Source organism: Homo sapiens, chromosome 11 (assembly GCF_000001405.40).
Source record: "Homo sapiens chromosome 11, GRCh38.p14 Primary Assembly".
NCBI lineage: Eukaryota > Metazoa > Chordata > Mammalia > Primates > Hominidae > Homo > Homo sapiens.
In genome coordinates this window covers 113387546-113530124 of record NC_000011.10, presented here as the reverse complement: position 1 = coordinate 113530124, position 142579 = coordinate 113387546, and the positions used below count along the sequence as shown (strand labels likewise).

At 47.4% G+C, this 142579-nt stretch overlaps 2 protein-coding genes, 1 long non-coding RNA gene and 1 other non-coding gene across 12 annotated transcripts, besides 1 other annotated feature; 3 read left to right on the top strand and 1 right to left on the bottom strand.

Moving 5' to 3' along the window:
- Positions 1-29381: 29381 nt before the first annotated feature.
- Positions 29382-54596, top strand: LOC105369501 (uncharacterized). The gene is made up of 6 exons (XR_948024.2): positions 29382-29487; positions 38935-39102; positions 39620-39723; positions 50552-50667; positions 52926-53019; positions 54272-54596. It is a non-coding gene; the product is annotated as an uncharacterized LOC105369501 (long non-coding RNA).
- DRD2 (dopamine receptor D2) lies at positions 54727-120520 on the top strand. Of its 5 annotated transcripts, none has more exons than NM_000795.4 (8): positions 54727-55049; positions 105443-105758; positions 111989-112098; positions 113126-113262; positions 114514-114704; positions 115664-115750; positions 117242-117569; positions 119205-120520. In NM_000795.4, the coding sequence occupies exons 2-8, from the start codon at positions 105474-105476 to the stop codon at positions 119396-119398; spliced, it is 1332 nt and encodes a 443-aa protein (NP_000786.1). In that variant the 5' UTR covers positions 54727-55049; positions 105443-105473; the 3' UTR covers positions 119399-120520. The 5 variants fall into 5 exon arrangements, with proteins under 5 accessions (NP_000786.1, NP_001427297.1, NP_057658.2 ...); NM_001440368.1 differs by having other exon boundaries at positions 105443-105762; positions 111996-112098; XM_017017296.3 differs by lacking the exon at positions 54727-55049 and adding an exon at positions 55389-55895.
- MIR4301 (microRNA 4301) lies at positions 80037-80102 on the top strand. Its single transcript, NR_036183.1, has one exon. It is a non-coding gene; the product is annotated as a microRNA 4301 (primary transcript).
- Positions 112475-112524: an enhancer, noted in NCBI's record as "active region_5539". NCBI's record gives its function as "activates an Ori minimal core promoter by ATAC-STARR-seq in GM12878 lymphoblastoid cells {active_cell/tissue: GM12878}" and the evidence as "EXISTENCE:reporter gene assay evidence [ECO:0000049][PMID:35858748]".
- On the bottom strand, positions 129709-142346 carry ANKK1 (ankyrin repeat and kinase domain containing 1). Of its 5 annotated transcripts, none has more exons than XM_017017475.2 (9): positions 142056-142346; positions 136350-136644; positions 135045-135196; positions 134717-134766; positions 134511-134540; positions 133903-134058; positions 132783-132901; positions 132109-132145; positions 129709-131161 (listed from the first exon to the last, which is right to left on the bottom strand). In XM_017017475.2, the coding sequence occupies exons 1-9, from the start codon at positions 142238-142240 to the stop codon at positions 129858-129860; spliced, it is 2328 nt and encodes a 775-aa protein (XP_016872964.1). In that variant the 5' UTR covers positions 142241-142346; the 3' UTR covers positions 129709-129857. The 5 variants fall into 5 exon arrangements, with proteins under 5 accessions (XP_016872964.1, NP_848605.1, XP_011541038.1 ...); XM_011542736.3 differs by having other exon boundaries at positions 129777-131164; XM_011542738.2 differs by lacking the exon at positions 142056-142346 and adding an exon at positions 139736-142049 and having other exon boundaries at positions 129777-131164.

The window sequence follows — 142579 nt, the reverse complement described above, 5'->3', positions numbered from 1 at the left end:
CAAATCATCCTCAAAATGATCATAACAAATAGTGCCTAAATTGAACAATGGCAATTCAGTGGGTTGGTTGGGCTCAGCTAGGTGGTTTTTCTGCATTCTACAAGATACAGGTGAGGTCAATCATGAGAATGCATTCACCTGGGAGGTCTATAGAGGCTGGAATGTCCAGGATGATCTCTCTTCCTTCAGGCTTCTCTCCATGTGGCCTCTCACAGAGTGCTAGTTTCCCCAAGGCTTCTTTACACCTTGACAGCTGGCTTCCAGGAGGGAGAGTTTCAAGAGGATAAGCCCCAGTGTTCAAGCACTTACCCACCCAGCCTTTGTTTGTGGCATGCTTGCCAGTGTCTCACTGGCCAGAGAAAGTCATGTGGCTGAGCTCAGAGTCACTGTGGGAGGGGACTACTCAGGGTATAATTACCAGTAAATGTGCACACTGGGCACCACCAATGTAGCAGTGTTCCATGTGGCCCTTGGAAGTGAAGCTGCCGTTAGCTGCTTAGGAAAGTAGTACAGGGCTTGATGGAGCAGGTCTGGAAGGTGAAAGAGCAGTACTGGGAGGGGCACATGTCTTTAACATATTTTATTCAATCAGTTGTTCAACAAGTACTAAGTAGTTCAAACTAGTAGTAGGCACTATACCAGACCCTGGGTGTACCAAGATGACGAAGACATCACCCTTGCTCTCCAGGAGCTCACAGATTATTAGCCACAGAGAGACGAATCAGCAATACCATAGCATATGTGGTCTGTTTTAGAACTGAGTTTCACTTTGGCTACTATAGAGTAAAAAAGGAGAGGAATTTAAATCAGACTGAGGGTCAGGGAAGGCTTCCCTAGGGAAGGATACTTGAGCTGAGTCCTGAAGCAACATAGGAAACTGTCCAGGTGGACTTGCACCAGGCATTCCAAGCCCAGGAGAGAGTGTGGGTGAAGTTCCAGGGAACAGAAATGCCTTGAAGCAACCACAGAATTGCATGTCACTCTTCATTCCACACATTCAGAAGGCAGGAACTGTGTGGGAGATAAGCCAGGAAAGCCTAGGGCATGAGGGTTCTTGTCCTCTATCATGCCCTATTCTCTTTGATACCAAGGGAGAGCATTAGAAAGACATCTTCTTTCTGCATAATGGCATTTAAATGGTTTCCTACGTGTATAAAATATAATACAAATGGGAAAACATTATTCTGGCCACCACCCACTGAGTGAATAGGCTGTGCCAAATTTGAGTTATGATTTGATGGCAGCCTGAACTGAGTTAGAGGCAATTGGAAGGGAGAGAGAGACATGTGAGAGGCACTTAGGAGGTTATGAATGTGAGATTTGCCACCAGGTGACTCTGAGGGCTGAGGAGGAGTATCTAAGGACAGCGCCATCCTCTTCTGCCCTCCCATCCATGCACCTGCGTCCAGGGGGCACAGGAAGTCCAGAGCCAACCAAGGGAAGCATTTGGCACGCTTGGGGCCTTATGGGACGCACCTTTGAAAGGAGTGACCTCTAAAAGGGGACAAGACTGATCTGTATTAATATGCTGTCCACCCTGTTGACACCCTGCAAATAGATGTGGTCCACAGCAGTACATGTGAGTGGGAACTGCTGGGGCTCTTGCATAGCACCACAGGGATTCAATCCTGGCTCAGGTGCCTTCTAGCTCTGTGATCTTAGATGAGTTACCTCAACTCTATGTGCCTCAATTTCCTCATCTGTGGAATGAAGGATACTTCATTGGCTTTTTTGGCCAGGTTTACATGGGATGATGGAGAAGGGTGCTGGAACATAGAAAGCACCCAATAAATGGAAACTATAATACTTATTAAAATAGGTTTTTTTCTACTTATGGAATAAGTAAGGCTTTCAAATTGTTCCAAGTTTAGAAAGTACAAAATTATGTGTACAGGGAAACGTCTCCTTCTATCACTGTCCTCTAGAAAGCTAGGTTTTCTCCCTGGCAGTGATAAATAGTACTAGCTTCTTAGGCCTTCTTCTCAAGATAGTTTGCATATGCTTAAGAAAAGGCATATATAATCCCACTTTTTATTACAGAAGTGGTGATGCCCTTCATAACACTGCATGGCACTTTTTGGCTATAATTTTAATGAGATAGTTTCTTTAAGTGGTTTCTTATTGTCCAGCTTTTTGTTATTATAAACAATGGTGCAATTAAAAACAAAGGACATCATTTCACTCATGCTGGAGTATACATAAGGACGAATTCCTGGAAGTAGAATTTCTGGATCAAAAGAGTACATGCATTTTAAATGTTGTTCTTTACTGTTAAGTTCCATAGAGGCTATACCAATTTACATTCGCACCAACGATGGTGATCATGTAGGGAAACACATTATCGTACATTGTTGGAGAACTTGGTATAACCTTTATGGAGAGTAATTTAGCAATATCTAAAAACGTGTCATCAAACATTTTCATATTTGCAAATCTAATCGGTGACAAATTGTATTTCAGTATAGTTTTATTTTGCAATTCTCCTATTGTAAGTAGAATTCAGCAATTTTCCCTAAGCTTAAAACACGTTCACCTTCTTTCTCAGTAAATGGTTCCATATCACTTTGTTCATTTTTTTCTATTGTGCTGTTACGTTTTACTTTTCTTATTGATTTATGAAATCTTTATATATTAAAGAAATTGTGTTATGATTTGCAAATATTTTCTCAGTTTTTAATTTGTCTTTTTATCTTACTCATGAAAGTTTTTGCCATGCAGAGCTTTAAAAACATTCATGTTAGTGAGATTTTCAGTTTTTCTTTTATGGCTTTTGAGGTTTACATGGTACTTAGGCCATTGATACTTGGAGATGAGAAGAAAAATGTTTTCTTCTGGCATGATGGAGCCTTTGAGAGAGAATTAGGGTTAGATTAGGTCATGAGAGTGGGTCCTCAAGTTGAGATTAATGCCCTTATTAAAAGAATACCTGAGATCTGATCTCTGGACCATGCGTGGATACGAGAAAGGGGCTGTCTATAAGCCAGGAATCAGCCATTCACCAGTCTTCTAATCTGCCAGCACTTTGATCTTGGACTTCCCAGCTTTCAGAATTGTGAGGAATAAATGTTTGTTGTTCAAGCCCCTCAATCCATGGCATTTTTGTTATAGCAGCGTGAACTGACCAAGTCAGATATTGGTAAGGTTGCTGGTCTACAGCTGGGTTTTGGAATCAGTGTTAGGCTTGTTTCATTCAATAGGATGTAGTAGAATTCCTTCTTTCTGTGCTCTAGAAAATAAAGATTAAGAAATTGCTTAAAATTTTCTTTTTCTTCTCTTAAAAATAAGCTTAGAAAGTAACCTTTGTAATAATTTCTGGCCTGGTAGTTTTATGAAAGGAAATTAGCCAACTTTTTCTGTTTATTCTTTTGTAATTGATCTGTTTAGATTTTCTCTATTGTAGAGCCGGTTTAGTAAATTGTATGACTTATACAATGATTCATCCCTTTCAGATTTTCAAATGTATTTATATGGAGTTGAATAAAGTAATGTTTTAATTTCCACTATACCTGTGGTTTCTCCCTGCTCCATACATCTTATTTTGTGGATTTTGTTTTCTCTCTCTTTTATTAATTAGATTATTTATTTTTCTCAAAGTCAGCTCTTGGATTTATTCTAATATTTTCCTTTTAAAATCTGTTGTTAATTTCTGCTCTAAGTTATTAAATACTTCTGCTTTTCTAAGGGTTCTTCTATTTTTATAACATCTAGAATTGGATGCTTATCTCATTTATTTTATATACTCTTTATTATTAGTAGTACTTAGTAAAACAAATTTCCCTCTTGAAATTACTTTAGCTGATTTATATATATTGTCTTAATTAGCATGCTCTAGCTATTCTGCCATATTTATTTGCATTTTAGACCTAAGAGAGTTGTTTTAAAAAGACACTAAATATTTTTCTGCAAACAGTAGTGAAGATTTTTAATTTTTGCCTTAATTATTCATTTCTAGTTTTAGTGCAATAGAATCAGAGAATGAATTTTATACTTTTTTATTTTGGCTGCATCTCAAATAAAGATGTTTTTCTCTGTTTTGAGGGTTCAGAGTTAGAAATATATAAATTACATGTACTTAAGTTATGTTGTTTTGGTCTTCTGTAAACTTAACTTTTATCCATTTGATCTTTGATTATAGAGAGTTGAATGAAAGCCTTTTACTCCTGATATGTTTTTGCCTATTTCTCCTTGTATCTTCTGTTAATTTTGCTTTATAAATATTGATATTAGGCTATTTTGTGCATAAGTAGTCATGACTTTTAAAGTTTCATTCTGCAGTGTATCTTTTTTAAAACTGTAATGGACGCATAACAATTGTTCATATTTGTGGCATACAACATGATGTTTTCATATATATATATAAATTGTATAATGATGAAATCAGGGAATTTAACATATCCATCACCTTAAACAGTTATCATTCCTTTGTGAAGAGAACATTCAAAAGCCTCTCTTCCAGCTATTTTGATAAAATATATTATTATACTCTAATATTATATATTATATACAATATATTATTATACTCTAATATATTATATTACTATACAATATATTATTATACTCTAGTATTATACTCTAATCATCCTACTATGCAGTAGACTAATGGAACTTATTCGTCCTATTCCATCTAGCCTTGTACCTATCGACCAATCTCTCACCATCTCCTCCTTCCTCTCCAATCTCTCACCATCTCCTCCTCCTTCTCCAATCTCTCACCTTCTCCTCCTTCCTCTCCAATCTCTCACCTTCTCCTCCTCCTTCCCCTCCTTGCCATCCTCTGGTAACCACTATTGTACTCTCAACCTTTTAGTTTCCACTGAGAAGTGAGATCATGCAATATAGTATCTTTTAGCATTACAAAGTGTTCATTCTTTGTCTCAGTTAATGCTTTACATCCAAATCCAGCCTTTCTGATACTTAGATCATGACCTGTTTCATTTTTCTGTGCATGTATTTGCTATACCATTGTCTATTCCTTTATTCGTAACCTTTCTAAATCACTTTCTTTTAGGTGTGCTTTTATACGCAGCAGAGTTGGTTTTACTTTGTGATGCAATCTGAGGTCTTTTTCTTTTAATAAGCGATTTTAGTTTATTAATTTGTGTTCAGATGACATATATTTGGTTTTAGTTCTGTCATTGTTTTATGCTACGCTGTTTAACACTTTAGAAAACTTTATGTGGACTATTTTCCCCTTTCCCTTGTGTGTGTAATTTGGCAGATTTATATTTTTCTGGCACTTTCCTTTATAACTTTATATAATACTCTTAAACCCCTATCTCTCTTTTTTTTTTTTTTTTTTTTTTTTTTTTTTTTTTTTTTTTAGTATTTATTGATCATTCTTGGGTGTTTCTCAGAGGGAGATGTGGCAGGGTCATAGGATAATAGTGGAGAGAAGGTCAGCAGATAAACACGAGAACAAAGGTCTCTGGTTTTCCTAGGCAGAGGTCCCTGCGGCCTTCGGCCTTCGGCCCTGTTTGTGTCCCTGGGCACTTGAGATTAGGCAGTGGTGATGACTCTTAACGAGCATGCTGTCTTCAAGCATCTGTTTAACAAAGCACATCTTGCACCGCCCTTAATCCATTTAACCCTGAGTTGACACAGCACATGTTTCAGAGAGCACGGGGTTGGGGGTAAGGTTATAGATTAACAGCATCCCAAGGCAGAAGAATTTTTCTTAGTACAGAACAAAATGGAGTCTCCTATGTCTACTTCTTTCTACACAGACACAGTAACAATCTGATCTCTCATTCTTTCCCCCACATTTCCCCCTTTTCTTTTCGACAAAACCGCCATCATCATCATGGCCCGTTCTCGATGGTCGCTGTCTCTTCGGAGCTGTTGGGTACACTTCCCAGATGGGGCGGCCTGGCAGAGGCGCTCCTCACTTCCCAGACGGAGCGGCCGGGCAGAGGCGCTCCTCACTTCCCAGACGGAGCGGCTGGGCAGAGGCGCTCCTCACTTCCCAGATGGGGCGGCCAGGCAGAGGTGCACCTCACTTCCCAGACGGTGGGCGGCCAGGCAGACGCTGCTCACTTCCTAGATGGGATGGCGGGCGGGCAGAGGCTGTAATCTGAGCACTTTGGGAGGCCAAGGCAGGCGGCTGGGAGGTGGAGGTTGTAGCGAGCGGAGATCATGCCACTGCACTCCAGCCTGGGCAACATTGAGCATTGAGTGAGCGAGACTCCGTCTGCAATCCCAGCACCTCGGGAGGCCAAGGCGGGCAGGAGCTGGAGACCAGCCCGGTCAACACGGGCGAAACCCCGTCTCCACCAAAAATACAAAAACCAGTCAGGAGTGGCGGCGCGTGCCTGGAATCCCAGGCACTCGGCAGGCCGAGGCAGGAGAATCACCGGAGCCCGAGGCAGGGAGGTTGCAGCGAGCTGAGATCATGGTGGTACAGTCCAGGCTCTGCAAGAGAGGGAGACCGTAGAAAGAGGGAGACGGAAAGTGAGAGGGAGAGCGAGAGGGAGAGGGAGAGGGAGAGGGAGAGGGAGAGGAACCATTTTCAATTCAATTCAGAAAATACTTATTGAGAGTTTACTTTTTTTTTTTTTTTAATTTGAGAGGGAGTCTTGCTCTATCGCCCAGACTGGAATGCAGTGGTGTGATCTCGGCTCACTGCAACCTCTGCCTCCCGGGTTCAAGTGACCCCTATCTCTTTAGACAATATCGGCTAATTCTCTATATAATCCCCTACTTCTTTAGATAATAGGTAGTAATTTCTCTCATCTTTGTTCAGCGCTTTTGCTTCACTGAAGTAATTGCCTCATTACTTTCTTTTTTTAATATCATGGTGAAATATTTAGTCACAGCTTATTCTGTCTCAGTGAAAATATTTTTCTATTAACTCTTCATCTTCTATTTTTTTTCCCTCCTTTCCTTTCTTCTTTTTCCCTTGTCTTTGTTTAGATTCTGTGCTGGCTGTTTTTCAAATACTCACTTTTGAAGGAGGGGAGTTTCATTCTGAAGCAGCTATTTGTAGTTGGTTTGTGTTGGGGGCAGCCTGGGCTTCCTTCTAGGGTACCAGAATTTCTTGTCAAGACTCCTGATTTTATTGATGAGCAGCTTAGGGTTTTGTCTCAAGCTGGTAAACATGAGCAATTGTGTGGCTATTCACAAGACAAAGACTCTCTCTGCCCCACTGTCACTAGGGTACTGTTTCTTGCAAATATGGCTTGACTGTGTGACACTTTATCTTGACCTGTGTTCTCTGTTAATGGAATTAGATTTAGCATATTTCCTGTCACCACCCTCATGGACTTACTCCGTTCTTGGTTTTGAAATTAGGGAGTATAGGTTTTATATCTCAAGGAGGGCTTCTCACCTTCTATAAACATATTTTGAAAGTTCTCTCCGAGCTCCACTGCTAGGGCATCCTCTCTGCTCTTCTTCCAATGTCACCTTCACTATTTTGGTGGCCCTCCATTTATCTTGTGGTTCCAGGTTTCAGGTCTCTCCTACTTTGTGAGGATGAGTCTTGTGTTCCTGGCTCTCATTTGCCTCTTGGCTCTCAGGTGATTTCCAAGAGGAGGAGGAAGAAATGCCAGCTTTACATTGCTCTAGTCAGACTGGAAGTTGACAGTTCTAGCTGATATAGTTATCATTACAACTGTGTTGTCAGGCCCTGGGTCCCAGTAAAGAGTGTCCCTGCTTAGAGACAAAGGAATGGTTCCTAGGAAGCCCTGCCAGGAGTTAGCAGGGTCTGAGCCTTAAGGGAGATCAGAGACCAGGTGAGGATGAGAATGGCCCGACTTGCAAGTGGGCCCTCAGGTCCTGATGACCACCTACAGTGGGGAGCTGAGAAGGCAGGTGTGGCTCTGCCTGCTCAGAACCAGAGTTCCTACTGTACATGGCAAGGACTCTATGACCTTCAGCCTGTTCAGTGCTCAGAGAGGGCAAGAGTGCTCATCTTGCATTTCTGGATGGGGAAAACAAGAGTAAGAAGGGAAAGGAATGTCTCAGAAAGTCAGCCTCCTGATTCCCAGTCATGCTCTCTCTCTCCCCTCATGAATCTTGTGCTTCACAGACCACCCTAGGAGTCCTGGGGGGATCAAGCACAAGCTCCTAGGAAGAGAGTGCTTGCAGTGCCTTGAAGGAGCCCTGCATGGTCAGCCTCTGGGCCTGGGCACTGCTGCTTCCTGCATTTGGGCTCCTCCTTCCATCAGCTCCCTTTCCAACCCTAGCCAGGCACAGTCATCTTGGGCATGCCTCAGAGGGCAGCTCTTCTTAACCCTTTGCTGCTTCCCTCTGCACTTTTTAAATTAAACAGCCTGACCTCGAGCTTCCCTTGTGTCTCTTACTCATCCCATTATTTTGAAAACTGCTGTGCCAGTTCGTTTGCCTGTACTCTTCCCTAGGCTTAGAACCCTCCCTGCATTTTCCTGTAGTTTCTTCCCTCACTTTACTTAGGTCTCTGCTCAAAAATCATCTGCTCAGAGAAGCTATCTCTGACCACAATATATAAAATAGTACCCCCTTACCCTCTAACTGATTTACTTTCTTTCACAGTAAGTTATTTTATTGATGTTAGTTTGTTAATTTCCTCGCTTCCTCACTAGAATCCAAGATTCAGATGAGCAAAGAATCTGTTTTATCTATCACTGCATTCCCAGCAAGTAGAAATGTGATGGTACCTAATAGACTACAGAAATATTAGTAAAGAAGGAAGAAAGGAGAAAGCAGGGAATGAAAGAAGAAGAGAGGAAAGACAGGAAGGAAAGGAGGAAAGAGTGAGGGAAGGAAAAAAGGAAGGAAGGAAGAAGGGAGGAAAAGGATCACTGTACTCACATAATGCACTGAACTAGCATTTATGTTTTACTTGTCTATTTCTCCATTTAAACTGTCACTTCTTTCAGGGTGGTTCATCCCAGTGCCTTGGATAATGGCTAGCTCTGTGCATGGAGCAGAGGCTCAATATTTATTGAATTGAGTTAAATATGGCACCTCTGCCCCAAAATGAATCTCAGAGTGAAGAAGTTTAGCTGAAGAAACCTTGAGGGATAGGGGAACATCTGTTCTAACACAACTTACCTACCTGCTCTGACCCCCAGGCATATTGTATTTGCAAAGGCGTCAGTTGTGATATGGGAATCTTTTTTATCAACAATAGATTCAAGTTGACCAAGGAACGGAAGAGTATCTAGGAGAACTAGCTAAGGTCTGCCTCTACCTCTCTGCCCATAAGTGTGTGGGGGTGGCTCTACCCATTAGGCCCTTCTCTGACTGATTACTCCATGGACCCCAAAGCACTCACATTTACTGAAGGGATCAAGAAAGAGACACGTTGAGTACTGGTGGCAGCTCCAGGAGTTTATTGACAGAATGAAGACAGCTGATGGAATGTCCATTGGGATCAAGAGTGCCTTGTTTTTTCTGCCCCTTACAAGAAATTGTTTGATTTCTCTCCTGGCCCATTCACTCAGTCTCAGCTTCCCAAAGAGAAATCACCCCTCTGAAAGCTTATTCTAAAAGTTTTGCTATGCAGAGGATCCATCTGGTGCTATCCAGCTGTGAGCCCCTCTAGGAGCCTGCTGTGCCCAAAACCTGGATTGTTCAGGCTCAAATAATTAATTGTGATGTTTACTCCAGATGGATGGATATGAAGTTGCTCAGCATGCCCAGCAATTTTCTAAGAGAGGAAGAGGAGCTCAGAGGACCAGGGAGCCAGGTCCCATACAAAGCACCCTGGCCTGTCCGCCTACTCAAGTCAGTGACATGGGTCAGATCCTCAGAAAGTATCTGGCCCTGAAGTTCCCGATCAGGGTGGGGGGTGGTTGAAGTAGCATGCACCTCACTCTGGCCACTTCTTCCAGATGGATGGCAGTCCTCTGCTTCCCAGCATGAGCCCATGACTTCTCCCTCCCCTTTCAGAGTCCATAATTAATGTGGCACCTTCAGTAATAGTGACATGAGTCAGACCCTCAGAAAGCGTCTGGCCCTGACGTTCCCAATCAGTGGGTGGTTGGGACAGCTGGTGTGTTGTTAGGAGTCAGAGTGAGTGCTGCACACAGCTGGGGGCAAACAACCAAGTAATAAAAGTTGCAAATGATTCATTGCATCAAAAAACCCTCATAAATTACAGTGGATCTAAAGTTATAGTTTGTAACTTGCATTCTGATACCCTTCTTGGGTGAAAGAGCTGGAAATTATGCTTGTATGGGTCTAAGGTTAGTAGCATTGTCAAGGAGACCTCTGTAGAAAAAGGCTGTGAATCGCTGCTCTTGTCCAAACTTGTTAAGGATGGAATCCCTTCTACACATCCTTGACCTATCCACCAGCTTCTGCTCAAAAACTGCTAGCAGGGCTGCCTTTACAACCTCCTACAGCAGCTTGACTATATAGGAAGCTATTACCTCTGTAGAGCTGCCTGTTGTCTTCACCCATTGCCTTAGTTTTCCTCCTAGAAAAAGATAATCTCTCCTGTAAGCTGCCTAAGGCAGATGCTGTGGATCCTGTGCTGATACCACTTTGGTTGTCTTCACCTTTTCTTTGTGACACCAGCTCCTTCATCTTCAGGGCAGGGAGGTGGGAACTTATTTGCCTGCATGCCCCAGACAGAAGCACCTGGGAGTTAACATCTTCCCAAGGGCAACCCTTAACCAAGGAGTGATGGAGGTTGGGGTATAAATATCCCAGCTCCCTTGCCCCTGGCTGAAATAATTCTGCAGCATGTATACTGTATTGTTTCCCAGAATGTTCCTGCAGGATTAAGCTCCAGTCACCCATTGGGAAGCTGATTTATTAATGCAACCTTTATTGCCTGCCTTCCTCCCCTGTATCACCTCTCCCCACATTTCTTGTACCTCTCAATAAACTGTGCTTGAACTATTGACTCAGAGGCTGCTTCTTGGGGAACCCAAACCAATAAACCTAACCACAAAAGTACAAGACCTTGCTGGAGAAAATTATATGAAAACAAACAAGTGGAGAGATGTAATATATTTATGAATGTGGAGACTGCAGTGCGAAGCTACCATTTCTTTCCAATTAATCTTTACATTTGATGCAGTTCTAATCAGAAACCCAGAAGCATATTTCAGAAAGTCAACAAAATAATTCCAAAAGTCACATGGCAGAATAAAGGGCACGAATAGCTAAAACAATTTTCAGAAAGAAGAACTAAGAAGGGAACTTCATTTGGCCATATGTGAAAATGAGTTCAAAGCTGTAGAAATGAAACCAGCATGGCGCTGCACAGGAATGGGAAATAGATCACGGGGAAGATAAGACAGTGCAGAGATAGGAACGTGAGTGTGGTAGAGGTGGCAGCACTAGTTAGGGAGAAAAGAGAGGCCTTGGAGAATGGAGGGCAGCTGGCTATTCCTTATTTCTATAATAGACACTAAAAAAAAGGAAATGGGATTGAATTCCAACAGGAGAAGTGCAGTTTAGGTAAAAGAGTGTCAGGTGCAAGACCAGATGAGTGAGGCAAACAGTGGCATTTCTCATTAGATAATTGGGAGCTAGCTCCTGTTTTGAGAATACCAGGATTTGCTCTGTGTCCTGGGTGACATTTTCTTTTGCTTGATAAACATATATCACTTGCATCTTGGGCTAGGTGGTGCAGCTGCCTCCCTAATTAATGTATCAGCCTGACACCGAGTATTTTGACATGGCACTTTCCACTTAGTGCTTGTGTGATCTCACAAAGAGAGCCCTGAACGGGACATTGAGAGCTTTTCTGGACAGTGACATGTCATTAGCTCTGGGGAAGTGGCAGTCAGTGCAGATGTGAGGAACAGGGAGTCAATTCCTTGGCCAGGATGCACAGAGCCCCGGGCTCCTTGTGACCCTTATCTGGCGACATCCACCCCCTGACACTGAGACCTGGACAGAGAATGGCACAAAACTCCAACATACAGGACCCCCACTAGATGACACAGTCAGTCTACACTGGTATGGGTACATGCTCACACTCAGGTCTAAGCATAACCTCCTCAGACTTGCTGAGAGGACATTTCAATGAGATTTGGTTTCTCATGACTAAATTCCATGGCAGGAACCTTTCCTGGCTTGGGTATGAGAGACACTAGGCCTTCAACTCCTCCACCAAACACCATACCCCAACGCCCCACCCCCACACACAGTGATGGTTAATGTGTCAACTTGACTAGGCCATGGGGTGCCAGATATTTTGTTAAACATTATTCTAGGTGTTTCTGTGACAGTGTTTTTGATAAGACTTGCATATCAATTGGTAGACTTCAAGTCAAGAGATTGCCCTTCATAATGCAGGTGGGCCTTGTCCAACCAGTTGAAGTCCTAGACAGAACAGAAAGACCAGCTTTCTCTAAGCAAAACAGAATTCTCCAGCAGGCTATCCTCAGATTTCATCTACAACATCAGGTCTTTCTGGTCTATGGCAGATAGCTTTTGGACTTGAACTGGAACATCAGCTCTCTTGGGTCTCCAGCCTGCTGGCCCACCCTGAAGATTTTGAATTTACCAAACTCCATGATCATGTGAGTCAATTCCTTATAATAAATCTTTACACATTCATATCCTACTGGTTCTGTTTCTCTGAAGAACCATGACTCATACACACACACGTGCACGCATATGCGCTCACACGTGCATGCGCACACACATACACACACACTAGTTTGCCCTGAGGTAGTAGTTTGAATGGGATTTGGACGGGAGGCATAGTTGTCTCTCCTTCCCTCCCTCCCTCCCCTATATCCATTTCTCTGCCTTATACCTATCCACACAGTCCCTGAGGAGCCAAGGATGGACAGGAGTGCAAGTAGGAACTCTACATCCAAATACCAAGAGCAGACAGAGGACCCTGGAGCTGACCTTGGGAGACCCCTCTGGAGGAGCTTTGCCACCATTCCATACCTGGAGTTTCTTAAGCCTTACCTGGACCACCTGGAATATTCCTGGAGGGCGCTGCTGAACACTTCTCCTGTCTTGGGGATAATATGTCCTTAACAAGCTCTCTTTCTTCTGTCTGGGCCTCTTGTCTACTCTGCCCTCCCTCCCTCTCTTCTTGTTGCCACTACCCATCCATGTAGGCATTGCTGTTCTCAAATCCTTGGGAAACAGAGCCCTAATCTTAGCAAGAGGAGGGAGAGATATTAGGGAAGGAAGGATCCCAGGCCAGGAATCAGGAGGCAGGTCCCTGAGAATTGCTTCTACACTTCCAAGCCCAGTGATTGGTAGATGTGTCCTGCCAGTGCTCTATTCCTCACCTATGGGACGAGGAGGGTGAATAAGATGGTCTCTCATGACGGGCATTTGGGGAGCCTCCACCCTGTACCCAGGTAGGGTATAATGGAGAGAATCCTGGGTGTGCCTGGCATCTGGTGAGGATGTAATGAATGTTTGCTGAATGTCTTTGAATAATGGAATGAGAGAAGACCAAGGTTGAGAACCAGTGGTGTGACCTTGGCCAAATCGCTAAGCCTTTTTAAATCTCAATTTCAGTGGAAGCAAGTGTCTCAAAAATGACCATCCTGAAAGTCCACAGCTGTGAAAAGGATCTTTCCCCCTCAAAGAGATTTAATTTCCCACTTTGGATATGATCCTTCCACAAGAACTTACACATCTCAGAGTTGTATTTTCTTAAGAGTCTCCTGGTATTTCCTGAGTGTCGGGTGTTATGCTAGACTCATAGCTACCACAACAGATCATCTCAGCAATTCTATGCAGGACACTTTTTACTCAGTATTTCACAGATGTGGAAGAATCAGAAGAGCCTAGATGGTAAAGTGACCCTTCCAAAGTCAGAGCTAGAAAGTGACTGTGCTGAGATCCAGAGCTCATCTATGCATTCACAGTTCCACCAGGCTGTGCACTCAATACTGAACTGAACCTTGGACACATGCTTTCTGAATTCTGGTCTGGGATCCTTCTTTCCCTAATCCTGCTCCCACCTCTCACTAGGATCAGGGCTCTGGTTTCCAAGGATTTGGGGAAGAGGAATGATTACCTTGCCCAGGTGAATGGGCAGTGGAAATGAGAAGAGAGAGCAGGAGGGAGGGCAGAGTGGAGAAGAGGACCAGGTAGAGAGAAGAGAGCTTGCTAAGGCCTGAGAGGTGAATCAGGATGACAGAGCTCCTGTGCTGGGGACCTGGGGTCTTTCAGAGTCCTGCTCAGTGCTGTTGCACTATTTCTCACCAGGTGGTCTCTAGGAGGCTCCAGCCCCCTCATTCTGATCCTAAGGTCCCATGATGGCTCTTGGTCTGTTATAGCTGCCTTATACCTTAGGCCAAGGGGAGCCTCCGTAGCCCTTTGGGGCTGGATGGAGGCAACAAAATGAGCACTTAGTCCATGTGGTATGAATCCCACCTGTGGTCGTCCTGCCCTCAAACATATGCCCAGGTGTGGACAAACCAATTCCAGAAGCCCCATAGCATAGCACTCTGGCACCCCTTGTCCCTGAAGAGATGGAGTCCAGGACAGGCAAGGTGGAAGGAGAGAAGAGAGAAGGCCCCATCAGGAGGCAGGGGTGGCCAGGGGTGATGTGCAGTGCAATAGAGCATATCTGACCATGTGACATCCCTCTCCATTCTTTCAGTGGCTCTCATTGCTGACAGGCTGAAGAATCAGCCCCTTAAGTGCCTTACAAGGGTGCTGTAGCTAACTCCTACCCATCCTGGTCACCTCCAGGCCAGGTGATGTGCCCACACTTCGACTCCATCCCAGCAGACTTTATCCCAAATATCTGATTGTGCATCTGTCTCCAACAGTCACTGGATTCTGAGGTCCTCCAGGGCACCGAGCCCAGGCCTTTACACAGGTGCCTTGTGACCAGTTGGTGTTTAAGGAATATTTGCTGAGCAAATGAATGAATGCGAGCTGTGTGGATATTTCTCAGGGCACTGAGCAATATCTGGGCCAGGCTCAGAGTAGCATGCACATCACTCTGGCCACTTCTTCCAGATGGATGGCAGTCCTCTGCTTCCCAGTGTGAGCCCATGACTTCTCCCTCCCCTTTCAGAGTCCATAATTAATGTGGCACCTTCAGTAATAAACATGTGCTTGTGGGCTCCAATCTTTCTCATTAGAGCCTGGGCAGATTGCTCACCTTTTCCTGGTGATGATGAATGACTCACCTTGCCCAGCACACGGCCCTGTCCTGTCCTGGGTGAAAGTGCTCCCATGCTTCCCGGATCTGACACTCACTAGCACTGACACAGAGCCCCCACATTGGATGGATGTAGGCCCAAAGTTGGTGTCCTCAGGTGGACAGTGGTCCAGGTAGTGCCCCAGTCCTAGCCTCAACCTTCAGCTTGATGTTCAAGGCCCTCCCAGACCTGGTCCCTGTCTACCTGGTTGGACCCTTTGTCACTGAACCTTCTCTGTGCGGTGCATTCCTGCCTCTTCAGGAGTTTGTTCATGCAGTTCCCCCTCATTGATACCTCTTTCTTTTATGCCTTTCTGAAACTCACTCATGAAAGAGCCTATAAAAGTGACACCTCCTCCATGAAGTCTTCCCTGACCTTCCCAGTGCAGAATTCCCATGTCTTCCTTTTACACTTGGCATAGGATGTCTTCTTGCCCCAGGAGCTCTGTCACTAACTGCGTATCACTTTCCCTACTTGTGTCTCAGATTCCTTGTCTTTACAGGAAAAAAAATCACTCCACAGACTTCTTGTGAAGTTTAAATGACCTTCATTCATTCAACATTTGCAAACATTAATTCTGTATTTCCTTCAAAACACGCAAAATGATGTGCAGAGGCCACAATGATGAAGAAAACATAGCTTCACCCTCAAGTAGTGTGCAGTCCAGTGAAAAATAATCTAAGTAATAATAATAATAAAAGCTTCACATTTTTGCTTTCCAGGGCATATCAAGCCAAATACTTTACATACAGACAGATACAGAGGAGATTATAATCCCAAGTAATAACGTGCTTTGACATTGGACAAACTCTCAGATAAACTGAATGTGATACTATCGCTACTCATCATAAATGTCTGTCGGTCTTGGCTCCCCATTTAGGCCATGAGCTCCGTAAGTCAGAGCAGGAATCATCCTTCTTTGTAACTTCCATGATACCTTCAGCAAATTATGTTTCAATCCATGATTATTTGCTGATCGGTTAATCTCCTAGGACCAGGAGGACTGGAGGAGATGCTGCCCTGTCCAGAGGTAAAGGCCATTGGACACCTGGTCAACAGGACCTGCCAAAGGTCACTCCTTCCAGCTCCAGCCAACAGATGAGGACCAGTTGTCCTTCCTTGAAAGGCTTCAGAATAAGAGCATCAGAAGACCTGGTCTCAGGTCTCAACCCTGGAACTTCCCCATCTTCAAGCTTCAATTTCTACCTCTGCAAAATCTGAACAATATCTCCTGTCTTGCCTCACTTAAGGATCAGTATGACAATCAAAGAAGGTGATGGATTTTACCACCTGCATCATGAGAAATAGAGCTTGAGGGGTCATTATCCCTTGCATTTTCAAGATAAACCTTTAGGTTTTGAGTTTTAAAGAGGTTTTACTAAACTTAGGATGGAAATTCAGCCCAAGTGGCCCCTGGGCAGACAAGAGATATGGGGACACCAGGATTGCCTGGCATCATCACCTGGCCCCAAATGGGCACAAGTCTTTTTGTGAGTCTGTCTTCACTCTGTCACTCATGGCAGGTGCTGCAGGAGGTGAAGATGGGAAGGGTAAACTCCTGTCACACTGGGCAGGAGAAAGGGCAGGCTATCACAGTGTCCGACCTGGGCAGGATGCTCCCTAGGGCTTAGCCAGCCTCCAGGTCACTTCACAAAATGTCACTGCACCTGCATGGAGAATTTTCCAGCTTTTAATGAGGCCACCAAAGCAGTGCGTGGATAAAGTTCTGCCTCTAATCCCCAATTAAGGCTCCTAGGCTTCACTGCATCCGGCATCTGGTTGCTGGTGGGTACAGTAATCGTGTTGCTCACTTTTTCTCTCTCACTTTCCAGTACAGTTTCTAGTGGGAGGAGACCCTTCCCTCAGGGTCTCGAAAGTCAGAAACCTCTCCCCAAGGTGGTGTCCTTGTGTGTGTGTAAGGAAGCTTCTCTTGGCTTTCAGCTTCCTCCACCTCCCTGTCCTCCCTGAGCCCCTCCTCTGCTTCTATCAGAGTCTCTACCCCACATCCCTTGTGACCTTAGGCCATTGATAAACAACCTACTCTGTTCTGTACCAGGCACTTTATATATGTAATCCTTTAATTCTCAAAATCAGCTCTGGGGTAAGAGTTGACCATCACCTTTGCAGCAGGGGGAGAGCCGAGGGTCTTACAGGGCGTGGCTTGCTCCAGCTCCACACATGGGGAAGAGTAAAGCTCAGAAGGACCCTGTGTCTGGGCCACCCAGGTCCTTTGCCACATCAGAGCCTTCTCCGCTGTGGATGTGACATGGGTTTTGGAGCAGCCTGAGCTTAGGACAAGGAGGGATGACCAGGATTCTGTCAAAAAATGCTGTCAAAGAACCTATTATAATAATGCTGGCTGCCATTTTTGAACCATTGGCCTGGCATTTAGTAGATCTGGACTATTCGATTTTTATATGAAAGGGGGTATGTTCAGGTACTGTCTGGGCACATTACTACTCATCTCTTTTGAGCTTCTTAATCCAGGTAGATACATAACTTTACCTATATTTTACAGATAAACAAACTGAGACAAAGAGAGTGTAAATTAATCTAGTTATTTTGAGTTGACACATATGGAATTACTGCTTTTGTGAGTGGAAAATGGAAAAATATCATCAACTTCATATTGGCTCAGCCTAATTATAAGTAAAGAAGCTAGGATTTGAACCCAGTCCTTGCTCCATTCTAACATTCTTGCGCCCCCCCATACCCCCGCCCTAACTATAGCATAGCCTTCCTTTTGCGGTTTTTGGAAATTGTATGATAAAAGAGAAGGGAATTGGTGCCATGCAGAACAGAATGTGAACTCCGCTAACTTTTCCTTCAAATTTGGAAGGCTCTTACCCTGCATTGAGAAACCCTTAATGGCCTGTGAGGACTTCCTGAGGAGGGGTCATCTCTAAGAGCTGCTGGGCAGAAGCAAACTGATCAGACTTTGGGCTTGCAACATGACAACATAGACAAACGAACTACTCTGTAAGTAGAAATGCACAGGGCAATGCCTCAACAGGTAGAAGTTCTCACATGGTGCTGTTCCTGGGTTGGGACAGACAGGAGACGGGGATCCCTGAAGAGTGAAAGGGAATGGGCTGGGTCTTGCCACACATCTACTCCAGGCTCAGCAGAATGCATGTCTCTCATCAGAGCCACATTTTTGGTTATAGACATGTGATTTACATTTACTTCGATTTCTAGAAGTGGAGAGCTGGACCAGCCTCAAAACACCAAAAAAGTAAATTCTTGATTCACTAGCCGCCTAGAAAAGTCAGCTTAAGAGGCAAAAGACATCTCCCCATTTTAACCCCCATCAGAGTGTCACAGAAGTGTGTGACATTAGGGCCTTTTAGAACCTCAGAGATTTTCCTTCATTATGCCCTCAATGTGTGGTAAAAGAAACTGAGACCAGATGCCCAGGTCTTATATCCTACCCAAGATCATGAGCTCACTGAGGGTTGGAACCAAGTATCGTGTGTGTGTGTGTGTGTGTGTGTGTGTGTGTGTGTGTGTGTATGTGTGTGTTTATTATTTTTTTATTTTTTTTTTCCGAGACGGAGTCTTGCTCTGTCGCCCAGTCTGGAGTGCGATGACACGGCAACCTCTGCCTCCCGGGTTCAAGTGATTCTCCTGCCTCAGCCTCCCAAGCAGCTGGGATTACAGGTGCCTGCCACCACAACCAGATAATTTTTGTATTTTTAGTAGAGACAGGGTTTCACCATGTTGGCCAGGCTGGTCTTGAACTCCTGACCTCAAGTGATCTACGCACCTCAGCCTCCCAAAGTGCTGGGATTATAGGCAAGAGCCACCGTGCCCAGCCTGGAATCAAATCTTTTTCATTTCTAGGTCTCCAACGTCTGGCAAGGTGCCTGACTGAGGGTAGGTGCTCAAAAAATGTTGATAAAAGCATGGACAAAGATATTGACAAAAAAGTAAAAATAGTGGAGTGAGGTGAGAGATGGACACCCCTGCCCCCATCCAATGGCCACTCCCCTGGAAATGGTGGCATCTCTGTGACCCTAGAAGCATCTTGTTTTGAAACAGGTTTCATGTTGTTAATAAGGCGAGGCTACTTCAAGTTTATGCTCTGAACAACTTGAGGGGTTGAAGTAGACTTCTTCCTTCTCTGGATGGCACTCACACCTATGCCCTTTTCAACTGTGCTTTGGGTCAGTCCTCTCCATCTTGTTGACCCTAATTCCTGCTCAGTGAAGGATACTAAAGATGTGTAGCTGGCTAGGATGCTCACTGTGACTGTGTCCATCCATAGGGAAGCTTTGTTGATCTCCTCAAAAAGGCTAAGTGACAACCTCCCCATGATGATTTCATAGACTTCTTCCATCCCGACGCTGCAATATTGGAGTCACATGAAATACTTTAAAGAATGCTGATGCCTGAGTCCCTCCCTCAAGAGATTCTGATGAATCGTTCTGGAGCATGACCTGGGCATCAGGATACTCAAAGTTCTCAAGGTATTTCTGTTGTGTAGCCAAGCCTGAGAACCTGTGCATTTGAGCATCAGCTCCATTGTCTACCCATCAGCTAATGTATCCTTTGCATTCAAGGGAAGTTTGCTGAATGAGTGATGAAGAAAGGAATGAATGAATGAAGGGCTTCCTACCCAAGAGCCAGCAACAGAATAACTCAGGAATGTTTGGCAAAACAAACAAGCCCAGGCCCTATTCCCCTTCCACTCTCTGTGCCCCTCCCTCCCTACCCCCATCCCATCATTCATGAACTCAGATTCAGTTTGTCTGGGCTATTGTTTGGGCTTGTGTGCTTTGAAAAAGACTCCCCAGGTGTTTCTGATAGGCAGAAATCAGAATCTTTGGTTGGGAAAATGAGTAGGTGAATGAATGAGTGAACAAATAAGACATCTGAGCGAATAGAAGGAGTTTTAGCTGGGAACAAGAACTAAAGAAGCCAAGACAGATGAGCATTCTGTATGGTTGAGGAAATTGGTGGTTATGATCTTCCACTAGTCTTGTTTCCATTCGCTCAGTTGGCAAAATAAACGGCACTTGAGGAAGCTCTTTCCTCTTCCCTATCTCTCCTTTCCTTTCTTTCTAGGAGAAACCAGTAATTGCCTGGAAACATGAGCCTGGGCTTTTCTCTTGGGATTCATATTTGCAGGTAGCTGTGGCTGATCTCTCATTGTTAGCACATATATTGGACTGGAAATTGAAGTCTTGGTGAGGAGAGGGAAACTAGGAAAGTGGGGAGGAGGGATGAGTCAATTAGGAATTTGGTGATCAATCCCATCCCCCCAACCCCATGATGAGCTCAACCCAGCAGGTCCTTGGAGCTTGAAGAATTGGTTAAGCCATTTAACCTGCAGTCACTGGGGACATGGGGAAGTAACAGAGAAAGTCAGGGATGAAGATGAAGAAAGAAAGAGACCAGCAGGTCAGTACACTACAGGCAGCAAGGAGCTACCCCTTCCTACTCATCTGCTACTCCAGAAGGAGGCACAGGACCCGCTCGCAGGGGCATGCACCTGCAGTGCCCTCAACAAACAGTCAGCGAGCAGTCAGGAAGGAATGTGAAGCAATGCTGTCCTCAAGTTCAGGGATCTGCAAACCAGCCAATGCCTGGGCTTGCAGCAATTTTTAGTGGAAACTGTTAAGACAAACATAACAACCAAACCACAGAAGTGGGCCTATACCATTAATATTCATTATTATTTTCTGCAGTAATAGAAATGTTCTGTACTGTGTTGTCCAATATGGTAGTCACTGGTTACACGTCACTCTTCAACTACAGGGAACTGAATTTTAAATTTTATTTAATTTTAATGAATTTAAATTTAAATAGCCACGTTAGTGAGTGTCTACCATATTGGACAGTGCAGCCCTACACTGTGAGGTGGACGGATGGGGAGGGATGAAAATAGACCTGGGATGAGGAAAGGAAAAGGAAAACCTTGGTAAAGCATCATGTAACTTGGGCAAAAGTGTCCAGTCCCAGCTGTGGGGTGGAATACTTTATAATATGTTCTTCTCATTGAAAGATCCAGAATGCCCTCTGACCTGTGGCTTTTTGGGATCTTGGGCTAATCTAGAGAGTTGTCCTTGTGATGCCTTCAACACCATGAGGAGAGATTATGGTGCCTGCTATACTCAAGGGATTGCACTTTTTGACCAAGGCTCATGATGAAAAAAGAGAAACATTCATTCTTCTATTGCAATATTTCTCAAAACCCTTCCCTTACAGGAAACTCTAAAGGAGCAAGTCTCTCCTGCTGGGCCAGAGGGGCCGAACTGGATTAGAACTCAGAGCTAACTCCAAAGACCTCAGACTCTCAGCTCTATAAAGCTGCTTCTCCAATTGGAAGTCAGGATTTCCCCGGGTCAGAGTCTGCTGTTAACTTGCTGAGTGGTGTTGAGAACATAATTTAGTTTCTCTGAGACTTCTCTGTAAAATGAGGGGGTTGAACAACCCCTAAGATGCCCGAGGTTTCTCCTAGCTTAAAAATACTACATTTCTAAGGCATTTAAAATGCCCTCACTAGACACCAAGTGAAGTCAAATGGGCAGTGAAATGGCTTCTCTCTCACTGCAGCAAGCTTTTCTTGCAACCCAATTACCCTCGACATTAGTTTCTTTTATTTATTAATGTTATCATTACTATTAGAACAGTTTCTATTTTCTGCTGCTCAGCCTGGGTCACCCCCAGGAAAACCATTGTCAGCTTCAGCCAATCCTGCATGAGCATGGAGCCAGAAACATGCACAACCCGGCTCTGAAACAAATGGCACTGCCACAGAGAGCACTTGTTATTATCTGTCCTTTTCTCCCATCTTACTCCTTCCTTGCTTTATCAGTCAGCATCCCCCTTCTTTCTTTTCCGTTTTCCTTCTTCCCTCCCCCACTCTCTCCTCAACCCTCCTTTCTCCCCTTCTTTCTCTCTCCTGTCCACCCCCCACCCCACCCAGGTCTCCACCTCCCTCCCCACTCCACCTTCTCTTATGAAAGCTTGCAAGCCCCAGTCAGCCTGGTTTTATGCTCTTGCCAAGCAGGAGAATAGGCAGTGCTTTGGTGGGTGGGAGGGTTAGGGGTGGCTGAAGGGCTGGTGACCCTGTTTCCATGCATTTCTCCAAGTGCTGAGAGAGAGAGAGAGAGAGAGAGAGAGAGAGAGAGAGAGAGAGAGAGCCTGGCTATGGGAGCAGCTCTTGTTGCTAATGGAAAACAAAAAAGGAAAGAAAAAAACCTGCCAGCCTAACTAGCCCCCAAACCTGCATGTTCCATCAAGACATTAACAGTCATGTTAGGGAGCTGGAGGTCAAAATGGGGGAGGTAACCCCCTGTATTAGGCTGTTCTTGTGTTGCTATAAGGAAATATCAGACTGGGTAATTTATAAGAAAAGAGGTTTAATTGGCTCCTGGTGCTGTAAGCTGTGCAAGAAACATGGTGCTGGCATCTGCTTCTGGGGAGGTCTCAGGAAACTTACTCATGGCAGAAGGTGAAGCAAAAGCAGTCACCTCATCTGGCAAAAATGGGAGTGAGAGAGAGTGAGTGTGTATAATGGGGAGGTGCCACACATGTTAAAAAGACCAGTTCTCATGTGAACTCAGAGTGAGAGCTCACTTATCACCAAGGGGATGGCCCAAGCCATTCATGAGGGGTCTGTTCCCATGATCCAAACACTTCAGACCAGGCCCCACCTCCAACACTGGGGATTATATTTCAACATGAGATTGTGGGGGTGCAGGGTAGGGAGAGACAAACATCCAAAGTATATCAGCACCCCCACCAATTCTTTAGCTTAGGGAGGGGGACCTGCTCCCAACCAAACTCAGGGAGTCTCATCTCACAGAGCGAGGCAGCTAAGCTGTAGGATCCAAATATGCAGGAAGCCAGCAACTTTAGCAAGAGAGACTTGGAATCATCACCTACATTTCCAGGCTCCTCTGCTGGACTGATTCCCTGTCTAGAAGACCTCAATGGGGAGCTGTGGCTTGGGCTGGAGACTTGTGAGTTTGTATTTCACCAGTGCTTCTATTCTCTTTCCCCCATACTAGGGGACATTGAGAGGAAAGCCCTGGCTTCCAGGGACTGTGCTATCTGCAACATCTTGGGGTTTTGTTGTCAACACAATAGTTATGCTTACCTTCTGCCCTCATTCCCCAAGGAACCCTGCTTCACAGAATTAAATCATGGGACTCAGTTACTTCTTGGACCATAGGCCCTCTTTCAAGCCCTATTACTCCTCGTCAGGGGTAGCCGAGAAGCAGAGGAGAAAATGGTCTTGAACTGTTTTTCCTAATTCTGTAGGGCCATTCTAAGGTAGGGAAATGAGCCCCTCATCTGGGTTTCTGGCCAGTGCCACCTCTTCCTAGCCTCGTGTCCTCACCCAGCCTCATTCTTTTCATCTGTGAAATGGGAATAGAATACCTCCTTCATCCGGGATCTTTACGAAGGTTGAAGGGAACAGTAGCCTTAGACCATGGACAGGCAGTTGGTTAGGCTGGAAGCTGGAGATGGATCCGATGACCTCTTCAGGTCACTGTCTTGCTTGGGAATCTATAATGCTAGGGAAACTTAAGTGAGTCCAGAAATGACCATGAAATTGGCTGAGGTAGGTGAGACCTAACAGCTCATTACTTGTGTGACTGACAAAGTGACAAGGCCCTAAAGCAATTCTGAGACAACAAAGAAGGGGCCAATAATGGGCATTTCCTTAGCATCTGGGGTGAGTTTCTGAGGCATCACTCATCAGTTTCCAGGGGGCCTCTGCTGATTTGGTTTTCATGGTGGAGTGGTGTGGAACCGCTGACGTGGATGCACTGGGAGGAGAAGAACAAAGGGAGCATTGTCACATTTAAGCAACGTCGACACTCAGGCAGGAACAAAGGAGCTTGTTATGCAATAGACAGAATGAGAAGGCCAACCCAGGGCAGCTGCCTTGAATTATGGAGTCACGGAGCTACGATTTTGCCAAGGGAGATAAAATCAAACTAACTTCAGCTTCCTAGTGTGAAGTGATGAGAGGGAAGTGGTGAAGCTGAAAGAGGCTGGCCAGCCTACTAGGAGAGGGATATTTTCAGTGACTACACACCAGGGCCACTGTGGCTGCTAACAGAGACTTGAAGGTGATAGACAGGTGAGGGAATAAAGGTGATAGATAGGTGAGGAAATAGGTGAGGGCTATAAAGAAAAGAGACATGACAGGCAGACAATAGGGTGTTCAGGACGCCAGGTGAGATAAAAGAATCGGGTTAGTCTCAAAGACCAAGGCCCACGTGGATACCAGGAGAGTCAGCACTCAGCATCAGTTAACAGAAGACATCACCCCCAACTCTAATCCTGCATGCAAGCTGTCTATTTTCGCCTCTTCTGTCATCTCTGCCGTGTTAGTGGGCCTGAAGTGTGGTGAAAGAGACAGGGACAGGACAGAGAGGTGTGTTTATGATTAGGGCAGAGTTGTGAAGTCTGGGATTGGGACCTTTTTCATGGAAGACAGAAAGATGTCCTGCAGTTCTGTGAGGGACAGTTTATTCAGAGAAGAGGGACGTCGCTGTTTTCTGCTTCTATCAAGGAGGGAGTGTTTAACACACAGTAAAATCACCGTGGAAATTCAGGGGAAGAGTTTCTTGATCCTGAGAGCAGTGAGCACATAAGCAAGAAAGTTGGGAGACTTCTTTTCTTTGGAAAGAGTCCGAGTGACAAGCAGTATCAGAGGGGCTTCAAGGATCTTTTAAAAAGAGGCTTTCCTTCTGTCTGGGAGGTAGCTGTGGCTCACCCTGTCTGGGAGGGAATGAACAAAGAACCCTCTGATCTTCAGGTCCTGTACATTTACCAGTCCACTGGTACCACCCCTGCTGCCTAGCTATCCAACCAGATTCAGATGACACAATAGAGTTGGATGACTGAGCCAAACAGCTTATCAAGAGCAGAGCATTTTCTATCTAAATACCTACAGGATCGATCTGCATGAACATGAGGGTAATAACTTTCTGGTTTTCGTGAATGACATTTGAACTTCATGATACTATCTCCCTCTTTGCTCTACTCTTGGGTAAAGCAAGCCAGTATTCTCTCCCTCCTTCTGTCTCTGGCTCTGCCTTTGTCTCTGTTTCTGTGTGTGTGTTTCTGTCTGTCTCTGTTTCCCCGTCTCTCTTTCTCTCACATACACCAATCAAAACTTAGCCCTGGAAGAGATAACTAAACTTGGTTCTCAAATCCTGGTGTCTTCATCGGCACAGTGCACACTCAAACCATTTGCATTAATGAATCAAGGCCAGTTATTACCAGGACACTCTTGTGATGGTGCCTTCCTTGGCTTCCTGCCATTTAGGCTGTTTAAAGGCTGCGTTCCTCAGCTGCGTGCAGATAATAAAAGAGGAAACACAAGGAGGTTCTGGGGTTATGGAGCAGGGAGCAAGGAGGGCAGAGAAAACCTTCTCCCTCTCTTTTTGTCTCCAGGGAAGCCTAGGAAAGCACTGTGATGATGCTGATGCTGGTGGCCATTGCTGAGCATCTGCTATGAATGGATACATACCCAGATGCAAATAATGATGGCAGTTATTGTTGAGCATCTGCAGTGTCTATTTTACATTCATCACTGCATTTACTCTTCTCATCACACCTAGGAGGTAAATGTCATTATTCCCATTTGACAAAAGACAAAATAGGGTGAGGCAGCTGCCTAGCCTCACTGGTTGTGGAACAACCAGAATTTCCAAACCCAGGTTATTCTGGCTCCGAAGTCTTCCTACTCACTTAACCCACTGCTGTTCCTTGTTCTGCTGGCCCCATATGACCTGAGTTTTCAATGAGCAAATCCTAGTTTCTTCATCAGACCCAAATCCCAGCTCCATTTTTTTTTTTCCCACCACTGCTCACCTGTCAGGAGGAACTGATGACATTTTATCCCCTCTGCTTGCCTTCCCGGCCTGACTCCAGGGTCCTCCCTTGCTTCTGCTGTCTGAATTTGGGGAAGGCAGTTCTGGCTAGTCGTGGGTGCCCAGCCTCCCTCTTCCAAATGGCTGGGGTGCAGGAATGTGCCTGGAGAGTAAGGCCACTAGATTACAGCAAGAGTCTCAGCAGAGAGATGACCTGTTTGTTTCATCTTTTAAAACTATATCTGTATTCGTCCTTCATTATAAAAGTGAAATACTCTTTCTAATATAGATTTTGTTGGGACACAGTATTGGGTGGTGGCTAAGAGTGTGGATCAAACAATATACAGTAGGTTTAACTCCTTCAAACCACAGCAAGATAGTATTTCACAAATGAACCACCATTTAGTCAACCAATCTTCTACTAATGGATAGTCACTTGGTTTCCAGTTTTTTTCTGTGTCCTTTGGTCATTACAGGCAATAGTGAAATAAGCAAATATACACTTAGGTACTGAGATATATATATATATATATTGAGGCAGAGTTTCACTCTTGTTGCCCAGGGTGGAGTGCAATGGCACAGTATTGGCTCACTGCAACCTCCATCTCCTGGGTTCAAGTGATTCTCCTGCTTCAGCCTCCCAAGTACCTGGGATTACAAGCACTTGCCACCACACTTGGCTAATTTTTGTATTTTTAGTAGAGATGGAGTTTCACCATGTTGGGCAGGCTGGTCTTGAACTCCTAACCTCAGGTGATCCACCCGCCTCAGCCTCTCAAAGTGCTGGGATTACAGGTGTGAGCCACCGTGCCTGGCCGGTATTTTTATTTTTATAAAAGAGTCTCCAAAGTGTAATTTCTGAGTCAACATGTAGGGGTGCATCCATGTGTGTTAAATGCCATTGTTACTGTGCTGGTTGCTCATGTGAAGGTATTTGATTTCTTCTGTGGAATGGTAGAATCATGGAACTTCTGGAAATGGAGGAACAGTTTTTAAGAGTTGACTTTTCTTTGTTCTAAGAGAACATTTGGTAATGCTTTCTTTTCCTGCCAACATTTTTTTTGTTTTTTTTTTTTGAGACGGAGTCTCGCTCTGTCGCCCAGGCTGGAGTCCAGTGGTGCGATCTCGGCTCGCTGCAAGCTCCACCTCCCAGTTTCACGCCATTCTCCTGCCTCAGCCTCCCAAGTAGCTGGGACCACAGGAGCCCACCACCATGCCCAGCTAATTTTTTGTATTTTTAATAGAGACGGGGTTTCACTGTGTTAGCCAGGATGGTCTCGATCTCTTGCCCTAGTGATCCACCCGCCTTGGCCTCCCAACGTGCTGGTATTACAGGCGTGAGCCACCACGCCCAGCCAAGAAAGTATCTTTTTAACAATAATTCTAGCAGAACATTCAATAAAGTGCTCACAGTTTGTTCATCTTGGGTCAAGTGCCTATTTCTACCTTCTTTTTGTCCCTCTTCAGTAAAATGAACTACTAGGAGGATTAAAAAAGTTAAAATTTGTGAAAAACTTAGAAAAGCACATGGCACCAATAGCAAGTGCTGCATTAGTGTTTATTGAGTGAAAAGAACATCTGGGTAATGTTAGCAGAAGAAGGGAGAAATGAATATTGGGAAGGCAAACACAGGAAATATTCATATATTTGGCTTAGTTGAATTTCTGCTTATTCTCTTATTCCTGTTAATTGTGATGTTTTATTATGCTTTCTGATTTTGTTGTTGATTATGTTCCCATTCCTAACAGTCATAATTACACTGATAACTTCTACTATGACATTAAAATCATTTTTCCATTATTTGCATACTTCCACATATCTATCTCTCTCAAGATGAACCTTGGTTTCTAGAACAGTTGTCACTCTGCTGCCTTCCTCTTTTTTTTTTTTTCGTTTTTTCTTTTTTTTTGTTTTTTGAGACAAGGTCTCACTCTGTCTCCCAGGCTAGAATGCAGTGGTGCAATCATGGCTCACTGCAACCTCAACTTCCCAGGCTCAAGCAGCCTCCTGAGTAACTAGGACTACAGGTGTGTGCCACCATGGCCAGCTAATTTCTGCTGCCTTCTAATTGCAGTGTTGCAAATGAGAAATCTTATGCTAGTCTGATTCTCTTTCATGCATGTTTCCTACTCCCTACCTACCCAATTTGGAAACTGTTAATGTTTTTTCACCCTATAAGAAGTTTCAATATTATATTTTAGGAATTTCACTAGGTTATTTATAGGTGTGAATCTATTTTCATAAGTCCTGAGTTGAATTTTCTGCATCCTTTCAATCTGCGAATTCAAGTCTATCTGAAGCTCAGGAGAAATTGTCTTCTTCATTCGTTCCTCTCTTCTTCTGAATCTTCTATTCTTTGCTTATTAGGTCCCCAGATTTTTTTCCAAGCTGATGATCTTTTTCTTTTATTAATTTGTTTTTGTGTCTTGGCTCTGTTCCTTAAAGCATTTCCCTTGATTTCCTAGATCTTTAATGTGATGCTCAGTAGTGACTACCCTGCTCCTCAGTTTACTTTATCTATTAAATATTTAGGGTTTTCTTGTCTTGTTGTTAGCTTCTGAACATCTCTTTGTGCTCACATTGTATCTCCTTGACTGCCCTCACCACTTTTTAAAATTAATATTCTCATATGTCTCATCCATCAGCCCTTCCAGAGTGCCCTTAAAAGATTTGTAATATTATTTTACCTTCTCATGGTTTGCGATTCCTTCATCCTCACAGAGGGCAGGTTGGTGAGGTTTCTACTGATGGTGTTAAATTGACAAATAGTGGAACACGCAATGATTTCTGCCTATTTGAACCAGAGATGATTGAACGGATAATTCATTATCTTCTGTTAAAGGTCGAGGGGATATTTTCTTGCACCTCAGTCTACTAATAGAAAGTCCTTGGAGAAATTCCACCAGTGCACTTTTCCTCCTGGACCATCAGAAACAGTAGGATTGGACAAATTCTCCTTTTTAGAACCAAATAACACAGGCAACTACAGTCCCTCTCCAAGCAGATTCACCATCTTCTGCTGGCTAAGCTCACCTTACCTCTCTGAAAAGTATAAAAAGTCTTTGTCTTTTCTCCAGGCTCAAGGAAATAAAAATCTGGTCCTCTGTTGCTGGAAACTTTACTCTTGCCTGGATCTAAGGAGAATAAAGCCTGTTCTCTGTCTTCATAATCCCTAGGAGCACCTGAGGCCTCAGATGTGCCCTCCAGGTGCCACCAGCAGGGACGTCTTGCTTGTGGTATTACTGCATATTGTTTCATATAACGGTTAGCAATTACCATTTTTTCTTTTAAGTTGGGGTCTCAGTCTGTTACCCAGGCTGGAGTGCATTGATGCAATCATAGCTTAATGAGACCTCGAATTCCTGGGCTCAAGCCAGCCTCCCATCTCAGCCTCCTGAATAGCTGTGACTACAGGTACACTCCACTATGCCCAACTAATTAAAAAAAATTTTTTTTTTTGTAGAGACAAGATCTTGCTATGTTGCCCAGCATGGTCTTGAACTCCTGTGCTCAGGCGACTCTTCCACCTTGGCCCTCCAAAGCACTGGGATTACTGGCATGAGTCACCATATCTGGTCAGCAATTTAATTTTTATTGCTATATATTATTCCATTGGTGAGTACGGCTTATTTGTTAATTCTTATTGGTAAGAATAGTTCATTTATCAGTTCTATAGCCGAAGAACTTTCAGGTTATTTCCAATTCACGACTACTTTAAGCAATGCTCTGCAAACATTCTTATGGATGTTTCCTGGTACCCATTGGCATTCATTTTTCCTCAGCAGTGGTTTTCAAAGTATGTGTGCTACCTCTAGGGATCCCTAAGACATTCATGAGATGAAAATTTTTATAAGACATTGTTTACTCTTTTCACCAAGTTGACAGTTGCACCGATGGTGCAAAAACAGTGGTGGCAAAACTGCTGATGCCTTAGCATGAATCAAGTTAGTGGTACCAGACTGTACTAGTAGTCATCATATTATTCACCACAATGTGCCACAGTTTAAAAAATTCCAGTTTCACTTAAGAATGTTCTTTAATGCTGGATGCGATGGCTTATGCCTGTAATCCCCGCACTTTGGGAGGCCAAGGCAGGCGGATCACGAGGTCAGGAGTTTGAGACCAGCCTGGCCAATATGGTGAAACCCTGTCTCTACTAAAAACACAAAAATGAGCCGGGCGTGGTGGCACATGCCTGTAGTCCCAGCTACTTGGGAGGTTGAGGCAGAAGAATCACTTGAATCTGGGAGGCAGAGGTTGCAGTGAGCCAAGATTGTGCCACTGCACTCCAGCCTGGGCAACAGAGCAAGACTCCGTCTAGGAAAAAAAAAAAAAGAATGTTCTTTAATAAGCAGGAAAAGTTATCAATTATATTGAATCTTGACTAGAGTACTTTTTAAAAATATTCCATGTAGCATCAAAAAATATCAAGAAAATATCTAAGAAGGATAAGTCTTCTACAAGGAAAGCTCTGTAACTTCATTGAAGGACATTAAAAAGATTTAATAACTGGAGCTATATATCCTGCTTATAGATTAGAAGACTCAATATTGTAAAGATGTTAATTCTCCCAATGATGATTTAAAGATTCATCACACAGAGAGTGCTGACATTGTTTTACATTTTTGCAAAACCCTTTAATATCTAGCTTAATGAAGTCTCTTATTAATGCTAATAGTTGAATTAAAAATTCTTTTTGATTTCCTAGGTGCACAATAATGTTGTCAGTCAATAGCGATAGTTTTACTTTTTCATTTACAATCTTTGTACTTTTTATTTATTTTTATTGCCTTAGTGCACTGGAGATGATCTCTAGCACAATGTTGGACTGCTGTTGTTAGATCAGATGTCTCTGTCTTGTATTTATTTATTTATTTATTTATTTATTTATTTATTTATTTATTTATTTTTTGAGGCGGAGTCTCGCTTTGTCACCCAGGCTGGAGTGCAGTGGCACAATCTCGGCTCACTGCAAGCTCCGCCTCCTGGGTTCACGCCATTCTCCTGCCTCAGCCTCCTGAGTAGCTGGGACTACAGGCGCCTGCCACTACGCCCGGCTAATTTTTTGTATTTTTAGTAGCGACAGGGTTTCACTGTGTTAGCCAGGATGGTCTGGATCTCCTGACCTCGTGATCCTCCCGCCTCGGCCTCCCAAAGTGCTGGTATTACAGGCGTGAGCCACCGTGCCCGGCCTTGTATTTATTTTTATAGATATTCTTCAGTACATTAAGAAAGCACCCTCTCTATTTCTATTCAGCTAGGAGATTACTCCTTAAAATTATAAATGAATGTTGCATTTTATGAAATGATTTTTCTACATGTATTGTGATAATCATATAATTTTTTCCTTATCCTAGTAGTAAGGCAAATCACTTTGATTTTTTTCTAAGGCTGAATCAGCCTTGCATTTCTGCATTAAACTCAATTTATTTATGGTTACATTAGTTTCTAAAATTTTTTTGGAAAATTTTTGCACCTATGTTTGTAGATCAAATTTGCTTATACTTTCTCTTTTTTTCCAATATTTCTATCAGGTTTTGGAGTCAAAGTTATTGCTTGGAAGTGTTCTTTCACTTTTAAAATTCCTCCTGACTGTTGGTATAAATATTTGAGTATTTCTTTCATAAATCGCTGGTAAACCCACTGGTTAAACCATCTGGACTTGGAGAGCAGGAATTTTATTTTTTCATTATTATTTCAATTTTTTTAATGCTTACATAGAATTTTATTTTTTATTATTAATTCAATTTTTAGCGCTTACATAGAATTATTCCATTTTCTCCATAGTTTATATAATTGAGCTCTATTAATGAAAACGTTAATTGCTTTCTGTTTTTACTATTACAGAGGATGCTGTAATGAACACATTTATACAAGCATTTTGCACATTTGTGTGTGTGTTTACATTTTAAATATATTTGTATAAGATAGATTCTTATAACAGAAGTTGCTTGGTCAAGAATATGACAGTTTTAGTTGTCTTGGTCTTGATATCGGACCATTTCTTCCTTGAGGAAGCAGCATTGGGATGAGAAATACCCTCTGGATTAGTTATTGATTGTGTGTAACAAATTACCTTAAAACTTGGTGGCTTAAAACAACAATAAACATGTATTATCCTCACAGTTTCTGTGGGTTGGGAATTTGAGAGTGGCTTAGCTGGGTATTTCTGATGTGGGGTCTCTCTTGAGGTGGTAATCAAGAAGTCAGCCAGGTCTGCAGTCATCTGAATGCTTGGCTGGAGCTGGAGGATCTGCTTTGAAGGGGGTTCACTCTTGTGGCTGGCAAGTTGGTGCTGGCCCTCAATAGGAGGCCTCTGTTTTCCCAATGTGGGCTCTCCACAGGCTGAGTATCATTGCAACATGGTAGTCAGCTTCCCTAGAACAAGTGATGAGAGAGAGAGAGAGAGATATAGTAGCAGTGATGCCTTTTGAACTCTGAAATCATACGCCATCACTTCTGCCATATTCTGCTCATTAGAAGCATAGTATTACATCTGGCCCACATTGAAAGGAAGGGGAATTAGATTACACCTGATGAAGGAAGATGTGTCAAAGGAATTATGAGCGTGTTTTAAAACCATCACAGCCTTTCTCTAAACCTAGTTTAAATGGATTGATTTCCTTAGCGTGAGCTTTCAAAAATATGTATCTAAGAAGTTCTGAGCCCATTGAAGTCACGGAGGTCAATGAGATCAGCTGGTGAGAAAGTGGTACTGGGAATACAAGCTGTCAACCACCTGCTGCCCTTGGTGTCCAGTCCCCAGTGCCCTGGCTACTATCCAGGCTCAAGATTTATGTCTTAATTATGTAAATGAAAAGATTATGCCATCAGGGGCTCTGGTGAGCTAATTACTAAACAAGAAATCAGTGCTGCTGAAGTCAAAACTAATGAATCCCAAGGCTCCCCACACTCTGACTATAATTGCAATAGTGAGGATCTTATTTCAACAGACCATGCCAGAGAGCTGGGAGGGCCTCACACTGTGATTGATTTATTGAGATCCTATCCAAGGTGCTTTTTCTCATGGATGCTGGGTGCTGGAAACAATCCCTGGCCATCCCTCTCCCAATCCATGGGCACTTCTGCACCTATTCAATCACCTGTAATAGCTCAGGCTCTGGGAAATGAATATATGGATTGTTCTGGCCAGTGACAGTGAGGAGGGAGGAGCTTTGGTCAGAGCATCAGCTCAAATAGATGTGACATTTGGAGGACTGAGGCAGGGTGAGAGGGTTTCACTGGGGTCCCTTTCTCCCTCCCTGCTTCGCAAGAGATATCCAATTGCCCCAGACAGTGGACAAAAGCGGACAGAGAGGTCTCTTGACCCTCTGGGCCCCAGAGGCACATGAACCCCTACTCAACTCGTTGTCCCCTCTTCACCCTCCCTCACTCCCACACTGCAGGGCTCTAGGCTCTGTCTCTCTTGCTTTATGTGACTATTTTCCTTTTAATCCAAATTGCCTAGTCTTACCCTTAGCTTTTATCCAGTGCTGCTACAAGAAATAGCCATGTGCAGTCTATTTCTGCAATTATCATAACCATACTGTTGAGGATCATGACTGTTATATCTGCAGCAAAATAATGAGGGGGATTTTTCTGGTGCCCCAGAATTGTGGCTAAGGCCCAAACCAAAGCAGAGGAGAAGAGGCACTGAGGAAGCCTGCATTCTAAACAGAGCTGCCTGGGAGCAGGGCTAACATGTCCTGGCAATGTGGTTTGTAAACCACAGGTTTGCAAACTGGTTGCAGAACTGACCTTCCCCCTTCAAGCCACTCTCCGTCCTGCCTTCTGCTCCTCACTCTTGCAGATACCAAGAGAGGACTGGGGAATGGTATGGGGAGATGGCACCAGAGCTGCAACCTTACAGTGTTGGTGGTGGGGGCAATTCCCTTATCTCCCCATGGGAAGACACATGATCACAGAGACCACTGCACTGGCACTCTGCTCTAGAGACTCTCTAAGACCTGTGGAGATGGCCCATGCCAGTGGAGGGAGAAGGGGCTGCAGAGGGCCTGGGAAAGAAGCACTGGGGTTACCCCATCCTGGGTCTCAGCAGCCCTTGGAGGACACAGTGGAAGTCCACAGTATTGCCTATGGTTCCACACAAGGGGCATGGAATGGAAGGGCAGGAACTGCGGGCTGCCCAGCTGGTTGCCAGAATAAGTCGGGAAGGCACCACTCAGAGAGAGGGGGGCACAGTGCAGGTTGAAGGGGGGCATTACCACCTCCTTTTCAAGTGGTTCCTTCTAGGAGAGGAGACCCGGGTTGAGCTGAATATTGCTCCAAAAAAAGACCCCACCCTCCATGTGGAGACTGCCACTCAGCGGGGTCCACTAACCTCCCACAGAGCCAGGGTGAGCCAGGCTGAGATCAGAGATGCCTCCTCACCACCATCACTCTCGGCCACACTGAGATGCCTCCTGCCTCCCCATCCTTCCTTCCTGCCCCCAAGTCTAGAACCGCTAGATCCAGAGAAGGGAGGAAGAGGAGGAGGAGAAGTGAAGGAGGAGACCATGCTGCTCCCCCACCTCCAAGTCCCTAAAGCCACAGTCTTCCTGGGGTTTGGGACATTGACAAAAGGAAGAGCTTTGAACCAGATATGAATTTGGAGTTTTAAATGGACTGGACTGAGTTTTTAGTAACTGAAAGTGACAGGAATATTTATTCACTTTCTGCCCAAAATATCAAGGGATGGGAGAAAGGGATTTGACAGAACACAGCAGAAAGCAGTGACTAGAAAAAATTAATTTTCATGTTTATACCCCACTGCGTTGAGACTCCTGAATAACCCACTGCACATCATTCCAATCGATGCCCTTTAAATAAAGCCCCATGGAAAGAAAGTCTTCTCAGATTTTTTTGCAAGACTATCCAAGATGTGGGGAAATGTGCACCCTCGCACACTGTGGGAGTAGAGGTAAACTGTAAAGGCAAGGCTTTTCCAGGGAGCGGTGTGTGTCACAAGACTTAACAAGGGCATGCCTTTGATGCAGCAGTTTTACAGTGAGGAAGGTACTTATTGATCATTAAACAGATGTTCATGGAGTACCTATTATGTGTTGGGCACTGTTCTAGGTACATTGACCACTGCAGACATGGTTTCTAGCCTTGTGGACATTACAGCTCAGTGAAGGAAAAAGACAGGGCAACAGGATGCTACAACACAGGCTGATTCCTGCCGTAAGAGAATGAAGAGTGGGTGACGGTGGTGACATGAGAGGTGCAGAGGTCTGTGGTGGAGGTGGGTGTCAGAGGAGACTCATCTGAGGAAGTGATGTCTCTGTTGAGAGCTAAAAGATGAATGGATAAGGGTGCTCAGGCAGTGGAGAGTGTGCTAGGCAGTGGAATGAGGATGTACAAAAGCACAGAGGCAAACAGCGTGACAAGTTCAAAAAACCTGAAGACGTTCAGTTTGGCCAGAAAGAGGAGCAACAGTGAAGGTGCTTTAAGCAGGAAGAAGCTGGAAAGGGACAAGGAGCCCTGAGGGAATAATTCAGGATGCATGCAAAGACTCACCAAAGCATCATTTATGGTTATAATATCTGATGATTGGAGACAACTTAGATGTCAAACAATGGATCACCAGTGGCACCAACACAATAGAACACTGTATGACTATAAAAACAATGCTGTGGATGACTATTTATTGATGTGAAGAGATGCTGAATGTTATATTGTCAAATTAAAAACCAGCATATTGGAGAGCCTTGCAAAAAAAATCAGCATATATAATATAAAATGTACACGCTGGACACAGTGGCTCATGGCTGTAATCCCGGCACTTTGGAAGCCTTGAGACCAGGAGTTTGAGGCTGGCCTGGGCAACATAGTGAGACCCCGTCTCCACGAAAGCCAAGAACACTAGCTAAGCATGGCAGCTAGCTAATGTGCTTATAGTCCCAGCTACTCAGGAGACTGAAGCAGGAAGATTGCTTGAGCCCAGGAGTTCGAGGCTGCAGTGAGCTATGATCAGGGCAGTATACTCCAGCCTGGGCGACAGAGGGAGACATTGTCTCTAAAATATATACATACATTAGTAAAATAAAATAAAATTGTATGCACAGTTTGATCTTATTTTTATTTTAAAAATTATGCAAAGATTCTGGAAAAATACATACCCAGTTAACTGTACTTGTCTCTCGGTGCTGGGGTTGCAGACGAATTTCATTCTTTCCTTTTTGCTCTACTGTAGTTTATACCATATTTCATCTGTGTGCAAGTATGGCCTGGATAATAAGGAAGTGAAAGTTATAAAATATAAAATCTCTGAAATGTAAGCTTAAACAATTTAGTGCCAGGAAAGTCTTGGTTTCCCTATCAAGCATGAAGAAATTATTCAAAATTGAGAAGAAGCTAGTGTAAATGCAACTGACATGGAATATCAATTTAGACATTTATGAGCTCCAACGAACTCTGCATGCTTATTCAGAAGGTGTCCACTCCCCTCCCCAACGGGCTACCATTTCCAGCCACATGCACCAGTTGCTGAGCCCCAGGCAGCGCCAGCTTCTCATGGAAATCTTTAATTCTTGTTCTACCACCTTCTTGGTTCTCTAGTTTTATTTCAGAAGCTTCTTAACCTATTAGGATCTGCAAGCAGATAAGCTTATAACACTACGCTAAGGTCTGTTCAAGGCCTTCTGGGTATCAATAAATTCCAGTGGGTTTACACAACTTTGGGGAAATAGACATCTTCTTCTGGTCCTACTAGTATGTGGCTCACTTTAGGACCTCAGCACACACACCCAGCATGATAAATGTGCATCACCATCTTGCAGAGCCTTGGAGTAGAAAAAGAGAAGCTGGTGAACTTCCTCCTTTCTGAAACTTAACATGTTTCCTTTTTGCCATGGTTACCTGTAATCAGAGTCAATCTGATGCTATTGAATTATTACGGAGAAAGAGTTGCTATTTGAATTCAGTGCTTTGAATTCAATTGATCTTTGAATAAGGAGCTTCTGCAGTGATGTGGACCCTCTGCCTAAAGTGGACCAACATTCTTTCTGTCCCTTGAAAGACACGTGTTTTCCCTGTTCCCATCCCTGTGTTCATGCAGGTCCTCTCACTAGGAAATCCTGCTTTGCTGCACTTTCTGTCTATCCCAATGCTACTGATCCGTCATGACGCAGATCAAGTTTCACCTGTGTGAAGGCTTCCCTGATGCTACAATTTTCATGCATCTAGATTCTATGTGCTCCTTGAAAAGAGCATAGATGTTGCCACTGGAAGTCATAAGATCTAGTTGTAACTTTACTACTTACTACTTGAGTGATCTTGTGAAATTTACTTACCCTTTAAGAACGTCAGTTTTTTTGTTTGTTTGTTTGTTTGTTTCATGGAGACATTGAATAACAGGGCACAGGATTACAGAATATTACAATTTAAGTGCCTTAATTACCAAACGCTACATGTATTCAACAAACATTTGTTAAGTACCAACTAGGCAAGTGACACTGCACTAGGCATTACCCAAATGCTGGTTTTGTTATAAGAAGAAATAATAGTTTTCTAGGGAATTTAGCAAATTACATTGTTTTGTGCTTTTAATGTTTCACCTATGAATGTCTTGTTAAGTCTTTTTTGTATTTTGTATGTTAATTTTTTGTATTGCCAAATATTTATCAAATTCTTATTATGAGCCTAGTGGGGATAAAATGGTGGATAATAATGTTCCCTCCTGCAGCTGTGTGGATTTAAAAAATGGGGAACAATTGAAGATTTTAAGCAAGGGAGTAATTTGTTGGGATTTGTGCTTTTAAAATATGATGCTTTTTCCAAGTAATTGAAACTTTCTCCCCTTCTTTGCTTGTCTAAGTTCTGTCCATTTTTGTTATCAAGTTTGATGTCACTTTCTATTGGGATACTTCTCTGATGTCCAAATTTGGATTTTGGGCCCTCTGTCTGTACCTGTCTGTACCTTTTCTTTTCTACCCTCTGTGCAGCTCTAATGACATGGGTTGTAAAAGTTTGGGTACTTGTCTGTGTGCCCCTAGACCATGAACTCCTGATGAGACATTTCTGGGTTGTGGAAGAAAGAGTGTTTACTAACTGAGAAACCTGGAGGAGAGTCAATATCTGTAGGGAAGTGCCAAGTTTTAGTTAAACTGGGAAGAGAGGAGGCCACTTGGTTGAGGAATCTGGGGGAACATGAACATTTGTTTACCACAGAGTTGATTCTAAAGGAGACTGTGGGCTCTTGCGTTGTGAGGGAGGAAGTCCAAGGGAGTGGGTGAGGAGAGCTAAGCCCAGGGGCAAGGCAGACTGAGTTCGTTCAAGAGAGAGGTCCTGGGTCATTCTCGAAAGAGGAAATCCAAGGCCAGGAGAGCACACTGGCGATGGGTTTAGTTAGTGCCCAGTACTCTTACCATGTGGAGAGAACAACAGCCCTAACTCACCAGAAAAGTATAAGGCCTTTAAGAAATGCTTAAAGTATACCTCAACAAAGTTGGAGGGAAAACTGCAACAAAAAAGGGACAAATGCTTTATAAAATAAATAAATGTCTAAAGAAAATACTAGGTTTATGAATTACCTTCTCCTGCATCAGAAAGAGCAGTGGCTCTAATCTTCTGGCCCACGCAAAGGAAGGCCCAGTAGGTGCCTGGCCGTGGCCACCTGACCTCTGTTGCTGTCAAGGCTTGGGAATTACCTGTCCAGAAATCCAAGAACCTTTGCTTATGAGTTTTGATTTCTCATTAACCTTTATAGGGTTTTCCCTGATAATTAACACATATTATTTACCAGTTCGTCTTCTCCAATTAAGATGATAATTAGCTTCCATGTTCTACCAGCCATTCTATGAAAAAGAGCTTAATGAAACAATCCAGACATATAATCACATTAACAAGAGAGGAACCCATAGGGAGGAGGAGGATTTGAAATGTTTAACAGTTGAGCGGAGAGTCATGGGATTTCAGGGCAAACACAGACCCCATATGGGCTGTCATATATCCCATGGCATGGGAAGGAGAGTGTGGGTCAGTTGGGAAGATTGGGTGTTTTTTTTTTTTTGCCTTGGCAGGTCATAGAAACAGGAAGCTGGCGCATGCAACAGGGTGGGCTACAGGCTTTGATAGAATGGTGGCTAACAACAACAACTGGTATTTGTCAGATGTCTACACTGTGCATGGCATTATGTCAGGTGATCTACAAGCTTTACGTCAATGGATTCTTACTGAAACCCTTTGAGGTAAGTATTATACTTAGCTGTGTATTACTGACAAAACAACTGAGGCTCAAAGAGGTTAAGTAACTTACCTAAGGTCATGCAGCTATTAAGTAGCGAAGCTGAGACTAGAACCCTGGGTGAGCCAAGGTATGCTCCTCCATGTGGTGGGAGATTGATAGAAAGCAAAGAGGTTTGGGGGACAATGGTGCCTGCCTCTAAAGCCATGTGGCTGCCACAAAAATGGCTTGGCCCAACAGTGGCAAGTATATGGCACATATACAGCCTGTCAGTCCCTCCAGCTATTACCCCTGCTAGACATTTCTAGTTTATCATGATCTCTCCCACTGAGCACAGATGTGGCCTCATACTCCTTCTCACCACAGCATTGCAGGCAGCCACTAAGTCAATCAGAACTGACATGTCAGATGAAACCACTTTGCCATTCCTAACTTAGATGCTCTGTAAAAACATGAGTGGCAAAGCATCGGGCTCAGAGTTTGCAGGAACCAGCCCTAGATCCTGGTTCTTCCTCTTCCAGCAGTTCCCAGAGCTTATCGCACCATCTGTGAAATCTGAAGTATTGTTGTGAGGATTCAATGGAGTAATATCTGCTGATGTGCGAACCACAGAGCCTGCAGGAGAGTAAGTCGTTGGGAAGGGCTGGCTTCCTTCTTTTACAATGGCAGTCAGTATGTTCAGGCTTATGTCAGGGCCAAGGATGGGTTTCTCAGTCTTAGAAACCTCCCTGGTGGGGAAAGGCTGTGACACAGTAGCCTAGATCCCAGGGAATACATGGAGAGGTGGAGTGTCCAGGGGTGAGGACTGAGAGTAGCTAGAGTGACTGATGTGCTGGAGAACAGTCCAGCTGGGTGTGGAGGGAGGCCCATGGAAGAGAGGGGCAAAGAAGCCATTTCCAGCAAAAACCAAGAATCCTTGGGCTGGGCCCCACCTGGATACAAATCCAAATCTATACCAGCCAATGTGAGCCAGGCAAGGTGGCCTGAGCTGAGGCTTCAGGAACCCTGGGATAAAGAATGTGTGCTAGACAAACAGAATGTGTCTTGCTTGGCCTTTTCACTATTTTCCATTTAGGCTGTGTTTGGTTTTCCTTTAGTTTTCTAAAGTTTCAAAATACTAACTTCTTTATTGATTTAAGAGGAAAAGGGAAACTCTCTATACCAAAGAAGGAAGGTGGGAAGGTTCAGAGTGGCCTATGCCAAGTCCTGAGGGCACTGACCACCTTGGGGGCAATGAGAAGAGCCATGGAGCTGGAGAAGCCAAAGAGAGGACAAGCAGAGTGAAGAGGAGGTATTCAGGAAAGCAGTTGTCAGTAGACTTCCATGTCTTTTGCTACCTTTGATTTAAGTCTCCTTCTGCCAGGTAAAGTAGAGCACTGCATGTCCCTCTTGAGTTCCAGTGTCCTGCCATCTCATGTAGCCCTTCCGGGTCTTGACTTTGAGTTGATGGAGGTGAGAGAGATCTAGAAAGAGCTCTTAGTGGGTAATGTGAGCAAGTCAGGAAACTCAGCTCAGAGCACCAGATCTGGGCAAAAGGGGTGGATCTGAGTCTTAAGGAGAAGGAAGGAAACCACTGTTCAGAACTGGGTTTCAGTTTAGGGTGGTGTTAGGCCTTTCTGATGCAAAGGACTAGAGGCTTTCTTGATCATCTTCAGTAAGTGTGTATGTGTGTGTGTGCTTGGAGTAAGGGAAGAAGTATTGAAAGGAAGAACATGGAAATAAGGTAATTAGAAACCTCAACCACATGGCCAGATGTCAAGAGTGCCAGGGAGAGTTTAGTAATCAGGCCTTGCAAGAAGAAAAGAAACTAATATCCTGGTGGATTTTTTGGAGACCAGAACTGGAAGACTGGGCAAAGTTCCAGTCACTCTAGGGATTAGGATCAATTTTCATCTTCACAGAAGTGTTTTCTGCTCTACATGTCTGCTTCTTTGTGTTATCTACTTTACAGGATATGGACCAATGCCCTCACCCTACTCATATCTTTGGCTTATTTATAATTTTGGTTTACTCATAAACATCACTTACTCATGATTGCTCATGGTTCTTGCCTTCTTTTGACCTCTCTCTGCATCAGTTTCTGCTCCCAATGCCAACCGAATAATTCTCTTTAAAGAATCTCATAGTTTACATTTCTAACAGATAAAATCTAAATGGTCCAGCTAATCATAATTGTCTCCATTGAGAAAGAACTTTTCAGTCAGACCACCTCATGGATTGTCTGCTCTGGGCTGTCAACGATGAGAGAAGAAGTTTCTTATTGGAGGCAGCAGGGGACTGTGCAACTGTGCAGCAGGTCTGTGTCCTATCTCCGTCCACATTGGAAGCTCTCATAGGGCAAGGCCTGGGAACTGAGCAGTTCTCTGCATGCTCCTTTTGAGAGCATCCCAACTTCTGTAGGGTCTTGATCTTCATCCATAATGATGACTGGGTTCATTTACCTCACCTTACTCTCAGCAGCCTCTACCCTAATAGCTGGATTTTTTATTTGGCGCTCTACCAGTCAGAGTCCTAGCAGGACACATGAAAATCATATGCAAGACATACGAAAATCATATGCAAGGCATATGCAAATCATAGGATCAATTGAGAAGAGTTTAGAGGGAAAAAAAAAAAAGACCACGGCTGGGCATGGTGGCTCATGCCTTAATCCTAGCACTTTGGGAGGCCGAGGTGGGTGGATCACCTGAGGTCAGGAGTTCGAGACCAGCCTGGCCAACCTGGTGAAACCTCATCTCTACTAAAACTACAAAAATTAGCTGGGCATGGTGGTGGGCACCTGTAATCCCAACTACTTGGGAGGCTGAGGCAGGAGAATCACTTGAACCCGGGAGGTGGAGGTTGCAGTCAGCCATTGCACCATTGCACTCCAGCCTGGGCGATTTAGGACTGGTGACAGTGGGGCTCCATTACAACTTGAAGGACCTGAAGGGGCCAAGAAAGGAGCAGTTACCAGGAGGGAGGAAGAAGGAGAGTGAGAGCGAGAGGCGTACAGAAGCTGTGACCTGTGGCCTAGAGTTGCAGGCTCCCCCATGCCCCCGGAGTGATCTAGAGACTGATCCTGACCTCGTTCTCTCTCCCTCTGATTTCCTTCCCGTATTCCAACCCAATGCTCAGGAAGGCAGAGTGTGAGGGGGCCTTGATTCAGTCTACATGGGTCAGCTCCCAGAGTGTGAGCAGGGTGAAGGGCAGAAAGGAGACCTGGAAGGACAAAACTGAGATGTCCAGCACAGGGCTTTCCTCCCTGGCAGTGGTCTTGAATTTAGAATTTGAGCACTGTTCAGCTGGTACCTACATTTCCTGGTTTGAGTTTTGCAAATCTATACTCTATGGCTGGCAGACAGCCAGGGAGAGAAGGCAGCCAGCAGTATGGGTCACACGATGTTGAGGGTGCATACCCCAGGGGATGGAAGGTGTAAGGCATGGAAGGCGAGACAGCCTGGAAGGCAGAAGTTGATGTGTGGAAGCCTGGGCAACAGGTAACAGGTCAGTGGTGCCATCATGGGAACAAGAAGGTCCAACTTGGAGGGACAGAGGACATCCACCTGGTTAGTTGGGCACAGCCATGAGGTCTCTCAGGGAGGATTCAGAGTCCTCAGCAGATAGATTTAGCTCAACATTTATTCTTTTCTTTTTTTTTTTTAATTTCAGTAGGTTTTTTGGGAATAGGTGGTGTTTGGTTACATGAATAAGTTCTTTAGTGGTGATTTCTGAAATTTTGGTGTGCCCATCACTCAAACAGTGTACACTGTACACAATGTGTAGTCTTTTATCCCATGTTACCCCCTTTAAGAAATGCTTAACGTATACCTCCCCCAAGTCCCCTAAGTCCAATGTACAATTCTTACACCTTTGAGTCCTCATAGCTTAGCTCCCATATATGAATGAGAACATGTGATGTTTGGTTTTCCATTTCTGAGTTACTTCGCTTAGAATAATAGTGTCCAATTCCATCCAGGTTGCTGCGAATGCCATTATTTTGTTTCTTTTCATGGCTGAGTAGTATTCCATCATGAGTGTATATATATATATATATATTATGTATATATATATTATATATACACATCATATATATATTATATATATATAATATATATATAATATATATATATATTATATATATATTATATATATATATATATATTATATATATATATATATATAATATATATATATAATATTTGCTTCATCCAGTCATTGATAGATGAGCATTTGGGTTGGTTCCATATTTTTACAATTGCAAATTGTGCTGCTATAAACATGCATGTGCAAGTATCCTTTTTGTATAATGCCTTCTTGTCATCTGGGTAGATTCCTAGTAGTGGGATTTTCTTTAAGGAATCTCCACTCTGGATTTTCCATAGTGGTTGTACTAGTTTACATTCCCACCAACAGTGTAAAAGTGTTTCCTTTTCACCACATCCATGCCAACATCTGTTATTTTTTGATTTTTTGATTATGGCCATTCTTGCAGGAGTGTGGTGGTATCACATTGTGGTTTTGATTTGCATCATTTTGCATTAATGATTTTGATCATTAGTGATGTTGAGCATTTTTCCATATGCGTGTTGGTCATTTGTATATCTTCATTTGAGAATTGTCTATTCATGTCCTTGGCCCACTTTTTGATGGGATTTTTTTTTTTCTTGCTAGTTTGTTTGTTTGAGTTCTTTATAGATTCTGGATATTAGTTCTTTGTCAGATGTACAGATTGTGAAGATTTTCTCCTACTATGTGCATTTTCTGTTAACTCTGCTGCTGATTTCTTTTGTTGTGCAGAAGATTTTAGTTGAATTAAGTCCCATCTATTTATCTTTGTTTTTGTTGCATTTGCTTCTAGGTTCTTGGTCATGAACTCTTTGCCTAAGCCAATGTCTAGAAAGGTTTTTCCAACGTTATCTTCTAGCATCTTTATGGTTTCAGGCCTTAGATTTAAGTCTTTAATCCATCTTGAGCTGATTTTTGCATAAGGTGAGAGATGAGGATCTAGTTTCATTCTTCTGTATGTGGCTTGCCAATTATCCCAGCACCATTTGTTGTATAGAGTGTCCTTTCCCACTTTATGTTTTTGTTTGCTTTGTCAAAGATCAGTTGGCTGTAAATATTTGGCTTTATTTCTGGATTCTCTCTTCTGTTCCATTGGTCTATGTGCCTATTTTTATATCAGTACCATGCTGTTTTGGTGACTATGGCCTAGTAGTATAGTGTGAAGTCAGGTAATGTGATTCCTCCAGATTTGTTTTGTTTTTGTTTCTGTTTTTGCTTAGTCTTGCTTTGGCTATGCGGGCTATTTTTTGGTCCCATATGAATTTTAGAATTTTTTTCTAATTCTGTGAAAAATGATGGTGGTATTTTGATGGGAATTGCATTGAATCTGTAGATTGCTTTTGGCAGTAAGTTCTTTTTTCTTTTTTTTTTTTTTTTTTGAGATGGAATCTTGCTCTGTCACCCAGGCTGGAGTGCAATGGCATGATCTTGGCTCACTGCAAGCTCCTCCTCCCGGGTTCACCCCATTCTACCTCCTCAGCCTCCCAAGTAGCTGGGACTACAGGCACCCGCCACCACGCTTGGCTAATTTTTTGTATTTTTTGTAGAGACGGGGTTTCACTGTGTCACCCAGGATGGTCTCGATCTCCTGACCTCATGATCTGCCCTCCTCGGCCTCCCAAAGTGCTGGGATTACAAGCATGAGCCACTGCGCCCGGCCACGGTATGATCATTTTCACAATATTGATTCTACAAATCCGTGAGCACGGGATGTATTTCCATTTGTTTGTGTTGTCTATGATTTCTTTCAGCTGTGTTTTGTAGCCATGTTTTCCTTGTAGAAGTCTTTCATGTCCTTGGTTAGGTATATTCCTAAGTATTGTATTTATTTATTTATTTATTTTGCAGCTATTGTGAAAGGGATTGAGTTCTTGATTTGATTCTCAGCTTGGTTGCTGTTGATGTACAACAGCAGCTCAACATTTATTAAGTGATCTTCTCTGCTTCTAGCACCATGTAAGGCACCGAGAAACTAAAGATGGATAACAAAGTATTTTCCAGTAATTTCAATATAATGTGAAGTGTGATTAGATAGTGTGCCCAAGGGCTCTGGGGGCCCCATCTGAGACTTTCTGGGGAGAAGGAGGCCTGGGCCCCTCCAGAAAGTTAAGTGAGAGTCAGGCTAAGTAAGGAGGGAATAACATCCCAGCCAGAGGGAATGGTAGAAGAAAACATGAATGCAAGTGCCCATGGTAAGGTCAGGCATTGCTGTGAAGTGGGAGGTAAAACATCGTGAGAGATGCGACTGGAGATGTGGATGGAGAAGGCAGGCCATGGCAGGCTGGGAGCAGACAGAGGCGCACACTTCACTGTGTGGCCAATGGGCAAGCCTTGAAGGGTTTTAAGAGACGTCCAATGTGATCATGTCTGTATGTGGATGGCCCTCTGGAGGCTAGGCCCAAGCTGGATCAATGGGTAAGTCTAGAGACAGAGAGAGCAGTGAGGAGGTAATTAAATAGTCCAAGTGGGAGAGGATGAGGCCTGAGCTAGGCAGGAATGAAAGCTGGAGCTGCCCCTGCAGAGCCCAACAGGGAGCAGCCATGCTCAGAAATCCCCCGCCCTCCTCGGCTGGCATGGTGGGAATGTATTACTGCTGATGTCCCTGAGGCAGGGTGGCTTTCCCCACCTGTCTGGCTGAGCACCAATTTGCCCTAAACTATACTTAAGACTGTCATGACATAAGCAAATGAAATTGCCTATAGGTGATTATAGGATTATCTGAAGGGCTCAGGGAAATCCAGGTGCTTCTCAGTTTTCCAACCTGAGTGGCAGAGATCAGACGGCCCCTCTGGGAAGGTTTGCTGGATACTGCTGGGAGCTGGGAAGTGTGGGGAAGGGTGAGGAGGGATGCCGTCTCCCTAGGTGGAGAGCTTCACATGCACTCTGTGACAGTCACAAGGGCGAAGGGCATACTCATGGAAGCAGATGGGCTTACCTCACAGCTCCTACTAACTCGCCTGCCTGAGAGGTCAGGCACATCACTAAAAATAGCAAACCCCAATTACAGAGTACTTCCTAGGGCCCAGGCAATCTTTCTCAAGGTGTTCCCATAGACAGGATCACATATAATTACCACAAAAACTTTTACAAGTAGATCTGAGGGAAGGTGAATCAAATGGAAGAGTCAGTCCCTGGCTCTGAGGGAAGGCTGGGAACATGGACAAAGAAATTTCTGCTCTGGGACTTCTGGGCCCCTTCTCTCTAATCCAAACAGACCAGGAGTGCAGACAGGGCTGGGGTGACCAGTGGGCTGGCCCCTTTCTAACCTATCTCTGAAAATGAGAAGGGGCGGTGCCCAAAGCACAAGCATGTTGAAGTACAAAGACGGCCAGTTAAGGCTTTGGTCTCTTCCCTCTCTCCATCTTCTGCCATTCTTCTGCCACCTCCCACCTCCTCTCTCCTTTTCTTCTTTCTTATATCCACAAGATATCTGGCATCATCTATCTACTTTCAAAAACCCCTGCAGTCAGGCCCACCTGTACAGCCCCCATCTATCCAGATGCTGAGCAAAAGGATGTCTTCTCCCCATCCCTCCCTCCATCAAAACTTTCACACCCCCAGTGCCTGGAAAGCAATCTCTGTTAACCAGCTCACACTCAGGTATGTGTAACAGAAAAATCACCCTTAAATTTCCACCCTTACATTTGCTCACTGAGCCAAATTATTAATTGGGACTAAGTAATTGGGGAGGTTTCTTTTAACAGACACTTGTTGCGAGTCTGCCCTGTGTCAGGTTCTGTGCTGGGGGCATGGAGGGACACAGGTGAGCTGTAGGATTTCACACTTTAGTTGAGAAGCAAGACAGGAACACAAATGACAGTGTAATCAATGTCACAAAGAGGTACAGCTCTTTATTAATACTGGGGTGCGGGAAATGAGGAAAGGCCTCATGGAACTCAACTATGTGAGTTGGGCCTTGAAAAACCAGCAGGAAATGGATGTATGGATGCAGGGAAGAGGGCTCTCAGGCATTTCAGACAATGGTAGTATGTGTCTGGAGGTGGACCTGGAACAAGTACCCAGGAGACAACAGGTGATCCCAAAGTGTGAGGAAGATGCTTCTGCTCGAAGAAGGCAGAGAAAGGGGTTCCTTTAAATTTCATCCCTCACTTTTTTCCTGCAGGAGAAGGACTCAAGGTCTGCAATGATTTTTCTTCCATCCTCACAGGATTTCCCACACATCCCAGTCCCTCCCTCACTGGATGAAGGGGCTGGACAAAGGGGCTGTCTTGTCTTTCCCCCATCTTGACTGAGAGCTTGCCTTGAACCATCTCCTAGCAACCCAGCTCCCACCTGACTCTCCAGCTTTGTGGGCAGACCCACCCGTCATCAGCTCTGACCAGGTGCAGGTGACAGACCTGGAGGGCTCTATGGGGTCTCAGAGCAACACCCCAACCTTTCTCAATGGCTCCTTTCCTTCCCCCCTGGTATGACCCCCACAAATACTTGGTTTCTATAACTGTAATAATAGTCCTCCCTCTGAATAGCTTACCCACTATTTATGCCTAATTACCATATAGCACAATAATGATTATGTATAGCACTAAATGTGTCAGATTAACTTTGCTCAAAGTTTTGCTTCATTACAACACCAAACTCGATTCATGTGCATTGAGTATTTAACCTCTCTGGGCTTCAACTCCCACATATGCGAAATGAGGGGTAGGGATTATTTCAGTGCTTCCCCTGCTGCTTGGTGTTCAGTATCACTGGTTGGCTTTTTAGAAATACAGAAGGCTAACCCCGACCCCTTAAATTATAATGTAACGGTTCTGGCATTGGGCCCCCATATCTATATTTTTCTTTTAGTTTCCCAGGGATTTCTATTAAATCCAATCCAAAGATTGACATATGGGAAACTCTGGAGTAGGTCATCTCTGCCACCCTTTCCAAACCTCATTGATTCATTTATTGATTCACTCACTGGGAGGGGCAAGTACCAGCAATGAGGCTGGAAAGAGGCAAGGATGGATGTGGTGTTAGCATGATTAGAATTTATCTCAAAGGCAACAGGAAAGGCTTTGAAGGGGAGTAAGTAGGATGACATCATCAGATTTATGTTTAAGAGGCAGCATTGTTTTGCAGTGTGGAACATGGGCTGGAGTAAGGACAGCAGCAGAAGGCTTCATAATCATCTGCATGGGACAAGATGATGGCTGGACTGGAGTGGTGGCAGTGGGGGTGGAGTGAGTGGGTGGATCTGTGTAGCATTCAGAAAGTAGAATAAGCAGAGCTCGGCTTTATTTTTTCCTTTGGATCCGGGATATGGTGATTTGTTGTTTCGCTGCACCACCTCTGTCCTCTTCCTATACTGTAGAATCCCTGTGTGGGTCTTGGTGGCAGGCAGAGCCCTCACCCCACTGAAAGGTGCAGCTCATAGCCCTGCTCAACCAATGAGTGGCAGCTGCCTCAGATTTTGACTGAGGAGCTAGTGACTCAGAGAAGCAAGGACTCTGGAGAATCAATCCTAGAGGTAGTACCAGTAGCCACAACTTTCAGTTTTCCAGGAACAGCATAACAGGGTGCCAGAGGGTTGCCAGTGTCTGGTACCAGCCAAGGTGGAGATGCCATCTGGTGCCCTGTATTTAGCTATGATAGCTAAGTTCTCACTGGACTGCTGCTCCAGCTTGATTTTGGTTGAAAGCCTAACAGTAGCTAGCTTTATTCTCCCTGCCTGTTTTACAAGTCTGGTTCTCTAATCTCTATGATTCTGTGAGCTACTACAATATTTTCCATGAATTCCTTTTCTGCTTAAACTGTCAGAATTGTTTGTTTCTCACATTCGTGTTCCCAACTGCTACCCTGATTGTGTTGGAGGAAGAGGGGGTATGAACAGTTGGATGGTGTGGTCCTCAGAGATGAGAAACACAGCCAGAGGGTCAGGTGTGAGCAGAAGAACCCCAAGTGCTGCTGGTTATAGACTAAAAATGCCTTTGCTCCTTATTCACTCACCCTCAATAAAGAAGGAGCCGAGACTGAGTTTTTCTTCTCCATTGAGAGCTTTCTTTGAACTGCACAGCTCCATTCAGAAACTGAATGGTTGAATGGTCCTTGCATTTGCAGACTTTCTGAAATCTAACATCCTAGTTTCATTGCCTGCTCTCATCCTCATAATCTTCCAAGTGCTCTCCCCAAATTAACAACATTCTTGCCATCACAAGACTATTGGAAGGTAAATAAGATCACAGATGAGAAAGTGCTTTGTCATCTATGGAAAGGACTGAAGAACTTCAAGGCAGTAGATTGTACTTACCTAAATACAACTTCAGAAGTTATATGTAGATTGTTTTCTAACTTTGATCACTTTCCCACCTATTTACTTGGTAGTTTACGAGATGTTTTACTTTGTTTTCACATAGATTGGCAACTGCAGTAACCACTGAAACACAAGATTTTTTTTTTTTTTTTTTTTTTTTTTTTGTGACAGAATTTCACTCTTGTTGCCCAGGCTGAAGTGCAATGGCACAGTCTCGGCTCACTGCAACCTCCACTTCCCGGTTCAAGTGATCCTCCTGCCTCAGCCTCCCAACTAGCTGGGATTACAGGAGCCCACCACCATGCCCGGCTAATTTATTTTTAGTGGAGATGGGGTTTCACCATGTTGGCCAGGCTGGTCTCGAACTCCTGACCTCAGGTGATCCACCCACCTCGGCCTTCCAAAGTGCTGGGATTACAAGTATGAGCCACTGCGCATTTTAAGTGCATAGTTCAGTAGGATTAAGTACATTCATGTTGTGTAAGCATCACTACCGCTCCACTTTAGAGCCAGCCTCGATCTTCCAAAGTACCGGGATTACAGGCGTGAACCACCACGCATTTTAAGTGCATAGTTCAGTAGCATTAAGTACATTCATATTGTTGTGTAAGCATCACCACCACTCCACTTTAGAACATTCTTCATGTTCTCATACCGAAACCCCATACCCATCAAATATGTCCCCATTTGTCCCTGCCTCCAGCCTCTGGCCACCACCAATTCACTCTCTGTCTCTGTAGATTGACTCTAGATACCTCATATAAGTGGCATTGTACAGTATATGTCCTTTTGTAACTGGCTTATTTCACTTGGCACAATGTCTTCGAGATTCCATGAGGTAGCAGGTGTGAGAATTTCTCTCCTTTGTTAAGACCTAATAATATTCCTTTGCATGTAAATACCACATCTTGTTTATCCATGTTGATGGACACATGGCTTGTTTCCACCTTTTGGCTATTGTGCATAGTGCTGCTATGAACATAGGTGTGGAAATGAGGTGTATATTTTTATGACCTCTTCCCATCAAGCAATTAAATTTCTAATATGAATAATTGCACTCTGAGTTATCTGTTCTGTAACTCTGAAGAACTGTGTAACAGAATTTCTTAAAGTGAGTCATCCCTGTATTCTCTTTACTCTTTCAAAATAGGAGGCAGCAAAGAACAAATGTCCATTTCACACCCAGGTGGAAAGGCCCATTAGAGTCTACCAGTGAGGAAATCATTTTCTAAGGGTGATTACACACGCAGATGTCAAAACCCTCAGGTAACTCTCTGCTCTCCTGCCTTGGTTGGACAGTGCCCTGAACTTCTGTCCTTCTCAGAAGATTCTCCCCTTGCCCACCCTTCTCTGGGGTCTACCATCTCGACTACCTTCAGTCCCTTCCCTAGATTATCCTACATGGGGCTGTAGATCCCTCAATAACAACAATATCCAAGAATTCCACACCTCTCTAAGGTTTTCTGCATTTGAGGGATGTAATAAAGTACAAAAGAGATGATTTTTTTTTGCCCCATACTTCCTTTGACCCAGATAGATTGATGTTCTACTGCTCCCCAAGTCATTTGCAAATGGCACAAGAACTAAGACAAAAGAAGAGGATGAGAAAAGAGAAATTCCAAGAGCTTGGAAATGGGGGCTCAGTTTTTATCTACAAAGTGGGTTAAGAAATGGAGAACTGTAACACCATATAGAAGATGTCTATATTTCCTGCGTCACTTCTCCAGTTGAAGTTTTCTGTAAGGGGGGAAGACCCATGGAATATCAATATGTGTGGGCTGTCGTTCCCACTTATTCTTCATGATAGCACTGCAATGTGGCTCTCCATCCCCATTTCACAATCCAGAAAACTGAGCCCCGGAGCCATTCAGAATTTCCCAAGGTTGTGGAGTTTAGATGGGAACAAACTTCTGTGTGACTCCAGTGTTGCTACTGACATGACCCCGCTCTGCCTTCCCCACCTTTCAGATGAGAGCATTTCCCTTGTTTTCTGTGAGATGATTTTTAGAAGGGGACTGTGACAGTCTGTTCTCTCTGGGGGTACATCAGAGTTTGAAGGAGATCAGCAAGGGTCCCCCCTCTTTCTAAGCTGCAGCGAGCAGTTCTTGGAGCTCGGGAGGAAGTTCTAGCTCTCCCTTATTCTCTGTTGGCTTTCTCCTTTGTTTCTCTTACAATGGGCCAACAAAACCCCCATCTGTCCCTAACTCATTTCCTAGCCCTGCCTGAATGTCTTTGCTCCCCCCAATTCATATGTTGAAATCCTAAGCCCCAGGATTATAAAATTAGAAAGTGAGCCTGTAATCCCAGCACTTTGAGAGGCCAAGGCAGGCGGATCACCTGAGGTCAGGAGTTCGAGACCAGCCTGAGCAAAATGGAGAAACCCCATCTCTACTGAAAATACAAAATTAGCTGGGTATGGTGGCGCATACTTGTAATCCCAGCTACTCGGGAGGCTGAGGCAGAAGAATCACTTGAACCCGGGAGGCGGAGGTTGCGGTGAGCCAAGATAGCACCACTGCACTCTAGCCTAGGCAACAAGAGCAAAACTCTGTAAAAACAAAACAAAACAAAACAAAACACAAAACAAAACAAAGGGAAAGTGAGGCCTTTGGGCAGTGAGGAGGTCATGAGGACAGAAGAAGACACAGCCCTCATAAATAGGATGGATGAGTCCCCTTGTAAAAGAGGCCCAAGAGCACTCATCCACCCCTTCCACCATGTGTGAACACAGTGAGAAAGTACCATCTATGAAACAGAAAGCTGGCTCTCACCAGACGCCAACTCTGCCAGCACCTTAATATTGGACTTCCCAGCCTCCAGAACTGTGAGAAATAAATTCTGTTTGTAAACCACACAGTTTACAGTATTTTGTTATATTAATAGCATCCCAGATGGACTAAGACAACCCCTAATACCCACTACTACTTATTTCCTTACAACTTTCAACAATGAAAAGGGTAGAAATAAATGAAAGATTTAGGAGGTACATCAGGTGGAACTTCCTGACTCCAAGGAGGTAAAGAATTCAAAGAGGCTGTTGTAGATCCTTTTTCAGGAAAGCTATAAGGCAAAGGGACACCCTGCCCCCACCCCGCCCACTTGGACTGGGCACACTCCTGCCTAGAGGCAGGGGGAGGCACCAAACGACCTCCAGAGGGCCCTGCTAGCCCAGGAAGCTGGGAGCCTCTGGTGCAGCCGCTGCTTGGCCGCAGATGTTCCCTGTCATCAATCACACAGTGCATCTGTTTGCTGTGCCGCTTGTTTAAAGAGTGAGGCGTTTGCTAATTGAAAACTAAAAGATCCATCCGTCTCACTCACAGCCAGCATGAAATCCACTCAGCCATGTAAGATTGGGGTAAAAAAGGCAGCGCAGAGCTACAGTGTCCTTGGGTGGGTGCACCTTATGGAGCTCATCTTCTTCCTGCTTCTGCCTCCTGATGAACAGGGCTCCCCTCCCCACCCCAGAGCAGCCAGAGATGGCCCATATTACCATTGTCTAACATGTCCTCATCTATTTTTCTCAGTAAAGCTCAGAGATCGTTATTTTTAGTCCCCACTTAAAAATGGAGAAACTGAGACTTCGCGAGATCAAGCAATTTAGGCAAGCCCACACAACAGGTAGGTGACCAAGGCGGGACACCAATCCAGGTGCTCTGGCTAGTCTGACCCATCCCTGAACCTATGTAGAGGTGCTGAGTTGGGAGGTACCAAATATCTCCTTATGTGGATTAAACCTAGGAAAGAATGGTCCAAGGGTATACAAGGGAAACACTGGGATGTCAACCATATCTGTAATGGCTGATCCCTTAAAGGCAATTATGGCAACATTCTAGGACTCCTATTGGTGTAATATCTCCCTATAGAGCCTGCAGGCAAATGGAGGCCAGTCCAGATCAGCAAGATCCAGGGGCAGGAGCTGGGAAGAGTCATGGTGGGGTGAGGTGGGGAGCCCACAGCTTCCTCTGCTCCCGTGCCTCCAGAGATGGCTGCATTTGAGAGAGGTGCTGTTTTGTGCCTCTGGAGAGGGGGACGGTTCAGTGCTGGACTCTGTGGGATTTGCAAGGACACTCCATCTCTCTGGGACTCAGTTCTCCCTTCTGAGGTGAGGCGGAATTGGATGAATGTTAAGGTCCTTTCCAGCCCTCACTTTCTATAATTGTGTGTGTCATTGGAGGAAATGCTGAGATGAAGTTAATCCTTGTGGCCCAGAGAGGCTGGATTCCAGCCATGCAGGGCCGACTCCCTGCTCTGCAGAGTCAGTCCTCTGCCCCTGCTCTTCCCTCTCCCTGGAGTGTTGTGCCACCTTCTCCCCTTGGGAACTGGTGTTGCTCCTTCAATGCCCGGTTCCTGTAAAGTCTCGCTTTTTTGTGCTTCACAGCACCTGTTTAAGCCTCAGTTATTTCCCTGGGGGTCCCCTCTCTGGATTGCCAGGGTGCGGGATCAGGGGCCTGGTTTTCTTTCTGTGTGTGACTTCTGAATCTGACACAGAATCTGGCAAACTGAGGACAGTTGGTAACTAATTGCTGCAGAAGAAAGAAAAGAAAGAGAAAGAAAGAAAAAGAAAGGAAGGAAGAAAGAAAGAAAGAAAGGAAAGAAAGAAAGAGAAAGAAAGAAAGAAAGAAAGAAAGAAAGAAAGAAAGAAAGAAAGAAAGAAAGAAAAGAAAAGAAAAGAAAGAAAAGGAGAGAGGAAGAAAAGGGGAGAAGAACGAGGTTCCTCTGCAGCCCAAATGACAGTGGGCAGGGTAGCAGCGGAACACCCTTCACCACTCTATCTCTTTCTCCCTCTCCCCACTCCCTGCCTCACACACCTCAGTTTGGAGTCAAGGGTGAGCTGGAACCCCTGAGGCCTCCTTTTGCATTTCCATGTCAGGTCAACTCCAAACAGGCTTTTTCCTTTGGATGAGTCCAGCAATAGAACTGACTACATAGATTCCAAGACCTGAAGTCAGAAAACGGATGCGGACCTCTTCCAACACCTCCTCTCCTTGCCTGACTTGCTGGATGGGTGGTGCCTCCCGCAACCCTTGGCTTCTGAGTCCTCAAAGGAGAAGACTGGCGAGCAGACGGTGAGGACCCAGCCTGCAATCACAGCTTATTACTCTGGGTGTGGGTGGGAGCGCAGTGGGCGGTCGAGGGTTGCGTTCCCGCCTCAAAACAAGGGATGGCGGAATCCCCCAACCCCTCCTACCCGTTCAGGCCGGGGATCGCCGAGGAGGTACAGCTCCTTTGGTGGGGGGCGGGGGCGGGGCCTGTCTCAGGGGCGGGGACCGGGGCACCTCCCTCCCGCGCTCCCCGCGCTCGGGCGCCGCAGAGCTGTCCAGCTTCAGTGCCGAACCGGCAGCCTCACGCGCGCACCGCGCCGCCTCCGCCCCGTCCCCGCGCTCCCTCCTGCCCGCCCGCCCCGCGCCCGGCCCCGCCCCGCCCCGCCCCGCCGCGGCCCGTCCACTGCTCCCCGCGGGCCAGAGCCGGCCGAGCTGCTGCCCGCCGGGGCTCTGAACGGCGCGGCGGGGCCGGGAGCCAGGGACCGGCCGAGGAGAGTGGCGGCCCCGGACGGCTGCCGGAGGGGCGGCCGCGCGTGGATGCGGCGGGAGCTGGAAGCCTCAAGCAGCCGGCGCCGTCTCTGCCCCCGGGCGCCCTATGGCTTGAAGGTAAGCACCGGCCGGATGGAGCGGCGGGCGACTCAGTGTCACGGGGAGAGGAGGAGGGACCTCCAAGGGGAGCGAGGCCAGGACCAGAAGTTTGTGCGGCCACTCCTGGCCGCCTGCTCGGGAGCGCCCGCCTGGGATCCGGCTCTGCATGGGCTCCCCGTCGGGCGGGGGCAGAGGGCGTCTGGAGCCCGCGGCTGCTATCCCCTCTCCCTCCTTCTCAGTAGCCTCCTCGCCACTTAGAAGGGAATCCTCTCCCCGAGCACGAGCGGGCGCAGCTGGGGCAGCCTCCCCGCGGGGCGCCCAGGGCAGCACGGCGGAGCCGCGGCATCGGAGGGCGGGAGGGAGGCCGCTCCCCACAATCTCGGGAGGGCACTTCCCCCAGCACCCAAGCGCGAGACCCGGGGCTCGCGGCCAGAGTTTCCGACTTCTTCCGGAGGAAGAAGGGCTGTTTTTGGCAACTCTGTGTTGGTGCGACCTGACCCTTTTCAGTTTCTAAGGCAGAAGCTAAGGATGGGGGAGAGGCAGATTCTGGCTGGATTCTCCCGCTCCCACGGTTGCCGCTGTCCTTGGTCCTGAACTTTCGTTCTCCTTCGCCTTCTCTTGGGTTGACACCTAGTCGGGGAGGGAGGCTTGGGTGCCAGACCCGTTTCTACCCGGCAGTGCAGGCGACGGTGGCGGCAGTAGCGGAGGGTGACCGCCCGGCTCTCGGCCCGGCTCTATGATGGACCGAGAGCCCCTCTAGGGTGGTATGCGGAGACAAGAGACACCTCTAAGCACCAGACAGAGCGCTTCCCTATCCCTGTCTGAGGCGGGCAGCCCTTGAGTGCTTCCTCTTGAAGAGCAGAGGTAAGAGGGTGCGTGTGCGTCTACATAACAGGCTTCACCATGGACACAAGTCACAGCAGTGCAGCTCCGTGGGGACAGGCGCTTGCTCTCAGCCACAAGGAAGCTGTCTGAGCAAGTCACTGTTGCCCCACCTGACACCCCACTACTTTTTTTTCGGTGGCTCTTGAGGTTGGGTGAGGGGGTGAGGGAGTGAGGTGCAAGGCACTTTGTGGATCCCACTCCAGATCCTTCTGCAGATCCAAGCCTTTCTGTATTTTGACCAGGCTACAAACCTTTTAGGCCAATCCTTGCTCCTCCTTAGGGAGCTAGATGTTCAACGATTCTCCCCACTCCCACCCTGCTTCAAATGCAAATATGCATGCTTATCTCTGATTCATCCTGCAGCATTAGGACCACTTGAAAAAGAAATCATGCTTATCGTCTTTCCCTCATGCAGCTGTTTGATGAGGGTGGCCAGATAGAGAGACTGTGGTCAGCATGACCAGTTTCAAGAAAATCAGCAAGCTGCTTTCCTGGGTTTCAGTCCCTGCCTTGGACTTCCCTCCTTAGTGTTCAAAATTCCTGGATTATTTGTTGCAGGGGGTTTTGATGCCATCTCTGAATGCAGACATCTGACAAGGAAGTGGTTTGGGAGGGTTAGACCTAGAACCAAATGAGGGCCAGGGTAGTCCCAGCTCTTAAAGATCATTGAGTTCCTTCTACCTTCCCTGCACAGCCTGAGGTGCCCAGAAAGTGGAGAGGTTCTGATTTGTTGTAGAAGTCCGGGCAGCATTTCTCTAAGGGTTTTTTTCTTTTTAATGAATTCCCTGAGAAGCTGGTTAAAAATGCGTATTTTTGCTTCTTCCTTGAAAAACTGCTGAATGAGAATCTCAAGCGGAGGCCCAGGAAATTTATATTTTAACAATGTTTCTGAGTGATTCATGTGTACACTGAATTAGCAAATTACCTCCCAAAAAGTTGAGACTCCTTAGAGAGTCTGTATACATTTATTTTATTTTGAAAATGGAAATCAAGTTTATTTTACATAAAATTGGTAGCAGGTATTCTATCTGAGAAAATCCCTTGAAGATATAAAAATGCATTTCTAAGAGTTAAAAGAATCATGTACCTTGGCAACCATTTGCTGATATCTTAAATATTCCTAAATTTCATACATTTGAAATTTATAAAATTAAGGTATTTAATCTCACCCTTTGTCTCCTGCTGTTATACCTGTTAAATTCTTCAAGTGTGAGACTCTTGGTAGAAAGACCATCCCCCTGATTAAATCTTTGCTGAAATTAAGGATGCAATCCAATCTCCTCTCCCCCAGGATCTTCCTGGGCTTTTCTTCTTTCTAAAATTTTTGGCCCTTTTAAGGAATCACCAATATGGCTTCAGGTTGACTTATGTAAATACTAACTGTCCCTCTATGGGGGTCAACTCAGTGTTTCCCTCCTGCCCTCCCCTCTGGGTGAGTTATTGTCTTTCATTATGCATGTGCTGTGATCTGTTAACCTAAGTGCTCCTGAAATGCCAAGGAGTGATTAGTTCAGCCTAGTAGCACGTCATGCTCCCCAAGGCTGGTAGCCACTCATGCCCTGCTGGAAGTGACATATTGACTGTATTGATTTGGTTCTTTTGTTCCATAAGCAAGGAGGCTTGTAGGGGTAAAAAGGCTAGTAATGATGCTTGTGGGCTAGTTAGTCTTGTACCTTCACCTACAAAGGTGGATTATTTCTGTCTAGAAAATGCAATTATCTTGAGAATGATATAGGAGAATCTGAAATTGAGACAAACGCTTCTGTTCTTTCTTTGATACTATGGGAAACAAATGGGAACTTAGGGTCATTAGAAATATGGCCTCACATACTCCTGAGATTGTCTTGCTGAAGCCGGACTGGTCTGGGGTCACCATTCTCTGAATAAACAAGTATAAGGGGAAAGACGTGGGGACTCTGCCTGGAGAGAATGGTTTCCATCTCCCCTGCAAGTAAAAGTTACATTTTAGTGTTAACAAAAAAGTGTGGCTGTGAAGATAGCACTGTGTGTATGTGTATGTGTTTGTGTGTGTTTGCATACACGTGCATGCACACATATGAGCACATCGCCCAGGAGAGACAGATATGATGAGACTTCCTTGAGCCAATCCTGTGTTGGCACCCACCACTTCTCCCCGCTTTGTGGCTTAATACCTATGAATCTCCAACAGTGAAGGTGCCTCAACACCTAGGAAGAGAGAAGAATCAAGTTGAGGTTTTATAATGCCAGAACCCTAAGTCATATTTGTAATATCTCCCAGAATCAAGTTATATATCAGCAGGCTACAGTTACCTAAGAGTTGAGGTCTTGAAAATAGCTTAGAACAGCAGCCCAGTCATTTGCATTTTCCTGGGATATAGTTTATAGGACTTTAGATTCTTAGGTTATCTTCTTGGGCTCCTCAGAGGTCATGCCAGATGCCCCTGACTCCAAACAGGGAAGCTGTTTCCTTAGTCCAGAAATACAATGGTCTTTCTTCTTTTATTAAAGTTCTCCTAAACAGAACTTTTTCCAATGAATTTTCCAGTTTCTGAACACCAGGACTGGACTCAGCAACTGGAGCTTCTCCATCCTACCAGGTACTCTGCTTAGCAGAGGAGCATCCTGCATATAGGAAACACTCGGAAACCATGGGCAGCAGAAAGGACACAGGTTGATTCAACTTCTCAGCAGGCACCCTCCTTTGTAGGTAGCCTCTTACTTAGCTGAACCCCAGCACCATTTTCCCTCTTCTCACCTCCAGTAAGGCATTTTGTGGCCTTGGAAGGACCTTGGGATTAGGTATAAGCCCTTCTGCTCTCCAGAATATACCATGGAGCCACTAAGGATGCACAAATTGCTTATTTACCAATTTGAGCAGTAGACTAATGTTATCTCTGGCCTTTTAAATTACTCTAATGGTGTTGGAATCTAATATTAATATACTTTTGCCTCTCACCTGTTCCCATGACCAATGTAATTGGAGATTTCTTTCCTCTGTACTTAAATGGATGCAAAACTTTCTTATTTTTTGACAATAGAATCATATTATCTAAATGTACAGGCCTGGAAAATAGCTTGATTATAGTGTCAGCACATGGGGATGGAGGAGTAATAAAACTATAAGACTCAGCCACTTGGTTTTCTTTGATTTGGGTCCAGAGAAAGGAGAGAAATTTGCCCTCAGAATTGCAGATTTTTCTTTTCTTTTTCCTTTCACCTTAATCTGGTAAATGGGTTAAATCAATACCCTTGGCAGCTGGGATGCCCTTGGAAGGCACAGCCTCTTCTCTCCCTAGGATACATGAGAGTGTTTCACTGCAGAGGGGCCAAGGACCCTGGTGGCTCTAGTGTATAGGGAGGAGTCAGAGATGACACACTGGGGTCTGAGGCCTCCCTCTTCCCCTGGATAGAAGAAACTGTGCTGCTGCAGTGCTTTGAACTCAGAAGCCTGGAAACTCCTAGGGGCATTTGGGAGAGTATGGGACAGTGTACAGAGGTGAGAGCAGAGGAGAAGTAGACTCTTAGGAGGCCCTGAAAGAGGCTGATGTTAAATATGCATTGAATATAGGTATCAGCTTAGTGTAGTTTGGGCAATTTTGTCATAATCTGATGTCACCTGTAAGGATTTTTACTTTTTCCAGTAGGAGATGAGGGAATTCTTTGCTGTCTGAAGGGACAGGGAGGGGAAGGAGGGAAAACCTCTGGTTTCCCCTGCAGCCCTCTGGGTAATGTCAGCTTGCTTCCAGACAGAGGGCGGTAAGGGAAGTCAGGCAGACCTGGCTCCCAGGAGCTCCATCAATAGGCCTGCAGTTAGCCTGGGCAGTCCTGCCTTCCAGGAAGCTGTCGCTCAGCACAGAACTGCAGCTGTGGCCCCAACGATAATCCCCTGCAGATGTCTGGGAGCCAAAGGGAGTCCTGGCGCCTGTTCATTTGTTATTGGTCTCCTTCAGAACGTGCCTGCCCTTCTCATTTCCACCCCCTCCTTGTTGTTATTGTTTGGGTTCTAAGTGGCCCAGCAGGAGAAAGACATTAGAAATGAAATTATTTTTGTTACATGCTACATCATTGCCTCCTCTCCTACCTGCTACCCCAGGCAGCACCATCACTAGCAACTCCCAGGAACTCTTGATATGGGAAAGTGGCTTAGTACCAGGCTTCCCTAGAATGAGAAGTGGTCCTGTTCACCAGACCCTCCTTTGCTGGCCTCATCATCATAACGGCCAGCATTTATTGTGCACTTACTGTGTGCAGGGCGCTGTGCTCAGCACTTGACATAGGTTCTTCATTTAAACTCCCAATCCTGCAACAACTCTGTGAAATAGGAACCCTTGTTTTTACATTTTTTGTTTGTTTATTATTTATTTATTTATTTATTATTTTCATTTTTAGAGAGAGGTCTTGCTCTGTCACCCAGGCTGGAGTGCAGTGGTGCAATCATAGCTCACAGCAGCCTTGAACTCCTGGGCTCAAGTGATCCTCCTGCTTCAGCCACCCGAGCAGCTGGGAGTACAGGTGCATGCCAGCATGCCCAACTAATTTTTTAAAGAATTTTTTGTAGATATAGGGCCTTGCTTTGTTGTCCAGTCTGGTCTTGAACTCCTGGCTTCAAACGATCCTCCTGCCTCAGAGTAACCCTTATTATTCCATTTTGCAGAGGAAGAAGCATAGGCTTAGAAAGGTAAGTGGTTTGCACAAGGTCACACGTTTCATGTGTGAGACAAAGATTCAAAACCAGACTGTTTAAGGCTAAAGCAATAGCCCTCTCTGATACGTAAGTGGCATAAAGAACAAGAAAAGGAGGAGAATAGGGATAAGAAGATAATTCTTTAGTGAATGAAAGGGCAGTAATCTTTGTGTATGATACCAGGAAAGTGAAGAGGGAGACAGCAGATGGAGAAGGATGAATAAAATAACTCCTTGGGATTCTTAAATTTGAGAACCAGCGAGGAAGTGTTCTGTACCTGGATCTGGGTCCCTTTGGATGAAATGCACTGGGCGTAAACCTCAGCAAGCAGTGGGAGCAGGAGGGAGGGCGGCAGGAGCAGGAGGGAGGCAGGGTCAACTAAGCCTTCCAACCTGGGGGAGGAGCTGGGAGGAGGTGTAGACGGATGTTTTGTCAAGCTCTTCTGGAACTGTGATGACATTACCTTCTGTCCCACATCTCTTTGAGGTGAACTGAACTGTCCAAAGGATGAAAGCCAGACTTCTGCCAACAATTAGGTCTTTGGGTTTGCTTTCTTATTACCATAGAAGGAAAACTTGTTATATCTCCAAGACTAAGCTTCCACATTTTACAGAAATGTGAGGGCGGGATGGCCTGGGATCCTGGACAGACACAGGAGTGACTCATGAGAGCTGCCTTTAAAAAATGAGCTGATTAGCCAGACGCGGTGGCTCACGCCTGTAATCCCATCCCTTTGGGAGGCTGAGGTGGGCAGATTGCTTGAACTCAGGAGTTCACAACCAGCCTGGGCAACACAGTGAAACCCCATCTCTACTAAAACACACAAAAAAATTAGGATCTGGCAGCATGCACCTGTGGTCTCAGCTACTCAGGAGGCTGAGGCAGGAAAATTGCTTGAACCTGGGAGGTAGAGGTTGCAGTGAGCCAGTATCGTGCCACTGCACTCCAACCTGGGTGGCAGAACGAGACTCCATCTCAAAAAACAAACAAACAAACAAACAAAAAACAAAAAAAACCCTGATCAATGCTTTTCTGATAGACAGAGGCAGGTGAGGCCTGGATGTCCCTGGGCAGGGCACTTAACCTGCTCATCAGTTATTTCAGGCACAAATAAGGGACTGTAATAATCGTGTTCACCTCATAATAAGTGAGAAGACTCCTCTGTTGTTGAGCCTCACCATGAGTTTTATGAATGACATATATCAATATTTAGTCACCTATTTAAACCCTTTAAAAACAACACCATATGGTAGTTAAACCTGTGGGCTCTGGAATTAGACTTCCAGGATTTGAATCCTGACTCTAACACTTACTAGCTATGTGACCATGAGCAAGTTAATTAACCTCTATCACCTGGGGGTTCTCACCTGTAAGTGGATGTTAATACCAACATAATTGGGTCACAGTAATTAATTAAGGTAATAGAGACAAGACATTTGAAAGAGTCCCTGGGAAAAGTGAGTACTCTTTAAATGTTAACTGTAATGATTGTTATTGTTATTATTAAGATGCTTAAGTAAGAAACAACACTTTGAGCTGTTGTCCTTTTGCAGTAATTCAGCACCTGATTTTACATTTCTGAAATCATGTTTCTAAAACGTTCACAAAATTCAAGGATATACTTCTTTCTTACACTCTCCACTTATCTGCACCAAAATTCTTTGGCTTTCACCTGTCAGCAGCTCTTGCTCATTTTGAGCGAGATAGGGGTTTGAATTGCTTGTCATCCCTTTGATTTAGGTGCAGCTGAATTCATTTCCATCTTACACCACATGAGCTAGGAAGAGGCATAAGTTATCCTGGTGATAGCTTTTCATGGCCTAATTTTTCTTCCTGGTTTCCTGGGCTCTGTGTCTGCTACCTCATGGTTGGAGCCTCCCTGATTGGCAGTGTCACATGGTATGTTGCTCTGGCACAGGCCAGTTTTTATTAAAAACAAAAAACAAGGAGAATGTACTGGTGTACAAGGACAAGGTGACTTTTTTTCTTTTCCCAGATTGAAAGGGCCAAAGAACTTCACATGAGCAGACCCCCAAAGCTGGCAGAAATATGTGTTCTGCAGCTTCTGGAGTCATTCTTGGCAGGAGCAAATGCTATCATGTTTTTAGGTGAAGTATGGTCCTGCCTGAGAAAGGAGGATGGAAACAGTAGCTTCTGGTCCTGAGATTCCCCAGTGCATAAAGATAATCCCTCTTGTTGGCCTTTTTCTTGGTCTATGAATCCCTTCTTGGGGAGGACTCTCTTGTAATTGATGTGCATCTATTTCTGGCCAGCTACAAATGCTCACCATTTAGCTATGGTAGAATATTTCAGAAGGCACTGTAGGTATTCTGTTCCTGGGTCATCTTCCTTGGTTCATCCTTTTTTGGACTCAGCCCTTTCAACTCTTTCACTCATTTATGGCAGGGTCAATAAGAGACATGTGTTGACAAGCAGAAACTAACTTCCAGGGTCCCAGGCAGAGGATGTCAGCACCGCCTCCCACCGCCTGCCCCCGCACCACGGTGGATCCATGTTTCCACACACTATTTTTCTTTAGTAGTATGTGTAGTTGAAGGTCTGGGATCACTCTAGAGTCACATTGTGACTAATGACACAAAATCTCCCTTGTGGCCTGTCTTCTGTGAGGAGCCAACTTAATGCTTAATGCTAATCTCTCAATTGTGCATTTCTTGTCTTCTCCACCAGACCATGAGCTCCTTGAAGCAGAGAATTTGTCTCATGCTTCTCTAAAATCTATTATAACCTAAAATGGTGCTAGGCACTTGGTAGTTACTTAAATTGTTGAGTGAGAGTGGGTGAGTGGATAAGTGATGGGTAGGTGAGAGACAGCTTACTTCCCCATAGCGACACTCTCCCTCTACTTTACTTGCAGCTTAACAAGAGTGGCAGTGTCTGAGGCATCCCCCACTAGAGGTATCTCATAGGTCAGCAACATACTTCATGCCTTCTCTCTTTCATCCCTAACCTGCACTATCTGGCCACCCTCAGCCATGAAGACATTATAGGTTGGATGGAAATTTTTCGCAGTTGTCACAGGGCATGGAAGTTGGGGAATATTGAATGGTTGGAACCTACTTCAATCAGACACACTCATGGAGAAAATGCACTGGGGGGGCTGTTGAGGAAACATACACAGGTGTGTTTGTTCAGGTCAGCCTGGGGACCTGAAGACAAAAGAGCTGTTATTGAGGGATGCCATTAGTGCTTTGGTGATTTCTGTGTTTAGACTTTGGGGAATTGGACTAGTCCTTACTTTAAAAGGTACAGATAAGCATGATTATACCCAAGACCCTCCAAACGCAGTAACAGTTTGAACCTATCTTTCCACAAAGCACTTTTAAGAAGTGGGCTATGCATCCCCTGTCCCTCTAGTTATTTAGTTAAACAAAGTGGTTCAGAGCACTCAAAAACCAGGCTAATGCAGGATCAGATCTTTGTTCTATCGGTCATGAGCTATGTGACCTCTATCAAGTTACTATCACCCCTTTGAGATGCAGTTCTTTATCCCTTCATAAAACAGGATGACTATATACTTACCTGATTGGGTTTTGTGCAAAGGAAATGAGTCACGCACATAAAGTGCTTGTCTCAGTACCTGATGCATGGTAAGCTCTCAGCAAACATTCACTATCATTATCCTTATCGTAATTATCAGTGGGCAGAGAAGTGTCCACAGAACCCTTCCCAACCTGTGCTCCAAATTTTATATTCTCTCTTCTGGAGGGAAGAAAGACACCATTGCAGATGAAGACATTAGACCAGGTATGAATTGGCATAGAGTGTTATACTTGAAAGAACCCAATGTTACACAGCAGAGAAGTAGGAGAGCTGGACTAGAACTCACTTCTGCCCAGGGTTTTTCCTCCACACCTGGCTCAGGTTAGACCATGGAGTTTTGAAGAAACTCAGTGGCTAATGAATGGGATTTGAAGTGAAGATGGTACAAGGTAAGGCCAAAGGCTTAGGCAGGGGCCTGACTATGAACCTTGAAGTCTTATGTAGGAGACTGGATTCCATCCTGAGGGAAAAAAGAAGCCAACTTGAAGGATTGGGTTTTAAGCACAGGGACAACTCCAGTGATTCAATTTGCAGTAAAACAAACAAACAAACAAACAAACAAACAAACAACAACAACAACAAAAACTGGCCAGGCATGGTGGCTCATGCCTGTAATCCCAGCATTTTGGGAGGCCAAGACAGGCAGATCACTTGAGGCCAGGAGTTTGAGACTAGCCTGGCCAACATGGCAAAAGCTCATCTCTACTACAAAACTTAGCCGGATGTGGTGGCTCACACCTGTAATCCCAGCTACTGGGGTGGCTGAGGCACGGGAATTACCTGAACCCAGGAAGCAGATGGTGCAGTGAGATCAGGCCACTGCACTCCAGCCTAGGCAACATAGTGAGACTGTCTCAAAAAAAAAAAAAATCACAGAGGCTGCTATGTGGGGGAACTGATTATAGAAGATTCAAGACTGGAGGCAGAGTACCTAGGAGAGTTTGCAGTTGTTCAGGACAGCAATGCTGGCAGCCTGATCTAGGGAGGGGCAGTGGAGGTAGGAAGGCTTGAAAGACCTGAAAAGATATCTTAAATTCGCCAGAACTCAGTGATTGATGGGCTATGGAGGATGAGGGGAAGAGAGAAGCCAAGGATGATTTAAGAACAATGAAGCAAGGGAATTAAGGATATCGGTAAAAGTGTATGCATATTGGGCCAGAAACCTAAGCTGGATTGAAAGGGAAGGGAAGATAGGCTGATAGAATCGGTGGACTGATGGTGTTGATGAAATCAGAGAACTGGTATACTTGGAATCACTGAGCACTTGAACTGGGCTGCAGAGGCAATTGTGGTCACACAGTGGAGTAACTAAATTTGTAACCTCAGAGAGGAACACCCCTGGCGATGTCAGTGCTCAGAATGCACTCATAGGAGCAGGTGACTAATGTGAAGGGTGTGCTTGGGGAGTAGGAGGCCAGGCATCAAGAGGCCAAGCTGTTGGAAGTTGATTTCACCTGAGTTCATGGCACAACTTGGGCTGGAGTTGAAGACAGTGAGCTAGTGCCAAAGACAGTGAGGGAGGGGAAGTGACCAGGAATGTATGGATGGCAGTGACAAAGAGAGATAGAGTGGGCATAAATGGTTGGTGGGCACCTGAAAGGAACAGAGTCTTTATGAGAGGGTAGGGGAGGTGGTAATGAGGCACAGGGATGTGGGGCTGAGCACTTTCCTGGAAGGGCCGCAGCGGAAGTGGTGCCCTCAGTTGAGGCTGGGAGGGGAGGGGCTGCTGCCGCCATGCAGTACACACCTCCAGTGTAGGTCTTCTCATCCTGCTTTTCTCTTCCGCTCCCTCCGTGGCTCATGGAACCCATTCCTCTCCATAGCTACAGAGAATGGAAGAAAAACAGAAGAAAGGTGAAGACAGGGTGGCAAGTGGGTATAAAGATGTGGATGAGAGAGCTGAAATAGGTGGAAGTTACAGGGAATAGGAAAGAAAATGGATCTGTGGACATCCATTGTTCCTCTGCACCCAGTGTGCCACCTGTAACCTTCTAACATGTTGTGTTGTTTTCTCTGCCAGAATGCTCCAGCCCTTAACTTATAAGGTTAACTCCTACTCAGCTTTTAAAACAGAGCCCAGGTATCACCTCTTCCAGGGAGGCTTCCCCAATTTTCCTTCCTACACTCTTTCACCTACCTGGGCCAAGGGCCTCTCTTCTGTATTTCTCTAGCATACAGTATTGAGTTATGTTGTCATTGCTTATTTACTGGTCTGTTTCCTTCCCTAGATGGTAAATTCCTCAAAGGCTGGAATGGAGCCCTTACCTCTCTAGCTCCAGGTGCCTGCCTGCTGCACTGCACAAAGTGGGACTGTCATTGAGCCCCGCCCCCGCAAACACGCATGCACACCATAATAAGACAGCAGCAGGCACTGTCCTCTGCTCATCCCTGAAGTCCTCCACATTATTAAGGCAGGCTGGAATGCTCCTCCAGCAAGTGATTCAGACGAGACATTCCAGATTGTCAAGGCTGTAAAGAAAGGGACCTACACTAACTCTACACATGAATGAGAAAATTGTACTTGGAGAGGGAAGTAACGTGTTCAGGGTCTCATGGCTGCTTGGAAGCAGACCAGTCCCAGATCTGGGACCCGTCCCTGACACGGCCCACTTCCTACCATGCCAAACCCCGTGCCCAATGGCCACAGATGGTGTGCACCACACTGTGGCTGCAGGTAGCCACATTAAAAGTTTCCCCAATTTAACCAGCTCCAAAAATCATCCTCTTGTCCTTTCTTCTCATTTCTGGGTTCAAAATTGCTGATTTGGTGAGCCTTATTATTCAGCTATACTCCACTGCCTGGGAAATAGAGATAAGTGAAATGTAAAAGTAGGACCAAAATACTTATGTATTTTGAGGGGTTCACTTTATGTGATGGGGCTACAGCACCACCAACATTCCCGTTTTCTCACAGGGAAGCAGATTAGGCAAGTCAGTGCTCAGCGTATCACGTGACGTGCATATGCTCCTTGAATGCTGTGCTATTGTCTTTAATAATACTAACCACCTAAGGTCCACTGATTACTCCTACATCATCAGTCATATCTTAGGAACTGGGCAGAAGGGAGGGGGCAGGAGAAGGGGGAGTTTCTGGGTGTTCCATCTAGCACATGCGTGGGAAGTAGTAGGATGCCAATAAATACTTGTTGCATAGATGAAGGAGTGAATGAGTGAATATTTTCCTCTTGCAGAGCAGGCTGAGATTTGCTCAGAAGCATGTAGAGCAGATTGGCTGCCCACCTGTGTGGGCTCCCTGAGACCCAGGGCATCCAGAAAGTCTCCAGAGGGAGAGGGAAGGTGGGAGAACCTCTGTAGAGCTCACAGCCACATGCCTTAAACACTGCTCCTGCATGGAGCATGATACCTGTTCCTGCATGGCCATGCTTCCTCTAAAGCCTGCAGGGGAGGATACTGTCTTGTCTCTTCCAGCTCCCCATGGCTCCTGGCGCTCCTTGGCATGTGGCAGCATCACCCCAATCTCTGCCTCTGTCTTCACATGATTGTCTCTCCCCCATGGCTCTCTGTCTCCTCTCTGCTTCTTATAAGGGTACACCAGGTGTTGATTTAGGGTCCACTGTAATCCAGAATGAACCTATCTTATCCTTAACTAATAATGTCTGCAAAGACCACTTCCAAATGAGGTCACCTTCTGAGCTTCCGGGTGGACATGAATTGGTGGATGTTGGGGGCTTGGGGGTCGGAGGGGAACACTCTTTACTCCTGTAAGGGAGCTTCCTGCCTTGGTGGATCCTGTTCCTTATAGACATCTTTTGTTTCCTCCAGAGTAGGACTGTTTTCCTTCCTAGTCACCTGTTTGGGAATAGCTGCCCACTTATCTAATTGAAGCCTCATCTCCTGAGTTAGAAGGCAAATGAGGACAAGAAAGAAAGCAATTAGTACAACTGGGAGTTCAGGATTAAAAAGGATTCACTGACCTGCTGGCACAATGGTTGGTAAGGGGGGAAAGTAAAGGGAGTTTGGAGGAAGAGAGGGGAAGGAAGGGGGTCCCTTGAATGTTCCAGCAAGGGAAGGCCCATGGGAACCTGGATTTCTGGGGCACTTGGGCACAGGCCCTGTGAGGGTGGTGATTGGGCGTGCATGTTAAATGCCTTTTATAGTCATAAGAAACTCAGGAATTGCTCCCCGTGAGGGCAGCTGGATGTGCATATTAAGTGCTTTATATAGTCATAAGGAACTCAGGGATTTGAAGTTGTTTACTCAATGTTCATTCTACAAGCATTTATTAAATGCCTCCTATACACCAGGATCTCAGACTAATGCTCTAATTTCACAGATGAGCACACTGAACTCCGGTAGGCCAAGTGAATTACCCAGGATCTTTTGGGGGCAGAGTCAGGACTAAAATCCTAGTCTTTAACTCTCACCATGCCTCACACAAAGCAATGTTCTTCTCTTATATACTCCAGTCTGCCTTGGGGGATCCCTCATCTCCACCAGGTAATAGTAATAATAGTAACAACCCCTGCTTGACTGTGCCCAGGGTGTGTTTCCAGAAGTCATTTTACTGCTGCTCCCTGATGTGTGGGGTGGAGGCAGGGGTAAGGAGGGCTTCCTGACTCCTGCCATTGAGTTCAGCTTTGCTGGGGGTGGTGGATGGGAGGCCTGGGACCTGTACTCTCCATAGAGAAGAAGATCAAGGACCTCTTAGACAAAACTAGCGGGACTCACTCTCTGAAACTGGGAGCCCCATCATTAAGTTTGCCCAGCTGGCCAGTCTGTAAGGACATAGGGGATGCTGATGGTGCTAGCAAGGTGTTCTGGGCCCCTGTAAATGAGGATCCTGTGGCCTCGCAGATTCATCTTCCAACAGGCCTGTCTTAGCACACAGGTGGCAACATTTGGTGCTGTCTGTAATATCTCCCAGCAGGTCTGAGCCTTCAGAGCCTGCCCTCTTGGGCTTTCCAATCTGGATGTCTCTGATGACCCGGTCCATAGCTTAGTAATTACTTGTTGAATGACTTGAGTAAGTCTGGAGAAAAAGTTAACTCCTTCACTGTGATAGGTGAGGGAAGGTATCAGAGAAGGAGGTACAGGGGATTTCCAAGGAGCTGTTCTCAGGCCAGCTTTGGGACTTGAGGCCTTGGAGGCTCCACCTGGGACTTGGCATTGGGCCTTCACTACCTCCCTGAGTGCACAGGATGCTGGAGCCTCCCAGTTTCTCTGGCTTTCATCTCGTCTTCATCCCTGGGCAGCTCCCTGCCCTCTGCAGCATCTCCCCACACCCTGTCTCCACGGTAACGTCACAGCCACAGGAGTCCATAATCCTGGTGGGAGGAGAGGAGCAAAGGGCAGGGACAGGGGCACATGTGGCCAGCAGTGTCCATGTGCCTCTGAGCAGCCAAGCTCCCACAGGCCAGGGAGGGTGCCTGCCCCAAAGCCTGGCAGCAAGGAGGGGCCAGGGCAGAGGGCCCCCAGGCAGTGCCTCTGAACATTCTTCTGTCTAGAAAAGGAGCCAGGGAGCTCTTAAGCAACAGGTGGAGCCTCTGACCCCAGGAAGCTTTTGGAGGCTGGCAGCTCGAGTGTCTCCCTAGGTCAAGATCACAGCCAGTCCAGCTTGAGGCAGAACCCAGATTCTCTGTGGCTCAGGAAAGTCTGCCCACCTGAGTATCCCCACGTCCTCCCTCCCTGTCCTGCCCAGTCCCTGTTCCATCAGCCTGTGGCAGCACACAAGTGCTGCTGGGGCTGGGGGTGACTGGGGAGGGCAGGGCACCAATGCCAGCCAGGAGAGGGCAGGGTCCACTGGCAGCTTCGACCCTGGAGCAGCCCCACTGAGGGAACTGGAATAATGGTTGAAATGAGCAGCTTGTCTGAAGACAGTCAATTTGATAGTGCCTCTAATCATAGCCGCTGAGTTTCTGTCTGCCAGACACAGAGATCCAGGAAAATGTAATAGAATGGACACAAAAAGCAAAGAAATGCAAAGTAGAGCTGGAATCCCATAGATTTCTTTCTTCCCAGACCCACAGCACTATTCCTTGGGGCCCACTGCCCAGTTTCTTTGAAGATTTGGCAATCTGCTAATTTGCTGATTAGCAGTACACACATAATAGTTGTACATATTTTGGAGGTACATGTGACAATTTGATACGTGCATGCACTGTGTAATGAACAAATGAGGGAAACTGGGATATCTGTCACCTCAAACATTTATCTTTCCTTTATGTTGAGAATATTCCAATCTTCTCTTCTATCTATTTTTAATGATACAATATGTTATTGCTAATTAGTCACTGTACTATACTATTATTGGTAGATCTTATTCTGTCCATCTAACTGAATTTTTGTATCTATTAACCAACCTCTCTCCATCTCCCCCTCCCCTTCCCAGCCTCTGGTAACTACTACTATTCTCTGCCTCCAGGAGATCCACCTTTTTTAGTTCTCACTGCTCGGCTTTCTTTCTAAGGAAAATGGACTCAGATGGGTCTTTATGGAGGTCTCTAGAATTAGGAGTCTTAGGTTCTAGTCTCAGTTCTGTCATCTAACTGGCAGCTTAGGTATAGTTAACTTTTCTTGTCCTCTGATTTTTTATTCTAAAATGATGGTATTGGATTGGATGAAGTCCCTTACAGACTATAACCAACAACACCCGCACTTTTCTGCCTTTGTCCATCCAGAGCTGCATTGGGGGTGACAAACCTTGCTTTAAAACACATATTCTATTAAGGTGTTCATTTTTCAAGCAGATGCTTTCTTGCCCACAGTACATTCAATTTATCCAAGTGAATAATATCTACCACTTTCAAATACTGACTATATTATCTTCCTTATATGCATCAGCTTTAATCTCTGTGACAGCCATAAAAGATAGAAATTATTACTCCCATTTTACAGAGGAGGAAACGGAGACTCAGAGATAGAAAGTAAAGTGTTAATCAAGGCCACACAGGTGGTGAGAACTGAAGCTGTTATTTGAGCCTAGATCTGTCTGATACAATATTTCCATGCTGCCCCAGATCATATTTTCTACATATGCTAGGTTTATCTTCTTCACTTTCATTATGATATATATCACAACATATGTGATGGCTTGCCTCTTATTTCCCCCTGCCCCATCGCTGCCCCCAGCATGTGAGGTCGATAATGACCTCACATAAGATCTTGCCCTTGGTGTTTAGTGCATAGTAGACCCTGAACATTTGTAAAGAGGATGTACAAATAAAGGAATGAATATATTCCAAAATTTTAGAACTTGGGTAAGTTGGAGACTGCTTTTAAATATAGAAGTATAGTCCACAGTGCCAAAATAGTGGGCATTCAATAAATCCTAATTTATATGCAAATGTGTACACACACACACATGCACACACACACAATAATCAAAGCTTGTTTGTGATGATATACACACAGCATAAGTTGTGGTGGACCAGCATTTTTTCCCCCAGATCAAAACTGGTACATAGCCTTTCAAATAAATTAGTGCTTTAATCTTAGCTGATGCATTTGAAGGAAGGAGTATATCCACATGCCAGTGCCAGGGTGATCCTGTGGCCTCTCCAACAGAAACCATAGAGGGCTGTGTTTTCAGAAAGAGTAAACACAACCTTTTCTCTCATTTTTTTTTTTCTGGTGATATTTGTAGGCCCACACCTGGCATCCCATATCACCCATGTGGGTCAGAGATTACATATGCAATAAAAAAGGAAATCAAAGCACGAAATGAGGAAATTACTGATAACAGCATTTATCAAAAGGTGAGGGCAGAAAATCATTTTAAAATTTAAAAACAAAAGCCCATACACTGTGTGTTACAGGGATGTGTGTGTTTATATATAAAAATTGCTAAATACCCAGGTTAGGCACCATTTAACCAGCAGAGCTGTTGCCTCAGGCAGTTGTTTTTCTAATTGCAGGTCTCGGCTGTGTCACCAGCTAGCTGGGAGCCCAAGGGGAGCTAAGAAAGTCTTGTTCTGTCCTTTGAATTCCTTTTCAACAGTCTGGCTTCCCTACCACCCAGGAGGGCACAGATCTTCCATGCCCCTCCCCAGCCCAGGCTGCTGCTGGCCTGCTGTGTCCCACCCACTGGGGAACAGCCCTTGGAACAAGAGGCTGCTGTTAGGTTCAGCTTCCAGGGCTGGGACATAATTGGCCCTGGCTCTAATGAGCAGGGCTAAGGTGGCAGAGCCTATCGCTGATTGCAACTGCTACCTGCAGAGGGACCAGGACAAGCATCAAGCTAACAGCTTGGAGAGCTGCCACTCGGACAGCCCATAATTTCCAAATTAGATACTTCAGAGGTCTGGATTTTGCTGTGCGGACAGAGCTCAGGGGCAGCTCTCGCAGAAGGTGGAGAACTTAGACAAATTTTCATTCATAGTCAACAGGGTCCCAGGCTCCCCTTTCTTCGTTTTTCATTTACATGTAAATAGTGGGGGGTCGGGGGGGTGGTAATGGAGAGGGGATTCTGGAGCTCAGTTCCTGGGGCAAGGGGTGGCAGGAGACCTTGAAGCCAGTGAGGCCGGTTCTATTGCACTCTTTCAACTCGGTGGAAGCAGAAGTACTATAAACTTTGTAGATTCATCCTTGAGGGCCCTGCCCAGAAATAGAACTGTACAGTCCACAAAGCAGCACTGAACAAGAGAACAGGGTCGCTTTGTATTGCTGAGATCTCCCCTTCTTGTTATTTACTTGTAGCTTTCTGTAATTGGATGAGTGGATATTTACTGAGTAAAGTGACATCTGTACTAGGCATATGTTCTTTAACTACCCAGACCCACTGGAGGGAGAGAGACCATCTGATGTGGCCACTGCACCTCACAGAGGTTGAGTGACTCCTCTAGGGAAGCGGCACAGTCAGGATTCAAATGCAGGTCTGTCTTCCCGGCCGCTACCTACGTACTGTCATCTGTCTCTCCCATTGCCTCCGGAGCTGCTTGGGTCTCCTGGTGTCAGTCTCCCAGCCTGGTGGCTCCTATGGTGGTGGCTGCCTCTCAAATGCTGCACATGGAGGCCCACGGTGAGCCCAGGGGTCCATTCATTCCTTTTTGCTGCAGGTCGGATGTGTGCATGTGAATTCCATTGGGGATCACAGTTTATTTTCTTTTACTGTGGTTAAAAAAATACATGATGTGAAATTTACCATCTTAATAATTTTGACGTGTACAGTTTGATAATGTTAAGAATATTTATGTTATTGTAAAATAGATCTCCAGAACTTTCTCGTCTTGAAACACTGAAGCTCTATACTCATTCAACACGAATTCTCCATGTTACTCTCTCTGCAGCCTCTGGCCACCACCATTTTACCTTCTGTCTCTATGAATTTGACTCCTTTAGATACCTCACATAATGCAGTATTTGTCTTTTTCTGCCTGGCCTATTTCCCTTAGCATGCTGTCTTCAAGGTTCATCCATGTTGTAGCATGTGACAGGATTTTCTTCTTTTTTTAAAAAAAATTGTATTTTTATTGAAAAATAATAATTGAATGTGTTTATAGGGTACAATGTAATGCTTCAATACATGTATGTATTGTGGAACGAGCAAATGAGGCTAATTAACGTACCCATCACCTCACATACTTATCATTTTTTTGTGGTGAGAACATTCAAAATTCATTCTTTTAGCAATTTTGAAATAGACAACTTGTCATTACTAACTATAGTCATGTTGCAATGCAATGGATCACCAAAACTTATTCCTGTTGCCTAATTAAAACTTAGTCAACCCTCATTCTGCCAATAGGCTCTGGTAACCACCATTTTACCTTCTACTTCTATGAGTTCAAATTCGTAGATTCCACATATAAGCAAGATCATACAATGTCTTTCTGTGCTTGGCTTATTTCATTTAGTGTAATGTCCCCTAGATTCACCCAAGTTGTCATAAATGACAGAATTTCATTCTTTGTAAAGGCTGGATTGTATTCCATTGTGGATATATAGATCACGTTGTTTTTTTCAATCTTTATCTGTTGATGGGCACTTAGGTTGTTTCCAAATCTTGGCTATTGTGAATAATGCCACCATAAACATGAGGATACAGATATCTCTTCAATGTGCTGATCTTAGTTCCTTTGGAGACACACCCAGATGTAAGATTGCTGGATTATATGGTAATGCTATTTTTAGTTTTTTGAGGAACCTGCATATTATTCTCCAAAATGGCTATGTTAATTTATATTTCCACCAACGGTTTATAAGTGTTCCCTTTTCTCTACATCCTTGTTACCATTTGTGGTCTACCATATTTTTGATAATAGCCATTCTATCCAGCATGAGGTGACATCTCATTGTGGTTTTATTTTGCATCTCCCTGACGAATAGTGATGTTGAGCATTTTTAAAAAATATATGTTGACCTTTTGCATGTCTTTTTTTTGACAAATGCCTATTCAGGTCCTTTGCACATTCTTAAACAGGGTTATTTTTTGTCTTGGTATTGAGTAGTTTGAGTTCCTTATATGTTTTGTATATGAGCTCCTTATCTGATGTATGATTTGCAAATATTTTCTCTCAATTTATTGTTTCCTTCACTACGTAGAAACATTTTAGTTTGATGTAATTCAGTTTGTTGATTTTTCTTTTGTAGACTGTGATTTTGGGGTCATATGCAAAAAATAATTGCCAAATCGACATCTTTTTTATTTATTATTATTTTTTTGAGATGGAGTCTTGCTCTGTCACCCAGGCTGGAGTGCTGTGGTGTGATCTCAGCTCACCGCAACCTCCACCTCCCAGGTTCAAGCAATTCTCTGCCTCAGCCTCCCAAGTAGCTGGGACTACAGGCGTCTGCCACCACGCCTGGCTAATTTTTTGTATTATTTTATTTAATTTTTTTAGTAGAGACGGGGTCTCACCATGTTGGCCAAGATGGTCTCGAACTCCTGACCTCGTGATCCATCCACTTCGGCCTCCCAAAGTGCTGAGATTACATGCATGAGCCACCGTGCCCGGCCCAGATCAACATCTTATAGCTTTTCCCCTATATTTTCTTCTAGTAGTTTTACAGTTTCAAGTGTTACATTTAAGTATTTATTTTAAGTTGATTCTTTTATAAAGGGTGAGACAAGCGTACAATTTCATTCTTCAGCATGTGGACAGCCAGTTTTCCCAACACCTCTCATTGAAGAGACTGCCCTTTTCTCACTGTGTGTTCTTGGCCTTTTTGTTGAGAATTGATTGACTATAGATGCATGGGTTTACTTCTTGGATCTCTATCTGATTCCATTAGGATTTCCTTCTCTTAAGGCTGAATAATATCCCATTGTATGTGGATACCACGTTTTCTCTATCTACTCATCCATTAGTAGACACTTAGGTTGCTTCCACTTCTGCTATTATGAATAATGCTGCAGTGAACATGGGTGTGCCTGGTCCAGGGAGCTCTGACTTTTACAAGGAGACTGAGTAGAGAGTGAAGCTTTTCTGTTCTGCCCTTCAGCCAGGACGAAGTACAGACAATGCACTAATCTGTTCCTGATCAAGCCCACTGGGACACAAGGGGGATGGGTGGGTCACAAGTTACAGAGGGAAAAGCCAGGGCTTTGGAATCAGATGAGTTTAAGTCCCAAGTCTGCCTTCTATGATCTGTGTGACCTGGAGCAAATTACTCAACCTCTCTGAATCCTAATTCATATATATATGTATATATATAATAATTATTATTTTTCCATGACGGAGTCTCACTCTATTGCCCAGGCTGGAGTGCAGTGGGGTGACCTCAGCTCACTGAAATCTCCACCTCCCAGGTTCAAGCGTGAATCCTAATTCCTTCACCTGTAACTAGATTATTGCAAGAGGACCATATAGTGTCCGCTGGTAAATATTTTAACAACTAGCTCTCCAAAAATAATAATGCTCTAATTTGAAGCATTTAATGATTTTATTGTGTAAAGACTCAAACTGTAGCTGATTTGAAGCCACCAACCTGCCTTCTTTAAATGTAGAGTGAGGAAGAGTGAGCCACCCACCAGCCCCAGCACACCACTGTCCATATATAAAATGTCTTTCCCAGTATTTGGGATGTGCCAGGTTCTCTGTTAATACTAGTTTCCTTCCTAATATTAGTTCCATCCTCCCCCCAGCCCCCCATCAAAAGGACTCTGGGTAACCTAGATAATAAGAATGATTGCTCAATTCTACACATTTATTTGACTAATATACATTGACCTTCTATCACATACAAAGCTCTGTCCTAGGAGTAGAGTAAAAGGTGCAGAGGAATAAGGAGGGGACTTTTAAAAAATCATGTGACCCAGCCCTGTCTTTAGGGAGTCCAGCCTGGGGGGACAACCCCTTCCGTGTGCCGGCATCTCCGTCATGGAACGTGTTAATCATCTGTGGACTTGTTTCTCTCCCTGCACTGTGGTCTCCTGGAAGATAATGACTCTATCTTGCTTATTTTGTTATCTACATTGCTTAGCATTTCTAAAGTATTCAATAAATAGTTGTCGAATTATTTTACGAACTTGAAATCTACCTAAGAAGGCATAACTAACAAATCCAAGACAGAGAAGAATACAAGAAAACAGGCAATCGTAATTCTAAAACTTCTCATTTGATAGGCATCTTACTACTTCAAAGCTTTCTCAGTTAAAATAGTTAACACGGACTGAGTGCGTATGGTATACCAGGCATCAGTATCCTCACTCAACATACATTATCTCATTGAAAATTTACAACAACTCAATCTGTACAACTACCCCAATGGGGTAGATACTGTTATCATCACCCCCACTTCCTAGATGAATAAAATGAGCAGCAGCAGTTAAGTGGGTTTTTCAGTATTTTTTGTTGTTGATATTGTATGCATGGAGCCAGGATGTGAACCTAGGACTTGATGTTTACTGCCCCATGGAGTAGAGAAAGTAGGAAACTTTCTTACGTACTCATTTGATAGGTGATAAAACTGTGGCTTAGAGAGGGAGATGGAGATTAAGTAACTTGCCCAAAGTCACTCAGCTAACAAGATGCAGAACCCCAGGACTAAAATACAGGCCTGCTAACTCCTAATAAAATAAAGAGCATAAAGTAAAGTATGGTGTGAAGTACTATAGGCAAAAAGGGATAGTGGCTGGGCAGGGTGGCTCACACCTGAAATCCTAGCGCTTTGGGAGGCCGAGGCGGGTAGATCACCTGAGTTCAGGAGTTTGAGACCAGCCTGGCCAACATGGTGAAACCCCGTCTCTACTAAAAAAAAATACAAAAATTAGCTGGACATGGTGGCAGAAACCTGTGATCCCAGCTACTCAAGAGGCTGAGGCAGGAGAATTGCTTGAACCCAGGAGGAGGAGGTAGCAGTGAGCTGAGATTGCACCACTGCACTCCAGCCTGGATAACAAAGCAAGACCTTATCTCAGAAAAAAAAAAAAAAAAGATGGGGACTGGTTCAGAGAAGGGCCATACTACTGGGATATCCAGTGGTCAGTGGTCAGTGGTCAGGGAAGAATTCCAGAAGATGTGTGGTTTGAGTAGGACCCTGGGGAGGTGAGGGTGGATCTGAATCAGCAGTGTCTCATTTCCTGTCCCCCAATGTGCGCGCGCGCGCGCGCGCACACACACACACACACACACACACACACACACACGCATGCACACCAGTGGCCCTAGCCCTTGCTCCTCAACATGGAAAGCAAGGGCTAAACTTCAGACAAGCTTTCCCCATCTTCTGGAAACCACAGCTTCACAGTTGCTGCTTTTCTTGTGTATTTATTTTTCAAGTTATTTACATAAAGGATCCACCGGCCCCTTGGCTGTCAGACAACATTGCCCTTTCTCCTGGCTTTTATCTGACTCCTGGAGAGGTTGTCATGCTCTCAATTACCTGAAACATGCCTGTGTCCCAATATGATTTGGGGTCAGCCACCTCTTACTTTGCAAGCAGTAAGTACTACAACCACAACGGCCGAACTTGACGCACAGATCCCCATTAAAAGAAGAAGCGTGCAGGCTTTCCTGCAGGCCTCTTGGGCTGCTGGCAGGCAGGCTGGGGTGTGAGTTGAATGTGTTGGGCTGGAGGGGGCCAGAGGAGGGGAGAAGAAATGGGACAATGGAGCTCACTCAGCTTCCTAATCCATCCCAGCTATGGAATTTTCCTGTGAATGTTTATTTTTTTGAGTCATGTACACTGTTAAAGTAATATTTTTCAAAAGATTAAAAATCTGTTTCTCAAACAATTACATGTCAAAGATTCATTTAACTCATGAATGAGACAACTAGCAGAATGACAAAGCTGGGTTTAAGAGAGGATACAGGCCTATAATCCCAGCACTTTGGGAGGCTGAGGCCAGTGGATCACTTAAGGTCAGGAGTTTGAGACCAGCCTGGCCGACATGGTAAAACCCCATCTCTACTAAAAATACAAAATTAGCCGGGCGTGGTAGCAGGTGCCTGTAATCCCAGTTACTTGGGAGGCTGAGGCAGGAGAATCACTTGAACCCGGAAGCAGAGGTAGCAGTGAGCCAAGATTGTGCCACTGCACTCCAGCCTGGGTGACAGAGCAAGATTCCATCTCAAAATAAATAAATAAATAATAAATAAAAGAGGATACAGGAAAAATTATATATATACATATATACGTGGAAGAAATCTGGAATAAGATTGCTAAATTAGATGCAAAACTTAATGTCTCACAGGGCAACAAAATCATAAGGCTTTGGACAATCTTCTCTACTGGATGGAAATCACTCACATGTTACCATCTTTTCTAACTGTTAGCATCTATCTCATAGGTTTAGGCCCTTTGTGGATGGTAAATAGTAAACAAACAAAACAGATTCTCCTGGAGAATCAAAGCCTGAGGTGGGCTTGCTGCCTTATTAACAAGTTTTGGATACATATTCTTAACAGCTTAAAAGAATCTAGCCAGTCCTGTGCAGTGGCGATTCTGCAAGTTGCTGAATATGCCTATTCCAATTATGTGTTCTGGAACCAGAGAGGTAACTACAGGGTGGGTTCACAGACCCACTGGACCCACTGTGAGAAGGAACTGAGCTAAATCTCCATTGATTGCCTGACCTCCAGAAGTCCCACCTTTGACTGGGGGCTACAGTGATGTTTTGGGTCTCCAGGAATTAGTGTCATTAGAGCCTGGTCAGAGCCCTCACCTAATCTAGTAATCCTCCAAAAGTCTATTTTATTTTCCCAATGCATAGTTACCCTGGTAAGGAGTGGTCCGTTTGGAGAAAGCTGGGAGAAATATTAACAATGTAAATTTTTGGCAGGGGTCTTCCTCAAGAGGACCAAATCTCTCCTTCATTTACGGGTTCTGCATCTGTCAATTGGCTCAAATCTGGGAATTAATCAGGGGCCATAACTCTCTGTTTTGGTGAAGAAAGTTAGACTTCTGATCACTTGATATAGAACTCTTCTACTTAAAGAGATTGAGTGAGAATGTAGTAGACTGCCTATCTATTTCTCTGCTAAGGATACCATGATCACCTAGCCAACACTGTTGGTCTCAGACTATTTTATTAACTGCTTTGGCTCTGCTGTCCATTAGGCTGTGGAGACAAGGTGGGGTTTGGGAGAGGAGCCTTTGAGGCAGAATGTTGAGATGTGAGTTCTGATCCTGCCTTTGCTACTAACTAGCTGAGTAATCTTGTGCAAATAGAGAAGCCTCTCTGGGCCAGCTTCTTCAACTCCTAAAGAGGGAGTAATAACCCTGCCCTGCTTGGTCAGAGGGCTGTTTCGAGGCCTTCAAAAAGCACAACAATGTTGTTAGCTCTGGTTGCTTGTTTGGCATTGGTGTTTTAGATGGTGTGAGTAGAGGATGCAAGCTGGAAGTGCTTTGGCTCAGCTAGTGTGATGAGTTAGTTGCCGGGATTTCATGATAGGGAGATTTCAAATAAAAGTTCCAATTTCTGTCTTCTTTTGAAATATTGTTTCCATTCTCAAATGGCAACAATAGACTAAGGATCCCATTCTCTCCAGTTTACCAGCCACCTCCCACTACTTCACTTGTGAACATTGCATTCGTGGAGGGTGGCAGGTGCAGCTCTGGATGCTGGGAATAAGTGCATACAAAATGGAAGAGATATGAACTGCACAGCGAGACAAGTGGAACAGCAGGGCTGGTGCTAATCTGAACGGTAGCTCAGGGAGCAATCAGTTCTACCCACAACTGCTCACTAAACACCGCCCCCTGATTTCTTTCTTGGCTCTCAGCCATTTTGCTCTGACTTTGGGGTGAATTTTCGCTTCTCTGGTAGTCTCTCTCTGGCTCCAATTCTTGGAAGACCCATCCGGCTTGTCTGAGTATATCCACTTGCTAGGTATTCAGACCATTTCTGCACTCTCTTCAACTGTTACTCCAGCTTAAAATCACAGCTTAACTGGCTAACAGTCCTCCCATGGCTGACACCGTCTTGGTGGGAGCAGCTCCGTGTTATGGCCGTCACTCTGCTAGCCCAGCATTTATTCATCTAGAAGTTTTACTGTGCACCTATGATGGCATGTGCTCAGGGGGAAGCAGCATTATGCTTTTCCAAGCCTGCCCTTGGCTCACATGATCTGCTCATGTTGGAAGGACGCCTACAGTTCCCAACTCACTTGTGTAGCACAGGTGCTTGACATGTCCAAACGTCATGAATGCCAAGGCCTTCCTGTCTCACCTGCCCAATTTCCCAGGGCATCTCAGTTTCCCTCCTCCCCCAGGGGTCTGGGACATGCCTCAACTTTACAATATTACCTTGGCAGAGCCTCCCATATCAGACTCTATGGGAGCACAGCAGGAAGAAGTCTTGATGAGCTCAGAGGGTTCAGGGAAGGCTATTCTAGGAGGTGGGCTTTTCCCTTTGAAGAGTTGGAAGGATTTGGACAGTTGGGAATGGGGAGGCAGGTGGAGAAATGGCAGCATTCAAAGGAGGATGAGGGGAAGCGAGGGGTACAAAAGTCACAGACTAGATCAACGCCAGCTGCAGTCTAGCCTGTCCACAGGAGGGGCCAGCAGGTAATGTGGGAAGATCAAAGACAGAGAGCTAAAGAATCTGGACTTTTCCCTTCAGGGGAGTCATAGAAGATATTTTGAGCGAGGCGGTGACATGAGCCTGAAGCCATGGCTTTGGGAGGTGGACTTGGTGGGCATGTGCAGGATGGTCAGGAAGGCAGGCTAAAGGTAGGGTTGAGAAGAAACTCTTGAATTTGGCCCCCTGCTGACCCCTCCCATCTCCTCCATCCTGCCTGGGTCTGTGGGCCTGGTCTCCTCTTCGCAGGCCCAGTGTGGTGCAGCTCCTTTAGAGGTGGCCAAGGAGAGCTACCCAGCTCCTTACCAATCCTTTCCACTCTAGGGAACCCGAATGAGGCCTGACCCCAGTCCCCTCTCGGAAGTGACAATGAGCTTGAGGAAGAGACAGAATAGACTGCTGTACCCGTGCCCTTGGATGAGGACAGTGAACAACACCAGGCCCTCTGGCTCTGTCTTCCTCCTGTTCCTCTCTCATGGCTGGGGCTGAGATGAAGACAGGTGATTAATACTGCTGTCAAGAGAGCATCACGTTGCAATTACTGAGATGCCACCTCCTTCAGAAGGAAAAATATTGTAGCAGTGACTCCTGGGCTTTTTAGAGTGGGGAGCAGCTCTGACAGGGAGCCAGGAGTCTCTGTGTTTCCAAGAATAGCCAGGGAGTTCCCCCGGAGCTTGAGGCGTGGTTTTCAGCCACCGTGCATCTGGGCTGGGCTGGGATGCTGGAATCACAGTTGCTGCCTGGTTCCTTCCAAGGAGCGGCTGCCCCAGGTTGAAGTCAGACCCCCTTACCCATTGCTCTGGGCTTGGGTGCTCTACTGGCCTATGGACAAGAGATCTCATCAGGACAGGAAAAGAACGTCATTAGACTCCTGCATCTTCCTGCCTCGGAGCTCATTATCTCTGGTGACTCACTCACTCCCTGTTTCGTGGTTCCATCTCGCAGAGTGATGATGACTTCCTAGCCTGAAGGTCCTCTGACTACATTCTCTGCTGCCAGACACCATCTAGAGCCCCCTCAGTATCCCTTTGTGGGATCTTACCTTCATCATGGCCTCAGACACCTGCTTTAACCACAATAGACAGTTGTCCCCAGACTGACAAGCAGGGAGGGCCTGGGCACCCTGAGCTCCCTCCTTCAGCTACTGGCCCCTCAACATGGACAAGGCTGGAGATCGCATCATGGCAGATTAGAATCTTAGGACTGGTGGGAGGAAGCCTTGTGTGTCCTCTGATGTGGCCACACATGTTTGTTACAAAAGGACATCCAGGGCCAGAAGAGGGAAGCCACTTGCTTGAGGTCACATGGTTGGAAATGTGGGGCAGAGCAGGGGCCAGAAGCCAGATGCTGACTGCCTGTCAGAATTCAGTCCCTACACACCCCGCCCCATGTCTGTCTGTCTTGCTTCATGGACCACTCACACCCCAGAGTTCCGCCTGCCTTCTCTGTTGCCCACCAAACCCGTGTGTGTTTGTTCGTTCATATGCAAGGTGAGTAGTGAATTTGCTGGCTGGCTCGCATCCTCTGCAGGTGCTGGAACAAGCAGCACTTTCTTTTCTTTCTTTCTCTCCTTTTTTTTTTTTTTTCAGAGGGTGGTATGGAAGCCTTGAATCCTGTCAAAGTTTCCTTGTTTTGATTCTCATGGGCACTTCCATCTGCCCATACCAAGCATTCTGTGTAACAGGGGTGTGCCAGAAACTGCAAATTCAATTAAAAGCCCGAGAGAGCTCCCCCAGGAAAGGCACAGGAGCGGGGAGAGGATTTTATGATTTAAAGAACAACATCACGGAGCCTGAGCAATTCCAGGGCAGCAGCAGCAGGGACAGACATGGGCACAACAGAACAGAGTGTGGCCGTGCAGCCCAGCGGGCCTCCCGACTTTACCCCAGGCCCCGGGGAGGGTGGGGCTGCTGTCTTTGGAGGCTGGAGCAGAAGTGGGCAGGTTTGGACTTGCAAGGGCTATGACATGCTAGAGGATCCCAAGTTCCCTGAGGGCATCTACACAGATCTGAGTTTGTTCAGCATTTGTGCAGCCCTCTTCTTGTCTGGTGTGAGTGCTGCTTAGGAGTCAAGACTGCAGATGAAGCCCACAGCAGCAAGTTAGGAATTCTGTCCTATCAGCCATCAGCTCCTGTGGCAATGGTGTGATGGTTCCTTGAAGACCCCTCCCACTTTGGAAACACAGGGAATATGCCTTACTGTCAGTGTTGGCCTCATCCTCACTCGCCACCAACACTGAGTTCCTAAATGGTGCTCTTACAGCCACGTGCCTCCACAGGACTTCTCTCTGTTTCTCATTTTCACAACTACTTGCATCAATGTGTACTGTACAGTGGGGACATGGGATTGAATTTACAGGATTATTATGAGGCTTAGCAGCAACATGGGTAAACTATTTCCAAATATCCCATCTTGCATTTGCAGTATGTTAATGTTAGTAGGGGGTGCCTCATTGCCACTGTGGAAACAGAGGTTTTGCAACTAGACAAACCCAGTCTTCCATCCTCCACTGCCACTTCCTAGTTGACATAGGTTATTAAAGGAACTCCCTTGGCCCCATTGGCATTATCTGTGAAAAAGGATTAGTAATGTTTCCCTTTTAAGGTTGCTTTTAGAATTAGGACAAAGGTGTGTACAGTGTGCAAGACAGTGTCCAGTATACGGTGAACAGTCAATAAACAGGAGCTACCGTTACTATGACTGCTGTGTTTTCTCCAGTTCTGACAGCAACTCTGTGTCTGACTCAGCGCCGGGGGTAGAAACTGGTCTTTTCAGCAGACGTGACTCTAAGGAGTTTGGATGAAGAGAGTGCCTGGGGAACTAGGGTGGGATCCATGGAGGTGGGGTGACTGTATCAGATCTGTCATCAGGGCTTCTGGAAAGGGGCGAGTGGGAAGGGGGAGCTGAAGACCCTCCATGTACTTCCCATGCATGAAGTGGGGTCCATGTGTCCCAGGAGGAGTGAAACATGCCGCTGAGGTCTGGCAGGAAGCAAGGGGACAATTGCAGGTCAGACACAGAGAAAAACTTACTGGGCCAGGACAACAGGCAACTCACTGGAACTCACGGACCCAGGCCCCTGGAAATGCTCCAGAACAGGCTGGAAAATGCCTCCAAGGCCAGGCCACCCCCAGCATCTCTGTAGCCAGCAGTGGCTCTGGAGACAGGCTGAGCTTGTTAGAGTCCTGCCTCTATCACCTAGCAGCTAGAACTGTGGATAAATTTTTGAAGTTCTCTGGGCTTCCGTCTCCTGGGAAATGGAGACGTGATGAGGATTCATGGAGAGCACATGTATAAGGAGGGTTGCTATGCCTGGAACACAGTAGGTGCTTAAAATGATGGCTACGAAAAATGGATCAATTGACAGATATTAATTCCCCTCTCCTCCTTTTCTGCTTCTCTGCCTCCTGCCCCTTGCATGCGCAGTCAGCACCATGTGGGACAGATACTTGATATTTGCTCCATCCAAGGGTGAAGGAGAAGAGGACCCTCCCCTTTGCCTGGAAAAAGTTTCTGCATCCTTGCCTGCAGGTGGGAGGAGGATACGATGCCTCAGGAAGGCCTGGACAGCCCCTTCACACAGATACCTGGGTATCGGAGGTGCCTGTGTGAATGCCTGTTTTCCATTCGAGATAATTTTAGACTTGCAGAAGAGTAGCAAAGTAGTGCAGAGAGTTCCCCTATACCCTTCACTCAGCTTCCCCTAAAGTGAACGTTTTATATAACCACAGAGTGATGATCAAAACTAAGAAAATAACATTGGCTCAATATTATTAACTAAATGACAGATTTTATTTGCATTTTGCCAGTTTTTCCACTAATGTCCTTTTCCTGGCCCAGGATCGAATCCAGGATCCCACATGGTTTGGTTGTCACATCTGAGTCTCCTGTAATCTGTGACAGCTCCTCAGTCTTTCCTTGTCTTTCATGACCTTGAGATTTTTGAAGAGTGCTGGTCAGGTGTTTTCAGAATGTGGAGCTATTTTCACACTTGTGATGGAGTGTGCAGCACTGAGTTTTGCAGTCTTGCTTTAATATTTTTCTGCTGTCTTATTTTTGCTAGACTCCCAGAGCCTTTGCTTCTGCCAAAAATCTGTCCCGTGCAGTGAAAGATCCCATGCAGCTACAAAAGTGGCAGGAAGTTCATCTGTTTAGTGTGTGACATTAGCCACGTTACCCTCTCTGCAAAATGTGCACCCTCTTTCCTACTCACTGGTCTGGCTTGTGCTCATATCAGAGCCCCAGCTGTCGAGCTAGTACCTCTATCCAGATGGTGGCCTCCGTGAGGACAATGGAGCTTGCCTCTCTTGTTCAACGTTGTACCCTTAGTCCCTAATCAGCACTGCATATAATAGGGGCTCAGCAAATGTGTGGTGAATAAAGGAGCAATCACCGTCATCATCAGCCACCATTTATAGATGGCCCATGGAGTGTAAAAGACAGTCATTCAGGTTGTGGATGTGTAAGCCATGTAATTTCCTCAAGGAACATACAGCCCCGTTAGAGACTGAACATAGATAGAAAAAGCTGATATGCTGGCCAGTCAGTACAGCAGAAGCCCTCATATTCAGTATGGTGGATTGACTGATTTCAAAAGTTCTTTAAACAGGGAATTCATTTAAAAATGATACTCCAATCATTTCATTTTACCTTAGGGCATTCATGTACATTCATTTACCAAACGTTCTGTTCATATCTTGGGTCATTTCTTTGAGTACAAATACACCAGCTGGGTGTGGCTCATGCCTATACTCCCAGCACTTTGGGAGGCTGAGGCACGCAGATCACTGGAGGTCAGGAGTTTGAGACCAGCCTGGTCAACATGGTGAAACCCTGTCTCTACTAAAAAACATAAAAATTAGTTGGGTGTGGTGGTGCATGCCTGTGATCTCAGCTATTCTGGAGGCTGAGGCAGTAGAATCGCTTGAACCCGGGAGGCGGAGGTTGCAGTCAGCCGAAATTGTGCCACTGCACTCCAGCCTGGGCCACAGAGTGAGAAAGAAAAACAAAAACACAAACAACAACAACAACAAAAACAAATTCATCAACTGGAGTCTTGCCTCACCCTATTTGCTTAAGTGTGCCCATAGTACTTTACTTACAGCTTCCAGTTTTTTTTAGTTTTATTTTTTAAAGCACAGCAAAGACTTAAACTTACAAAATGATATAGTGTAGACGCTTAGATTTTAAGAATTTTCAGTTATCTCATTTGCATATTAGATAACTAGTTAGGTTTTTTGTTTGTTTGTTTTTAGCAATTTTTCTTTATCAAAATTTTTCCCAATGCATTCCACTTAGTTTTCATGGATCAATATTTTGACTTGGCATCCATATTTCATTGTTTATGAAATAGTGAGCTAAACTAATGACAATGACAAGAACTGGTGTACACAGGTTTGGCAGAGGACTAACTGCCTGGCGAGCTGACAGCTCTCCTGGTATGCTAGGAGGACAGATAGAGCACAGGGTCCTGGAAGGGAACATATGGTGTGCGGTGCACATCCGTCAGCGTCCTTTCCCAAAACAGTGATTGGAGAGCGATGGTTAATCCAATCTGCCCAAAACTTGGAGGTCACTAGAGAGCTTCTAATATGTATCTTTCCTCTCAAGTTAGTTGTCCTTGCTGAGCGCCACACTGTGCTAAAATGCGCTGGATACCCCAGGAGCAAAAGATGAATAAGATACAAGCCTTGTTCTTAAAGAGCATAGGAGAGGAGAGAGACAGACTTGCAGATTTTGGTACCACAAGTGCCAAGAAGAGCCAATAGTGTACTATGAAATTGAAGAGGAATAAATAATTTGCCCAAAAATAGATCACAGAAGGCTTCTCGGAGGAGGTGGCCTCAGATGAGCAATAGAGGCCATGGTGAGAAAGGAATTTGCAAGAGGCTGAGACCACTGAGCCTCATCATCTCAAACAACCCAAGCATACAAATAAGCCTGGTAACAGAGATGCTGGTGTTTTCTGAAATAGAAGTTGAAAGGACCAGTAGCAGCTGGATCCACTTGTTCACTGTCATCAGCATTGGTCGTGAAGGGGACCAGAATCCTCCTCTCCCCCATCACGCAAACCCTAGCATATTTGTTAGGCTTACAGATAAGAAAAGAGGGGGACAGAACCAGCCTTCCCTCGGGGAGCCCAGCACTGCATGGAGGAAAAAAGGCACAAAGGTAATGGGCAGGCCCCTCTCCCAGGTCACCAGCAGCCCTGCCTATCAAGCTGATGCATGCGGTAGAGTCCAGACCTCGATTTGCCTCATGCCAGGAAGATGGAATGTTTTGTTTCAATCTGTGACACGCACCTCAGTTGCTGAAGAGATTAGCGCTTCCTGGGCTGCAAAGGTAATTAGATGATCAATCGTAGAAAGTCTAAAGCAAATGGAACCTTTAGGGAGAGAGATTTGTGTTTGCTGTGTCCCATGGAATATCAGCAGGGAAGAAAAGGAACCTAAAGGAGCTGTGTTTCTGAAGAAACAGGGGCCTCCAGACACAGGGCTGAAGTCTCCAGGCAGGGCTGGGGAGGTGAGAAAATCAACACTTTGCTCAAAAGCCACCAGTGTTGCCTCAAGCCTCCTTAGCCTCAAGAGTGCTCCTCCTCCTGCCGCTACCCCTTGATGGGGAGGATTAGGTGAGAGGATCTGAGAGCATCATTCAGACACAGCCTTTGTAGCTCAGCAACATAATAGCAACTCAGTTACCCCTGCTAACTATTATAAAACACGGGGCACAAACTTAGATACATTCTGGGACCTGGTAGTTAATGTAAACTGAGTGAAACCAGCTGGGTGCAGGGCTGTAAGGATGGCTGGGGATTGTGGTAAACTTGAGAGCATGTGTGGAACTGGACATAATGACTGGAGGGAGGGATCTCTGCCTTGGCTTCTGCCAAAGCCTTGGGGTCTGGCCACTTCCAAGCTAAGGCAATTATGGCCAATTTTCTTTCATCTATGCCCCTACACCCATGCTGTTTTCATATAATTCCCAGATAGCATATAATTTCATCTGTAAATATTTCAGTGCGTTATCTTTAAAGGATAAGGACTCTGAAAAAATTCACCATATACGGGGGATGTGGGGAACAAGCGTGGAGGTGTAGCTTTTTTTTTTTTTTTGGAGACAGAGTCTCACTCTGTCACCCAGCCTGGAGTGCAGTGGTGCGATCTCAGCTCACTGCAACCTCCACCGCCCTGGTTCAAGTGATTATCTTGCCTCAGCCTCCAGGGTAATTTTTTATATTTTTAGTAGAGATGGGGTTTCACTGTGTTAGCCAGGATGGTCTTGATCTCCTGACCTTGTGATCCTTCCACCTCGGCCTCCTGAAGTACTGGGATCACAGGCGTGAGCCACCAAGGTGTAGCTTCTTTTTCCATCCTTGGAGTGTGGAGACAGTCCATTCCTCATGAGCCGGGCTGTCCTCTGCTTTCTTCAATCGGTGTGTGCCTTGTATAAAGGGGACTATCTGGACGACCCCAGCTTGTTGTTGCCATGCAAGAATGCTGACCCAGTGTTTCCAAGATTTTATGATTCTTCTTGTAAAAGAAGCTAGATATCTGTATTTTAATGTGAAATGTCCAATTGTAAATATTGGCAATAAAATGCCAGTTTTTCAACAATGCTATGTGAGCCCAACAAATCCTGTATGCAAGCTAAATGTGGTCCATAGGCTACCAGTTTGCAGTCCCTGGGCATGAAGGAGATTAGCTAACCAGTACCAACTCTCCATTGCTGGGCTGTTGGAGACTAGCTGTGTAGTAGGCAGCCTTGCAAAGGAAAAAGGTTTTAGCAGGCTGCCATTGCCAGCCTCCATTTCCCACATAACAGAATGGGTTGATTCCATGTTATGGTCTGCCCATAAGTTGGGGCTTATGGCATGTGGCTCATTGTAGGAAGACAGCAAACATCTGGTTCTCAGATGACTTCAGCATCCATTGGAGGGTTATTTGCACAAACTTGGCAGCTTGAACTGATCCCTGAGAAGAGCTTCTCCTCCTTCTTGCCACAGCCATCAAAGCTCTCTCTGTCAACCTGTGCCTCAGGGAGCTGTCACAGCCTCATTACTGCTAATTCATCTTCACTTAGTGCATCAAAAGGCTGATTTATCAAATTGGGTGGGCGCACAGGAAGTTTGATTAGCAACATTATGTTGTTTGCCATGACAGGCTCAGAAAACTTAGCTCATCTGTGTCCCAGGAGCCCCAAGGTAAGACCGAAGTGTTTATATTCTGCCTCTGAAATTCTCAAGATCAGAAACCAGCATGGTGGCTCTAGTCTGGGGTGTTCCCAATGGGGTGCCCTCTCCATTTCTCTCCTTTCTGCCCCCTCATAAGTGGATCTCTGGAGTAAAATATCTCGATTTCTTATCCAAAGAGGTACTGGTGTGAGCAGGGTCCCTGGTTGCATCCCATCATCCTGGGTGGCAGAGTAGCTCTCATGCCTGGGAATGCCCTTTCATCTTCATATCTAATGAAGCACTTGGGATTTGCATTATTTGCCTCTGCCATTATCCCCATCATGGCCCATGTCAAGCTGCTGAGCAAAACATCCAAAGGCGCAGCCTTTTTCCCAGGCTCCTGGGACAGAATGGGACAGAAAACCTCCCAAAGAAATAGTTTCAAGAAGTAGCATTTCGCAGAGAAACCTAACAGGCCCCATGGCCCTGAGCTTCTCCCTGAAAGTCTGGGGGGAATCATCTTTGAGCACATTCCTGTAAGTGCATGCCTTTATCAATATCCAGAGGACAGAAAGAGAGGGAGTGCTTGGAAAACAGCCCTTGCAAAGAAAGGTTAAAAGAAAAGTTTATGGCCTGGAAAAGAACTGGCTAGGTGGGACTTTCTATGTATGCATTGTTCCTGAGTGCCACTTGAGCCTGTCTCTGCTGAGGATAGGTATCTGGGCGAGGCGAGCATACACAGAAGTTGCATAAAGGTAAGTTGGACTCAGGAGAGGCACTCATGGAGGCTCCAGAATTACTCTCCTTAAGTTCATTTCCTTGAAGATGCAGATGATGATGATCCTACAGTGACCAGGATGGTAGTGACAAGGATTGAGCCCTTTCCAGGAGTCAGAGAGCCCTGTAGGATAAAGCAGGGGACCTGTCTAGAGACCTTAATTGCAATCCTGGTTCTGAAAGCAATAGGCTCTATGAACCTGGGTGAGTCATTTCACTTTCCTGGTCTTACTCTTAGCTTTTTTTTTTTTTTTTTTTTTTTTTTTTTTTTTTTTGAGACAGAGCCTCCCTCTGTCACCCAGGCTGGAGTGCAGTGGTGTGATCTGGGCTCACTGCAACCTCTACCTTCCGGGTTCAGGCGATTCTCCTACCTCAGCCTCCTGAATAGCTGGGATTACAGGTGCCCACCTCCACCCAGGCTAATTTTTGTATTTTTAGTAGAGATGGGGCTTCACCATGTTGGCCAGGCTGGTCTCGAACTCCTGACCTCAAGTGATCTAGCTGCCTCAGCCTCTCGAAGTGCTGGGATTACAGGTGTGAGCTACCATGCCCAGCCCTGGTCTTAGTTTTTTAATCTGTAAAATGAAGAGATTAGATTAAATATTCTCTAAGGCTTCTTCCAGCAGTAAAAGTCAATATTCTATATTTTTCCAGGTTAGCTACCATTAAAATAGGAACAACTGAGTGCCTTCTCTCTCTCAGAGACTGTGCTAGTGGCTTGATGTGTCTTGTTTAATCTTTATGATAACCCCACGAAGAAGGGAGTCTCGTCCTGTTTTAGGCTGTTCAAAGGAGCACCGTCACTGTCAGCTTCCTCCAGCATAACAAACATCCAGGAAGCACTTACAAAACTGGTAGCCTTCCTAGGAGATGCTAAAGATACACATAGGTTTAAGACAAACTCTGCCCATTAAGGCTCACAGATGCATCAGACAGAAAGGACAGATGCAGAGCAATGTAGGTACCGAAGAACCTGTGCATGGCAAAGAAATACCACCAACTACATGCTCCTGAGTGAGACGATAATAATACACTACATTCACATTTTTATGGGACTTTAGAGTTTGCAAGACACTTTGGAATATATCATTTTACTTGATTCATCTATCACTCTCTGAAATTAGGTCTGACAGCTCTCATCATTAAATTATTAACTATTAAGTTGAGAATTAGAGAAGTGGCTCATCCAAGGGAACTGGATTTTCCTTCTGCATGTCAGACATCCACACAGTGAGACAATAATAATGCAGTGCTGATGATTGCATGATACCTGATAGAGTCTGCCAAGCCTTATCACATCTCATGCTGGTCCTACTTCTGTCCTGAGTAGCAGAGATGTCTCATAGCTGTTGCATCCTTAGATTTACCAGGAAGGTTACAGGCCAGGTAGGACTTCTTTTTTCTCAAAGATTTAGAGGGAAGGCTCAGGGTTGTTGCAAATCTGCATGACACACCCCAAAAGGACTTTAACCAAGGTCACCTGCCAGGTGCCCTGATATTTTAGGGCTTTTAGTTCAGGGGTGAGTAGTGGGAACAACATGGTAGGCATGGCTGGAATCTCTCTGAAGCATGCAGAAAATTGGGGGTCACAGAGAAATGGGGAGTTTCTTTCCCTTGGGCCCCTCATTCCAGCTTGAGTCTTTTGCCTGTGACCCTCACACAGCTCAGCTCCTTTCCGGCAGCTGTTGCAACCTTGTAATGACATTAGCTGCCACTTATTGGGCACCTACCACTTACTGGCCCCTTTATTCACATTTTCTAAGTCAATTTTGCAACCACTCCCATGAGGAGGATGTTATTGCCCCCATGTTACAGATGAGAAGACTGAGGCCCAGAACAATTTCATTGTCAAGGCCATACTGCTACCAAGTGGGACTGGAACCCAGATCTAGCTGTTGTCTGTCTGATTAAAAAAAAAACAATAAAAATAGGACGCATTGACACACCTTCTTCAATTCCAGGGACAGAGGAAGTGACTCCTCTGTATCCTGGGCATCACTGCTTAGGAAGGCCTCAATGTTGGCCCCAGGATGTGGAGTGGTATGCAGCAGCAGTGGGTGCACAGCCTGTTTTCAGGATGGTGCCCAGCACTGTGGCTGCTCTTCCAACCTGCTTCCATCAACTGGGAGAGGCAGCTGGGGGCTCCTCTGCACCCCCCAGTCTGTTGTCGGGATGAGGAGACTGCCTCTCTGCTCTCTTCCCTGTTGTGCCCATGTTGCCCCTCCTCTGAGGGAGGTAGCAGAAGACCAGGCAAAGCAAGATGCCCAGACCTACAGTGCCACCCTTGGTGGTGGACGCACACCCTGTGGAATGAAAGGGAGCATTGGGGAGGAGCCTGGCCTGCCAGATGGACCCAGAGGCAGCCCCAGGAGCTGAGAGAGGATGAGGGACCCCAGCTCTTGCCCACACTCCTCGGCTCCACCCAGACTCGAGCATGCCCTGTGCTCCTTGGCTCCACCTGGACTCCAGCGTGCCCTGTGCTCCTCGGAGCTCCCTTGTCAGAGTAGCCCCATGTCCTGGAGACACTAAGAGTGTCATTTCTGGAAAACATGAGGTTGCCTAAGTCACTTAGAATTCTGAGGAAACTTGGCTATGGCCTGGACCTCAACTTCCCTCTTTATAAGGCTCATATAATTCTTCCCTCATATAATTATATGAGAAGTTCCTTTGGGGGCTCTGTGGACACCAGTCTGACACCTACCAGCCTGGAGGGGTGAGACCCTGCCCATCCCCATGAAGGAACCGTGTAGATGTGCCTCGGACACAGGACTGTGAAAACCTTACTTCTTCGTACCCTAGATCCATACTCAACTCCTGGTGTAAGGAAGAGTCTGGGTTCTGCAGGCAGATCCACTGATGTTCACAACCCACTGCCTGTTTCTTTGTCTGTAGCATGGGGATCATATCTAATCTCACAGGGCTGCTATGCGGAGTAAATGAAATAGTAGGTGCCCAGCACTTCACGTGGTGCCTGGCCTGCAATAGGTGCTCAGTAGCTGTTCTATTTGTCATTAAAGTGGGCTTTACCCTCCCACCTCCATCCCTACCAGCTGAGCCGCCACCTGCTGTGAAAGAGAGGACATGACTTATTAGGCCAAAGCTGTTATGTCATGAGAAAGGATCCCAGGCCATAGAAAGGGTTGCCAGGGCTCGTCCCCAGGGCTCCATCTGTCCTGGACAGGGCAATGGAGTGATCAAAACAGAGGGAGAGTCTGGCAGCCAGACTGGCAGAAAAGGAAGCCAGTGTTCATAATAAGAGAACTTGATCAGAAAGATACCTTGAAGCCTGGCTTGCACCCATCTGTTTTCTTAGGGATGGGCGCTGGGGTGAGGGTTAAGGAGCAGATTAGATATTTTAAAACATTTTGTTATAGAAAATTTCAAACATATACAAAATTAAAAAGAATAGCGTCATGAACCTCAATGTATCTATCACCCACCTTTAACCACGATCAAATTATGGCCAATTTTCTTCCATCTATGCTTCTACCCCTATGCTATTTTCATATAATTCCCAGACAGCATATAATTTCATCTGTAAATATTTCAGTGTGTATCTCTAAAGGATAAGGACTCTAAAAAAATTCACCAGAATGCCATAATATCAATAATTCTGAATATCATAAAAAATCTACTGTTTAGATTTTCAATTGTCCCCTAAATTTCAGGGATTTTAAAAAATTGGTTTCTTTGAATCAGCATCCAACTAAGGCCCACACATTGCAATTGGTGAAGATGGCTTTAAAGTTTATTTTATTCTAGAGGCTCTCCCCACTCCATCTCTCTTTTTTTTCTTTGCAATTTATTTTTGGAAGAAACTGGGTCATTTGTCCTATTGTATTTTCTGCAATCTGGATTTTACTGATTGCATTCCTGTGGTGAAATTTTACCTTCAATTCGTCTTTGAGGTCTTGACACCAAAACAGTATTTGTGTGGGAGTCCTCAAGTCCCATCTTGCCTGCCCACCCCTCCATTGCAAGAAGGCCTCCCATCGCCTTTGCCAAATGGGAAAGAAAGGTCCCCGGTGTCAGCCTGCTGGAGCCGAAGGATGAGAAACGTGGGGACAAGGGCTTCCGGAGGTTTCCAGCAGTGTGATCGTGGGTTGTGCTATTATTTGGACTGGGCCTTCTCTCTGTTTTTATGAACAGGAATGTCTTTTAATAAAGAAGAACAATTTTCTGCCAAATAGGCAGGATTGTTTTTCCTCCATCTGGAGCAATAAGGTTCAGGATTTGTCTCCCAATTGACTTTCAAGAGCATGTTTTCTCAATTCTTTCCTGAAATTAAAGTAAAGGTCAAGGAGGCTGGTCTAAGACCCAGCCCTTCCTCCTCTCTGGGCTCTGGCTGGCAGGAGTTTGGTAGCTAAGTATGTCCTTGGCTCAGGTGACCCTGTGTAGCCCCTGGGGCAAACCAAGCTCAACTTCCCAGATTTTTTTCTTTGTGGGGGCAAATTGAGGAGGAAGGGAAAGTGGGGGGGCGGGGGGAGGAATACAGTGCCAGTCTGTGGGCTCCATTCTGAATTTAGATCTCCTGGGCAATTTCTAGAGGCTTCATTCTCCCCACTGTGTTCCCTTCTCAGGGAGGGGGCCCCAGCCCCACACCTCCACCTGCCTCCCACCCACCAGTCTTCTGCAGTGCACGTGAGCTGCCCCAGGGATCTGCCCCTTCCCTCACACAGTATCGGAGCGGTGAGGATTTTTAATCAAAAGGCAGCACACGCAGAGAACAGCACCGCCACCACCCCGCTCAGCATCACTGAGCCATTCTCCCCCACCCCCCCCCACACTGAGTCACTCTAGCTAACAGTTAATTAATTTGTGACACTTTGACAGTTTATGAGGAGACATTTTTACGGAGCCATCAAAATCTGCAGGGATGGGGCTGTCAGGCAGACACCCCTTCCTGCATTCACTGCATCTCCCAGACCCTGCCTCACCCCGCTGCAGACCCTGGAGGCCTGCAACAAGGTAAGGCTGGGAAGACTCAAATTCTGCTGCTGCTCAGGCCTCTCAGAGATGCCACACTCCCAGGGACACCTGAGCAGGCCCAGGGCCACCTGGCCACCTTGGGAAGAAGCAGAGAGCGGGGTTGTCTGGGATGAGAGCCCTGGAGAAGGGGAGGCCTGGTCATGCTCAGCTGTGGTCTCCTCTGCTCCTAGACAAAGTCTCACACAGGGGCCCTTTCGATAGCTGGGCAAGGAACTGTGCGTGCTCCAGCCTCCCCCTGGGGACACCCCCACCCCACCCTTGTGCTCCATAGAGAACTGAGTCTCAGCTGCACTCAGCTCACTCACTGTGGATGCTTGGTAGTCTCTGGCTGGTGCTGATGGGGGGGGATGGCTCCCTTGGCCTGCTGTGACTTCCCTCCCACAGGGTGCTGCCAACCTGGACACTCTGAAGCCCTGGGCCTTCCAGAAGCCCAGAAGCCATCTCTACCAGCTCTGTGCTTTTCTTTCCACAGACTGTGTGTTGGCTATGACCTCTCCCCACCTCCCCACATCCCCACACTCACTTTCATCTGTGTGCCTCTTCTTCTTTTTCCAATGCCTTATAACACCTTTGTGCCACAGTGATGCCCACCTGGGAAACACCCTGCAAGGACCCGAACCAGCTGGGCACCCAACCCCAGCTACCACTGTGACTGGGACCCAGAGGGTCAACAGGAGATCTCAGAAGAGGCTATTGTACCCTTCACGAAGGATCTGGGAGGAGAAATGACTGCAGGGTAGGAAAAGACCTAGGGACTGGCCCCTTCACCCTTGAATGAGATGCTATCTCCATGGACGTCTCTCAAACGTGTGGAGCATGTGCTATTGCCAAGGCTGTGCTGGGGAGGGAGAAGACCAGGAGAGACAAGACACATGTGAGCCTTGCACACAGTTTAGCAAGAAGAACAGACATCAAACAAATCTCTAGACAAATACTGACTTCATTACACCTGTGCTGGGTGTCACCGAGGAGCACACGTGTTGTGAAAGCATTAAGTGAGAAGACGGGCTCTGAGCTGGAGTGGCAGGAAGGCTTCCTTGGAGAAGGGGCTGGAAAGATAGTCCTGAAGGGTGAGAAGGAGGAGGAGGCCAGCCAGGGTGTGCTATGCTGAGCCCAAGTGGCAGGAAGGGGCTTAGGGTTAGGAGTTGGGACTCAAGGAGGGTGCATGTGGCTGCCTGTGCCTGTAAGTTTATGGATTTGGTGACAGGAAATTGAGAAAGTGCCGAAGGCTAGCTTCTATTTTTACTGTGAGGTGGGAGGTAAGACTGGGAACTGCTGGCCAGGTTTAATTCCAGGGAGCAGGGGGAGAAGCTTGGAGCAGGCGACCCGGGTTGCCAACCTCAAGCTGGGCCACAGAAGGCCCTCGAGATTGTAGCCACTCTCTGGCTCCAGCTGCATAGGGCCAGACACAGCCAGAGACCACCAGTGGAGAGATTCATCCAGGCTGTTCCACGCCTTCTAAAGAAACCTAGACAATGTTCCCTGCAGATAACATAGCCAAGAGCTGCTGCGCGGTCCCTGAGCTCTGCTGCCTCGCTGCCTCTGAAGAACTCCAGGTTCCAGGGAGGCTCCCCATGCCGGGGGAGAAGGGGCAAATGGGGTATTAGTGTGTGGCCTCCCCCTGTCTCCCACAGCAGCCTCTGCCACCCCCAAATGGTAGTCCAGGCCACTCCCTGGGCTTCCACTAACGGGTATCCCCCAGCCTAGGTCTCTAGTCCAGACCTGTTCCCCCACAGTAGTGCTGAGGCTGTGGTTTGTGGGGGAGTCCAGGGGCTCAAGAAGGAGGAGCCCTTCCCCTTAACAGGGAAAGAGCAATCTGCATTTCTTCCCTCAGGAGTGACTGCTGACACCGGGGCCAGACCCACAGCCTCACACCCCACTCCCCTGTGCACTCGGGCCTGGGATGCAGGAAAAACCGTTCCCAGTGAGCCCAGGAGGTTGCCATCGTCCATTGCTCCAGGTTCCTCTTTGTCCCCACAGTCCTTTCTGTTTCTCCTCCCCCTCCTTTTTTTCCTCGCCACAGACCCTCCACACCCCAGCTCCAGGGCTTAGAGGCTTTGCCCTCCAGACAGTGACTGTGCCTGTCCATCTACCCACTCCCACCCTCGGCAACCCAAGGTCTGCAGCCGCCTGGCCTAGGGCTTTGGGAATGAGGTCTCCATTTCCTCTGCCATCTGCTGAGGTTGCCTCCTCGGCCAGAGAACATAAAAGTGTTATTCAGTAACTCTCTCCTTTTCCCTTGGATGTGGGAAGGAACGGGCGCACCACCTTTCCTCCCTCTTCCATTTCCATGCTGCCTTTTTGAAGTTGCAAGAGATGCTAAAAGAAGGTCCAACCCCAAGTGAGAGCCTGGCCTTTGCCTGGAGGGGTAGGGGCAGGTGGCCTATATCGCCAGGGTCCTGGAAAGGAACCTCTTACCCACTCACTCCCAATTCCTATCCAACTCAAGTCACTCCAGTAGGCTGCTTTTGAGATGCAAATACAAAATGCTTTCTTCTCCCCCTCTACTTTTTCATTGAAATGCTTTGCATCTCAGAAAAGAGGAAAAAATGATGTGTTTAAGACAGGAGTGTCTCACCCGCCATCAAGCCTGATAAGGAATTGTTAAATTTTAATTAGACAATTTGATTCCTTCAAGTGCCGAACTTTCAGGGAAGGCAGCACCAAGACTTAAGCTGAGACGGAAGCATAGGAAACACGTTGCTGGGGTTTATGCTGCATCCAGGGCTTCTGTCCCCCACCTTTCTAGCTCTGTGCCCCAGATGAAATAGAAATGAGGTGGTGGGGATAGAGGGAGGGAGAGAGAGAGAGAGAGAGAGAGAGAGAGAGAGAGAGAAAGAGAGGATCAGAGAAAATCCTCTCTGTTCTCCCAGGACCTGCCAGCTTTCTTCCTGGATCCCAGGCTGTCCTAACAGATTGACCCTTTTCACCCCACTCCATCAGCCTGGGGACTAAGTGTTGCTACACCTTCCAAGTTTCTCCTGAGAGAAAATGTCAGGTTTGGGTGTCAGCCTCAAACTGCTGAGCCTTAAAGGAGCTTTTTTCCCTTCCAATACACTTTATAGGTTGGGGCGCCTGCCAGTTTTGGGGCGTGACTGGGAAAGCAGCCCCTTCCATACCTCATCTATACCCCAGAAGGCCTGCCCACTCCCTGTCCCCTCCTCTACTCCTGGGGGGCAGTGCAGTGGGTGGCCTGAGCAGGGTGGCCTGCCTGGGGCAGCCTGGGTGGGCTAGCTTAGCCCCGGGTATCTGGGCTCTTCCAGTACTTCTCAACTTGAGAGCTAGCTAATTTCCAAATTAGGGCACGCACAGAAAATAGTAGCATTTGTAAGGCATATAGGGTGAATAGCAGAAGCTGCTGAGGTTGGAAGTGCCTGCCTCTACATCCCAACTGACCTAATATTTCTATGCACCTTGATGCATTCTAGACCTCTGATTGGGGAAGTTCCACTCTGAAGCTTCTGAAGAGAGCCACTATTATAGAAGGCTGGAGTTAGGCTAGATGTTAGGAAGAACTTGACAGGCAGGGGTCCTGAGCACTAGAATGGATGACTCTGAAAGATATTTCTGTAGATCTTTGCCCTTCTGAGCTAGGGCAGAGCAAAGAGTCCTGGAGACAGATGAGGAGATCTTTGGCTCTTTGATGACCAGTAGCTTGCAGGTCACCACACAAATGCAGTCTTCTCTTTCTCCTGGCTTCCACCAGGGCAGCTGAGAAAGAAAAGCCTAGGAGGCCTCAGAGGACCCATGGAACCTTGTCTGCAAGCATCTGCATGGTGAGGGTGGAATGAGGAGCAGCAATTACCCCCACTTTCCTGCACAGAAAGGTGCCTTAGGGGAGAGGCAGCCACCCCTGGAGTGAGGCCTGGCAGCTACAGGATTAGATTGTTCATCCTCCACCCAGGAAACACTGTCAAGTAGCTCAACCTGTAACAGCTGGAAAATAACAGTGTCCATGCATGTATTTGGTGCTCACTAAGTTCTTGTTGACTGGGGATTGTGATTTGGAGTTTTGTAAGCTTTTATGCATGCCCAGGGGCCACCTGGGAGAAAGATGGAGATGACATTTGGAGGGTGGTGAGCAAGTTGATCATATTTTCACAATCAAAAATCAAAATGCTTGTTTTGATAACAATAGATTTTTAAATATACTGTGCCACTTTATTTGTCTCAAAAAAATTTCTCATGTAAGAATAATGCACCTTGGGTTATATATTTAGCCAATCTCCATTTTAAAAAAAGAACAAGAAATTGGGACCATCATGGCAAATACAAGGTGCCATGTGTTATGTGGCTTTGCATTTTCCCTCAACAAGCTCCAGAGTGGACAAAGAACTCACCAGGCTTCTTTGGAGCCAGAACCAGCCCAGCGTAACTGGAGCAGCACTGAGAACCTTTCCTCACTCCGCTACCATGAACACAAGCTCCAGCCAGGATGGAGAAGCTACTCACTTGTGTATTCTTTTGGGATGCCCCTTGGAGCCCAACAATCTGTGCAGCCCGGAGACAGAAGGACAAAAGGGAGGGATGGGCTGGAGCTGCAGCAGGGAAGCCTGGGGACCAGCAGGTTTTCTCAGGCCCCTTGAGAAAATACCAGCTTAGAAATGCTGGGAAGGCCCTGTATTGCTATCCACTCTACAATGCACTTCCCCCTGCCCCCACCATTTTAATGTCTCTGAAATCAGAATGCATTTTACAATGGATGACATCTTGGAGCTCTACTGGGGTTGGATGGCATTTTTTTCTTTCCTAGTGATATATAAAATAGTGGTGCATCTTCATTCGATTTTGTCTTAGAGTCTATGAAATGTGGTGATTAGTATGACAGTCATCGGCTATAGCAGCTGGGCTGGGAGAGCTGTATCTTCCAGGCCAGCTGCTACCTCATCTCAAGGGTCACTTGAGTTTGTCCTACAGCCAGGGCCCAGGGACAGGCTTTGTCTTTTCCTTCCTTTACTTCCTCCCAAGGAGTTGGTGGCTGCATCTTGAAATCCATCTCCCTTCATCTAGCCACCTATTTTTCAGGATGGGCCATAGGAGGCAGTGGGCCCAGGAGGACCTCAGACCCTAGTGAGCTGCATTTGAACAGCAACAGTCACTTCATCTTGCTGAGCCGTTGGCTTGTGGTCTGATTGCTTGTTTCATTTCATTCTTTTGCTTGGTTTGATTTTTAAAGTTGACATTCTCAAGGGCTTACCTGTGCCTGGCACATGGCCATGAGTCATCTTACTTAATACTCACAATTGTTGTTATCTCTATTTTGTGTATGGGAAAACTGGGCTCAGGAAAGCCAAATAATCTGGCTGAGGCCCCAAAGTTAGTAAATGGTAGAGTTGGGACTTGAACCCAGGTTTTTTAGTCCTCAACTCGAATGTTATACTAGCACCTCTCAGGCTAGAGTACCTTCTCTGTGGCAGTGGATTTGCTGATGTCTGAATTCCTGCTCAGCTTGATGTTTACATGGTGAGAGCCAGCTAGGCTGCCCCTGCTTGTGAGAGGTGAAAGCCCCAAGTAGATAAGGTGCTGAAGACACGATAGAAACCAGGACTGACACCAGGTGTTAAAAGATAGCCCTGTACTGGCCGGGTGCGGTGGCTCACGCCTGTAATCCCAGCACTCTGGGAGGCCGAGGCAGGCAGATAATGAGGTCAGGAGATCGAGACCATCCTGACTAACACGGTGAAACCCCGTCTCTACTAAAAATACAAAAAAATTAGCTGGACATGGTGGCGGGCACCTGTAGTCCTGGCTACTCGGGAGGCTGAGGCAGGAGAATGGCGTGAATCCAGGAGGCGGAGCTTGCAGTGAGCCGAGATAGCCCCACTGCACTCCAGCCCGGGTGACAGAGCAAGACTCCATCTCAATAACAAAAAAACCCCCAAACAAGCAAACAGACAAAAAGATAGCCCTGTACCAAGGTACTTATAGGGGTTACAGGTATTTAGGCATTTGCCATGTTTTCCCTTTTTTTTCCTATGGTGTAAATATACTACGTTTGTATTAGCAACAAAAAGCAACGAGAACAACCAATAATAAATAATAGATTAGAAAATCAAATGTGTGAGGCCTTTCTCAGAACTTGGGTACAGGGACTCTCCCTTACCCTGCAGAAGTAACCAGCACTCCAGAGAATGAATGCTCACCCTCAACCCCACCTGACCTGCAGTGCTCACATTTGCCATCTACATTGTACTCATAATTTTAAATCCTAGACTAGTGCCTGTAATCCCAGCACTTTGGGAGGCCAAGGCAGGAGTATCTCTTGAGGCCAGGAGTGTGAGACCAGCCTGGGCAACATAGTGAGACCCCCATCTCTACAAAACATTTTTAAAAATTAGCCAGGCATGGTGGCACATGCCTGTATTTCCAGCTACTCAGGAGGCTGAGGTGGTAGGATCACTTGAGGCCAGGAGTTGAGGCTGCAGTGAGCTATGATTGTGCCACTGCACTCCAGCCTGGGTGGCAAAGTGGGATTCTGTCTCTATTAAAAAAAAATTAAATCCCAGTTTACATCCTCCCTCCTCCAGGAAGTTCTCCACAAACGCCCCAGCCACACACATGTGCATATGCTCCTGAACATCAACTGTAGTGGACACGGTGGAGTGCCACCCAGATCCCCCTGCAGGACCACAGCCCTCATCCCCATCTACTGGGAGTGTTGGCAACTGACAGTTTTTGGCAATTGCCCACTGCTGAGGAGAGATGCCTCTTTCAAGGCCTCGCTGCTTTCCCTGGGACAGCCAGAAGCTGTGACATCTATGAGAGGGGATTAAAGGCCCTACCCTGTTGCCCTCATTTAGGCAACTGGCAGGGTGCCCTGTGGGGTCACCTGATGCCTTTCTTGTGACTTCTCCCTCTGGCCTGTCCTGCTTCCTCACTTCTTTGCACATCTTGATCCTGAGAGCATTCCCCTGTACATTTCCTGCAGGCTGATTTCCTCTTCAGAGTCTACTTCTAGGGACCTGTATTAGTCTGCTCTGGCTGCTATGACAAAATTCCACAGATTGGGTGGATTGAACAACAGAAATCTGTTTCCTCATAGTTCTGGAGGCTGGGACGTCCCAGATCAAGGTGTCAACAGGGCTGATTTTGCTTAAGGCCTCTCTCCATGGCTAGCAGATGGCCGCCTTCTTGCTGCATTCCCACTTGGTCTCTCCTCTGTGCGCGCATCCCTGATGTCTCTTTTTATGTCCAAAGCTCCTCTTATAAGGACTCCAGTCAGATTGGGTTAGGGCCCACCCTAAGCGTCTCATTTTAACATAATCAACTCTTTAAAGGCCCTGTATCCTAATACAGTCACATTCTGAGGTACTGGGGGTTAGGACTTCAACATATACATTTTGTGGGTTGGGGGAAGAGCATAGTGCAGACTGTAACAGGACCCAACATGCAGCACCTATGGCACCCTTGGGGTGCCTTACTTTTTCATCACTTGTTAATCTGGTAGCCTATGTTAGCAGGTGCCTTTCAAGTGGGAAGGGGTTTTCTTCCCAGTTGCACTAACAGAGCCTTTGATTCAGTTCAGCAAACATCTGTTGAATACGTACTGCCCACAAACCAGAGTCAAGAGTTGGGAAAGAACAAGATAGTATGGTTTTTATTTGTTCATTCCAAGAACAAGAGGAGGAATGAGCAAGACATGTTGTAACTCTTGTGATGTCTACACCCCAGTGAAAAAAAGAGACTCCTAAACAGGTGTCTCCTGCAGCACTGGGGTGTGTTTCAGTGCTGCAGGACCCTGAGGAGGGTGGGTGATGGCTCAGGCAGGAGGATATGGGTGGATTCTAAGACAGGAGGATTCTAGGCAAGACTCACTTTGAAGGATGCATAGGGACTGGAAAAGCAGAGGGAAGGGAAGTGAACAGAAGAGTTTTCCAAATCCCTTTCTTATTAAAGTAGGGATAATAATTAGACAAGATCAAGCATGTTCCAGGTAGTATGGCCATAGACAGGGATAATAATTAAAAGCCTCCGAGGGTTGTTTTGAGGATAAATGAGACAGTATATCCAAAAAACTTAGCAAACTATCAAACCCTTTACAAGTATATGATGCTATCATCAGCAGCAGGGAGTGGGGGGAGAAGAAGAGAGCGATGGTCAGGATGGGGGCAGTAAGTGTGCCTCACACGCCTCAGGCCCCTGACACTGCTTTGCACAGTGCTTTATGCCCAGCAGGTTCAATAAATGCCGATTGAGTAAATGAATGTCAGAAGCAGCCCCAGGCACCTGATCAATACATACATGCAGGCCTCCCGCTGTGGGCTCCAAATGGGAAGAGGGCTCAGTTGGTTTTGCAGAATACAGCATCAATATGACATATGCTTCATTACCTTAGAACAGGAAGATTTGCTGCGTGGTGGCATTCCATGTCACCCCACATGGAATTAGGCACTTTGCTTTTCCCCGAGGCTCCAGAGTGATGGTGGTTGGTAGGACATGATCCATATTCTTCTACTAAAGCTGGAAGAGTGGGTGTGTCAGACAGGGATGAGAGTGTGGAGATTGGGCAGACCCTCTTCCACCATCCTCTCTGACCCATTGCTGGAGGTGTGCCCTGTTCATTGATTGGACATGGCACCACATTCATCCCAAATGGCATCAATTGGTGGTTTTCAATTTGCAGTAGCAAAGTACCTGGAAGTCATGTGCTTTGTATGAAACACCTTGGAATGCTGATAAGTTTAATTCTATTCTGTAAAAGAGGAAGACTTTTGTTAGCTGAAAAGCCAACTATATTATCCATGCATTATGCTTCAGTCACAACCAAAACTCCGGCTGTCAAGTTCATCAACTCCTGATGCCTCCCAAGTCTGCTCCTGAGCCCCTCTGGTCCCTTTTCTCTGTGAATATGCGACACCAGCCTCCCAGAGCCCCACGCAGAAATCCTAGCATTACCCTCAACTCCTTATCTCCCTGCTTGTCCCATACCCACTTTTGCCCCACACCTATCCAAGGACCAAGGACCATGAAATTGACTTGCAGTTTAGCTCCTAATTCTGAACAGGTCTCTCCATCCTCGTTTCCACTATCTTCGTTCAGATGACCACAATTTCTAACCTAAATTACAGCCAAAACATCACTCTCCTCTGAGCTCTCTTCTACACCATACACTTTCTAGAACACCAGTCCAATAGGGTCATGTCTCTGGGCCCAACCTCTCAGGGACTCTCCAGCTGACAAGACACAATCTGGCCTGTAAATGTCCCTGCAGTTTAATTATCCTCAACGTTACTGCCATACCCTACATTTTTGGCCAAACAGAATTGTTTGCTGTTTGATGATTTGATACCATGTCATATTGTCTGTCTGGAACATCCCCCCACCCCTCTCATTTAGCAGGCTAAGTCCTCCTTCTACTTCATCCCAGATGATACCCACTTCAGGAAGTCTTTCCCTTCTGTGGGATGAGATGCCCATTCTGCAGGGCTTTCACTCCCTGCATCCTGCCAAACCTCATCATCTCTTACCTGGATTCCTGCTACAGCCTCCCAGTTGGTGTCCCGCTTCCACTCTGGGCCCCTCCTCTCCGTTCTCCACAGTGCTGTCAGAATCACCTATTCGAAAGGCGAATCTGATCATGTGGTTCCTGCTGCCCTTAGGATCATGTATAAACTCCTAGCATGACTTTTAAGGCCCTCTATGATCTTGCCTATTGCAACCTCCCCAGACTCAACCCTTGCCAGGTCCCTCTGCATCAGCTATCCAGAATCTCTTTGAGGCCCTCCACCTGCTGTCTACCTCTCTACCTCTGTGCTTTGCATATACTGCTTCCAATGTCTAGACCTTCTGCTGACTCCTAGTTCTTTACCTGGCTAATTCCTACACATCCTTCAGTTGTTTGTCTGTTGAACATCACTTCCTCTAGAAAGCCTTCCCTGAATACCTGAACTAGGTTATGTATCTCTCTCCCTGTTCCATTTCCTACTCCCTATCACCCTTAGATGTAATTGCTTGATTAATTGGCTGTTGTTTCTCCTAGAATGTGAGCTACAGAACCATGTATATTTTGTTCCTGCCTATATTTCTAGAACTATATAGAACAATGCTTAATAAATATTTATAGAATCAAGAATGAATGAATACCCATTTCTGTTTCGATGACTAGAAGGTAGCAAGCCTGGTTAACTGAAGTGTGTGGTGCATGGGTCGTGCTTAAGAAGTGTTTGTTGAATGAATAAATAAATGATGGATCAGCTCTGTTCAAGCTCATCTTATTATGCATTTTTAAAAAATTGTGTTTGCTCATTTGTCCTACCAGCTGTAAAAACTTGCTAGCAAAAGAGTGGCAGAAGGCCCAACATTTTTAGAAAATTCTTAGCCGTAAACCTTAAAATCCCGAGTTGGAAAATTCTCATTATTAAATGCCAGGAGTTGGTCTTCTTCCTGGAGACCTCTGCAAGAGGCCCTCTCACTGACACCTTGTGTCCATTTTTCCTGGCCAGAGCCTGGCCACCCAGTGGCTCCACCGCCCTGATGGATCCACTGAATCTGTCCTGGTATGATGATGATCTGGAGAGGCAGAACTGGAGCCGGCCCTTCAACGGGTCAGACGGGAAGGCGGACAGACCCCACTACAACTACTATGCCACACTGCTCACCCTGCTCATCGCTGTCATCGTCTTCGGCAACGTGCTGGTGTGCATGGCTGTGTCCCGCGAGAAGGCGCTGCAGACCACCACCAACTACCTGATCGTCAGCCTCGCAGTGGCCGACCTCCTCGTCGCCACACTGGTCATGCCCTGGGTTGTCTACCTGGAGGTAGGTGGGCCCCCTGCTTGCTCCAGCACTTTCTCCAGCAGGGCCCTGCACTGGACACTGGGGACTCTAGCTCCCCACTGGCTTTTACCAATGAGTTTCCTGGTGCTTCCCCAGGTGGTTTTTCCTTCACTCTGGGCTTACTTTTTCTCCTTACGAAATGGGTAGATTGTTTCCTTAATAATCCCAACTACCATTTGTAAAGTGCTTACTAAGTGCTGGGCCTCACGTAGGGACTTTAAATATAGCATTTTCCTATATAACCCTCACAGCAGCTTAGAGGCTGGCATTATTGCCACCATTTTGCAGTTGATAAACCAGGTGGTCAGAGATGTTAAGTAACTGCTGCAGCATCACACGGCTGGCAAGTCCAAGCTGGAATTCTGGCCTCAGAGTTAGTTCCTTAGGTCATATTGGAAATAGGAGTAACCGGCAAGGATCCCCAAGGAGGGGCATGTTTATGCTCCCAGGCCCCTGAAACCTTCACTCCCATCTCCCCACTTCAGAAATGGGTCTGCTGCTTTATGCTCCCCATATCCCCTCTCCTTCCCACAGCTTATCCTGGGGCCCTGTCCAGGACCTGCAGGTAGAGGCTGCCATGGACTGTGCTGTAGCCCTTTTGTTAGGAAGAATTGTGTAGTCACTCATTTCTTGGCCCAGCTCTGCACCTCAAAATGGGGAGTAGGCAGCACAGTCTAGACACTGTGCCTGGTGCATTGCTGACACAGACCCAGTGAATACTCTTGGTAACCCTGGGAGTCCATGCTACTCTTCTCACTTTACAAAATAGGAAACAGGCCGAGCACGGTGGCTCACGCCTGTAATCCTAGCACTTTGGGAGGCCGAGGCAGGCAGATCACGAGGCCAGGAGTTCAAGACCAGCCTGGCCAACATGGTGAAACCCCATCTCTACTAAAAATGCAACAATTAGCCAGGTGTGGTGGCATATGCCTGTAATCCCAGATACTTGGGAGGCTGAGGCAGGAGAATTGCTTGAATCTGGGAGGCAGAGGTTGCAGTGAGCTGAGATCATACCATTGCACTCCAGCCTGGGCGACAGAGCAAGACTCTGTCTCAAAAAAAAAATAAAATTAAATTAAAACAAAAACAAAATAGGAAATAGAAGCTTTGGAGAAGTTGCCTTTCTTCACCCAGGTCACAGGGAGAAATGCTGATGGAGAAATCCCAAAGCAGATATTATTCTCCAGGAAGACACCTTCAGAGCCAGCGAGCAGATGTGGGAGCATTTAGGGATCATCGGTGGGCACAAGCTGGATCCTGCCCCTTTCTCTGCCCAGCTTTCTAGGATGGCATGTCCAGGACTCAAGCAATCTGGGAGTCTAGGTGCATGGGAAGGCATGGGATCAGGCATTTAGGAAAGTGCCGGTGCTCTGCCCACTGAACCGTTACCTTCCTTCCCTGAGCAGGAGAGGAATTGACCAGTGCCTCTGAGGCCATCCCTGCCTGAGAGGGAAGGGGTTGTTGAAAGAAAATGAGAAAGCTTTGTAGGTTTAAACAGGGGAGAAATCTAGATGAGGACGCTCAGGTGAGGAGGCGAGACTGGTGGAAAGTGGCACACCTCCCTGTCCCTGGGCCCCCAAGGGGCTCGTGCGCTTACTGTTCTCACCACCACCCCGGGCCCAAGGGAGCTCTGATCCATCACCCCTTGGCTTCCTTTACTACAGCCAATGCAGGCTGCAACTTCCAAAATGACCTGACTGGATATTAAGGAAGAACCAAAAGGAAACACAAATACAAAACCACATAAAAATATTCAGTTGACACAGGCCAGGAGTCCAATTCCCCCTGGATCCATGTTTATGAGGGCCCCTAGACTCTGTCCATGCCTTCTTAATTCTTACGCTTGATCCCCTCCTTCTTCCCTCTTCCAAAGGAGGGTCCTAGGTCTCAGACCATAGGGAAAAATGGTAGAGCAAACAAACTCTCTGTGCCTCAGTTTCCTCATCTGGAAAATGCAGATAATAATAGTATCATACATCATAGCATTGTTGAGGATCGAATTAGTTGATGTATGAAAAGTGATTAGAATGATACATGGCTCACAGTGAGCACTGTGTAAATGTCAGCCATGGCGATGATGATAAAGATGAAGATGACAATAGACATCCAGCACTGCTCCACATAGGGAGGACTCTGTCTTTCCTATTCACCGCCCCCTTGGGATAAAGAGGAAGGAGAGAGTACTCCCTATGTTCGCCCCAGGCAAGTAGGTACCCTCTTCCCAGAGGAACGTGTGTTCTACCCAGGGCTCTGGGCATGGCTTCTGTTAGCTTCCAGACCCCCTGTCCCTACCCAGGCACTTGGGTAGGGACAAATCCATACATGGGCTATAGGGGGTTCCCAGGAATCTGTAAGTCTTTCGAACAGATCCTTTAAACATGCTTGTTCACCTTATTTTAAAGGTGAAGCTGAGTGTGTCAGGGGAGGAGGGTGCAGAAGCCATTCTCAGAGGGCAGGGCTCAGACTTCCCCACAGCATCTCATCAAACTAGAGCTGGGCACTGAGCCTTGTTTAATGGACATTATCTCAGCGATTTGTTGTCCCTAGAGAACGTCCCAGGTGACGTCTCACCCTGCCCTGATGTCCTATCAGCGCACCCTCACAACCACGCACTGTCCCCTCTCTAATACATGCTCTTGTCATCCAGATTTTTTCCTCCTGTTCCATTTCCAGCAATGCCATGCCAACATCTGTCTGGCTTAGGACTAAGTGTGCGTTATTTATCTTGCTAAGTGTATGAAAAGCACGCTGGTTTTGGAGTGAGAGGACCAGGTTCAATTCCCAGCTCCATTCCTTTCCATCTAGATGCTATTGGAAGAGTTCCTGATGTCCACATGTGCCATTCCATGTCAGCCTCACAACCCTTTAAGGAGCGGCTTCCTGTGTGCATTTATTTTCTAGATGAGGAGATTGAGAAGATGAACAAATATCTCAGAGTTATTCATTCACTCAGTCAGCACTGACTGAGCACTCCGAGGTCTTACCCCAATCCTTGTGCAATGGGCTAAGGCACTGACCTGCTGGGGATGCAGAGGTTGACAGGGCCCCTACAGTGCAGTCTGCTGCCGGTGACAGTGGAGCAGTCCCCATAGGAGGTGTGGGGCATAAGGCCCAGCATGAGGGTGTCAGGGAAGACTTTCAGGGAGAAATGATGCTTTCGGAAAAATTATGCAGGAGAGGGAGGGAGACACTTGCATTCTCAAGAAAGCCACCCAGCAGGGAGAGGGAGTAGCTGGCTGGAGGTATGGAGGAGAGGTGGTTATGTCATTTGCCTCTGAGGCTTACTGTCTGCATTCTAAGATATAAGCATCAAGTGTTTGGAACAGTGCCTGACACATGGTAAGTCCTTAGTATTATTACAGTTATTAGGACTTAGCTGAGCCAGCTCAGGGCCTGTACTGCAGGTCTCAGCTTTATGTGAGCAAGAGCATTAAGGAATGATGCCTGGATGCCTGGGGGTGTGAAGAAAAGAGCCTTGGGTTCGACTAGGGAACCTGGGGCCACTCCTTCCTCTGCTACTAAATCACCAAGTGATCTTGTTCTGTTTTCTTCTCTGACCCTCCCTAGTTTTGTCCACCCTTGAAATAATCATCTTTCCTTTTCACATTTCATGCTTACCAAGTACTTGTCACCTAATTATCTCCTCTCTTGATAAGCTAGATGGTCCCTTCCAGGGCAGCTTAGTAGAGAGCATGGGATGTGATGTTTCAGATTCCAGCTCTGCTGCACACCTGCCAGGTGAACTTGGCCACGTTACATGGCCTCTCTGGGCTTCAGTTCCCTCACCTATGAGTGGGATAAGCAAGCCCTTCTTGTAAAAGTTTTAAGAACGATACATGAGATAAAGTGCAATGCCCACAGTAGATGTCTTATGGACAGTGGCCACCAATGCATTTTCTTGAGTCTTTAAGTTAGCAGCCCTAACTACTCTCCAAGGCAGCTTCCCCTGGGACCACAGAGGAAATCTCTTTGTTATTCTGGGCTCCAGATAGGCCAGTGCAAGGAGAGATTTAAGATGTCCATGAAGGCAGGACTGTGTCTGAATTGCTCACAACTGTGTCCAGGAGCCTAGGATAGAGGCTGGAACACAGTAATTTGCTCAATAAGTGTTTGTAGGAAAGAAGGGATGGCAGAAAGGAGGGAAGGAGAGGAGGAAGACAGGGAGGAAGGCCCTGATATCTCAACCTAGATCCCCAGTGGCTCCCAAGTACTGGTCCCAGGAGGGGCTTCAAAGTGGGATGTAAATCAGGTAGTGCTGGTTTTCTGCCCAGTGGTACCCTAAAGGCACACTCTGTTTATGCCAGGAAAGCCCTTTACGTACCCTCCTGCCTCCACCCGCAAAATGGGCATCCAGCTGTTAGCTCCTGCCAAACTGGTCAGCGCAGCAGCACAGGGAGCTGGGAGAGAGGCCCTGGTACGGGGCCCCCATGTGAGCTCCCAGGAAGACAGTGCCGCATGAGAGGCTTGCTGTGTTCTGGGGCAAGCTGCTGTTTCTGCCACACAGGATGACAGCAGCTGCATTGCCCATCATTGAGCTTAAATGCCAGCATTTGGTTGGATGCCTAGGAGCAGAAGAGAGGGCAGTGATCAGAATGAGCAAGGTTATAATTAGCCCTGCTGCCAAGCTACACGGTGACACGAAGTCTGCCCTACTCCGGGTTGCGGGAGGGGGCTTTCACGCTCCTCTCTGCTCCTATTGGTAGAAGCCAAAGGTGCATCTCCCTGTCCTGACTCCATCCTCAGGGAACTGGGGCTGCTCCAAGCTTCCAGAGCGCTAGGGACAGCTGCCGTGAGTGTGTGCCTGCGTAATCTGCCATGAGTGTGTGCCTGTGTGTGAATGGGTGTTACGTGGGGAGGGGGGAGGGCGGTGCGTTCATGTGTGTGTGTGTGTGTGTGTGTGTGCCTGTGTGCATGTGTGTATGAGAAACGTGCTCCTGCCAGGAGCTAGACTCTTCATTTCCCATCCTACCAAGGACACAGCTCATCACAGCAACCCCTCCGCCTACCCCAGCCCACTCGGGTGTTCCTCGAGCACTAGCCCAGATCTGCCTTCTTTCGTTCTCTGGGTATAAGAAGGAGCAGAAATTTCTTCTCTGTTTCATGGCGAGTCTTCATCTTCACCATTATTCTTAACAGATCATTTTGGGGCCCCGACTCTGCCATGTACTGGGCCAACCACTGAAGGGCTTGCCTGGCTCAGCCAGAGCCTGGGCCAGAGCAGGACTAGGAACTGAGCCCACAGGCCTTGGGGAAATCACTGCACTTTTTGGAGGCTTGGTTTCCTCATTGGTTCTCAGTTTCCTCACGGGCATTCTAAAATTTTACCTGGAATCTAATTTACAGAGGTATGGCTGAGTGATAACACAGGGAAGCCAGTGCCATTGGGAAGAGTTTAACGTGATACACAATGTCCCTAGAAACCAGATGCTCAGCCCGCCATGTGGGGTGCAGGGGGAAGCAGCAGGCTTGGGTCAAGAGTCAGAATCAGGGGTGAGGGAAAGCCCAGGCTACAGCCCTGTTGGGGCTCCCACAGGAAGTGCAAGGCAGGGCAGATTAAGCAACCTAGGGTTGGCTAGTCTCAACATCCTGGCAGGCTTTGGGCTACAGGGGTGATCTCTAGTTGTCTCTCTGGTACCTGAGATAATTTGGGACAGGGGAAATATTGTCTTGGTGTGTGTGTGAATTAGAGAAACGGGGTGGCTGGCTTGCATTTGAGAGGCATCCTTCCAAGTCAGTCATTTTCTGTCTTCAGGAATTAACTAGCTCTGGGACAGTAAGTCTCTCTCTGGGTCTGTGAGGCTCCCAAGTGCCAGAATATCAGGATCAGAGAAGATAGAAAAATATAGTCAATATAGGTGTCTCTGTGATGAATGGGTGCCAAATACACAAATACAGAATCTAAGAAAACACATGGGGTTAACAAAGGTTGCAGAGATTAAGGTTTAAAGTTGAGGCCCTCCGTATAAGTTGGCTGTCTTTCTTCTAGCACAGTAATTGGCAATAAGTGGTCTTATGTATCTGGGAGAAGATAAGCGAGGGGCAAGGGCCTCAGACACCCATGGGCATCACTCCCCACACCCCAGCTGGATGCCCACAAGACTTGCAGCTGCCTCCTGAGTCTGTGGCCTCATCGGCTCCAGGAGTACCAGGCTACAGGACCTAAGCTAATCTCCCACTCCTGCTGTCCATCCATTATGTTGCTTTGTCCCCAGGTGGTAGGTGAGTGGAAATTCAGCAGGATTCACTGTGACATCTTCGTCACTCTGGACGTCATGATGTGCACGGCGAGCATCCTGAACTTGTGTGCCATCAGCATCGACAGGTGAGCCCAGCCAGGGTGGAAGAGGTTGCTCTGGCCACTCACCATTCTGGCTGCCCCAGCTTTTCTCAAAGCCAGGCTGTGTCTCGTGTCTGTGATGCTGTGCAGCTGGCTGTGTGCATGGGGGTCCATGTGTTTGTGTGTATGGGTGTGCATGTGTGTATGTTTGGCTAGGAGAGCACACACTCCCTAAAGAGAAGCCATCTATGGACAGTGATGCTGCCAAGCATACTCAGACAGTGACTGGTACAAAAGGGGAAAGATTGTGATTCTGACGGAAGCCCTAGCTCTAGCACATCTTACTCATGTGACCTTGGGCAGATGATGGACGTTTTCAGAGCTCTCAGTTTCATTTTCTAGAAACCTACATTGATGACACCTGTGGCCTGGAGCTGCAGTATCTGGTTATGCATTTTATGTCCTTGGCACATGGCCAAGGGTCCCAGGCCATGCACACCTTGCTAAGCTGCATCCTTGGAGCCTTCCACTAATTTGCACAGATATGACCCTACCTCCCTCACACCATTCTTGGAAGATGAAATAAGTTAATGAATGAGAAGGGCTGGGTAAAAAAAAAAATGTGATGAAGGATTGTAGACAATTGCCATTGTTATTTCCTGCTAACTAAGGCTTAAATCTTGCTCTGAGGGGCCTGGCTAACAATTTATCAACAAACATTTCCACCTTATGGGCTCAACACAAGTGCAGTGGGTACAGTTTCAAAAGTGCAAAGATGCAGGCCATGGTTCTTCGAAAAGCCTGAAATCCAGGTGGGGCCGGTTAGAATAATAGATATGAGCTAAGAGTAAACAATAGCTCACCAGTGATTAAGTGTTTGGGCTTTGCCAACTGTCCTCGCCATCTGAGTTTGGGGACAGGAGGGAGGGTTGAGTTAGCATCTCAGGCAAGCTTCATAGAGGTGTGTCAACTGTTTAGCCCCAAGGAGTGAGGGTGTCTCTGGTGTGTGCATATTGTGGAGTGAGGGGTCCCTGGGCCTGCACCCCAGATTCAGGGTCCCCCGCCCTTGCAGGTACACAGCTGTGGCCATGCCCATGCTGTACAATACGCGCTACAGCTCCAAGCGCCGGGTCACCGTCATGATCTCCATCGTCTGGGTCCTGTCCTTCACCATCTCCTGCCCACTCCTCTTCGGACTCAATAACGCAGGTACATTCTGCTTTTGTTTGCCTGAGGCTCAGCTGGCCCTGGGCCCCTGCTCCCTCGAAGGGCCCTGAGGGAGCAGAGTCCCTGGCACAGATATGGGTGGAGGCCCAATGGAGGCCTATCACTACCCTGGACTGAGTCCAGGCTACGTGTCCTGGGCCAAGCCCCACTCAAGAGTTGTTCTAGGTTGGCAGAGAGGAAACAGTGGCCCAGGACACAACGGAGTTGGATGAGGAGTGGGGATAATGGTTCAGGGGTATGTCTGGGAATTTTCAACTTTGGTTATTAAGTTGAAGAGGCAAGACGTGCTTCACAAACTGCATGTGTGTATATGTGCACATGAACATGGGATGGCGGAGGCTACTGGGCTTCCATCCACTCCTGACAATAGTATTTTTGTAATGAAGCTGCAGCCCTCAGGGCCTGCTAAACCCAGGTCAGGCCTTAGCCACCTGGAGCAGGAAAGCTAGAAGTGAATAGGAGGTAAGCTGACCACATGCCCATTTCTGTGGGAGGCAGAGTCAGGAGTGTCTCAGACAGAGGCAACACAAAGCCCCCGCCAGCGTGGAACTTCCTCTCATCAGGGAGGCAAGAGCGATGGCAGGTGTGCACCTCTGGAGATCGTAACAACAAAAGATACAGTGAAGCCTTGAAAATGTGTGGTTCGGTATCTATTATAAGCATCACAGGAATTCTAAGTGGGAATAACACTAAACATACTTGGATTAATGCACAAGGCCCTGAGATAGAGGACAGGCGTCTGGTAGACCTAGAAGGGCACGCAAACATATGAAACACATAGGAACACAAGTGAGTTCAACAGACAGAGCCAAGTTATCTTGCTGCAAACATTAAAAGGTGGCCAACCTCTCCCAATACACAGGTCAGACTAAAAAGATGGTTTACTCTTTTAAAAGTTTTCTTGTGTCATTCTTTCTGGATACATCGGCTTCACTTGTTATGCCCAGACATGGCAAAACTAATGACCAAGTAATGAGGGAATAGTAATGGAAAGACTTGGGAGCAGTCCATCATCACAGCTTAACTTTTTGCTCACAACCGTGTTTTTAATACTCTGGTATCTGCTGTGCGTTTGTGTATATCTAAGATGACCAGGCAGCCTTAAACATCTAGTTGCGTTCATATTCTCTGTAAAATCGCTCCTTGTTCCTGGAAGGACATGAATGGGCTCTTGTGGAATTATGGCCGGTGGGCCCGCTGACTCCCTGCCTGCCCGGGCTCTCCCTCCCCCAGACCAGAACGAGTGCATCATTGCCAACCCGGCCTTCGTGGTCTACTCCTCCATCGTCTCCTTCTACGTGCCCTTCATTGTCACCCTGCTGGTCTACATCAAGATCTACATTGTCCTCCGCAGACGCCGCAAGCGAGTCAACACCAAACGCAGCAGCCGAGCTTTCAGGGCCCACCTGAGGGCTCCACTAAAGGTCTCAAGACACCCCCCAACCAACTCCAAGGGTCCCCACCTAACCATTACCAAGAGGGCTCATCTTATGCTCAGGTGGGGGCTTGGGAAACCTCAGCAAGGGTTAGGTCTAGGCTAAAGGAATTCCCAGGAGCCGGGCAAGGGCAGATTTTGAAGGCATGGACCTCAGTGGAGCAATCTGAGTCTCCAGGAGAGGGAGGCAGGGTCCATGACACTAAATAACAAGGGGAAGTCTTTGCTTGGAGATCTTTGTGACTGAAGGCGGCAACTCTTGCTTGGTACCCCCGTGGGCTCCTCTCTTCCTCTTTTCTGGTTTCTCTGTCTCACTTTAGCTCCCTCTGACTCCTCCATCCTCTTTCCTTTACCTTCCGTACTCTCTGTCCTCCCCTCCAAACACACATCACTTTTCCTGACTTCCTCTCCACTATGTCTCTCCTGTGCTTCTCTTTCATTTCCCCCCTGATGTCTTGTGAATTCTCCCCTTCACTCAGTCCTTCACAAGGAAGACAGTGTGTGGGCACAGAAGGAACAAGAGCTCTTGGGCTAGACGCATCAGGTTCAGATCCTGTCACTGACACTTTTTTTGCTGAGTGACCTTAGGCAAGTTGCTTACCTTCTATGAGCCTGTTTCCTCATCTGTTAAATGGGAATCAAAATACCAGCCTCACAGGGTGGTCTTGAGGATTCCACGTGAGAAGGGACGTGAGTGTGCCTAGCACAGTGCCAGGCCCTTAGCAGGTGCTCCATAAAAAACCAGGTCCTTGTGTTCCTCGTCATACCCACCACTTTTTGTCTCATTCCAGCCTTCCCCCTTGCCCCAACTGCCTCCTCTGGCCCCCACCCTCCTGATCTCTGAGCCCTTCTGCCCAGTCTGAGTTCCATGGACTGCTGCACTTTGGGTTTCTGTCCCCCCTCCATCCCCACCACTTTGTGTGACCCATGTGCTGGCTCACTCCACAGGGCAACTGTACTCACCCCGAGGACATGAAACTCTGCACCGTTATCATGAAGTCTAATGGGAGTTTCCCAGTGAACAGGCGGAGAGTGGTAAGTGCTCAGGCCAGGGACCCAGAGCCAGGTCTTTCTGCCCCTAGGGAAGCCCACTGGCCATGGTTCTGAGACCTCAGAAGCTGGCCAATGGGAGAAGCACCCCAGAAACCCCCACCTTGCCTCAGCTGAAGGCAGACTCACCGTGCACACCTCCAAGCAGGCATGAAGTGAGACACCTCGGTTCTGCAAGGCATGGATGTGTACGAGAAAATGGTTGGCCATACCAACGTAATAAAAATGATAATAATGGCTATTCACATTTCTCAAACATCTACCATATCCCTATTATCTCATCAAATCCTCACCACGACCCCGGGAGGTAAGTCTCTTTGATCGAACCGATCTTCAGTTGACAGAAGAGGAAACAGGCTCAGAAAGATTAGGCAACTCACCCGTCTCAAGAGTTGGTGACACTAAGCCCAGACCTGTGTGACTCTGAAATCCACACCTGTGTTCTTTCCACTGACATGAGCTGCCTTATGGATGGGCAGGTTCTGGGGTAGGACGCAGCAGAGCAGCTGCGGGGACTGGTGGCGGAGCAGTTTGTGTACATAGAGCCCTCAGGTGCGGAAGCACAGCAGACCCCAGCCTCTGCCAGGTGGTAGCTGTACCAACATGCAAGCAGCAGGCATTCCATCCTCCAGAGGGATGGAGAACAGGGCCAGAGAACCCACAGAGGGCCGCATACAAAATCCAGGTCTGGTGTCCTGCCTTCACCTGCACTGCAAGGGCAGGACTCTAAGAAGCTGTTTATGAGGCAGGTGCCAAAACAGAGCCTCAGAGTCAGGGCCAAGGCAGCAGCCCAGTCATGCCACCTAGGCACATAGTGAGGCTGCACTTTAGAAGTTCAGACTAACACCTCCAAGGCCTCAAACAAGAGAACCTATGGAAGAACCCAGGAGGCCATGAGTGGATCCATGCCAGGGCTCTCTAGGTCACCCCAGCAGGGAAGATGTGGGGCCCCAGGGGTCAGCCTTTTGGCACCTAGATTAGTCTATCCAGGAGAATATGGAGCCCACGTGTGTACGCAGGTGCAGGTACCCATGAAGTGGGAGCACTGGGCCCCTTGTTTGACAGGGAGAACAGGGGTGGGCACCCTCTTTGCAGTCGGAACATGAGTTTCTGGAGGCAGGGCCAAACATCATCAGCTCTTGACCCCAGCAGCCACTGTGGCACCTGGCACTTTGCTAACAGTAAGTGTTGCTCAGGCCATGAGAGACAAGTCCCTGGTATTCAGCCCTGGCAGAACAGAAGTGGGGTATTGAGGCTGCATGAGGATTGCCATGGGAAAAAGGACAGGGGCAATCCTGCAGGGGCTGCCATGGGTCCTGGGTCCCATGCCTCAGTGACATCCTTGCCTCCCTGGCAGGGTGACCCTGTGGTGTTTGCAGGAGTCTTCAGAGGGGGAAAGGGAGGGGCCAGTGAGATGGGTGGCTGATGCCTGGGAACTTGTCCGGCTTTACCCAGAGCCCTCTGCCTCTGGTGCAGGAGGCTGCCCGGCGAGCCCAGGAGCTGGAGATGGAGATGCTCTCCAGCACCAGCCCACCCGAGAGGACCCGGTACAGCCCCATCCCACCCAGCCACCACCAGCTGACTCTCCCCGACCCGTCCCACCATGGTCTCCACAGCACTCCCGACAGCCCCGCCAAACCAGAGAAGAATGGGCATGCCAAAGACCACCCCAAGATTGCCAAGATCTTTGAGATCCAGACCATGCCCAATGGCAAAACCCGGACCTCCCTCAAGACCATGAGCCGTAGGAAGCTCTCCCAGCAGAAGGAGAAGAAAGCCACTCAGATGCTCGCCATTGTTCTCGGTGAGTCGGCCCTGGCTGCTGGCCACAGCCCGGTCTGTGAAAGGTCCCATTCCCTGCCATGTCCTTCCTAACCATGGCTGCAGGATCATGGGGCTAGCATTTCCTCAGGCACAGGCCAAGCCCATTGACATACAGACAGCCCTATTAGGTAGATTCTGTAATTGTGCTCACTTTACAGATGGGCAAACAGAGTTTTAGAGTGGTTATAAAACCTGACCAAGAGGACCCATGGTTTGAACTCAGGCAGTCTGACTCCAGAGTCTGGAAATTTGACTAGTCTATTATGCTGGCACCAGAACCTCATGGGCCTATGTGCCCAGGAAAGTCACTTTCTCTCTCTAGGCTCCTCATCTGTAGAGTAGGTTACTTCTCAGGGCTGTCATGGCAATCAGTTGGTGAAAGCATTTTCTAAACTACAAAGCACTATCCATATGTAAGTGTCACTATTATGGTTTTTATTACTATTGCTCTTTTTGAGGAATTGGGAAATTCAGTTCACTTGCACTCAAACAAGACTCCATGGGACCAGAGCTGTGAAAAATAAATGAGATGTTGGGGAGTGGCCCCCAATCTAAATGAAAAGCATCCCTGTCCATAAAGCAGGATTTTTCAATAGAAGTCTAGAAAACCACATAGTAAAGGTCAAAACCCAAAAGGTGGACTGATATGGGTGGCTGGGAAAAGGAGGGTCCCCTGTGACTCTGTCTTCCAGGAAGCACCTGAATCCCCTTTGACTGCCGGATGATCCTGGGGCGTGAGTGGGGCAGCTGTTACCTCCCTTCTTTTATGAATGAGAGCACTTGATCCCATGGGACTACTCACGATCATGGGACTGGGATATGGTAGGCTAGGATTGGAGCCAGGCCCTCTGCTGCAGTCCATAGGGGCTCAGCTCTGTGGCCCTACTCTTCCCAGACACCATTCAGTCTCCAGGGATGCCTCCTGTGCCTGTAGGGCATTCCATGTACACATTGCTTCCAGGATAAATATCACACCTGTGCAGGAGGTCCTGGAAAAAGTGCACCTGAGTTAGGTGAGCAGAGCAGGTAGGTGGCTGCCCTGGGTGAGAGGGCATGGTTCAAGGCAGGGACTAGCAAGGGTGTACCCACCAAGACTGGGGAAATTGGGGGAAGGCTAGAGCGAGATCATCTGGGGACCTGGATAGACCGGAGTTCAGCTCTCAGCCTCGCTGCTCAAGAGTGAATGACCTTGGGTATATTGCAGAGCTGTTGTGAGTGTTTTTCTTATGTACCTTATGAGGATGCTATAAGAACTAAGTGGCATGGGTCTATAGCCCTCAAAGATGACCTGGAAGTAGAGTAGATATTTCCATTTCTACTGGCTAACCTGGGTCAGAATGGTAACCTTTTGGATTTATTGTTAAACCATGTACCCTTTTCTAGGAGGTGGGAAAGGGACAAATGAGGGAAGTGAGGCTGAAGGAGCTGAAGGGATACTTCACTGCAAATGGGTGTCAGAGGCAGGTCTAGGATCCAAGACCTGGACTCCTCCTACAGTGCTTCTGTGGCTACAGCCCACCGTCTTGGCATACGAGCCAGGGCGCACTGGGTGTGGGTGTTCCCAGCCGTGCCTCCCCGGCTCTGGGGACCAGCCTGACCATGCCCTCTCCCCCAGGCGTGTTCATCATCTGCTGGCTGCCCTTCTTCATCACACACATCCTGAACATACACTGTGACTGCAACATCCCGCCTGTCCTGTACAGCGCCTTCACGTGGCTGGGCTATGTCAACAGCGCCGTGAACCCCATCATCTACACCACCTTCAACATTGAGTTCCGCAAGGCCTTCCTGAAGATCCTCCACTGCTGACTCTGCTGCCTGCCCGCACAGCAGCCTGCTTCCCACCTCCCTGCCCAGGCCGGCCAGCCTCACCCTTGCGAACCGTGAGCAGGAAGGCCTGGGTGGATCGGCCTCCTCTTCACCCCGGCAGGCCCTGCAGTGTTCGCTTGGCTCCATGCTCCTCACTGCCCGCACACCCTCACTCTGCCAGGGCAGTGCTAGTGAGCTGGGCATGGTACCAGCCCTGGGGCTGGGCCCCCCAGCTCAGGGGCAGCTCATAGAGTCCCCCCTCCCACCTCCAGTCCCCCTATCCTTGGCACCAAAGATGCAGCCGCCTTCCTTGACCTTCCTCTGGGGCTCTAGGGTTGCTGGAGCCTGAGTCAGGGCCCAGAGGCTGAGTTTTCTCTTTGTGGGGCTTGGCGTGGAGCAGGCGGTGGGGAGAGATGGACAGTTCACACCCTGCAAGGCCCACAGGAGGCAAGCAAGCTCTCTTGCCGAGGAGCCAGGCAACTTCAGTCCTGGGAGACCCATGTAAATACCAGACTGCAGGTTGGACCCCAGAGATTCCCAAGCCAAAAACCTTAGCTCCCTCCCGCACCCCGATGTGGACCTCTACTTTCCAGGCTAGTCCGGACCCACCTCACCCCGTTACAGCTCCCCAAGTGGTTTCCACATGCTCTGAGAAGAGGAGCCCTCATCTTGAAGGGCCCAGGAGGGTCTATGGGGAGAGGAACTCCTTGGCCTAGCCCACCCTGCTGCCTTCTGACGGCCCTGCAATGTATCCCTTCTCACAGCACATGCTGGCCAGCCTGGGGCCTGGCAGGGAGGTCAGGCCCTGGAACTCTATCTGGGCCTGGGCTAGGGGACATCAGAGGTTCTTTGAGGGACTGCCTCTGCCACACTCTGACGCAAAACCACTTTCCTTTTCTATTCCTTCTGGCCTTTCCTCTCTCCTGTTTCCCTTCCCTTCCACTGCCTCTGCCTTAGAGGAGCCCACGGCTAAGAGGCTGCTGAAAACCATCTGGCCTGGCCTGGCCCTGCCCTGAGGAAGGAGGGGAAGCTGCAGCTTGGGAGAGCCCCTGGGGCCTAGACTCTGTAACATCACTATCCATGCACCAAACTAATAAAACTTTGACGAGTCACCTTCCAGGACCCCTGGGTAGAAGGCAGCAGTGCCACTTCTGTGCTTGGCATTCAAGTATAGCAAGACCCCTGTGTCTGCAGGGTCTAACCCAAGGGAAGCCAGGTTGCCCCCACTGCTCCACCTCCCCTGTTGCAGCTCCTGCTTCCTCTGAAGGACTCATCCTTTGCCCTCTTACCCACCAGGGCAGAGAAGGCTCTGTGGAAAAGGTGGCCTTGGATGCACTGGCATTGCCTGTGTCTGCCTATGTCCCTTGCCCTGTCTTCTGTCCCATGTCAGGATCCCCTTCCTCTAGGGCAGGCTGGGAGAAGCAGGGAAGGCCCTGACCACTGCGGCCTGGACAGTTCTCCCTCCTCTCAGCTTCCAGGCCGGTCCCAAGCTCCAAGCCTTCCGGGGCAAAAACTTGGTACTGCCCCGACAACAGAAACTTGGCTTTCTACAAATGAAGCGTAAATCAACCCAGTGAGGGAGGAATATTCTTACCACCTTGAGAATAACCGCAGTGATGACAAACAAGGTGCCAGCACCCACGGGCTCAGGCGCTGGGGAGCTGTCAGGGCGTAATTTGCATGCTAAATACAATATTTTTAGCACCAAAGTTTGGAGCACTTAACTTGCCCTGAACAGTTAATTATGGACTTTGATCTTCTCCTTAAACCTAAAGGTAGCACTAAGCCCTGGGAGAGGCTCCTGTCCCCAGGAGCACCCTGATTCTGGAAAGTGAGCAAAACAGGCCCCTAGTCTAACTCGGACTGGGTCATAACACCAAGGACCCAGTGACCATCTCCTCTGGAAAGCATCAGGTCCCCAAGGGGTCTAGAAGCCCCAGGGACCCAACCCATCCCCATTGCACACATACCATGCTCAAAGTCTGTGAAAGATCTTGGCCTGGATGGACGCTTAAAAGCATATCCCACAATTAGGAATCTTATGAGGGTATACAGGCTTATCAGATGTGAGGATTGGAAGAGATGACAAAGAGAAGCAGAGGAAAGAAGAAGGAAGGGAGGGAGGGAGAGAGGGAGGGACGGAAGGGAGACCCAGAGCAGAGTGAGAAGAGCATTGACAGGGAGCAGAGGGGAAGAGGGCAGGGCAGGGGCGGGAGGCGGGGCAGGGGAAAGTTGCCCACAGTTGTCACGAGGCTTCATGTCTTTCTGCCAGACAGCAGATTGACAGCTAGAGTGGGCAGGGGGAGGGCTGGGCTCCACCCTCTCCCCCTCTCAGCACTTCAGGGGCAAAGAAATGGGAGGAGTAGGACCCGACACGACACGGGAACACAAGGTGGAAGGGGGTGGCCCAGGCTCTGACTCTCTCCAGAGAGGTCCTGACGATGGTCTCTTGCTCTTGACGACAGGATGGAAAGGAAGCCTCCAGTTTTCACTCCTCTTTGCCTTTCCCTAGGTTTCTGTCTGTGCCTGTGCCGCTCTGTAGAGTGCCTTTTAATCAAAGGATCATTCATTTGCCTTTACAGCAGGTAGAGTCTGCACCCTTGTCCCCTGCCCTGCCCTTTCCTAGAGCACAGCCCAGGATCACCACCTAAGGGCCAGGCACAGTGGGGCACTTTGCATATGTCGTCTTAGATGGGAATGGAAATCACACAGTCACAAAGGAGCAGACCCAGAGGTAACTGCAAGTCTTCAAGGCTTCAGGCCCTCGTTCTTCCTCCTGGGTCCTGAAGGACTCTCAGGTGGCCCTGGGCTGGGGAAAGTTCCTGGGAATTAGAAGACGAGTTGTCTAGCAGACTAAGAAGTTGCATTGCTTCGTCCACCCATCTGCTGTCTTCCTTAGGGAATATTTATTGAGCAATTCTTGTGCTCCAGGCCCTGGGTGAGGTGCTGGGATTAAAACAGTCAACAATGGTCACCGGCCCTGCCTTCGTGAGTCCAGTCTAGTGGGATCACAACAAAGTGAGACTCTGCTTCCCCCAAGGCAGAGCCCAGGGACGGCAGACACAGCACAGGCACATGCTGCGCACTTCCAAGGCACCTTTCTCCTAGATGACGTGTGACACAGCAGCCCTGGTGTGCCTTGGCCTTGAACAATTAGGTAGGGCACCAGTAGGGGCAGGAAGACTGACAGCATGGACCACTACTTCCTGCGTGGCTGGGGCAGGAGGCCCTGAAAGAAGCAGCTACAGATCCTGCTTTCCAGGTGGTCTCACCACAGGCACAGCCAGTTGCCTGCAACTAAGAACACTGAAGCCCGGCCTGCTTTGGGGGCATTTCCAGCATCCCCTCCTATCTGGAATCTCTTCCCAAAACATCCCTGTCCCCAGGGACTGCATAGCTCCTTTCACCTGGTGGCCCAGCCCTCTCTGTGTGCCACTGGCTCCCTGCCCTCCTGGGTCCCAGGACCTGGGCTGAGTGTGCAACTTTAGCTTCCATCTGCACAGGGCCCTCTCTGCGGGCTTTGCCCTCCCTGATGGCATGTTCTTCTCCTAACCCACTGGAGTGAGGGGCATTCTTATCGTCTCCACTTACAGAAGAGAAGCCTCTCATACAGAAAGGGTAGTTTCCCTTTCAGGCTAAATCTTCTGATTTTACCTCTTATAGTGTCCATTCCAGCCCTGGCTTCTGACCAGCGTGAGTGCAGCTGAAAGAGGCTAGGATGGTCAGAAGATTTTTTTTAAAAGAGAAAGAATACTTGTTTTGGACCAGACCTGTAGGGTAACAGCCTGGGGTGCATGTAAACAGAACTTGGGCCTCTCCAGGGAGCAAGTGGGTAGGTGGTGGGGGCAGAGCAGTTATTAGTGGGGCTTCAGGAGTGAGAGGGCCAGTCTGGGCATCGGTGTGCCAGAGGGTCCTCTCCTGCCAACCAGGTGGACCTGGCTCTGCTACACTAGTTTCTGGGGGTGCAGGGGAAGCAGGAAGCTGGTGGGGGGAGAGTGGACCATCTTTGGAGTAGGGAGACCTATCCTGGCTTTGTGGGGTTAGAGGGGACGTGGGAAGGGGGTACCTGGTAGGAACAGCTTCCTGCTTCCTCTCTCATCACAGTTCTGCTACTTGGCAAATAAGGCCTCATTGGAGCAGAGGCCCAGAGAGGCGCAGGAGAGGGAATGGCAAGGAGGGATGTGGAGAGACCTTTCACTCACAGCTGGAGCCAGAGACAACCCCAAGTTCATAGGAAGTGCTGTGTGACCGCTCCACTTGCATGTGGCTTTCTCCCACTTTCACATCTGGCTTCTGACACCCAGAGCTGCGTGTGAGGCCAGGGAGAGGGGGCCACCTCCCTGGCACCCCAGGGCCAGGGGTGTCAGAGCTGCACAGGAAGTGAAGGAATGCTATCAGGAAGGGGGTGAGGTGGTGCCATTCCAGGAATGGGAGGGGCAGGGCCTGGGGCCACCGACTGTGCAGAGACAAAGCTGGGCCATCCATACCTTCTGGATTTTCCTGATCAGGCCCAACTCCAAACACTCTGTCCTGTTGCCCCCAGGAGTGTGTAAGTTGGGAGGGTCATTTGGGGGCCAGGCTCTGTGCTGCGTCCAGGGCAGGGGAAAGCATGGGAGGGGCAAGAGAGGCAGGACACTGCCCTGGAGAAGACAAGTCCCTTGTTGGTTTTCTCCCAGGGCTGACAGCACAGACCTGACCCAGGCTCTGGGTAGAGGAGGCATGACTGGCTAGTGGGGCTAGCCTTTGCCCTATAACTGACCTGATCCGTAGGTGTTTCCCAGGGGGCCTCGGTGTCTCAGCCTACACCAAGGCACTGAAGGAGAGTCTCCCTTTCCTTTCCTGAATGTATCGGCAAAGAAAAATGGGCAGAGGCTTCTAAGAGCATCCTTGCAAAAGGCTCCCAAGGGATGGGCTGTCTATGTCTTATTGCAAGAGAAACATTCCTCTGATTTAGGAGGAACTGCAAGAAATGAATGTGTTGAGTGCTTATTAACTGCCTTGCCCTCTGACTGGCAGGGCATCAGGTTTAATTCTTACAATGACCCAGAGATAAACATTATTGCTGCTAGATGATACCATCAAGCTAAGATAGTTTTAGCAACCTGAGATCTGCAACTAGTAAATGGCTCAGCGAAGACATGCACCCAGGTCTGCCTGCCCGAGTCCACTAGACCCAGCCACCCACAGTTTCCCTCCCCGACCTCAGCCCAGCCTGGTTCCTGCCCTCTGTCCCTAACATTACCTTACAGCAAAAACCCCTGCTGCCTGTAATCCGATTCAGCAAGCAGGGAGGAAGCACCCTCTGAGCTCCAGACACCAGGGCACTAAGAGAGGACTGGATGGAACACAGAAACAAGTAGGGCGTGGTGATGTGGCATGCAATGAGCAAGGAAGGTGGACCCAAGAGAAGCTCTGTCAACCTCACTGCACTGGGCATCGGGACAGAATGCCCCTGAGGAAGGAGTGAGCATCTCCAGGGGGCAAGCAGAGACGTCTTCGTGGGCAGGAACAGGCAAGTTGGATCTGGAAGGGCAGATCGGATCCCGGCAGGCACCGGTGGAAGAAGAGGACACAGCATTAGCAGGAAGAAGGGCCTGGGGTTGGTGGGTGCTGCAGCAATGCTGGCTGGGTTTCAGAGTGGGCTGGAGCCCTAACTCACTGGAGGCCCTCACTTATTGGTGAGATGTGTTCTATAGGTAAGCACAGGGGGCATCAGGAAAGGAATGTTCCTGAACACAAGATCACCTTGGAGCTGCCATCTGTGTGTTCAGGAAGTCCTGGGGCTCCCTCCTTCCTCTCCTTCTTGCCACAGGCCTGGAGCCCTGTTTCCTCCCCTTCTCAGCCCTGCCCATTATCATTCTCTTCCTGGAGCTCAGTGCCCTCAGGTTGGCTTTGGAGAGGGACACGGTCTCCCCAGTCTCCTCATTTCCCGTAGGCCTTTTCAGCCGTGAGGAGTTTTCTGCTGATCCCTGCAGTCCTGCCTCCCTTCAAGACAGTCGCGGCAGCCCGTTTAGGCCTCTGCCCTACACTTTGCTGTGGAGACAGCTTGCCAAGCCTCCCTGCTCCTTTAGGATTCCCAGCCTCATAACTGGAGGGTTCCACCAACAGCTTCCATCTCCCAGCACAAGAAGGGATCCAGGTGGAACAATCTCAGCTATCTGCATCTCTGGGGATGGCTAGGCTAGGGGATGCCATCTCCCAGGACCCAGGAATGTCCTCCTTGAGGTGGGCTGGATTGGATCAAGCACAGTTTAGGATGGGAAAGGAGGCTGTCATATGAGTAAAGGGTAATGAAGGGGTTACCTGAGTAACACTGGTGAGAAAGGACAGGAACAGAAAGCTGGAAGAGGAGAGAAGTGATGGTGAGTACCAATGTGTGCTGGAGATAGGCGTGATCTAATTGCATCCCCAAGATAACAAATCTGTTATAAATACAGATGCCGAAATCTGGAAAGTCTGGGTAAAGTCCACAGCTAGCAAAAGGCAGAATTGGGATGCCAAGCCAGGTGTGCCTTGCTCTGAAGCCCCATAGGGCAGGGTCCCCATCTCCCACCACTGTCCCCCATTTCCTCATCCTGCACACAGCTGAAGAGGTCTTTAGGATGCATGGCGTGTTCTGATTGCATCCTCCTTCTGCTGGGAAACTGACAGCAGCTCCCAACTGTCCCTCATCCTGCGTGGGAGCTCCCAAATCAGAATGAACATTAAGGTCTCTCCATTGAATACGCACCTCCCACACCTGCACCTCAACAGCACTGTCCCTCCTTCAGCTGGCCACTCTCTGCTCCCCATAGCAGCTGTGTCTCTTTCACATTCCCCAGCCAATCCTCTCCCCTTCTATCCAGTCCAGGCTTTGCTCCTCTTCTGCTCTGTCCTTGTCCTCATTCAACATATGCATCTTCCAGGAAAATCTTTCCTGATCGACCCCACGCAACATGGCAACTGCCTGGCGGAGGCAAGACAGGTATAGACTGTGCTGTCCACTGTCCCCATGTGGCTAGATACCCACATTTAATTTATTGAAATAAAAAAACTTGATTCCTTGGTTACACTAGCCACATTTCAAGTGCTCAGGAGCATCTGTGGCTGGCGGCTATCCTACTGAGCAGTGTGGATGTAGAAGGCTTCCATCCTCCCAGTGCTGATCCAGAATGGCTCCTAAGTTAGGAGTTTGGATACCTTCAACTAAAATAGGGTATAAAGGGTGAAGTCAGGCTTGTGGAGGGAGAAGGGAATGCTCAGTTTGGGACACTTTGAGTTGAAGGTCTACTCCTGTAGACCCCTTCAACTCAAAGTGTCCCAAACTGAGCATTCCCTTCTCCCTCCAAGTGGAGATGCCCAGTAAGAAATTGGGGAGCTCTTTCCCCCCGATCCCCAATCTCCCCTAAATAGGGCTTGAACTTCTACTGGAGACCCTCTCCTTGGGAATTTCAAGGGCCTCATTCAAACCCAATTTTAAACATCCCTAGGGAAGCTCTAGAAGGCAGCTGTGTTGAAATGGGACTCAAGGTGGATACCGTGTGTGTTTGTGTGTGTGTCTGTGTCTGGCTAGGAGTGGCTTGATAGGGCAGAAGAAGACACTGGTAGGCAATGAAGGGCCATGTTGTCCAGGGCTGGCCTGAAGTCACCTCTAAGAGTTATCTCTTAGAGGAAGGAAGTGGAGGAAGCAGGGGTGTGAGAATCTCTGCCTAGACTCAGGATCACCAGAGCTGAAATGATTCCCAGGGACAGTCCTGTCCACATCTCCACAGCATCCCTGCCATTCATTGGACACTAGGTGCAAAAGGTTCATCTACTTTTTCTAACTCTTTTTTTCAAGGCCTTTTCTCAGTTCTCAGCTCTTTCCAATAGGATCAGCCAGCCACTCTTCTCCCTCTTTGGTTCCCTCCTGATCACTCCCACTGATGGATCTGAGCACCCTTGGCTGGAAGTATGTAGCCCCAGAGCCTTCTCTGGCTCTCATAGAGTCCTAGATTTGGAGTTAGATCTGGAAGGGCAGATAGGATCCTGGCAGACACTGGTGGGAGACTTCAGAGTGCAAAGAGAAGCAAACAGCCCTGTGCCTCCTCCACTTCCCTCCTCTTGCTCCCGCATGTTCTGGGAAAGCTAGAACTCCTAGGGGAATCTTTAACTACAAGTTTTGCCTAAGGCTTAGTCTCAGTGAGACTAAAGAGATTGAGCTGGGCAGCTAGCAGGGAGTAGGAAGATGGAACAGTCAGCTGAGTGTCCCCTGAACCCAGTCGTCAGGAGTCCAAATGGAAGAGAAAAAGACCTCTGACACCCAAGCTGCTGGCCACTGATGTCTGCAAGGTTATGCTAAGGAAGGGCACAGAGAGAAACCATGGGATGCTCCAGTGCTTCTCAGCCCTGGGTGCTCTTCAGAATCACTTGGGAATTGTTAATGATGCTCACACCAAGGTCCTACCCTGGAGGTTCTGGTTTAATTGGTTGAGGGTAGGGCCAGGCGTTGGTATATTTTAAAAGCCCCTTGCCCAGGAGATTTTAACGTGCAGGCTCGGTTTACAACCATGGCTCTAGGACACACTCCAGCTTCCTGGGCTCACATCTGACTTTCCATGGTGGCCATAAGCTATGGCAAGGTGGTGGTAAAGGGCCCAGGGCCCAACAGGCTGGAGCTGTGGTCCAGAGGCCAAAGGATGGAGGACACAAAGCTGCTAGCTCTACTGAAAGGGACTTGTTAATTCAACAGGATTGCACGTGGGCAACACATTTCCTCTGCCCCACCTCTCTCACCCCATGCTGATGCCAGGCTGCTAGCTGCTGGCCCCATGCCCAGACTGGAGTGCCCAGCCCAGGAGAATGACACGCAGAGGTGGGCCTGCCAATCAGCTTGGCTGAGAGCTGGCCAATAGTTGGGACAGATGATTCCTTTTCTCTGACAATTGCAAAACATCCTTGAGTGGGAGGAGCTGCTTCTACTATGCTGACCAGCAGTGTAGGGAGACAGAAGGAGCAGGATAGGACCCCAGGAAACTCATCCTGTCCCTACTCCCTCCAAATTGTTGGCTGCTCTCCTGGAAGCTGAACTAGGGCCCTGGTCACATAAAGTTAGTGTGAACAGCTCCAGCCACAACCAGCAGGACAGGACAGGACAGCTGATGGGTGGCCTGGGTGTGGTCACAAAAGTGAGCCCTGCAAGCTCCATACTGAGTCCAGACAACCCACCCCTCACCATCATCACCCCCTCCAACTCCCTCTGCTGCCTCTGCCTCCTGTCTTTATGTGAACTCACACACACATATGAACACACATATACCCTACATTAGACAAATCGCATACACACACAAGCACACCATACTAACGCTGCTGGCCTCTATATGCAACTTGGTTCCACAGGCCAATCCATCTCTAAACAGGAGCCTCAGAGCCTCAGCTTTCTTGACTTCAGAGTTTGAAATCTGGCTGTAAAACTGGACACGATGTAGGATGAAGGGTGGTGCTGGGGACCAGGGACCTCACATCTCACATAGGGTGACTTATCCACAGTTGGAGTGCACCCTTCCTATATCCTCAAAATGCCATGAGGGAGACCCAGGCATTGGGACCAGGGGCACTGGACAGGTGTGGTCAGTGTGGCAACAGATGGCTGGCTGGGACTTTAGTGAGCAGAAACCTCCTTTGAACTTTTAGCTTCTGCCCCTTGAGCAAAGCACACGTGTCTGGCTCTCCCGCCCCAGCCTGAGGTAAGGAGCCAAGAGCCCAAGACGTGAGATGGGAGGATCCTGCTTCCCTCACCGCTGTGCCTCCCTCCATCTCCAGAGGGGGTCTGCTAGGATGCAAGGGCCCCTGTGAACTCAGAAGCGAGTGGCAAAAGGTGGTAGGTGTCTTGGATTGGAGAGGGTATTCATTTGGGGAGCTTGCATCCCCATAAAGGAGGAGGAGGAGGCCTGGGGTCTGTTGGAAGTGACTGGAGGATGTGTTGAAGGCAGCTCTCCAAGCCAGAGCCCCTTCCTCAGCTACAGCCACAGTGATACCTCTCCCCATGCCCCCATCACCCAGGTTCCTGTCTCCTCTCAAGGTGGAAGGGGCAGGTGAAGACTGCAGACAGGGAAGATGCCCTGCCAGAAGCCCAGCTGCACTTTCACCAGTTCCTACTCCATCCAGGCGAGAGGCCCCAAGTAGTCTAAATTTCTTTCTTTCTTTCTTTTTTATATGGAGTCTCGCTCTGTTGCCCAGGCTGGAGTGCAGTGGTGCGATCTCGGCTCACTGCAACCTCTGCCTCCTGGGTTCAAGGAATTCTCCTGCCTCAGCCTCCCTGGTAGTTGGGATTACAGGCACGTGCCACCATACCCAGCTAAATTTTGTATTTTTAGCAGAGACAGGGTTTTGCCATGTTGGCCAGGCTGGCCTCAAACTCTTGATATCAGGTGATCTGCCTGCCTCAGCCTCCCAAAGTGCTGGGATTACAGACGTGAGCCACCACGGCTGGCCAAGTTGTCTAAATTTCCATCTCGGCTCCTGGCTTAGAACCACCCAGAGTGGCCACTGACGGCTCCTTGCCCTCTAGGAAGGACATGATGCCCTGCTTTCGGCTGCGGAGGGCCAGTTGCAGGGGTGTGCAGCTCACTCCATCCTGGACGTCCAGCTGGGCGCCTGCCTCGACCAGCACTTTGAGGATGGCTGTGTTGCCCTTGAGGGCGGCCAGGTGGGCGGGTGTCCAGCCCACCTTGTTGCGGGCGTGGACATTTGCGTGATGTTCTAGGAGGTTGATGACACTCAGGAAGGTGCTCCTCTGGACCGCCAGGTGGAGGGGTGTCCAGCCTGACTGCTCTGCAGCATTGGGGTCAGCCCCACACTGCAGCAGTGCTGACACCACCGCCTCCTCCCCGTGGCGTGCAGCTAGGTGCAGGGGAGTCCAGTTCACAGCTCCAAGAGCACCCATGTTTGCGTGGCTCTCTGCCAGCAGATGGATGATCTCCAGGTGGCCCTTGTAGGCTGCTAGATGCAGGGGTGTCCAGCCCTGGTGGGTGGGCAGCTCAAGGCTGGCTCCGTACCTGAGCAGCATCTTGCAGATCAGGTATTTGCCCCTGGCAGCTGCAGTGTGCAGTGGGCCGTAGCCGCTCTGGTCAAGGGCATCAGGGACCGCTCCACTCTTCAGCAGGTGTTGGATGGCCCTCACTTTGCCCCGCTCTACTGCCAGGTGCAGTGGTGTTCTCAGGTTTCTCTGCTGAGCATCCAACTCAGCCCCCTGGCTGGTCAGCAGCTTGACCAGGCTAACATGGCCAAAGTAGGCGGCCACATGGAGGGGGGTCTTGCCCTCAGCCTCATGCAGGTTGGGGTCAGCCTGACGGGAGACCAGAAGCCGTGCCACATTCTCAAAGTTATTCTGTGCAGCCAGGTGAAGAGGGGTCCACCCTTCACGTTCCTGGGCATCCACACAGGCCCCGTGGTCCAGGAGCAGGCGCGCAGTGCCGTCATCCCCATTCTGGGCTGCAAAGTGCAGTGGGGCCCAGCCATCCTCATCCACTCGGTTGGCATCAGCACCATGTGCCAAAAGCAGGGCACAGAGGTCGGGTTGCTGGTCCTGGGCGGCGATCAGGAGGGGCGTGTATCCAGAGGCCGTCTGGCAGTCCACGTCTACCTCGTGGGCCAGCAGCAACCTCACCTGCTCCACACTGCCCTGGGCCACCAGGAAGTGGAGGGGGGTGACCTTGTTCTCATAGATACACAGTTCCTCATCTCTCGGGACCAAATTCTTACGGTCGGAGAGCTGAAGGGCCCGCTTCAGGTAGTTTCCTGAGTCTGCTGGGAGAAAGATGGGGTTGAAAAAAAAGACCTGTGACCCGTCCAGAGGTCATCATGGCCATCCCCCTGCCTCCTGGAAGTACCATCCAGGAACAGAGGCTAGAGCAGTAAGGGCAATGCCTTTCCTAAGCATGGCTCTCTACACAGCCATAAATGTTACTATTCAAGTTCAGGCTCGGTCGTCCTGGAGAGCTGAGTCCTGCAGTCCTTTCCTCACAGGTGAGGCAGAAAGAGCAGTGGGCTCAGGAGGCCCGAGTGCAAATCCTGATTTCACTCCTCAGCATCCCCCGACCTTAGCCAATTCACTGCCTCTTTGAGCTTCCATATCTGGATCAGATATGGAAGAGGGGACAAACAATGATCAGTTCATTCTACCATTGGAAGGACAAATTATATAGGTAAAAACTTTCAGTGGAGGACCTGAGGGAAAGTAAGCAATTCTAAGTTGGAAATAAACTTGTGGTTGGAGTTCTATGATCTAAACTCCCCTCTGAGGTCTTAAGGATCAACATCCTTCTGCTCTACCCAGTGGAGTATGAGAATTAAAATGACAAAAATGATCACTACCCAGGCCTAACCCTCACAGATTCTGGTTTAATTAGTCTAGGGTGTGCCCAAGGCAAAGCTTTTTTTTTTTTTTTTTTTTAATTTCCCGAGCAATTCTAACATGCAGCCAGCCTTGAGAACCAATGCTCCACCTTTCAGGTCAGGAAAGGGAAAATTCCGTCTTGCAAGGACACAGACTTGAAAGGGAGGCAGCCAGGCTCCCTGAGGGCATGTGCTTTCTGAACATGCAGCTGGGTGCTGGAAAAGGGCACCTAAACCCTGGATGTGTGATAGGCCTGGGGATGAGGGGGAGGCCAGGGGGATGGGGAAAGGGTGTGGTTTGACTCCATTTTCTCTGCTGTGAGTTCTCTGGTCCCGCCCGTGGCACCCAGACTCACCACTGTCCATCAGTTCCTGGCTGATGTCCTCATTAACCTGGGGAGGCATAACCAGCAGGCAGGGTGGAGATCAGTGGCGCAGTTCTAGCCTGTGCCCTCCTCCCCTCCTTCCCTCTCTCCAACCTTCCCGGTCACTGTCAGGACTCACATCCCACCCTATCCTGGGAAACCTTTATCCTTTGCCATGACTATCCCCAGCTGTCTAGAGGAAAACACTGAGCTGGAGAAACCCTCCAGAAAGAGGCAGCTCAGGGCCTTGCCTTCCCCTTGGGCCATGTGAACTTCAGGGTGGATCTGTGAGTTCAGCTGGGGGAGCCCCATGTTAACTCATGGCTGGTTCCCGTGTTAAGAATAGGGACAGAAGAGCAGGGGGATGATGTTGACACCCACAGCATGAAAGCTTGGGAGAGCCGGGCCTTCCTCTGCAGGACAGGAGTCAGTTTGGTCCCAAACATGAGAGAGAAGGTATATCCTTCCCAGGGGCCCTGTGCTCTAGCCACCACTATCCCTTGGAGTACCTTCATGCAAATTAGGGAAATGTGTCCCCTCTGGATGGAGGTGGCCCCAAGCTGGGCTGTGCATGAGTGCTCAGTGTCTGGCCAGAGATCACAACAGTCCACACAGCGGGCTCCAGCTTAGCATGACCATAAGGACTGCCCAGCCCACACACTCACCTCCCCGGGCTGGCGCAGCGACAGCTTGCAGGACACCTTCCTGGCCAGGGCCTTGCTCTCTGGGACTGCCACACGACTCTGCAGCAGTGACAGCAGTATGTCTGTCTCGATGGTAATGTCTGCTCCATGAGTGGGAGAAAGACAGGAAAGGAAGCAACGGGCTGGCCCACAGTACCCTCCCTGTTTTAGATACCCTAACATTCCTGTCTCCCAAAATCCATTCCTGGGCTCACATATGTTCATATAAATGCACGAGAAGGCAGGAAACCTGGGTCATGGTGGGGCACCTTCAGCAAGTCACTGACCCTCTGAGTTATCAGGGTCCTTTCCCACAGAATGAGGGGGCAAGTTCAGGCAATCTCTAAGATGCTCACACTTACACACAGGTGCATTTTCACAGTCCCCAAAGGACTGGATGAGCTCATGGGCCATCCTCAGCCTGTGATCTCATGGCCTGGAAACATTTTACAAATGAGGAAACAGTAGCTCTGAAAGGACTCAAGGCTGGCTGGAGAGCTTGGTGACAGGGCCAGGCCCAGATGCTGTGGCTTCTGCCTTTTGGCACCGAGGGTTTTCTACTCCACCTCCCACAGGGACATGCATTAACACACACAGAGCCCAGACCCCATCCTCAGCTACTCCTGGCTCCCAGTGCTGCCTTCCCAGCCCCGTGATGCAGATCCTGCCTCAAAAAGTCCTTCTAGGCCAGGTACAGTGGTTCATACCTGTAATCCCAGCACTTTGGGAGGATGAGGCTGGAGGATCACTTGAGGCCAGGAGTTTGAGAACAGCCTGAATAACATAGCGAGACCCCCATCTCTTAAAAAAAATCTAAAAATTAGCCAGGCATGGTGGTGTGCTTGTTGTTCTGGCTACTCAGGAGGCTGAGGCGGGAGGATATCTTGAGCCCAGGAGTTTGAGCTTATGGTGAAGTATGATCACACCACCACACTCCAGCCTGGACCAGAGAGACCGTGTCTCTGAAAAAAAAAAAAAAAAAGTCCTTCTAGGCCGTAGTACCAAAAGTGTCTCTCTGCATAGCTCCCAGGAGTGCCCAGTCATCTCCCCTCCCGGCCCCACCCAGCTCCCAGTCCCTGGGTAGGGGGCACTGGATAAGCACCTAGAAAGCATGGCCTCTTCTTGGGGTCCTGGTCCCAGCAGCGTTTCATCAGGTCCACCATCTGCTGGGCCTCGCTTGGCCATTGGTCAGAGACAGGCTGTAGGGAGGGCCGCATGCCTGCCGCCACTCGGATAATAATCATCATCATGTTGAACCCTGCAAAGGGAGGCTCAGGCTATGTGGGTGCTGAGAGGTAGGGCTGGAGGGGAGCTGGGGAGGAAGGCGGGGGCTCTGAGGATCCCAACAGGGCATGCACGCAGTGGGGGCTCCACAAATGCTTGGTGAGTAAACAGCTAGACTTTCAACCAACTTGAGGTTCTGTGTTGAGCAGCCAAGTCTCTCTGGTCTGGCTCCAGCTGCCTCCCAGGTCAAGACTAGACATGACCCCACATTGCAGGTCTGTGCTGTCCAAAGGCAGCAGGACAGGCAGCTGATGGGCAGGCCTAGGTAAAGGCTCTGACTCTCAAGGTTGCAAGGTTGCCCAAGTTTCCTGCAGTCTCTTTACCTGGCATCTAGGTGGCAGGGGGCAGGGGTGTGAGAAGGCAGAAAGGGCACTTTAGAAGCAAGGAAGTTAGAGCCACCAAGCATGGGCTGGGGGCTGGGCTGACCTTTCCTTTCCTTTAGCTGTGACGTGAGCTCTAGAAATAGAGGCAGGAAGGAAGGAGGGTGAGGAGAGGAATCCCTGAAGAGAATACAGTTCCACACAAACCTGCAACTTGACCCCCCCCAACCCTCAGTCCTCCCACAGCCCCTTCCAGGAGCCCATCCCAGGGGTCCTCCTGCCCCCAACACAGAGCCACAGCCGCCTGCTTACCTGAGTATGGTTTCTTCTGAGTGAGTAGCTCCCAGATGACAATTGCAAAGCTGTGGATGCAGAGAACCCTTTCTGAATGACTTAGTTGAACATCCAAGATCACCCCAGCCCGGGGTGGCAGGGTCGGGGGGCTACAGTTCACACAGTCCCAGGCAAGCCTCACCGGCCAAAGTACTCCCCAGCCCTCTGCCTCTCCAGCCAGAGTCCTCCGCCTTGGGCCAGACCTCATGCCCGCACTGCCCTGCCCTTTGGGCCATAGAGGCCAGGCAGGGTGGTGGCAGCAAACTGCCTGCTGGGTGTGTGGCATCACGCCAGGCCTCCTTCTCACCTGTACACATCATATTTAGGTCCTGGGGCCTTGTTACTCTCCAGGAACATCTCAGGGGGGATGTAGCTGAGCATGCCCCGCAGAGCCGACCTCTCGATGTACTGCATCCGGGTGGACTGTTCCATCCACTTGGACAGGCCGAAGTCTGAAATCTGGGAGAAGGCAGGGGCAGAGATAAAGCCGTGATAGAGCCTCATGACCAGAAAACGGCTATGGCTTCTCACCCCTCCTGCTATCTGCCTGTTCCAGGGTAGAGTAGTGGTTTTCTATGACACTCCCTCCTAGCACTACCACTTACTATCTGGATGGTCTTGGCCAAATTACTTATCTTCTCAGAGCCTCAGTTTCTTCACCTGTAAAGTAGAAGTAATATGACCATTTAACTCACAGTGCTATTGTGAGCACTAAATGAGGTGCCATGCAAAAAGCACTTAAACAGTGCCTGGCATGTAGTTAGGATGTGGTAGGTGTTATTATCCAGAGACTATGAATGAAGTTGCCACCTTCGGTAAGCTATTCATTGCACCTCCGGGGGCCCTGAAACACACCATGGACATTTATCTTCCCTTTGCTCCCATCCACTGAGTCATTCACTTGTCAAGTTGGCCATGCATTGAGGGCCAGGAAGGCTGTGGACCAAGGACTGGGCAGCAGATAAGAAAAATGAGACACCCCCTGCCAACACACACACTCCATATCCTCGTAAATACTTATTCAAATAGGGGGTCCAGTCATTAATGAAAGTGTTTCACTAATGATTATATACCTATGTTGGGGTTAGTAATATGGAGAATCAGAGGTACAGTGAAGGCATATAATGGGGACCTACTGGAGTAGATCAGGGAAGAGCTCCCTGAGGAGGTGATGGTTAAGCTGAATAGTGAGTAGACCTTCGCTAGGTAAATAGAGGGGAGTGGGGAAACAGAAGCTGCAAAGGTCCTGGGGCAAAAAAGAGTTTTAGGAAGTGAAAGAATGTCCATTACAACCTTTCTTAGGGATTGTCTCATTTACACACGTCTCCATCCAAATAAAAGAAAGTGCAGGGAAATAGAGATTATTCTATCCAATTTAGAAATGGGAAACTGAGTCCAAAGAGGGTTATTATAGGCATCCTGATACCCAGCCTTATGCCCCAAATTTCACTGCTTAGCCATCTCTATTGCAGTGTGATCCCTGCCTTTAGAATTTGTCCATGAAGGGAACTGCTTAAAACCCTTGACAGGCCGGTCAGGCAGGTGGATAATTCTGCTCACCTGGAGGCAACCCTCAAGTGAAAGGGAGCGGAGGATTGGCCAGAGCCCTTACTTTGACATGCATGTTGCTGTCCAGGAGTATGTTGCCCGGCTTGAGGTCCAGGTGGAGCAGAGGCGGCTTAATGCTGTGCAGGAAGTTCATGGCCAAGCTGGTCTCATGGATGATGCGGAACCTGAGCTTCCAGCAGAGGCTGTGGGTGGACAGCACCTTCTCCAGGGAGCCGTTGGCCATAAACTCCATCACAATACCCAGGGGCTGCTTGCACACCCCGTAGATAGACACGATGTGCTGAAACTTGATCTTCTTCATTTTGGCAGCTTCTTCAATGAGGTAATTCACATCAGAGCTATGGAGAGGGGGAGCAAGATATGGAAGGGGGTGACCCATTCATTACTACAGCAACCAGCTGAACACATAAACTAGCCATGATGCCAGACTGTGGGGACCCACAGAAGCCTCAGGAGCTTGCAAGGTAGTGGAAGAGGAAAGAGAGACATGAAGCAATACTTAGCAGGCCGCTTAGATTTCAGTACAGCAGCAACAAGGCAGGAAGTAAAGGAGTTTGCAGGTTTAGGAGCCAGTCCATTCTGCAAAGGTGGCCACAAAAAAGCAGGTATCACAGTTTGCCCTTTATTCTAGTTGCTTGTTTCTATGTTTATCTCCCCTAGTAGATTTTGAGCCCCCAGAGGACCAACATGATGCCTCATGCTTCTGCTTCAAAACATCATTTATTACCATTTAAATTATGGAAGTAATACATATACCTTGTAGGAAACATAGGGAATATAGAGAGCTATATAAAAGAAAAATAAGTTACCAGGGATGCAACCTTCCAGAGCTAGCCTCTGTTGATATTTTAGTATATCCTTTTACTATCCACCTTCAAGGTATCTCTTTCCCTTTCTCCCTCTCTTTCACTCCTTCTTTCTGCTCTCTCCTTTTGGATCACATAGTATGTGGAGCACGAGCACTTCCCCACACTGCTGTTCTTCCAAAGCATGATCTTTAGTGGCTGCACACTATTCCATTTTATGGATGAACTGTAATTATTCATCTCTATAATTCCCAAAGTGCATTGCCATGCATTGCACAATACATCTTTGTTGAATTGGAACAGAAGTCGAAACTTAAGGGAAGGCCTTACAAAATAAGCATTTGCAAACCCTGTTGCTCATTTCACTGTATGTGCCCACAGAACAGTAAATATGAAAATTGTTATAGATTATTTTGGGATTGCAGGGATGGGGATTAAGGAGAAATGACATATTTGAGAGCACAGTATTTGCAAAACTGTGATGGTGCTGTAGTCAGAGACTGCTGGCAATGTGCTCCCGGGGTCTCCCTGGGAAGCCAGCTGGAGAGCCCCAACCTTCAGGAAAAACCACATGCTCTTCCTGGCATCTGGACATGTTGGCTAGTGTAGGTTTCTCCTATTCTTGTTCACTTGTGCCAGAGATCCCTTCTCCACCTCTGTGATATTTTTAATCTGTCTTCTCTCATCCTCTTGGGTTCACAGGAACCAATGACATCTGCCATGGCATGGAAAAAAGCATGGGATGTGGGAATCACACTGCCCTGATTTCAAATCCCAGTTTCACCCGTTATTATCTGTATGACCTTGGGCAAGGGAATCCTCTGGGCCTCAGTTTCTAAACTAAAAACTGGGAATAATTGTAACTACCTTGCACAGTTCTTTCATAGCTTCCTACCCAGAAGTCTTGAGAGCATTTACTGCTGTCTCTCCTCTTCATCATCTTGCTGCACCCACTTTTGTCTAGTTTCTGGTACCTGCACTCCCCTGAACACCTGTGGCTAAGGTCACCAACAGCCTCTATGTTGCTATATCTAACCAATAATTTTCAGTTCTCAGTGTATAGTTCAGATCTCTGACTCTTTTTCTTGAAACTTCGTTACTTGAGCCACGTGTCAACATTCTCCTGCTTTTCTCCTACTTGTCTGGTCACTTCCTCTCTGTTTTCTTTGCAGGCTCATATCCTGTTACTTGACCACGGGGCTTAGTCCAAGCCCTTCTTCTCTGCTCTTCTCCCTCTATAATCTTTCTATAGTCAACCTCATCATCTCCAATTGGATATTCAATACCAAATGTGTCTGAAGCTAACCTCCTGATTTTCCCCTGAAACCTGCTCTTCCTTTAGTTTTCATCATTTCAGTGAATGGGGCCTCTGTCCTTCTAGTCCTCAGAATAGGACCCTGGTGTCATCTTCGACTCCTTTCTTCCTCTCACTTCCCACAGCCAAGTCTTCGCAAATCCTGCCAGCACCACCTTCAAAATACTGTCGAGCAACAAGCTGACCACTTCTCACCACCTCTCCCCCAAGGTGCATCTCAGCCCAAGCCTCCTAATTGGACTCTGTTTCTCCCGCTTCCTCTCCACAATCTATTCTCAACCCAGCAGCCAAAGTCATATTTTAAAATCTAAGTCACAACATGTCACTGCCCTTCTCCAATGGCTCTCCTCATTCACAGTAAAAGCCAAAGTTCTTTCATGGCTGAGAAAGTCCTACAAGATTTGTCCCCAATGCCAGGCATAGCTTGCTGACCTCCTTTCCTAATCACCCTCCTCTCATTGTGCCCCTGGCACACGGGCTTCCCACTGTTCCTCCACCATGCCCAGTGTGGTCCCACCTCAGGACCTTTGCACCTGTTGTTCTCTCTGCCTAGAACACTCCTCCCTAACAGAGCCACATGGATTACCCCTTCATTTCCTTCAAATCTCTACTCAAATGGTACCTAATTAGTATGGATTTCACAGAGAAGTCTACATAAAAAAGCAACCCCATTCCAACTCTTATATTCCCCATACACAGAGGGCCCTGGCATTAATATTTTTAGACCAACCCATTTCTTGGAAAATCAGACTTCTCAACCCTTCTTAGATATTTTAATCAAGAACTGTCAGGTGGTCATGAGTGCTATAGCTAAAAAGTTTATTATTCATTTGCTATTTATTTTGTCTTCCTCCTTTAGACTATAAGCTTCATGAGGGCAAGGACTTTGTTTTTTTCACGTAGTGCTTGGAATGAATGCATCTCCTCCATGCCTTTTTTTTGCTTTGTTTTTTTTTTTTTTTGAGACCAAGTCTCACTTTTGTTGCCCAGGCTGGAGTGCAATGGCATGATCTTGGCTCACTGCAACCTCTGCCTCCTGGGTTCAAGCAATTCTCCTATCTCAACCTCCTGAGTAGCTGGGACTACAGGTGCCCACCACCACGCCCAGCTAATTTATGTATTTTTAGTAGAGATGGAGTTTCACCATATTGGTCAGGCTGGTCTTGCCTGACCTCAGGTGATCCACCAGCCTTGGCCTCTCAAAGTGCTGGGATTACAAGCGTGAGCCACCAGGCCCAGCCTGATGCCCTAGTTTTAATGACCACTTATAACAAATGACTCCCAAGTTTTAATATTGTTAGCACCAACCTTTACTCTGATGTCCATGACAACTCTTCTTGGTTGTTTAAAGGCATCTGAAACTCAACAGGTACAAAGCTGAACTCATGATCTTCCTCTCCAAGTCTAGGCCTCTTTTCATAGTCTCTCCATTAATTGTCAACACTGCCATTCAATAAATATTTATTGAACACCAACTCTGTGCCAGGCACAGGAGACAGAGCTGTGACCAAAACAGACACTCTCATGGAGTGGACATTTTAGTGGATCCTCCATTCCTTTGGGCAAGCCAGACATCAAGTTAGCTTTAATACCCCTCTTCCTCATCGTGATCCTCCCCATGACTAATCCAGCACCAAGTCGGGTGGATTTTTACCTTCTAAATATGGCTTGACCCATTCCTTTCCTATCTCCACTACCAACACTCCACTCTAGCCCCTATTATCCGTCTCTCATCAGAATGAAGATAACAATCTCCTAACTTAACCAGAATCCACTCTACCCCTCCCAATGCATTCTCCATACTGCAATTCTGATTAATCCCTCCCATGGTCACCACCGCTACCTGGTTGTAAATGCTCAGTGGTTTTCCACTGCTCTTTTACTCTCCCAACTCCAGCCATCATGGCCTTTTCCCATCTTTGTACTTACCATGCCCCTCTTGCCACAGATTCTTTGCACACTCTGTTGTCTGTTCTTGGAAAACTTTCTCCTCCTCACCTACTTAACTTATACTCATTCTTCACATTTCAGCTGTAGTGTAACTTCTTCAAGGAAGCCTTTTCTGATATCAGTCAAACTTTCTGTTAATGAGCTCTCCTAGAGCCACAAATCTCCCCTTCTTAAGCTTCTCACAGTAGCACATTTACATTTACATGTGGGGTTATCTGGTTAATGTCTTCCTCCCCCTAGGCTGCAATCTCCCGGAGAGAAAGGACACATCTGTTGCATTCATCGTTAATCCCAGGGTGTAGAACAGTGCCTGACACATAGTAGAAGAGCAGTAAGCATTTGTCAAGTGGATGAATGAATGAATAGCTGGAAAGAGGATCTAGTAAAGTAATGCACGTAAAGCTCCTAGTATAGTAATCCATACATACTAAGTCTTAATTACCATTAATTATCTTACCCCCTCCACCCAGGGAATTCCCAGAACTTGGGAAGGGAAAGTGGCAGGAGTTAGCATCAATGTCTCACAGTGTAATCATGTCACTGCCATCTGTTTCCTTTCGTTCTATATTCAAAAGGCTATAAATGATTTAGACAAATCCTAGCATACTCTGACCCTCCTCCAAAACCAACAGGCAGATGTTGAGGGAGGAAGGTGAGTGGGCCTTAGGCGATCTTATTTTTCCTCTCCTCATAAGGTGGGGGAAGGCCTGGGAACTGAGTGTGTGGCACCTGAGGCTGTATCTTAAGAGTTTGCATGGTAATCCTAGAGAACCACAGATAGCATCCAAGCCAGATGCCAGTCAGAGAGACCCCCGTCCCGGACTCTCTAATTGATGTCCCAGAGCCTTGGGAGGAGGACATGGTTATCATGCTCAGGTTTAACATCCCGAGTGTCTTCTTCATGGCTGCAAGGTGCAAGCACACAGCTAGTATATGCAACTCCAGTGGGAATGAGACTGGATTCCAAATCAGTGGGAAGACAGAGAATAATGGAAACGTAGGAAAGAGGTAGGAAGAGAAAAATAGGGGCATGTCAAGGCGTCGCTGTAGTGCGCATGACAGCAAGGGACAAAAACAAAAACAGAGATGAGAGAACTCCAGACTTGACCCTCCAAGGGCCTGGACAGGCCATCAGGCCGGGCAGTCTCCATCCCCTGACCTCCTCAGCCTGCACTGATTGGGAGGGGCCTCCTCCCTCCCGCCACCGTGGGAAGAGAGAACATGATTCCCTGCAGATCTGAGCAAAGTGCCACAGCCTCCCAGGATGCTCAGCCCTGCCCTGAGAGCTGGGGTGGGTAGGAGGATGGCAGAGAGCGGTCAAGAGCAGTTATTGCCACAGGACACCGGGGGAAGAAGGCGCTGGAGAGAAGGATGGAAGCAGGCAGGACAAGTTCGGAAGGTCAGATGGGATAAAGGCGTCTTTGGTAGGTAGTTCCCGCTTGCCTTTGACCTCTGTTGAGTCTACAAACAGGTATTATGTGCCAACTCTATTTTGGTTAGGGAGACAGGTATGGGTGTGCCTGGGAGGCTCAGGCTACTGGGTGGAATTCAGAAATACCGCGGGGGACAGTCCTCAGCCCCAAACTCAGCCCACTCCTTCCTCGCAAGCTCCCTGGGCCCAAAGCTTGCCGGGCCTCAGTTTCTCCTCCGAGAAAGGGGAGGGCGAGGCTGGCAGTACCTGGCGGCGTCGGGTGGAAGGCAGGGGGCGCACTTGATGGCGTACTCCGTCCGCCAGCGCCTGTGCCGCGCCTGGAACACCTGGCTGAAGCCGCCGCTGGCCACTAGGCGCCAGTCGCCCTCGAAGTCGTCGCGGGTGAAGACGGGGAGGCTGCCCAGCCGCAGCTCGGTGGGGTCGGCAGCCATTGCCCCTCTCTTCCTGTCCCCGCGCCGCGCACTCCCCGCTGTGGCTGCTGCCTGGGTGGCCGAAGGAGCCGCCGCTTCCTGCTCCTCGGGTCCGGGAGAGGGGAATGGGGAGACGAGCCGGCCCTGCCTCCTTCCCCGCCCAAGAGGAGCCGCTCCTGCCCCGCAAAGGTGGGGAAATCCCAGACATGAGCCCTGAGGCCCCAGCAGGGATGGAGCGACCTGGGCCTGGGGAAGAGGGTATGTCCCTCCGAAGCCCTCGCATTTCCCCTGTCTCAGCCTTTGATTTTCCCCAGTTCCCCCTAGGGAGGGATGCTGGGAGAAGGTGTCCCGAAGCTGGAA

Excerpts from the sequence above, each read along its gene's own strand:
- DRD2 (NM_000795.4), top strand. The coding sequence starts at position 105,474 with ATGGATCCACTGAATCTGTCCTGGTATGATGATGATCTGGAGAGGCAG. Across the intron at positions 105,759-111,988 it reads CCTGGGTTGTCTACCTGGAG|GTGGTAGGTGAGTGGAAATT; the intron begins GTAGGTGGGCCC and ends CTTTGTCCCCAG. Across the intron at positions 114,705-115,663 it reads ACCTGAGGGCTCCACTAAAG|GGCAACTGTACTCACCCCGA; the intron begins GTCTCAAGACAC and ends CTCACTCCACAG.
- ANKK1 (XM_011542736.3), bottom strand. The coding sequence starts at position 142,240 with ATGGCTGCCGACCCCACCGAGCTGCGGCTGGGCAGCCTCCCCGTCTTC. Across the intron at positions 134,767-135,044 it reads CCTAAATATGATGTGTACAG|CTTTGCAATTGTCATCTGGG; the intron begins GTGAGAAGGAGG and ends CTGCATCCACAG. Across the intron at positions 134,541-134,716 it reads TCAGAAGAAACCATACTCAG|AGCTCACGTCACAGCTAAAG; the intron begins GTAAGCAGGCGG and ends CTCTATTTCTAG.